The sequence below is a fragment of the Erpetoichthys calabaricus genome, chromosome 6 (genome assembly GCF_900747795.2).
Source record: "Erpetoichthys calabaricus chromosome 6, fErpCal1.3, whole genome shotgun sequence".
NCBI classification, from domain to species: Eukaryota; Metazoa; Chordata; class Cladistia; order Polypteriformes; family Polypteridae; genus Erpetoichthys; species Erpetoichthys calabaricus.
Window position 1 is genome coordinate 154,329,219 of NC_041399.2, and position 144,179 is coordinate 154,473,397.

At 38.7% G+C, this 144,179-nt stretch overlaps 1 protein-coding gene across 5 annotated transcripts; it reads left to right on the top strand.

Annotated features, from left to right (window-relative positions):
• Positions 1-6,043: 6,043 nt before the first annotated feature.
• LOC114653612 (leukocyte elastase inhibitor A-like) lies at positions 6,044-82,260 on the top strand. Of its 5 annotated transcripts, none has more exons than XM_028804017.2 (7): positions 6,044-6,179; positions 12,485-12,672; positions 13,801-13,941; positions 18,486-18,603; positions 19,889-20,031; positions 23,031-23,198; positions 33,671-34,901. In XM_028804017.2, exons 2-7 carry the CDS (start codon positions 12,505-12,507, stop codon positions 34,073-34,075), a joined length of 1,143 nt encoding a protein of 380 aa, XP_028659850.1. In that variant the 5' UTR covers positions 6,044-6,179; positions 12,485-12,504; the 3' UTR covers positions 34,076-34,901. The 5 variants fall into 5 exon arrangements, with proteins under 5 accessions (XP_028659850.1, XP_051784814.1, XP_028659851.1 ...); XM_051928854.1 differs by lacking the exons at positions 13,801-13,941; positions 18,486-18,603; positions 19,889-20,031; positions 23,031-23,198; positions 33,671-34,901 and adding exons at positions 66,226-66,366; positions 68,896-69,013; positions 70,221-70,363; positions 71,077-71,244; positions 81,292-82,260 and having other exon boundaries at positions 6,065-6,199; XM_028804018.2 differs by having other exon boundaries at positions 6,066-6,199.
• The last annotated feature ends 61,919 nt before the right edge of the window (positions 82,261-144,179 follow it).

Here is a 144,179-nt window from a genome sequence, read left to right on the forward strand (position 1 = left end):
GATTTATTAGGAAATAGAAATTTTAAATGATGTCTTATAAGGGTATCTGTGTGTGGAAGGCAGTTATGCTAAGGTGGAAGCAAATACCACAAGATGAGAATGGATGAGGAAAAGATCCGAAGGCAAGCCTAAATCATAACTGGAAATTCAATGAATCAAGGGCTAAAACCATTAGATGAGAACCAAAGAATCAAAGTAAAAAGAGAGAGCAAAAGGTTAATTAAGAAAGTACAAAAAAAAAAGTGTTTTTGTTTTTTTTTTTTCTTTTAAACAGCAGAGTTTAGGGGTTACCTGAAATCAAAAATAAAGATATGTCCCAATTAGCAACCTTTTATCCTGTTGTCTCTATGATGACTTCAGCTACACCGATTTAGATTGTAACACATAAACAAATTTTTTGCTTCTTTACAGACATAAATGAGTGAAAAATCATTACATAAAGTCATAACTAGAAAACAACATCATAGGTGAATTCCGTAGTTAAACTCAATTGGATGTATATAAATTCCGGAGGATAAAACCTACAAACCACATCACTTTACATATTCAATACGTTCTAAAGATTTTGTTTTCACGTTGTTTAAAGGTTTTTTTAAATGCAACAAAAATGACTACAAAGAGAATTCATAGGAGGAAATTTGAAAGTTTGAATAAATTCTCCATTAACTATAAGGTCATCAACCTAACCATTAAGCATTCTTACAAAACTGAGAAGGAATCACTTAAGGTGAAGAACGTACAATAAGTGGGCATTCTAAACTGGCTCATTAAGCGTGTGGATGTGTGAACAAGAGGGCTCTGTGCTGCCAGGATAGGCACCAGCGGCTCTGTGAAACTGACTAGGATTAATCAGATTTGAAAATATTATGCTGTGTTATGTGTAACACTCAGAGCCAACCCTTCCTACTCTTAGATCATGATCAGAGGACTGAAGTCGGGGGCCCCATTGGAGGTTCGCAGACTTCTAGAATTCAGAAGCTCTGCTAGACAGCCAATTGCATTGCATGTTTTTGTTGCATGGTTTACTTGACTTGAGTCAGATAACTCTTCCTACAACCTTAGTCTTAACTATAATTTAACCAGGCGTATCACCAAACATCACTGAAGTATAATGCAAAGCAACAAACAACTAAAGAGTGGAGCCCTGGAGGTCCGTAACTTGCCTCTATTGGGGTTACATGTATTTCACGAATCATAATTAATTATCATTGACAGTCACCTGTTATAATAATTTTCCATTAACAAGCAGAGAGATTAATTCAAATCAACACCAGTCAGAAGTGCAGAAAAGAAAAAAAATATCATAGGATGAAGGAGCAGCTCATACTGCACTTGTAGTCCTATTTAGCAATCTAAATTTCTCTAACTTCTTGTAAGCTATTGTGGATACCAGGTGGCACTCCAGCTGCTCAAACACCTGACACACACAGGCTCAGACACAAGTGTAAAAGCACAAATAATTTTTATTGTGGGAAACTATTCCCTTGTAAGCGTTTCCCATGCCACAGCCACAAGTACAAATAAACAAAATAGCACACAGCAAGCAACACTATGTTTCTCTCTCTGTCCCTGCCTCCTCCACATTCCCTCCACAAGCATTGTCCTCCTTCCTCCTGACTCTGGCTCCCAGAGCTATGGCAGGCAGGTCTTTTTATATAATCCCCAGATGTACTTCCGGTGTTCCCTAAACTTGGCCTGGGAGTACTTCCAGGTAAGGCTGAAGCCCCATGAAGTAGGACTCCCCAGTTACCGCAGCGCCCCTGGCACCACCCACAGAACCCAACAGGGCTGAGCCAATAAACTCCAAGCATCCTGTGGGTATCTGTAGCAATGCCGCAACCCAGGGTGCTGACATCAAGTGCCCTGGGGGAGACAAGGCCGTGTACAAGTTGTCTTACCCTGTCCTTCCATGCTGCGGGCATCCTGGCTGGGTAAGGTTCCTGGGCAGCTCCCTTCACACTAGCTAATAATATATCAATTGCTGCTACAATAAAGCTAATGCTTTACCAGAGTAATGGTGTAGCATTAAGTGTAATAGTTTTGATGTTGAGTGTTTAACAGACATTATCTGAAGTAATATTAGCTTGCTGTCACATGGTTGAAAACTATTTAATATCGACATATTAATCTCAGGACCAATACATGCTGTTAAAGGTTGCTAACATTGGCTGACATAAGAAGTGCTCTGAGTGTTGTTGCATTGAGGACACATTTGTTAATTTCACCAACACACAGGCTGTCTTGCTTACTAGTTTGTTATTAGCAGAATTTTAGGATAGCACCATACAAGTAACTTTGACATATACAAAAAAAAAAAAGAAATGAGCTTAGATTGACTTCCCCTGTAGGTTAATTTTATTGCCAGTTAGCATTAAGGATTTAGTTAATGTCTTGTTGCTATCTGCTGTCAGTGGAAGGACAAAATGAAGTGTGGGTGAATCCACAAATGTAGGTGATATATTCACATGTTCATTTTTTAATATCTAAATATTCAGCTTCATTTTCACCCTATATTTAAAGCACTGAGCTTATTATGTATGGTCAGTAGTAGTAGCAGTAGTAATTTTTACTTAATTATCATTATTAGTAGTAGTGTTTTATACAGTATATTAGTAGTAGTTGTATTTCGTATTATTATCTTTATTGTAGTAGTACATCCATTAATAGTAGCATGAGTAGCAGTGTTAAAACTGTTTTCGTTGTTGTTGTACCATATATCACAAGTAGGGGAGACTGGGGACGGTTGCAACAAGGGACGGTTGCAACAAGTCTTATTTCTCCAATTAGAAACATGCTAGAGTGATGATACTCATACTGTACATGCTCAGTTAGGCCCTCTCTCCACCAGAGAGAAACTATACAGTTTCATCATCTGCTGCTGCATTTATTGAAAAATGACTGTTTTGAAGGTATGAAAGTAATTTTTTTTGCAAGTTGTTTTTTTGACTTACTGTCCATAGCTTTTATTTTAATTAATCAAAACATATCTAGTTCAAATCATTGTGGTGTTGACTTTTAAAAAGTATTGTTAGCATGTTTCCCTGACTCTTTGAATAGCTAGCACATGGTGTTCTGTCATGGCTGGCAGGTCAGGGACGGTTGCAACAACTTGTTGCAACCGTCCCCAAGCCAACCAGCCATATTAAAATAGACTACATATCATTACTTTTTAACATTTTTAGTTCAGAATCAGCACATTTTTTTCAGTTTAAGTCCGAAGTATTCTGCTATACAGCTTAACTGTAGTTTATGGATTTAAAAATAGAAATAATCTGTTTATTCCAGTATGCCAAGAGTGAGGAAGAGAGTTACTAACAGAGGGGTTCCCCTCGAAATTTTGGAACAAGCTTCAAACGTAATTAGGAATGAGGGCAGGACAGTCAGGGCAGTCGCCAAGGACTTTTCCATCTGTCATACCACCTTATTTCGATTCCATAAGAAAAGAGAGAAGCTTGCAAGTGAGGGATCAGATAAGTTACCACGTGCAGGGTACTGGACCATCAGAAGAGTCTTCTCAGAAGACCAAGAGAGGAGTCTAAAACAGTATTTACAAAGGGCAGCAGACTTAGATTATGGGTTAAGTCCTAAAGAGGTAAGAGAAATTAACAGAAATGTATAAAGAGAGTAAGAGGGTGAGAGGGTTAGGGTAATATCGGTAAAAAGTGAAAGATAATAAAAACTATTTACATTTTATAACATTTTATTTCAGGTTCATAGGCTTGCATTTTCAACTCGCCTCTCACTATACGTGCAACTTTCCCTCACAGTGGAATGAGGCCTGTATGGCTGGTGTTGACTGGTTTAATGGTTTTTTTAAAACGGCACCCAACTCTCTCAATAAGACGTCCTCAAGCTACAAGCCTTTCGAGGGCAACCAGTTTTAATGAAACAAATGTTTACAATTTTTTTAACAATTTAAGCCAGGTTTTAGACAAACACAAGTTTCAGTCACAAAACATATGGAACATGGATGAAACTGGGATAACAACTGCTCAAACTCCCGACAGGGTTGTGGCAAGACGTGGTGACAGGCAAGTTGGTGCAGCTACCTCAGCAGAAAGAGGCACACTTGTCACACTAGCTTGTACAATCAATGCACTTGGTAACTCCATACCCACAACTGTGAATCTGACTAAAAGAGTTGCATTATTTTGTTCTTGTTGTTTGTAGAAAGGTTCACTGGAAGCCAGTTCCCAAAATTGTTCTGCTAACTGGCAGATTTCTACTGTTAGTCAGTATAGATGTGGGGTACTTTATATGAGGGGTGATTAGCCAGTTTAGGAATATCTGTGCAACTTTATTTGGGTTGTATTTGATATTCTCAATATTGTACAATAAATGTATGTTTAAATATTGTTAATTAGTAAGAATTATATTATAATTGTTCTAGTAACTGGCAGATTTATCCTGAGAGCCAGTAGAATTGTTGGGGTGACTTTAAATTCACTTTGTATTCAATATTTTTTCAGTTGTTTTAAAGCAGATCCATGTTTGGACAATAAATGCATTTTTAAAAAATCCCGTGTGACATAAAAATACAGAACTTTCAATATGAATAAAAATCTACTTTAATATTATTGTATAATTGTAGATTTACACAGTCCTATGCAAGTTCAGAGAAAAAAGCAAAGGTTAATTATTGAAATTTAATATATGTTTAACATGTTGCAACCGTCCCTTATATGTGTTGCAACCGTCCCCAATGTTGGGGACGGTTGCAACATCTGACTTCTTCAGTTCAAATTAATATTGTGCAGGATATGTAAAATATAATTAACTACAAGTACTATGGGTAATTAGCAGACAGATGTAAGTTTATAGTATACAAATTTGGCTGGTGTAGTCCAAACAGTCTCTGAGTAAATGAGGGGAATGCAAAAAGTGTTGCAACCGTCCCCAGTCTCCCCTAATACTGTTGGTTTTATCAAGTACACAAAGAGTAACCGCACATTGATACCCTGGAATCTGGATCATTATAATTACTATTATTTTTACTAATTAGGCCTTAACTTATAAAGAAAACAAATAAACTGGTATATCATTGCCATTAAATATTATTGAAATCTAAATCTATGGGTTGTCCTCCAGACTGCAGCAACATTTCCAGTTACATTTTTCAAAATGTAAGCTCATTAAGACATACGTGAGGTATCCATGGCACAAGAATGTATAAGCAGCATGGCGATCATCAGCATAAACTCAGACCTCCTACAGAAGTTGCCATGTGATGACCTAATAGATCATTTTGCCTTCAGAAAATATGGATTTGTGCTACTGTGATATGCAACAAAGAGACTGAAGAAACCCTGAAACATTCACTTTCAAGTTTAGATTTTTTTTAAATGTTATTTGTATTTGATGTAAAAGTTATAGTTACGTTTGCGACGTGTGCTTGTTTATTTATTTACATATGTAATTGTTCAATTAAAGATTTTATAAGAAATACAAATTCAGTGAATTTAGTGAGGGCGTGATGAAGATTCGACTTAGTGCCCCAGTTTTGCTAGGGGTGGCACTGGTTACACTGAACGTAAATTTACACGTTATTAAGCAGCCTCACAGACTTCTCATGGATAAATAAGGTCTTTAATATGCTGTTCTGAATTGTGGAACTGAAAAGAAACAATAAATAAATACAGGCTTCAAACTTGGGTGATCAATTTTTTATTTGATTAAAAAAATAGGAAAGCAATGACATGTCGAAAAAATAGACACTTTTATATATGAGTGAAAAAAGTCTTATTAACATAAACTGAAATCAAATTTGTATTTTAACTTTTGACACTTAACCGCTTGTGTTTCATCCCAAATAAACAATGTGACCGTGTTGTAAGACCTTTGCACCTCGCCCGCCTTACTTGCTAAATTGATGTGCAGCAATCGCAGCTCCGGTTTATAGGCTTAGGGTATAGGCTCTGGTGCCCTACCGTTGTATTTGTGCTATTAAACGATTGCATTCATCATGCATTAAACCGTCCATAAGAATAAATCCATGTGAAATATAAACCACATAAATGTTTCTTGCAACATCCGTAGGTTTCGCGAAAATGTGGGATGACTTAGTGCGTCGCTAGGCGTGGCCATGTTACTCCACAAGTGTCCCGGACATCAAAAGCGACAGAGAGAACTGGAGAGAACACCGCACAGAACAGATCGCCTGAGGCAAAGTGTGCACAGCTGTAAGTATTTCTGTACTTTGGTACGTTTTTAAAAGTATATACATGTTTTACGGATGTTTACTTGTGGTTCATTTAAACAAACTTCTATTATATAAGTATTTTTTAACAAATCAAACTGACTATATTCAAACAACTTTACGAAATGATTTTAAAACGGTCAAAGAGAAGCACTCAGCTTTTTCTTTATTGCTATGGGTTTCAAGAAATGAGACGTTTCTATTTCAATTAAAAAGAGTAAACTCATTATGGCTGCAAGGTTAACATCAGATGCTAGGCAGTTAATACATCTTGCTGCAGCAATATCTACTTGAGGCTGCAATGTATGACGTCATGCACCCGGAAATGCCAAATTAGACATTGCTGCAGACCGGAGTAAAATGGGCGTGAATATCAGTTTCGACTTCAGCCAATCATATATTAAATTTGCGAACGTCTGGCACAGATCAGCCAATCGAAAATTGAAACGTCGTGGTCAATCACCTTTTGATGTAACAAATCGCCAATCGGTGTTATTTGTCATTCGTGTTCCTCTTTAGCCAATTGCCTTATGGATTCGTAAAAAGAAAGGTGGGAGTAATTTCTAAAGGAGGACGTGTAAGATAATTCCTAAAGGTGGACGGTCAAGATAAAGTGACTGTAAGAGAGTGTATATTCGTAAAATGTATCTGCGAACGATAGTCTACTAGTGTCAATATCTTACACTATAGCACTCTGTAGAGTGCATTATTAAAACTGTAGTGTATTTTTACCACTGTCATTTTATGATTAGCGGTTCTGAAAAAATAATGATAATAAAAGTTTTAATATGAGATATTTATCGTTACTAAACAACGTCTGAAGAAAATTTAAATGAACATAAAAGAACATAACAATACAAATTTGTGTCCGCCTAACTTTTAATGGATTGACGTAGACGTAAGTGTGGGCTCTACTTGATTGAGTCAGTCAGATTAAAACAAATGTTTGACTGTTGTTGGTTTACTCGAATGTCCAAATGAAATAGTCGCCTGTATTTAACAAATCACACTAAAGACGGGCTATAAACGTATTACAATTTTAAAACGTTGAATAATCTGTCAGTTTTAAATCTTTACTTCTATAATACACAACCTTAAAATGTGTTTTATTACTTTCATTACTGTTTATCAACGTTTATTTATTTATTTAAGTATATGCCATTGTAGCCCCTTCTGCCTGCAGATCTGCCTCTGTTCTTTGTTTGCTAATGTGTGTCAAACATTCTGTGGTCTTCATGTCTGTTCTCATCATACCAGCAGCTCTAGTGAGTTTCTTGCCTGTGGGTCTCGTATTCAGTTTGTTTTTTTAATTATATTATGATTACAAGAATATTACAGATCACATACTTGACACTCTCAGGTTCATGTATCAGGGAATAGACAACGTTAAGAAAGCTGGCAATAAAATTATGATTTTAAAGAATCCATTGGCTGTCTTTACATGTTATAAATGTTAAATGTAAGAAACACAGTTATCATAGTGCTAAAAGTCACATTTCAATTATTATTTTTATAATGAAGTTTACTATGTTAAACGAATTGCGAAGAGCAAAAAAGAGTAATAATTTTGCAGTTTTTGTGACTGTGCACCTGTTAATCAGGGTATTCAATTATTTGACTTAATTGGATCTTTATTACTTTTGGGATTTTAAATATCTCTTTAAGATCATCAAATATATGTTTATTATAATACTTATTACTTATGCAAAAGCTAAATATAGAAATTGAAACTTGACAGATGTTTGTTTGTAGTTCATATCTCATTTAGCCTCTAATTGACTCCATCAGGTCCTAGTAGTGTGCTAAACACATCAGCCTGTCTTTAGGGTCTCTGAGACTGGAGGAGGACAGGAGTCCAACTGTACAGCAGGCACTGATGTGTTTCAGCATCACGACTGTTAACAAGATAGAGATGGCAGATATTTCAGCTAGGCATCATCCTGTATGACTATCCAAGCAAAAAGCACATTAAGAGCACACCGAGTGGGTATACTCCAGTAGAACTGATCCCTATGGCCCTGATATAACAACCTGTACAGCTGTAAACGACTCCACTTTACTGGTCATTTTAGCACACACTACACTGAGTCTGTCAAGTCATAGCCATTAAATTATTCAATCTGAACAGCTGGGAATTTATTTTGGCAATGATATTACTGGAAAGGCATTTTTTTTTGTATGTCACATGTTTATACTGAAAAACTGGTTTACATCAGTGTAGTTTTCTATAGGATATACTGTATATATATACTGCTCAAAAAAATTAAAGGAACCCTTTTGAATGACAGTATAGTATCCACTCAATGAAACTTGTGGGCTATTGATCTTGTCAGTTAAGAAGCAGAGGGCCTTGTTCATCAGTTTCAGCTGCTTTGGTGCACTAGAGGGGCACCAATGAGACGACCCCCAAAACAGGGATGAATAGTTTAACAGGTGGAGGCCACTGACATTTCTCCCTCCTCATCTGTTTTGTCACTCGTTTGCATTTGGCTATGGTCAGTGTCACTACTGGTAGCATGAGGCCATACCTGGACCCTACAGAGCTGGCATAGGTAGTCCAGCTTCTCCAGGATGGCAAATCAATACCACGTGCCATTGTGCTGGGAGACACAGCAAAACCTTCTGACAGTCTCTAGGGCATGGAGGAGATTCAGGAGACAGACAGGCAGTTACTCTAGGAGAGCTGGACAGGGCCCCCTCGTAGAAGGTCCTTAACCCATCAGCAGGACCCACCAGTATCTGCTCCTTTGGGCCAGAGGAACAGGATGGGCACTGCCAGAGCCTACAAAATGACCCTCCAGTAGGCAGGCCACTGGTGTGAATGTTTCTGACCAAACAATGAGAAACTGACTTTATGAGGGTGGCCTGAGAGCCCAATGTCCTCTAGTGGCACCGTGAGCTTGATTAGCATTTGCCATAGAGTACCAGAATTGGCAGGTCCACAACTGGTGGCCCTGTGCTTTTCACAGATGAGAGCAGGTTCACCCTGAGCATATGTGACAGATGTGAAAGGGTGTGGAGAACATTATGCTGCCTGACCCTATGCTGGTTCCTCCTGGTGCACAACAATGCCATTGACTGCAAACCCCCCACCCCCTCCCCTTCACACCTGATAAATAGAGTGCTCTCCACTATTATTTGCACCCCTTGTAAAAATCAGTAGGATGTAGAAAAAAATTCCCTGTTTGCTGCACTGAAAAAATTAGAAACATCTGACTTTTAATTGAAACAATTTCATTCAAAGAAAAACAAAGCCCTCATCAAGAAATACTGTAAATATTTTTAAAATTAACATTTTTATAAGGGGTGTCATTAATAGTGGAGGGCACTTTAAATGAATGCCACAATTAAAGGTATGCCACACATGAAGAAAAAATATATATATATTATCAGCATCTTTAAAAGACTGACAGTAAAATCAAAGGGTTCCTCCATAGTCAGATAAAGAGCATACTGAGAGAGAGTAAGAGAAAAAGTACTGAAAGCATATACAATCTAAACTCAAATGTAAAGTTACATAAAGCCTACAGTTAATATTCAATACCGGGTATTGGTCTTAAACTGATTTCTTTTTTTTATAGATTTTTATGCAGTACACTTGCATTATGATCCTTGCAGTGATACAAGTTCTATTTTGTACAGGAAAGGAATGGAAAATTACAGAAATTGTGAAAGAAATTATGTTGAAACCATGATTCACTATTTCAGATTAAATTATTAGTATTTATATTTAATCTTCTTTTTCCATCTTTGCTTCTTGTAATTACCTTGTATACTCACGGATAAGTTCTCCCGCGGATAAGTTGGGGCTTGATTTTACCATATAATTTCCAGTATTTTATAATGTCGGTTGTATAAGTTGAATGCGGAAGACTCACGCTATTGATCCAAGAGATTATGATATGCTAACGTCCATCTGAGAGAGTAACCACGGAGCACACTGCCTTTTTTTTCTATGTATTGTGCCTATGTCACCACGCGGTAATACCCAAACTATTCTGAAGCGACATTTGCACTGTTTTGTGTTTTTTGTATCTCACACCCTCATAAACCTTTATCGTAAGAGCATCCCTTATCTATGATGGAGAATTTGATCCGAAGAAAACATGACGCTGGTTTTAAATTAAAAGTCATTGACTTGGCGAAAGAAATTGGTAACTGCGCTGCTGCAACAAAATTTGATGTTTCTGAGGAACTGGTGCAAAATTGGAGGAGGCAAGAAGATGTAAAAAAAAAAAAGAAAATAATGAAGGGTCACATTTTTGAACAGGCGTATAAGTCGGGGTCTGATTTTATGATCGATTTTTTGGGTTTCAATACCCGACTTATACGCTGGTATATACGGTAGTTGTTTACTGATTTTTAACACCACTCTTCTTGACCCTGAACAAGGGGAAGTCATTCTAAATCTTGGTGGCTGTTCCACTTTAGTGGTTTCCCTCTTCACCAGCTCCAGACTTTTGAAACATCTGAGGTATCTCTTGGTTGTCTGACAAGTTCCTATGTATAGCTAAGTCTAGACAGAGAACCTCTGGTACAACTGCTGTACTGAGATAGACTTCTTCAATTCACTTCTTATTCTTTCCCTAAAGACTGATACTTAAACTTAGAACTGTTTCAACCACATTGAACCACTTTCTATTATGATTGACTGTTTTTCTACTTATAATATAACTGTTAATATAATTGTTGCTTTATTTGTGTATTTTTGAATATTTATTATTAAGCATGATATTCAAAAGAGATTGAACAACAATCATTTATAAAGAAAAGGAAAATAAGATCATAGAAGGTCCAATGCATACAGTATGAACCTTCAGACATGATTGCATTTTCAGGATTACAATTTAAAAATTCTATTTATCTATCTATATATTTGGATTCCCAAGAGGATGGAAGATCCAAAATTTAAGGGGGAATGAAAGGAAGATTGACAAAGTAGGTAAGGGAATTATGACAGAATATATCAGTGTTTTCACAACAGTCCCTGGGTTATCTGAAAAAGCAAAATAAAAAGAGCCTTACAGTTAGATTCTCAGGCTTTAAATTGACAAACTATACTCTTGTTCAATTTGTTTCAGACAAGGGCTAATTTAGCTCTACATTATACTTTGCATACAGTACATCTGTATTGACTTCCTGACGAAAATATACACTCATTGCGAGCAATGTCTTCATGTTCTTCCTCTTGACACATGCTCTGATTATGTCCTTAGCCCATACCCTACTGGACCTGTGTTTTGGCCTATTGATTAATCAATACTATAGCTACAAAAGAACCCCATTGTCCAGGAGCACTTTTTTGGAGTAATGCTGAGTGGAGTACTATTATTCTGTGATCTCTATAACATAATAACTTTTGCAACACTTCTAGCACAAGACATATGGTATTTAAAATTTTGGAAACATTAAATTCACCCAGCATTGAAAAACTCTGATTCAATGTATGACATACATTTTTCAACATTCTCTACAAGTACTCTTTACAGTAATTGTAGACCTCATTTTAGTTGTAAATATTATAGCTGTTATATTTTCTCAAACTGACTACTCCACTTCTCTTGAAGGTCAACAAGAATCTGATTGAATCTCTTTGTTCTGTGAAAATGCAACTGATACAGTACTAAATAGTGGTGTTTATTAAAAAATTTAACGTGTTCAAAATGAAAAGAAATATTATAAATACATGATAATATATGAAGCCATTTCTTTCAAAGAAACACTATTTTCACATAAGAAATGCTAATTAATAGTGTAAGAACTTAGATATTATTCATTGAGCATTAATTGTGTTGATATTTTACATAGCAGGTCGATAACAAATGGACAGTCATTGGGACAGTCATTCATTCCTATGAATTGGTCATGATTTTTTCACATGTTTTTGCTGTATTGGTACGTAATCAAGTAATTGCTTATTTTATTTGGCTATATAATTCTTGGTTTATCCACCCAATTCCTAAAAGAGAGTGCAGGGTATCTTCTTGTATCTGTACACAGGAATGAAGTGCTGTTTCATGGTGTCAGCAGATTCACTATGAAGATGCCATTCTATGAAACCAAATAGAAATTTGTCAATGTTCTTGTCTGTTAAATGTTTATCACAGTATGTCCCAAACATGAACGATTCATCAATTAACTCTTTTTTACCCAGCCTTTGTTAGTGATTTCCACTTTTAGACATGTCCCAGTTGGTTTCTTTGTTATATATTTTTGACAAACTGTACATAACAAAAAAAATAAATAATTGACAATTGACAAGTTTCTTTGTGTTGCATTATTTGACAGATTAGCTCTGACCTCAAGTTATGGAGACTCTGTGCTATGCAAATTTGCAGTTCTCCCTGGACCTGTTTAAGAAGTTAAGTGAGATTGACAAGAGTGGTAATGTCTTCTTCTCACCATTAAACATCTCCACTGCTCTCACTATGGTGCATTTAGGGGCAGGGGGCAACACTGCCACACAGATGGAACAGGTGAGTATGCATGAAGGATGTTCAATGCTAGCACATAAACCCATTTTTAGTCATGAGAATCCGATGGGCTAAAAGATCTTTTGAGTGTTGCATCCTTTAGTTTGATACTGTAAATATTCATTTTATTCTGTCTCTTGACATAACACTGTACACAGATGCTAAACAAGTTTCATAATATTACATTTCAAAGACCACTTAATGCATTTCAGGGTCTCGGAGGGCTTGAGCCTATCCCAGTAGCATTAAAAAAAAAAGCTAGAATATAGCCCTGTACAGGGCAGCTAACCAAGTTAAATATTTTATGAGTTTGTATTTTGAAATTCAGAATTCTCAGCAGTAATAACAGTTTAAAACAAACTTTGGTAACACATGCATTTATCCTACATTTAGTTTACTCCTCTTATCCTTTGTTACATGGCAAAGCCCAGCATTCAATTCTGAGATTACCAGAATGAAATCATTTTTCAAAAAGGTCTTGAAAACAATATCAGCCTTTTCAAAAACACTTACCAAAAAGTGTATACTTGATTATTTTCTCAATATAAATAATAAATAAAATGCACACAAAAGAAAATATAAAGTATAAATTGTAATCCTTACAACGGTTCCTATTGTAGTTTTACTTGATACTGTGTTTGCTTGTTTTGTTAACCATTTCTCTTTCTAATGTACTATATGCTAATATATGATGCAATAATTACATATGCTCTTAAAAACTATAGTTCTTTAATGGCACTTTACTGGGTAGTGTGGTTTCTGGTAAAACTGTTGCTTGAGAAAGAAATATTTAATTCGGGGAAGGGTTCTTTGCAAATAAAATTGTTTTTGTATTCTTTGGATTACCAGCAGAATACTGATAGATCAAGAAATCCTGAACATAGGCTGCATTATTGGATACAGCAAGAGCCTTTTTAAAACTATGAACTCATGATGGGTATTGCAAATCTTTTACCATCAAATTATGGTCATCTATGAAGCCTGTTATTTACCTTTATGGAACTTTCAGGTAGATGGCTCTGTTGGAAACCAGAAATGGTGCCCCTGTGGCATCTCACTGAAGAGCTCTCTACATCTTTTTTTTTCATCTTATTGTGCACTGGCACTGCTTCTTTTTTGTTTGTATTTTAGGTATTACATTTGAGCAAAATCAAAGAGTCTGTACACTCTGAATTTAGCAACCTGATGTCCATTATAAACAACAAGGAATCAACATCTGCACTACACATGGCCAATCGTTTATTTGGAGAGAAGACGTTTCACTTTGCAAAAGTAAGTACACAGACACATTATAAACCAACTTGACTTTATGTGTGAAGTTACTGTTAAAATAGAGCAGATGATGTGGATGTTAGTAGTTTTGATCTGGCACGATTTATGATGGTTTATTACTGGTTAAATATGAAAACAAGTGCTATTTATACTTTTTTTGTTGCATTCTTTGAAATTACTTATGTAATGAGTGTGTTAACATCTATATTCTTACCAAAGCTGACAGTCTGCTGGAGCTGTAAGGCAGAAGCAGTAAACTTGCCCCACCACACAACCCACATACTTGCTTACAGTGTATAGAAAATGTATTTGACAAACTTGTGTTAAAAAAATAAATAAATAAATAAAAAGTAAAGAGCCAAAATGTCAGAAAAGATTGGTGATCCTGGATGGAGGCAATTGATCAAAAATAAAGAAATAACAGAACTAGTTAAGTTTGTTCTATGGCTACACTAGTGCACCTATGTTACTCATTGATCCAACTACATGACATCTTGGGTTTTCTTCAAAGATGTAATTCCTGGACAATTGTCTGATATCTGGGTACCCTACATTGCATGTTTGGGCTCAGGTGGAAAAGTGCATGTGAAGACAACATGTAGACTCACAAACTTCACTGTACTCTGTACATGTGACAGTAATAACCCTATATACCCATAACCACAAGACACAATTTGGGGGACGAGTTTCAATGAAAGTTGGGTGCAGGTTTTTAGAGATTTTTCAAAGGTTGGAAGCGGGCTCAGCAACATTCCTTCAGGTTAAAGTCCCCTCTGCTGTAATGGAAGAGTACAAATGGTTGGTCTGTGGTGTAATCATAGTTTGCTTCCCCAGAATGAGGTTTGTAGTATTCCAGAGCCTGTGACACTGGACTATGTCTAGGAAGTACTGCCAAATTCTATTGCCTATCATATTAAATAATTTGCCATCTCCATTTCTAAATAGTAGTCTTTACATATTTTATTCTTGGGCGATATTATAGTTTTATTTATAATTGTCTGTAATAGTATTTTGCATTCCTGGCATTTCATTTTTATTAGCCTTTTTTTAACATTATTTTATATGTATTCAATAACTATTTTATTTATCTATTCTTAATGTTTCTGTATACTCATAAAAAGGTTCTTTATTTTTTCCCCTAAAAACAAAACAATTTAAAGCTTGCATGCTGTAAATTTGTGAGCTTTTCCTTTCTTGCATAAAGCATCTTAACTCTTCTTCTTTTAACTCTGTTACATTTAAACTTAACACAATATCTGGCACTGTTCTGCTTCTCAAGTCTCTTATGCATGTTTTGTACCATATCTTCTTGCGTGGCTTTTCTACAGTTTTATGTAATATCTATTTATTGTAAAGATTATTTATCAAAAGATCTTTTGAGTGTTGCATCCTTTAGTTTAATACTGTAAATATTCATTGTATTCTGTCCCTTGACATAACACTGTACACAGATGCTAAACAAGTTTCATAATATTACATTTCAAAGACCACTTAATGCATTTCAGGGTCTCGGAGGGCTTGAGCCTATCCCAGTAGCATTAAAAAAAGCCAAAATATAGCCCTGCACAGGGCAGCTAACCAAGTTAAATATGGCAACATCAAAGTTCATATACAGTATTTACAAATTTATTAATTTAATTGTTTATATGTATTTTGATTTGTGTGTGTATTTTTATTTTGTATCTATACTGCATTTTTTGTGTGAATTTTAATTATCTTTTTAACTGATCCTTTGTCTGCTGTTTTCATTATCTACTTAGCCCTTTCTTGTTTCCATTATTGTTGCTTGCATTTACATATTTATTTGTTTTTATTTTTCTAATATACATATTTTTATTTTATGAGTTTGTATTTTGAAATTCTGAATTCTCAGCAGTAATAATAATTTAAAACAAACTTTGGTAAGACATGCATTTATCCTACATTTAGTTTACTCCTCTTGTCCTTTGTTACATGGCAAAGCCCAGCATTCAATTCTGAGATTACCAGAATGAAATCATTTTTCAAAAGGTCTTGAAAACAATATCAGCCTTTTCAAAAACACTTACCAAAAAGTGTATACTTGATTATTTTCTCAATATAAATAATAAATAAAATGCACACAAAAGAAAATATAAAGTATAAATTGTAATCCTTACAACGGTTCCTATTGTAGTTTTACTTGATACTGTGTTTGCTTGTTTTGTTAACCATTTCTCTTTCTAATGTACTATATGCTAAAATATAATGCAATAATTACATATGCTCTTAAAAACTATAGCTCTTTAATGTCACTTTACTGGGTAGTGTGGTTTCTGGTAAAACTGTTGCTTGAGAAAGAAATATTTAATTCGGGGAAGGGTTCTTTGCAAATAAAATTGTTTTTTTATTCTTTGGATTACCAGCAGAATACTGATAGATCAAGAAATCCTGAACATAGCCTGCATTATTGTATACAACAAGAGCCTTTTTAAAACTATGAACCCATGATGGCTATTGCAAATCTTTTACCATCAAATCTCGTCTCGTAGATCTCATCTCTTTATTGCATTTCCTCTTTTTGTTACTCTCTTCCCAGTATTTTTTTCTTACACCTTTCTTTATGTTTTAAATTTTCAGTTTGACATTGCATCCTTTTAATATCTTCATCAATTTTTAAAGTATTTTTGTATTGAGGAGCCAAGTGTATGGCAGCAGATTGAAAGCACAGGAGTTGAGTATGGTACAGCTCAGAAGGCTCAAATTAGACAGATTCAGAATAGGGGGGTTTAATATGGATAGTGAACTTTGGATGCAAATATAACAGAATAACATCCAGATAGTGAATAAATTGGTGTACAGTTAAGTAGTAAAAGCTCTCGATGCAAAGTAAAAATTGAAAACAGACTATAAGTTGAAAACGGAATATAATATTTTTACTATAATAATTAAAGTCCAAACCCATTAATGTAAAGACAACAATACTGAAATATATATTGTGGACTACGCCCCGGACACAGACAGGCAGACATGTTGTTACTCACCACCACACGTTTATTTTACAATTAATATTTACCATCTTAAAGTGCCACCAATCCCCAAACTCCCCCAAAGTCCAGGCCTCACACTCTTGCCTTGTCTCTCTTCAGGCCGCCTCCACTCCTCACCTTCCAGCTTCGTCCTTCTTCCACCCGACTCAAGCACTGAATGAAGGGAGGCGGCCCCTTTTATAATCACCCGGATGTGCTCCAGGTGATTCCCGGCAATCTTCCACCGACACGCCCCAGTGTGGCAGAAGTGCCGGCTGCATCCCCGGAAGCACTCCGGGTGTCCCTGCTCTTTTTCCCCACAGCACTTCCTGGTGTGGTGGAAGTGCTGAGGTCCAGGGCTCTCCAGTCATCCAGGCGCCCCCTGGCGGTGACCACGGGCGGGCCCCTACAAGGATGAGCTTCCATGCTCTGTATCCGTGGCCCCCAAAGAAACCAGGGTGGTCGCCCCCACATGGTCTGAGGAGGGCGTAAGCCCTCTTCTGGTCCTCCTGGGCATCCCGGCCAGGTCACCCCCCCAGCCACCTGCGACACTGCCCCACCGCCAGCAAAGACCCGTCGGGCGGAGCGGCTCGTCCCGCGAGGGCAGCTCATCCCCGAAGTGGGTCCTACTACTCATCCAGGGTCCGGTCCGGCACCCCCTCCGAGGTTTTTGTGCCCCTTTGGTTGGAGTCACCCGCACCTCTGTAGCCTCTGCCAGCTGTGATAGTGCCCCATTGCCAGCAAAGATCCGTCCAATGAAGCTGCCCATCCCCCCAGCCACCTGCAACAATATATATATATATATATATATATATATATATATATATATATATATATATATATATATATATATATATATATATACACAATGCTCCCTCTGTAGTTTCAATTTTGTTTTATGACTCTTCATATTCTGTAATTGCCATATCACATACTACATTGTCCATCCATCTAGATATTTTCATATGCACTCCATCTAATGTAGTGTGTATCTTTTATTTAAAAACACAAAATCTGTTCTTGCCAGCTCTCTCAGTCTGCTCCTCACAGCATACAAAACATCTTTTGTTGCCTTTGACTTTTTGTGCATTTGTTTACAACATCATTTGATGTTTTGAATTATTTCTGTTTCTTTTTCACTTGCATTGGTCAGTCATTAAGTCTACCAGTATTTTATAACTAGCATTACGTAAGATTGTTCACAGCCTTAATTGTTTGTGAAAAGACTCATGATTGTCATTATTTTGGTTGATAATTATACTACTTTGAACATTTTTATATTTCACAGTCTCTCGTTATTACTAATGATTTAGCAGTTCTACAAATTTTTGTAAACTACCTATTCAGAGAGAGTGGCCAAGAAGGAAGAAATAGGGGGTTTGCTTCATACAAATATAAATATCAGTAAAGCGATATTTAATAGGAGAAATATGTCACTTATTACAGCAAGTCATCTGAGATTTTGTCTATTAAATTTCCCATCAAACATACACTATGTTACCAATTCAAAAATGGATATATCACATAACTCATTGAAATACCAACCCTTTTATGCAGAACTTCCTTGATGAAACTAGGAAGTTGTACCAAGCTGAACTTGAAGGTGTGGACTTCATCACTTCTTCAGAATCAGCAAGGCAAAACATTAATGCCTGGGTGGAGAAAAAGACAGAAGGTATAGTATTTTCTCTCTATCTCTCAATATGTAACTCTCTCTCTAAAATCTAGCAATTGGTTTCAATATATATTGTAATATAACAATGTGCATTATTGTACTGACAACTATACATTGAACTTTTCAGATTTTTAAAAATAAACAAAATGGCTACATCCTGTTAATCGGTACTTGAGCTTGTGTTTTAAACTGATAAAACAATGACATTTAAAGTAAGCACTTTTAATTACTTATAACAGTCAAAAAACACTAGCACCTTTCTTGGGAAACTCAATCATAAGTTAGTATTTATATTAGTATAATTCTCAAATGTTTCATTGCTCAATATATATGTTAACAAAGCTTTAGAATTGCTGTTGGTATGAATGAACTAATTATAAGACACTTTATGGATGGCACGCAGTATATATTTCTTTTTTTTTTTGCAAAAAATTGTTTTTCAAGACTATCTATTGGTATCGGCTTCTCTCCATTCAAGAAAAGGAAAATGGAAAGGAAATCTTCAAGCTTATACTAGCAAAGAGATGTAGTATTGTACTGCCATAAAGGAGCAATGGGGAAAAACAGAGAGTGGGCAACACTTTCCTTGGTTTTGTTTATGTCCTAAAATGTCTTTGCACTTCAGATATATTGTGGAAGATATGTGCATTTAACACTCATCCCTTTTGGCTTAATAGTGTATTGTCTGTATGTTGACTCCAGTAGCTGCACTTTCTGTATTGCTGACTTTTACCCATGTTTGTCATGACATAAGAAACCATCTGTCACTCTAATATGGATGGTTAACCTAGCAGTTCCCAAAGTTGTGCAGATGTGAAAGAGACTAGGAGCTATTTTTTTACTAACAGAGTACTAGCTATCTGCCTCTCTAGGCTTCTGGATCCTTCTAAGCTAGTTTAGCTTTGATTTCAGCATCAATGACAAACACTTGTACTGTACAATGAAGACTACACATTAATCTGAAGTTCAGAGTTTCCCACTTTTTCTTTAACCCTGATAGAACTGAAACCAAATGCATACATTTTTATTGGGGGAAAATGTCATTGAATTCAAATCAATAGACTTTGTTACCAAGACGAGACTTAATTGGTGGTTTGACAATACTGCTAGCAAGCAGCTGTGAATCTTTTAAATTATTTTACTGTAAATATTATAAACTCATTTTTGCTTGGATAGAGGAATAGATATTTTCTTGAAAAAGCAATAAAATTAATTATCTCTCCTATTTAAAATCTTCTGTTTAATACACCTTTTGTAATAATCAATACTTGTTAATTTCATGCAGGAAAGATTGTAAACATGCTCTCTGAAGGAGCTGTAGACCCAATGACAAAACTTTTTCTTGTGAGTGCAATTTATTTCATGGGGGACTGGCAAAAAAAGTTCAGAATTCATAACACTAAAGAAGCACAATTCAGACTCAACAAGGTAAAGCAACAAAATTTTTAAGTTAAATTTAATGACTTTCCTGATAATACAGTGGGGATTGGAATTTGAGACAAAATTACTAAACTCTTGCCAACAATGCCAGGCTATTTAATACCTATTATATAGTTTTAATTTTGTTAAGGTAACATATGGTCCTAAAGGTTCAGTGCCAGTTAAGAAGACCATTGGAGTAGCATATTGGTAGAATATACTGGAATAGTTGTCTGGTGTGAGAAATGTGGTGTTTTTGTAGTTGTGGGATTATATCATCCTCTGTGGAGGATGTCTTTTAAGTGTTTACATACTGTATACATGGACTGTTGTTAACATAACGGTGTACTATACAGTGTATACTCTCAATCTAGTGGCTTTAACATCAGCCATGAGCTCCCAAATATAATTTAAATAGTCATATCCCATCAGCTGGTCTTTAAGCCTGGAAAGAGAGCATAGTAATAATTGAAATTATACTGTGACATTTATCATTAGGAATAATGAGAAATAACTGAATCACCTGGGGCCTCATGTATAACGCCGTGCGTAGAACTCACACTATAACATGGCGTAAGCACAAAAGCGGGATTGTGCGTACGCACAGAAAAATCCAGATGCAGGAATCTGTGCGCACGCATACTTTCACGTTCTTCCACTACATAAATCCTGATCAGCGTGAAAAGTAACGCACGTGCACGCGCCTTCTGTCCCGCCCCACCTCCTCCCAGAATTATGCCTCTTTGAATATGCAAATCAATATAAATAGCTTTCTGTGAAAAGACAATGGGAAAAAGCACGGGGGAAAATATAAGAATTTCAGCGAATACCAAGTGGAGGCAAAGGAAAAACGTACCATTTGTTGGTTTAAACAGTGGGATAATCAACAAAAGAAAGTTGATCGAGTGACAGAGTGTCAGAAAAACTCGAAAGATCAAATTCACAAAGTCGCACAGTGCCCGAAATAAAAAAGAAATCACATATCAAAGTTGCTGTAAAAAGGCGAGTCGTAGCCCACCGTCTGAGTGTCATATGAAAGCGTATTAGGGTACAAACAAAAAACATAGGCACACAGTGGGAAAAAAGCACGAAATGTCAACTTTAATCTCGAAATTTCCACTTTAATCACGTAGTTTATTTTGCCATTAAAGTAGAACATCATAAACTTCATCTTAAAATCGTTTATTTTACTAGTTTCTCAAGTAGTATGTTAAATGCTTTGTTCTGTATTTGATCTTCTATGTGCTCTATGTGTGTGAATCACTACGTGCTTCCGTTCTTTCTCTTTCTCCGACAGGACACAGAATGCATTACATTCGAGATATTACAGCTCTCTGAATAATTAAAATACTGAGATGCATACGTGATATCATTTTCATGATGATAGGAATGAAAGCATGTTATTAAACATGGGAACACGGTGGCGCAGTGATTGTTCATATCTCACGCAAGATGCTTGCTGCACCATGTGCGACCTTCGATGAAATAATTTATTACAGAAGTACTGTCTCTTTCAAACATACTAACCTCCAATTCCTGTCCATACTTTTCTTTCTCCAATCGCCACACAATCAGCTCTGTAATAGACGTTAAGCCATTTGTAAGCTTAGAACGCCGATTCTTCAAAACTTTTAAGGAACATTGAAATATCTTCGTAGTACATGTTTAATTATTCTATTCGTCTATCCTTCCAGTGTCACGTCAGCACCAGCAAGAATACAGCGCAAGGCAGGAGCTATCCTTGAACTAGCTATACGCTGCGGCACCGTGTCCTCACATGTTTAATTATTAACAATACAGATTATTTAAATGAAGTTAAAGTTTTATCTGTATACTATAAGCAACATATTTTGCTGCATTTCATCTTAAAAATGATATTGTCATCATACGCGCTTTATAAAGTAGCGCAGGTTGTGCAATATTATAACTGTAGTGTAAGTTTACAGTGAGGTGATTGTACTTATAAGTACAAACAGTTCTACAAGGAGCACTTGATGGACTGATTGAGTGCGTTTATAGTTCTTGGGATGAAACTGTTTCTGAAACGCGAGGTCCGTACAGGAAAGGCTTTGACGCTTTTTGCCGTGGTTGAGGTAGTGTGTACTTGAAACTGTATACCAATAATTCTCTTTCCGATCATCTGCTGCTGTGATTCACACTCAGATACAGTGATATAAATACTCCGAGTGGTGCAGTGAGAGTAATATGGAAAAAGATGATCTGCTGTGGCAACCCTTAACGGGAACAGCAAAAAGAAGAACAAGATGCAGTGAGCGTAACAACGCTAAAGCAGTTATGGTATTTGGAATACTATGGCTATTCCCTGGCCCATTATATTGCTACAGGTTAATTACAATCAGATGCATTACACTAATAAACAATATGCAGTTAATTTCAGTGTATTTATAAAGCCGCGTCAGGAATGTGGAGCTAAAAAAGAAAGGATGAGCACACAGGAACAGTAGTTTGACCATTCTGTGGACCATTATATTGTTACAGGTTAATTACAATCAGATGCATTAAATTTATGAACGATATGCGGTTAACTTCAGTGTATTTGATAAAGCCGTCGCCGTGGATGTGGATCTAAGAAAGAGTAACCACACAGGAACAGTAGCACTGCTTTGACGCTGGGTGCTGCCAGTCCGCAAAACCGAGCGGAGAAATTGCGTACGCCAAGGTATGAGTTACCGTGGAAATGTGCGTGGCTTTACGCCAAGTTTAGGTTTTATACATCGCGATTTGAGCGTGGAAAGGTTCGTACGCAACATTTCTGTGCGTACACACCGTTTATACATGAGGCCCCTGGAGAATACATTTAAATTCTCTATTTTGAATGGATGATCTTATAATGAAGAAATTTTGAGTTTTTACACTACTACTGATAGAGTCATCAAGGTCTTTAAAATTTTTATCATATTTCTTCTGAATATTTAAAGGCTATACTTTCTCATCACTACATATACCTTTACTAACAAGTTTAATATTCATTGTGATTTTTTCCCCAGAAAGACACTACGACAGTGATGATGATGTATAAGAGTGCAAAATTTAACTATGCTTTATTGCCTGATGTAAATGCTCAAATTATTGAGTTGCCATATCTTGGTGGAGATTTGAGCATGTTTGTCCTGCTGCCCAAAGATATTGAAGATGAATCCACTGGACTTGAAGAGGTGAGAATGCATTATGCACTACTTCATGCTTTATTATGCAGGTTCAATCTTTGTGCTGGTGTGGACATCATATATGTGATTTACTGTATGTATCTACTGTATATTTTTAATATTTTAGAAATAATTGGTATAGTTTGTTTTATTCACACTACAAAAGCTATGCATAAAAATGTTGAGAAATGGTATCTGATGTGCCTATCCATAATATTCCCCTAAGAAGACATTCATACAGTAAAACATGTCAATCACAGAATTCTAAAATAATCTACTGTAGGTGTTCTTACCTGCTCATGAGTTTAGACAAATGTTAAGTTCTTACTCACAAGTTTCACTACAGACTCATGTCTCCTAACCAGTGACTGAATAGGAGCATGGACCATTAATCTGACAGTAATTTATTGCTTTTGGTCTAAAAGACCAATTTTATATGATATAAATTAGTTATAAGTTACTGTAATATTTGAGTTAGCTTGATTTACTATTGTCTGCAAAACTTTAGTTTAAATGTAAAAGTAAATTTCTTCCTGTGGGCAAATGACACAGTTTTACCCTGAGAAAGTGTACCTGGGATAGCCTCATCAAAATGCCTAATTACAGAAACATTTTTACAGAGATTCTGCAACAAAAACATGCCTTTCTGAAAATAACTAAGATTCACCATAACATTAGCATTAATTTAATACCAAACACACCTATGAAGATATAACGCATTAAATTACTTCCAGTGATCTAAGAAGTTATAACACTGGTTGACTGTCCATGGGATGGAAACAAACAGAAGTTTATTGTTAATGGAAATGTAATTTCCTCCTGCCACATGCTCCAATTTCCTACACTACTAGAGAAATAACATCACTTGTTTTCTGATAAATGGTTTCTTTAACTTTAGTAAATCACTGTTGCATTAACAGTTGTTGTTCTAAGTCAGGTGCATCACATGGTTTCCAAAATGTTGAGTATTCTTGGGAGATTCCTTTTTTGTGTGGTTAGACTTCTTTGGTGGACTCCAGTGAGGATTGTCTTCCTGGACATCCGGAAAATACAAAAAGAAGCACTTTGTGATGTGATGGCAATGCACTCCCTCTTTGTTCTGCTTACCAGCACTTTATACCCTGGCCCCACAGATTATCAGATGGAGGAAGTGAGTGGGGACCTCAGTATATATGCCCCTGTTTTTACTGATGGAGATGACTGCCTTCTTTGTGTGTTATGGGTTACAGATCTGCAGCAACAACTGGTCTTAATATCACAAATTGCACTGTAGGACTGCTACACACTATACAATTTTATCTTTATTGTGTTGTGCGTAAATTTAAGCAAACACGTCCACTCTATGAAAAAGTAATTATTTTAGTTGCTCACACAGCTGCCAGGCTATTCCTTCTAGAAATGCACACTGTAACAATTAAAGGAAGAAAAAAAAAATCTAATATTATATAAATATATCACTTAACATACGAGGGATGTTCAAAAAGTTTCCACACTTTTTTTAACTCTATTTATTAAGAATTTGAAAAACAAATTACATCACTTTTCTACATAGTCACCCTTGTTTGCAATGCAATTTTCCCAGCATCGTACCAACTTTTTAATGCCCAATTACCACTTCTCGCGCCTTCACTGTTTCCAACAAAAATATTAAAGTATGGAAACTTTTTGAACACCCCTCGTATATAGCCTTTAATGCAGATGTAAGCTCTTAAAACAAGCTATAGTGCATAGTAAGGATGCACATTATCAGAAGAAGAAGATTCATTATTCTTGGATTCAGGTACATATACATCAATACATTCTAAAGCTGGTTGTGGTTCTCTTGTTTTGGAAGAAAACGTCTAAGAGCTGGATGGTAGTTAGATGTTAATGGGACACCATTCTGATTTTAAAACATTGTGACAGATGTTTTCGTCAAAATACATTGATAACTGCTATTTTTATTTCTAATTTAAATATTGTTTGCAAAAAGAGTCCAATTCACAATCCATTACTTCTAGATGTTCATTTTGGAGTCTCAGCTTCTATACCCAAACTGAAACATTCTGAAGCGTTTTGGTTATTCAATTGTTACATTAAAGAATGTTGCACTTGTTGTTCAGCTTAATCAATTTTCTTTTGTTCTTCCGTAGATCTTTAGAACTGAAAAAATCTTGTTTTGCAGCTTAATTAATGCTTAACACTCTCATATACTATTTGACACTTAGAAAAACACTCTTCCTGGTACAAAGTGAATACCCACTTGGTAATTAGAAGTCTGTCTCGAAATTCTGAACTTGCAGATACTGTAACAATATCTCTACTGCGCAGAAATGTCAAGAATCAATAAATTGTGCTGTACCATATGTGATTTGACAAAGAAAATCTAGAGAGGTGCAAGGTAGTGAAATTTGTGTCCCTTGCTATACTTGTTTATTTAGCTACACCAATTAGAAAAATTACACATTCAGAGGTTACCAGTAGACAGTTTAGCTTCATATTTACTTAGATTGCTGGGAAAATTACAGGACACATGAAAAATGTTGTATTTATATTTATATAAATATAAATATTGTGGCGAGTGGCTGGGGGTGGTACCCAGCCAGGATGCCCAGGAGGACCGGAGGAGGGCTTACACCTCCTCCGGACCAAGAGGGGGTGACCAGCCTGGTGGCTTTGGGGATCACAGGAACAGAGCTTAGAAGCTTAACTCTATAGGGGCCCGTGGTCACCACCAGGGGGCGCCCCAATGCCTGAGGAGCCCTGGCACTCAGCACTTCCGCCACACCCGGAAATGCTGGGGGGAAGAAGACCAGTGACACCCGGAGTGCTTATGGGTGCGCAGCCGGTACTTGCTCCACACTGGGGAGTGCCGGCGGAAGCTAATCGGGAGGCACCTGGAGCATGTCCGGGTGTGTATAAAAGCGCCGACTCCCTCCATTCAATGGCTGGAGTTGAGAGTGTAGAAGACGAAGTCTTGGTGTAGATGAGTGGAGGCGGCCTGAAGAAAGAGAGGCATTGTGAAGGGCCTGGACTATGGGGTAATTGGTGCTGCGGCACTGGGGTTTGTGTGTGTTTCACCTTTGTAAATATTATATACAGTAATCCCTCCTCGACCGCGGGGGTTGCGTCCCAGAACACCCTGCGAAAGGTGAAAATCCGCGAAGTAGAAACCATATGTTTATATGGTTATTTTTATATTGTCATGCTTGGGTCACAGATTTGCACAGAAACACAGGAGGTTGTAGAGAGACAGGAATGTTATTCAAACACTGCAAACAAACATTTGTCTCTTTTTCAAAAGTTTAAACTGTGCTCCATGACAAGACAGAGATGACAGTTCCGTCTCACAATTAAAAGAATGCAAACATATCTTCCTCTTCAAAGGAGTGCGCATCAGGAGCAGAGAATGTCAGAGAGAGAAAGAAAAGCAAACAATCAAAAATCAATAGGGCTGTTTGGCTTTTAAGTATGCGAAGCACCGCTGGACAATGCAGCTGCAAGAAAGGGAGCAATGTGAAGGTAGTCTTTCAGCATTTTATAGAGGAGCGTCCATATCCTCTAGGCCAGTGCTCCGCAACCTTTTCTCACCTACGACACACCAAAGTTCTTCCTAGAATTCCGCGGCACATCAAAAGCCAAAATATATAGCAGTGGCGTAGCTGGGGGGGGGGGGGGGGGGGGGGTATGGGGGTGTGGTCCGCTCCGAGCGCCAGCTATTTAGGGGCGTCCAAACTACGGTAGTTTCCTTTTTTTTTTTTTGTTCCTTGAGGAGGCGCAAAAAAAATTGCTTTCAGCTTTGGGCCGTCAAATTTTTCACCGCCCCGGGCAACATGATCTCCAGCTACGCTACCGATATATAGATATTAATTTAATACACAAATTTTACAATAAATTTTCATTTTTTATTATAAGTATACATTTATTATAAGTATACATACATAAAAACTATACTATATTTACTTTTATGCAATCTTAATAATTATTATAACATAATGACTGATTAATGTGATACCTGCGCTTGTTTCAATGAACACAAAAGTTTTATATTCGGCTCAATATTTGACAGCGCAACCCGAAGTTCTTGGTCAAGATCTTTTAAGAATGACCGCTTATCATTTTTAATTAACACAAGAGTTGTTTGTCTTTTTTGGCGTAACTGGGATGGTTTGAATTTAGATGGCGATTTAGTTTACTGGGTGCCATTGCCTCGTTTGATAGTTGATCGCCGCAAATGATGCATTGTGGCTTTGGAGCCGTTTCGTCACCACACCACGAGAATCCATATCGAATGTAGTCTTCGTTGTACTTCCATTTCACAATCTTCTTTGTTTTTTTGCAACACTTGTGCTGGGTTCTTCATCATCTGTACGTGAAGACGAATCTTTTCCACGTAAAAATTTATCCATATTTAAAGGGGTATAAAACTAAATATGAATCACACGAAGAACGTTAACCATACACAATTCAGCAACACAACTAATAGTAATGAATGATAACTACTGTCGCAAGACGAGTGAATGCGACGTAGCACGACTAACACGTCGGCTTGAATTGAATCTAGGTGAGGGCACGGAGCGCTCTGCCTATCAAAGCATACTACGGAGTTGTCTGGCGACTACGTAGGGCCTACGTCGTAGGCGACAGGCGCCAGGCGATGGGATTTATTATTTCAGAGAAAAGACACATACAATTATGATACCTTTAAAAGGCTATTTACGCGAATATTTCATTGCACGTATTCTCGTTATTGTGTTTCTAAGGAGGACCGTTGAAATATTATGTAGTTAGAAAATTGTCTTATTTGACCGCGTCACACCTGTATCGGCTCAAGGCACACCGGTTGCGGAGCACTGCTCTAGGCAAGTGTGCGAACAGCCCTTCTGCTCATACCCCCTCTGTCAGGAGCAGAGAATGTCAGAGAAAGTGAGAGAGACAGAGAAAAACAAACAATCAAAAATAAATACGTGCTGTTCGAGCTTTTAAGTATGCGAAGCACCGTGCAGGAAGCATGTCGCTTGACAAAGCAGCTGCACGGAAGGGAGCATAGTGAAGATAATCTTTCAGCATTTTTTGACGAGCGTCCATATCGTCTAGGGGTTCGAACAGCCCCCCTGCTCATCACCCCCTCCATCAGGAGCAGAGAATATCAGAGCAAGAGAGAGAGAAGCAAACAATCAAAAATCAATACGTGCTGTTTGATCTTTTAAGTATGTGAAGCACCGTGCGGTAAGCATATTGCTTGACAAAGCAGCCACATGTAAGCCCAGCAAGGAAGGGAGCAATGTGAAGGTAATCTTTCAGAGTTTTTTGAGGAGCGGCCGTATCCTCTAGGGGTGAGAGCAGCCCCCGTGCTCACAATATATTTGAGGAGTTTTATTTCATACGTAACACACGCTCTGGTTGGGTAGCTTCTCAGCCATCTGCCAATAGCGTCCCTTGTATGAAATCAACTGGGCAAACCAACTGAGGAAGCATGTACCAGAAATTAAAAGACCCATTGTCCGCAGAAATCCTTGAACCAGCAAAAAATCCGACATATATATTTAAATATGCTTACATATAAAATCCGCGACAGAGTGAAGCCGCGAAATTCGAAGCGCGATATAGCGAGGGATTACTGTATATATATATATATATATACAGTAGAGTCTCGCTTATCCAACCTTCGCTTATCCAACATTCTGTATTATCCGACGTCCCACTGCAAAAAAAAACGCATCAATCGGCAACAAGAACTGCAAGTTGCGAGCGTGAGCGTAGTCTATTTTTTGTTGCTAAGTTCATTTTTTCAGTTAAATTTTTCTGTTGTTTTGTTGTAAAACATGATTACAGTGGATTATGTGGCTGTCCGTCTCTGTCATGCGTATCTCTCACGTGCGTGCGTGTGTGTGTGTGTGTGTGTGTGTGTGTGTGCGTGTGCATGTGCATGTGCGCGCGTAAGTCTCTCGCGCGTGTGTGTGTGTGTCTCTCTTGCGCGTGTGTGTGTGTGCGTGCGTGCATCTCTCTCGCGCGTGTGTGTGTCTGCGTGCGTCTCTCTCGCACGTGTGTGTGCGTGCGTGCATCTCTCTTGCGCGTGCGCGTGTGTGCGTGTGTCTGACTCGCGTGTGTGTGCGTGTGTCTCTCTCGCGCGTGTATGTGTGTGCGTGTGTCTCTCTCACGTGTGTGTGTGTGTGTGCGTGCGTCTCTCTCGTGCATGCGCGTGTGTGCGTGCGTCTTTCTCGCACGTGTGTGTGCGTGTCTCTCTCTCTCGCGTGTGTGTGTGTGTGCATGTGTCTCTCTTTCTCTCGCGTGTGTGTGTGTGTGCGTGCGTGTGTTTCTCTTTCTCTCGCACGCGTGTGTGTGTGCGTGTGTCTCTCTCTCGCACGTGTGCATGTGTCTCTCTCGCGTGTGTGTGCGTGTGTCTCTCTTGTGCATGCATGTGTCTGTCTGTGTCTATCTCTCGTGCTCTCTCTCTAACGCTGCACAGGAAATGCACAGGGAGAGACTGAACACGTGTGGAAATCATCGGTGCGCATAAACTGAAAGGGAAACTGGCTTGCTCCTATACCGAGTGTGTGGTCGTGCACAGAGGCAAAAGTTTGGCGAACTTTTTGGTCATAACCCGATTTGTACGTGTTCAGAGATGTTCGTGAATTGAGGTTCCCTGTATTAGGCTCGTAATGTGTAAAATTACAATATAACATAGTTTGACGTTTAATAGGCTTTTTCTTAACACCTCCCATTATCCAACATTTTCGCTTATCTGATGTTCTGCCGGCCCGTTTATGTCGGATGTGACTCTACTATATATATATTGTCACACACATGCGACAAGGGGCGATCTGAGTGGACCAAGTGGAGGTCATTACCTGCCGGGCCAGGGGGTGGCGGGGTGCTCTAAACCTGTTTCTGTTATTTCTGCAGAACAGATACGGGAAAACCTGCCTGTTCCGGCGCCCAGACTGACGTCACTTCCAGTTCCGGCGCCCAGACTGACGTCACTCCTGGTTTACAGACTATAAAATCTCCATCTTGCCAAACTAATTCAGTTCATTCCGGGAACTCAAACTAGCAACATCATTGTGTTCAATCTAAGTCTTTTGCAGCCAGGAACAATATACGGGTGGCTGCCCCAAACCTTTTTCAGTGTTTTGAGACTCATTTTTTCACAATATACAGTATACAGTGCATCCAGAAAAGTATTCACAGCACATCACTTTTTCCACATTTTGTTATGTTACAGCCTTATTCGAAAATGGATTAAATTCATTTTTTTCCTCAGAATTCTACACACAACACCCCATAATGACAACGTGAAAAAAGTTTACTTGAGGTTTTTGCAAACTTATTAAAAATAAAAAAAACTGAGAAATCCCATGTACATAAGTATTCACAGCCTTTGCTCAATACTTTGTCGATGCACCTTTGGCAGCAATTACAGCCTCAAGTCTTTTTGAATATGATGCCACAAGCTTGGCACACCTATCCTTGGCCAGTTTCGCCCATTCCTCTTTGCAGCACTTCTTAAGCTCCATCAGGTTGGATGGGAAGCGTCGGTGCACAGCCATTTTAAGATCTCTCCAGAGATGTTCAATCGGATTCAAGTCTGGGCTCTGGTTGGGCCACTCAAGGACATTCACAGAGTTGTCCTGAAGCCACTCCTTTGATATCTTGGCTGTGTGCTTAGGGTCGTTGTCCTGCTGGAAGATGAACCGTCGCCCCAGTCTGAGGTCAAGAGCGCTCTGGAGCAGGTTTTCATCCAGGATGTCTCTGTACATTGCTGCAGTCATCTTTCCCTTTATCCTGACTAGTCTCCCCAGTTCCTGCCGCTGAAAAACATCCCCACAGCATGATGCTGCCACCACCATGCTTCACTGTAGGGATGGTGCCAGGTTTCCTCCAAACGTGACGCCTGGCATTCACACCAAAGAGTTCAATCTTTGTCTCGTCAGACCAGAGAATTTTCTTTCTCATGGTCTGAGAGTCCTTCAGGTGCCTTTTGGCAAACTCCAGGCGGGCTGCCACATGCCTTTTACTAAGGAGTGGCTTCCGTCTGGCCACTCTACCATACAGGCCTGATTGGTGGATTGCTGCAGAGATGGTTGTCCTTCTGGAAGGTTCTGCTCTCTCCACAGAGGACTTCTGGAGCTCTGACAGAGTGACCATCGGGTTCTTGGTCACCTCCCTGACTAAGGTCCTTCTCCCCTGATTGCTCAGTTTAGATGGCCGGCCAGCTCTAGGAAGAGTCCTGGTGGTTTCCAACTTCTTCCACTTACGGATGATGGAGGGCCACTGTGCTCATTGGGACCTTCAAAGCAGCAGAAATTTTTCTGTAACCTTCCCCAGATATGTGCCTCGAGACAATCCTGTCTCGGAGGTCTATAGACAATTCCTTTGACTTCATGCTTGGTTTGTGCTCTGACATGAACTATCAACTGTGGGACCTTATATAGACAGGTGTGTGCTTTTCCAAATCATGTCCAGTCAACTGAATTTACCACAGGTGGACTCCAATTAAGCTGCAGAAGCATCTCAAGGATGATCAGGGGAAACAGTATGCACCTGAGCTCAATTTCGAGCTTCACGGCAAAGGCTGTGAATACTTATGTACATGTGCTTTCTCAATTTTTTTGTTTTTAATAAATTTGCAAAAACTTCAAGTAAACTTTTTTCATGTTGTCATTATGAGGTGTTGTGTGTAGAATTCTGAGGAAAAAAATGAATTTAATCCATTTTGGAATAAGGCTGTAACATAACAAAATGTGGAAAAAGTGATGCGCTGTGAATACTTTCTGGATGCACTTTATATATACACACATTAGGGAGGTTCAAAAGGTTTCCGCACTTTTATATTTTGAACGGTGAAGGTGGGAGGAGTAGTAATTGTGAATTAACAAGTTAGTATGACACTGGGAAAATTTCATATGACTATGAACATCCCTCGTACAGTATATTATTTATATATATATATATATATATATATATATATATATATATATATATATATATATATATATATATATATATATATATATATATATATATATATAGAGGGCGGCACGGTGGCACAGTGGGTAGCGCTGCTGCCTCGCAGTTGGGAGACCTGGGTTCGCTTCCCGGGTCCTCCCTGCGTGGAGTTTGCATGTTCTCCCCGTGTCTGCGTGGGTTTCCTCCAGGCGCTCCGGTTTCCTCCCACAGTCCAAAGACATGCTGGTTAGGTGGATTGGCGACTCTAAATTGGCTCTAGTGTGTGCTTGGTGTGTGGGTGTGTTTGTGTGTGTCCTGCGGTGGGTTGGCACCCTGCCCGGGATTGGTTCCTGCCTTGTGCCCTGTGTTGGCTGGGATTGGCTCCAGCAGACCCCCGTGACCCTGTGTTCGGATTCAGTGGGTTGGGAAATGGATGGATGGATGGATATAGATATATATATATATATATATATATATATATATATATATATATATATATATATATATATATATATATATCAATGCATATAAAATTAATCTTGACGAAACAAGAGTCAAGTCAAAAAGTTTTTGCCACCAGTTCACGGTACATTTTAATTATTTCTTTGTAACATTATGTTATTCATCTTTTCTATTTTCCCTAAATGCCATTTTCCATTACACTTCTCATATCTTCATTTTTATTAAATTTATGTTTTTATCTCACTGGCTGGTGTTCTCTAACCCTTTACCATGTCCATAAAATGGGTGCATGGATTTGTAGTATATATCAAATGATTCAAGTTTATTACAAGACAAAATTAGATTTTTGTATTTTTCTTAACCTACTCTTCAATGTTGGTTTTGATTTTAGCTTTATTTTCTATAACTTCTTTAACTTGGATCACTGATTTAATTGGTTATACAATATGAGCTGTGTCTTCCAGGAAAAATAAATAAATAAATGCAGTACAGCTCCCAGATGCTGTAGGTGAATTTCCCCTTGGGATTAATAAAGTATCTATCTATCTATCTATCTATCTATCTATCTATCTATCTATCTATCTATCTATCTATCTATCTATCTATCTATCTATCTATCTATCTATCTATCTATCTATCTATCTATCTATCTATCTATCTATCTATCTAGGTCAGTCCCATTGTAGACTTGAAACTAACAGCTGGCCATAAAAAGCTGTCAATTGAAGGCATTACAGCTTTAGATTGGTTTATCTCATTACACAACTTAACATTTTACATTAATAATACAGTTGCATAATTAATAGTGTAATACTAATGTAATGACATAATAGTTATTACATCAATTTTTTAGTGGTTAGCAATGAAGAGATGCATGATGCCATTATCCTGCTCTTTTGAGGAATATTGACAGTGATGTAAAACTTTTTCAAAGAATTATATGAACAAGTTAATAATGTATTTTTTCATGAGTACAAAGGTGTCAGGAAAAAGAAAGTCTCCAACCTTAAAACCATGCAATTAAACTTATAATTTTCAACTGTACTATAGCTGTTCTTGGGCCAAATGTGTTTTTGCTTTTTCTCTCCAAGATTGAAAAACAACTTACTTATGAAAACCTTATGAAGTGGACCAGTAAGGAGAATTTACATTACACCAAAATGAATTTGTATCTGCCAAGATTCAAAATGGAAGAAACTTACAATCTTAAAAAATATCTGTCAAGTATGGGTATGACGGATGTCTTTCACACCAGTAAATGTGACCTGAGTGGAATATCCAGCTCTCAAGGTTTATACGTGTCAGAGGTGATTCACAAAGCTTTTGTGGATGTGAATGAAGAAGGCACTGTTGCAGCCGCGGCTACTGGCCTCTTAATGAAACCCATGTGTTATGTTTTCCCAAAAGTCTTTAAAGCTGATCACCCATTCATATTCTTTATTAGGCACAATAAGTCTAATTCCATTCTTTTCTCTGGCAGAGTTTGCTCTCCCTGAACGACTATGTCTACCTTTCTCTAAATGTCTACATTTTTTATCAGTGCTGCAATTCTGGCATAATCAATATTCTACTTTTTAAAGTGCCAGAAACATAATTTTTTAAAGTTATACAGGGTTTTATATATAATATTTTCTATTTGCCTAATCCTGTTGAGTCTGTCTGTGTATAACGCATGTTGAAAAAAAAATTATGGACTTTTGGAAATTCCAAATGTGCCTTTTGGTAAATTCTGTTAAAATTCATTCCTATAGCTGTATAATGATAAATGCATATTATGAAAAGAAGGTAACAAAACAAAGACAGAAGTGGAATTATTAACTAATTATTGTACTGCATTTTACATTAAACAAAGATATATAAACATTTTTTAATTTTTAACTAAAGCTGTCCAACTTATTGCAAATATGTTTTCATGCATTAAAACAATGTAATTCTTCTATTGCGTATAAATTCTTGTCTATGTAGTTTTACAGACTTTAAGCCATTTGTCATCATTAGTATGTACTAACCAGTGGACATGTTTGTACTGATGAAGAATAAAATCAGTTACATTATGGTGGAAATGATTTCTATTTTTTATGTTTGTGATGTTCTAAGCTTCTGATACTTTGTTGCTCAAATCCGCCACTGCACATTTTTGATATGATCATAACTATTAGAAGATGAATGTTTAAAATCATGCCTTTCAAGACTGTTTTTGTGAAAGGTCATGTCAGCCAAACTAAGGTAATCCACAACTTTAAATGACATGAAATACATAAACAGCCAATTGCAAAGGGTAAGAGATAGTTCATTTTTTGTCATATTCTGGTCAAACATACTTGTATCCTTTTGTGCTTGTTTTTATTATATTATCTTTACAAAGCAGCACATATACAGTTATATACAATATACACATTGAGCAACATGTAGAGCATTTGTTATTATAACTGCCTGGTAACTTTACAATCTGTATATAGAAACTGTTTTTGAGATTAGATCTGTACATTTGAATGGTTCTGTTCCATTTGTCAGAAATAAGGATTGAGAAAAGCAAACGTCCCAAATTTCCGATGTCTTTAATATACAGTATCCAATTTCTCATTCTGAGGCAGTGTGTGTTATGTGTGTCCTGAACAATAATAATCTGTACCATCTGAAATCCTTAGCACTTTACAATCTTAAGCTGTGCACATGCCATAAGCCAGGGTGTTGTGCAGTCACTAAGGGTGGACTAAGGGTGGACTAAACTGCACACTCATAAAAGTTAGTGAGAACACATGGATAAATAATCTAATTTATCGAATGTCTAAGGAAGTAAAGGTGTTGGTGAGCCTTCTTAACAATAGCTGTACTGTGCTGTCATTTTATACCAGCTATATACTCAATTTTGATGAAGAGGATACATTCATCCTTCCCTCTGAACCAAATTGTTCTGAACAGGGTTTTGCAATTACACTTTACTACTTTTGCACTTTTGTAAATTTACTAAATTTTAATGCACCCCTTCATATATTATATCTTTATGGCAGTCATGTCTTAATCTTGTTCTTTGTTTTTTTTTGTAGGCACTGCTAATTTTTTCTAGTTTTACATGGCCATTTGACATGTTCTCTATGACAATAATGTTTATTGCTAGACTTGTTATCAGACATCTCCATAATGCATGATAACATGCACTCCTTATTCGACATTGTGACATGGTGCGTAACTTATCTGTGTATTCAAAAAATAAAACAAATGTAAATACCATAACTGGGTCAATGGAAACTGCAAACACTTTTTCATTTTTGCTTTTGCATCCAGGATACTGAAATTTTCTAATATGTTTTTTAGTAGAAAGGCACTGTTATCTTCTAAAATATATTTTTAAAGCACAGCCTTATAAAAGTAAATTCAACTGATGGTACTTTGACTGATGCACTTTTAAGTCATTACCAACCAATACCAAGGATATTTCGATGCATCATGCCCCTCTAGTCTTAAACATATTGGAACATTTGAGCTGATAGATTTGATTAGAACATTGTAATACTCTAGAAAAAGAGCTGCACATTTTAGAAGCCACAATGGTAAATGATTATTTGCTGTGAGCTATATATTGTCGTAGGTTTAACACCAGAAAAAGGGAGAATAGAAGTCTGAGATACCCTGTTTGACTCTAGCAGTAGCCATGAGGATGTTTTAGGCAAGGGGGCCATCCATTGCCAGACTGGACAAAGTGTAAAAAACCAATGGTATAGCTCAATACCCAGCAAAAAACTCCAACCTCACCTTTCAGTGTCTTTTTTTTTTTGTTTCAGAGGAAGTATTTAATTGGGGGAAGCATTGCACTAACAAAACAGAGGTGGAGAACTATATTCATTTTAATAATAGCCAATCTAGATATGAAAGATAAGATGACATAGATGACCATGAAGTCAGAGACTTTGTCACATTATAGAGTGTCCATAATTAAGATTAATGGTGTCTTGTAGTAAACGGAAGGTGTATAAAGGGCATGTATGGGAGAAAGGAATAGTCTTTTCTAACCAAATTTAGAAATAAAACAGTTGATTTTGTTACCTGAAAGAAAGTAGCAGAATGTAAATAGTTATGGAATGTGTGGGAGAGCACTAGGGGCATCATCCAGGAAGAGTAGAATATCATCTGCATATAAAGATATTTTATAGTGACAGCCATACAACAAGATTGGGGTGATTACCTAAGGCTATTAATTAGGGTGCAAAGGAAAAATTGAAGAGCAAGAGGAAAAGGGGGTCATCCCTGCCTGGCATCTTTAAGATTTGGAAGGGGCAAGCGATATTTAAATTTGTAAGAACCACATCCATGAGTGACGAATATGAAGTCTTGATCATACAAATGAAACTTGTCACAAACCCCATTAAGCGAATTACCTTCTGCAGAAATCCACATTTCACCCGGTCGAAGGCCTTTTCTGTATCAAGAGTCTAAAGTGGGCCAGATGAGATAAAAAAGGAGTAGCACCAACTAGATAGATAGATAGATAGATAGATAGATAGATAGATAGATAGATAGATAGATAGATAGATAGATAGATAGATAGATAGATAGATAGATAGATAGATAGATAGATGTCAGCAGCTTGGCAAGCTCTAATAAAAATACATGATAAAAGAGAGATTGAGAAGCTATGCCAAACAGAAGTACAACAGACCATAAGTTTGTCATTATAAAAGTAGAAGTTAAATAAATTGGAGAAAATATTCACGACAGTGTGACCCAGCAGAGTCACGAAAATTTCAGCCACCACGGTGTTATAATTTATTGTAAAGTCACTAAAAGCAATGCCCAGTTTGCTCTCAGAAACTATGGAAATGAATGTGGCCCAATATAACTCATTTGGCCTCTTGCAATTCCAAAATGTAGAAAATGTACTTTATTCAATAATAGATCGATCTTAATGACTGAAGTTAATAAACACGTTGTATAATATGAATAAGCAGCAGACTGCAAGCAAATATGTAGTCAGCCTCGCAGTAAGGTGACCTGCGTTCGCTTCCCGGGTTCTCCCTGCGTGGAGTTTGCATGTTCTCCCCGTGTGCGTGTGGATTTTTTCCAGGTGCTCCGGTTTCCTCCCACAGTCGAAAGATATTCCGGTTATGTGCATTGGCGATCCTAAGTTGTCCCTAGTGTGTGCGTGATGTGTGGGTGTGTGTGTTTGTGTGTGTGCCCTGTGGTGTGCTGGCGCCCTGCTCGGGATTTGTTCCTGCTTTAAGCCCTGTGTTGGCTGGGATTGGCTCCAGCAGACCGTCGTGACCCTGTGTTAAGATATAGCGGGTTGGACAATGACTAATTGACTGTGTCGAATCCGTCTGTTTCAGTTGCACGATTTGTTAAACGTTACTCATAGAACAAAAGTTCTTAAAAGTGAACTACAAGTAAGGAACAATAAACCATTGTGTATACAGTTTAAAACGTACCAGAGTACGGAATTATTACCCACTGTCACCCGTTCCTTTTCGATTGATCTGCGCTGTGCTCTCTCCTGTTGTCTCTCTCGCCCGAGTACGCTGGCCACGCCCGGCTATGGCCGGTATGGCACAAAGCCAGCGGTGACTGACGTCTAAACACTGCAATGCCAAACGCACAGATGTTGCCAGAAACGTTTCTGAGATGTTTCTTTCGGAACATAAGTTTTTATGGGCGATTCTAAAACGTGATTTTGATAGGAGAAATACGTCGGAAGGGCGCCAAGGAGAGTATAAGCCTACAGGGCACATCAATGTAGCAGACAGGGATGTCGCTGTGCAAAGTTAGTAAAGTAAGGTAGCCTAACACAAGATGAAGCAGTAAACTTTCCACAGTTAAAAAACGTAATTGCTGTATAGTACAAGAACCTGAACGCCGTATTAATTTACGATCCGGAGGCTATACCTGATTTTCTGTTCATATTTAAAGACTGCGTTCAAAAGAGCAGCCCTTAAGCATAGCCATGTGGGATGAGTACTCTGAATTTGGTAATTCTAAGGAACTAATTAGGCTTGTTTTTTTACCTCTTCCTTTGAAACTATTATTCTCATTACAGTATGACTTCATGCTTTACGAACTTTATTAATGTCCGTTACTCTATGTAGGTTCCCAGAATTTTAAAATATTGTTAAGTTTGCATTGCGTGTTACCGCAGTACTATATAAAATACTTTTATTTATCCGTGAGATGCCTGTGGGGTTGCTGATTTATTGCACGTCCTCGCTAAGGAAATGCTTAAATTTATACTGTATGTATAACACAACGTATTCTCAACGCTGCTTACCGGAAATCCAGGTCAGAATCACAAAGCTGCTGGTGCCTGCCTTGGCAATACAGAGCACACTCATGCACACATCAACATTCTCGTTGAGCCATTTTACAATCGCCACTTATTCTGTTTTAAGGTCTTTGCCTTAAGTCAGTTCTCAGTTCAGTGGTCATTTTCAATAATTAGGTTTATGACTTAAGGTCAAGGAGGCTTAATTGAAAGCAGGAGACTTTATTGGATGGGGCCTCCGGCGATTCGCCACGTCTATAACGACAGCGGCGCAAAGACAGCTCCGTATCTGCTCTGCTGTGTCTGGTAAACAGTAAACCAATGGCAAAGCATTGGTCGTCATCTGCAGGATAAGAGTTGCCTCACACAGTGTTTAATATTTAACACATGGCTTTGATCTGCTCTTTCTCACACTATCTTGATTTCTCTTCCCCAGACCGCGTCCGCCGATTCTTCTCAGAATCGGAATAAGAATCAGAATATCTTAATTTTCATTGTAACAAATACAACGAAATTAGGTGCAGTCCCTGTGGTGTCAATATATATATATATATATATATATATATATATATATACTGTATATATATACTGTATATATATATATATATATATATATATATATATATATATATATATATATACTGTATATATATATATATATATATATATATATATATATATATATATACTGTATATATATACTGTATATATATACTGTATATATATATATATATATATATATATATATACTGTATATATATATATATATATATATATATATATATATATATATATATATATATATATACTGTATATATATACAGTATTGTTAAATGACCGTGGAGACTTCAATAAACTTCAATTACCTTTTAATAGCAGACTGCAACACATTACAACACATGCACTTGACTGTGAACCAAAAGCAGGTAACAACATGTGCTTCCCTTTTTATACTTGCCCCACCTTCAGTCCATCCTTTAATCACTTCCCCGAAGTTGCTGTAAAACACTTGGTGAATACATTGTGTTCCTTTTAATTACTATATATGACATCTTCCCTTTTTTTCTTTTCTTAACACCTTAACACTAGTGAACAGTTAACAGCGTATATCTATAGCTTATCCTAAGTGTACTATTACTTTTCCCACATTCAAAATCAACCATTTACAACAAAGTGAATACCTGTTTCTCCCATCACCCCACCCCATGAAGAAAAAATTACACATCAGCCTATAAGTCGAGTTTGTTGACTGGTTTGCCCACACGTCCTGATCTGGTCACGATTTGTCCAGAAAGAGGAGTTATGGGTGAAACTTCACTCTGACTGACACAAACTGACACTGACCCCGTGGTTTCATCTTGGTGGGCGTCATACTCTGTACTCACATCCGTCTCTGTTGGTACTGGTTCAGGTTGGAGATGACTGCGGTTCCGTCGTAGTTGTGCTCCTTGCTGTGTGTTAATGACAAAAGATCTTGGAGTGATGCTTTCTCACAGAAACGACTGCTGGTTTTGACCACAAGTTTTCATTTTGGAGAGTACAACATCACCTGCCTGCAGGGCAGGTAAGGGTTTTGCGCCATGGCATTGTAATAATACACTTGTTTCACCTTTTCCTTCCTGTCGTTGTCTCTCACAGCTCTCATATCTGGCCATTTTGGTGTTTAAGTTTTCTTCTAGCATGGGCAAGGTGGTTCTTATTTTCCTTCCCATTAACAGTTCGGCTGGGCTAAATCCTGTGGTTGAGCATGGAGTGGACCGATAGCTCATCAGAGGTACTACAGGATCTTGTTGTTTCAGAATTTTTTTTGCTATTTGTACAGCTCTTTCCGCATGTCCGTTTCCTTGTGGATGATATGGGCTGGATGTATAGTGTCTAAAATCAAACATTTTGGCAAATTCTTGAAATTCCATGCTGGAATACTGTGGTCCATTATTGCTTACCACATCATCAGGAATCCTGAATCTGGCAAAAACTGCTTTCAGTTTCTGGATGACATGCACACTTGTCGTTGAAGGCAAGTGTAGTATTTCCAAAAATCTGGAGTAGTAATCTGAAATTATCAAATAGTTGTAGCGTTCGTGCTCACATAGGTCCATAGCAACTCTTTTCCAAGGTCACTCTAAAAGTGGTGTGGAAATGAGAGGTTCTCTTTTCTGAGTTCTCCTCAGTTCTCGGCACACTTGACATAATGTCACAAGTTTATTTATTTCTTTAGAAAGTCCCGGCCACCATACTAATGATTGTGCTCTGACCATACATTTTCTCAGGCCCTGGTGCACTTCATTAATTTTCTGGAGAATTTCATCTCTCATAATCCTCGGCACCACAATCCTGCTCCCTCATAGGACAAGTCCATCATATTCCAACAGTTATGATTTCACCGGAACGTATGGTTTTGCTTTCATTGGTATTTTACTCATATGTTCAGGCCGTCCTCTACTAATACGTTTCACAACAAACTGCAGTTCAGCATCAGCTGCTGTTGCTTTTCTGATTTCGTCCAGTTTACTGTATTTAGAGATGCAGGAAATCCTTCCATGACAATCGTAACATAGCATGCCACATCGCTATGCGTATCCACCTCGTTGCACACTTTAGCGAGAGGACTTTGTGATAAAGCATCCGCAATGATTAAAGTTTTCCCAGGTGTGTATTCAGCTACTGGGTTAAATTTCATAAGTCTCATGAGAGTACGTTGACAACGCAGTGGTACACAGTCCAGACTGTGTTTGTTAATGGTCAGTTATAAGCTTGAACTGACTCAGTCCGTTAAGGTATCTGTAAAACTTCTCACACACCCACACTCCTGCTAAAGCCTCCTTTTCAATCCGAGCATAGCGTGTTTCAGCCTCAATAAGGCATCTTCAGCAATGTGCCAAAGGTCTCCGTTGTTGCTCATGAAACTGAAGTAACACGCCCCCCAATCCATAGCTGCTAGCGTCAGCGGACACGACTGTAGGCTTATTCACATCATAAAATGTAAGCACTGGTGCGGTAGTCAGGTTTCCATCAACAAGACTATCTAGTGTTATTGGAAAAGGTGAAGACAGTAAAAGATCAGAAATGGATTCAGAAAAGGATACAGGGAAAAATATTTCCCTCTATTCTGAAAGAAATTTGTCGTTTACAGGTAAGAGCAGGGGGAGGTAATAAGACAGTGAAAAGTACTGCTTTATGGTCAGAGAGTCCCAAATCAGTGCTGTGTTGGCAACAGATGGTCCAGATGTACAGATCAGATCCAATAAATGACCACCAGAGTGGCACGTGCCATAAGCCAGGGTGTTGTGCAGCCACTTAGGGTGGACTAAGGGTGGAATCAACTGCACACTCATAAGTTAGTGAGAACACATTGAGAAATACAAGTTTTATTGGACGTCTAAGGAAGTAAAGATGTTGGTGAGTCTTCTTAACAATAGCTGCACTGTGCTGTCATTTTATACCAGCTATATACTCAATTTTGATGAAGAGGATACATTCATCCTTCCCTCTGAACCAAACTGTTCTGAACAGGGTTGTCAATTCCTGTTTACTATTTTCGTAGATTTACTAAATTGTAATGCACCCCTTCATATATTATATCTTTATGGCAGTCACGTCTCAATCTTGTTCTTTGTTTTTCTTGTAGTCATTGCTAATTTTTTCTAGATTTACATGGCCATTTGACATGTTCTCTATGACAGTGATGTTTATTGCTAGACTTGTTATCAGACATCTTCATAATGCATGACAACATGCACTCCTTATTTGACATTGTGACATGGCGAGTAACTTATCTGTGTATTCAAAAAATAAAACAAATGCAAGTACCATAACTGGATCAATGGAAACTGAGAACAGTTTTTCACTTTTGTTTTCACATCCAGGATACTGAAATTTTCTAAGTTTTCTAATAGTTTTTTAGTAGAAAAGCACTGTTATCTTCTAAAACATATTTTTAAAGCACAGCCTTATAAAAGTAAATTCAACTGATGGTACTTTGACTGATGCACTTTTAAGTCATTACCAACCAATACCAAGGATATATGCATCATGCCCCTCTAGTATTAAACATAATGGAACATTTGAGCTGATAGATTTGATTAGAACATTGTAATACTTTAGAAGCCACAATGGTAAATGATCATTTGCTGTGAGCTATATATTGTCGTAGGTTTAACACTAGAAAAAGGGAGAATAGAAGTCTGAGATACCCTGTTTGACTCTAGCAGTAGCCTTAAGGATGTTTTAGGCAAGGGGGACATCCATTGCCAGACTGGACAAAGTGTAAAAAACCAATGGTATAGCTCAATACCCAGCAAAAAACTCCAACCTCACCTTTCAATGTCTTTTTTTTTTTCACAGGAAGTATTTGATTGTGGGAAGCATTGCACTAACAAAACAGAGGTAGAGAACTATATTTATTTTAATAATAGCCAAACTAGATATGATAGATAAGATGACATAGATGACCATGAAGTCAGAGACTTTGTCACATTATAGTGTGTTCATAATTAAGATTAATGGTGTCTTGTAGTAAAGGGAAGTTGTAAAAAGGGCTTGTATGGGAGAAAGGAATAGTCTTTACTCACCAAATTTAGAGATACAACAGTTGATTTTGTTACCTGAAAGAAAGTAGCAGAATGTAAATAGTTTTGGAATGTGTGGGAGATCACTAGGGGCATCATCCAGGAAGAGTAGAATATCATCTGCATTTAACGATATTTTATAGTGAGAGCCATACAACAAGATTGGGGTGATTAACTAAGCCTATTAATTAGGGTGCAGAGGAAAGATTGAAGAGCACGAGGAAAAGGGGGTCATCCCTGCCTGGCACCTTTAAGATTTGGAAGGGGCAAGCACTATTTAAATTTGTAAGAACCACATCCATGAGAGATGAATATAAAGTCTTGATCGTACAAATGAAACTTGTCACAACCCCCATTAAGTGAATTAATTACCTGCTGCAGAAATCCCAATTTCACCCGGTCGAAGGCCTTTTCAGCATCAAGGGTCAAAAGTGGGCCAGATGAGATAAAAAAAGTAGTAGCATCGACTAGATAGATAGATAGATAGATAGATAGATAGATAGATAGATAGATAGATAGATAGATAGATAGATAGATAGATAGATAGATAGATAGATAGATAGATGTTGTCAGCAGCTTGGCAAGCTCTAATAAAAATACATGACAAAACAGACCATACAACATACAAAACAGACAGACAACAGACCATAGGTTTGTCATTCCCACAGCAATGCCAAACACACAGATGTTGCCAGAAACTTTTCTGAGATGTTTCTTTCGAAACATTATTTTTTTATGGGCGATTCTAAAACATGATTTTAATAGGAGAAATACGTCGGAATGGCGCCAAGGGGAGCGTACAGGGAACATCTATGTAGCAGATAGGGATGTCGCTGTGCAAAGTTATTAAAGTTAGGTAACACAAGAATGTGGGGGATGAAGCAGTACACTTTCTACAGTTAAGAAAACGTAATTGCTGTGTAGTACAAGAGCCTAAACGCTGTATTAATTTACGATACGGAGGCTATACCTGATTTACTGTTCACATTTAAAGACTGCGTTCAAAAGTGCAGCCCTTAAGCAAAGCAATGTGGGAGGCGACTAATGAATTTGTGAATTCTAAGGAACTAATTAGGCTTGTTTTTTTACCTCTGCCTTTGAAACTATTATTCTCATTACAGTATGACTTCATGTTTTAAGAACTTTATGTTAATGTCCGTTAGTCTAGGTAAAGTATTTCACAATGCATGAACAATGTAGGTTCCCAGAATTTTAAAATACCCCGTGTCTGCGTGGGTTTCTTCCGGGCGCTCCGGTTTCCTCCCACAGTCCAAAGACATGCAGGTTAGGTGGATTGGCGATCCTAAATTGGCCCTAGTGTGTGCTTGGTGTGTGGGTGTGTTTGTGTGTGTCCTGCGGTGGGTTGGCACCCTGCCCGGGATTGGTTCCCTGCCTTGTGCCCTGTGTTGGCTGGGATTGGCTCCAGCAGACCCCCGTGACCCTGTGTTCGGATTCAGCGGGTTGGATAATGGATGGATGGATGTTAAGTTTGCATTGCGCGTTACCACAGTACTATATAAAATACTTTTATTTATCCGTGAGATGCCTGTGGGATTGCTGATTTATTGCACGTCCTCGCTAAGGAAATGCTTATAGATTTATACTGAATGTATAACACAACGTATTCTCAACGCCGCTTAATCCATGTCAGAATCACAAAACAGCTGGTGCCTGCCCTGGCAATACAGAGCACACTCATGCACACATCAACATTCTCGTTGAGCTATTTTACAATCGCCACTTATTCTGTTTTAAGGTCTTTGCCTTAAGTCAGTTCTCAGTTCAGTGGTCATTTTCAATGATTAGGTTTATGACTTAAGGTCAAGGAGACTTTATTGTAATCCGGAGACTTTATTGGATGGGGCCGCCGGCGATTCGCCACGTCTATAACGACAGCGGCGCAAAGACAGCTCCGAATCTGCTCTTGGTAAACAGTAAACCAATGGCAAAGCATTGGTCGTCATCTGCAGGATAAGAGTTGACTCGCACAGTGTTTAGGATTTAACACATGGCTTTGATTTGCTCTTTTTCGCACTATCTTGATTTCTCTTCTCTTCTCCAGACCGCGTCTGCCGATTCTTCTCAGAATCGTAATCAGAATCAGAATATCTTTATTGTCATTGTAACAAATACAACGAAATTAGGTACAGTCCCTGTGGTGTCATATATATACATATGTATTGTTCAAATTAAAGATTTTATAAGAAATGCTAATTCAGTGAATTTAGTGTGGGGCGTGAGGAAGATTCGACTTAGTGCCCCAGTTTTGCTAGGGGTGGCACTGGTTACACTGCACGTAAATTTACACGTTATTAAGCAGCTTAACAGACTTCTCATGGATAAATAAAGTCTTTTGTATGCTGTTGTGAATGCTGGAATTGAAAAGAAACAATAACTAAATACAGGCTTCCAACTTGTGTGATCAATTTTTTATTTGATAAAAAAAATAGGAAAACAATGACATGTCGATATAAATAGACACTTTTATATACAAGAGTGCAAACATGTTTTATTAAAATAAACTGAAATCAAATTTGTATTTTAATTTTTGACACTTAACTGCTTGTGTTTCATCCCAAATAAACAATATGACCGTGTTGTAAGACCTTTGCACCTCGCCCGCCTTACTTGCTAAATTGATGTGCAGCAATCGCAGCTCTGGTTTATAGGCTTATACTCCTCTGGTGCCCTACCGACGTATTTGTGCTATTAAACGATTGCATTCATCATGCATTAAACCGTCCATAAGAATAAATGCATGTGAAATAAAAAATACAGAAATGTTTCTTGCAACACCCGTAGGTTTCGCGAACCTGTTGGATGACTTAGTGCGTCGCTAGGCGTGGCCATGTTACTCCACAACTGTCCCGGACATCAAATGTGAAAAAGAGAACAGGAGAGAGCACCGCACAGAACAGATCGACCGAAGCAAAGTGTGCACAGCTGTAAGTATTTCTGTACTTTGGTACGTTTTTGAAAGTATATACATGTTTTACGGATGTTTACTTGTGGTTCATTTAAACAAACTTGTATTATATAAGTTTTTTAAACAAATCAAACTGACTATATCCAAAGAACTTTACGAAATGATTTTAAAACGGTCAAAGAGAAGCACTCGGCTTTTTCTTTATTGCTATGGGTTTCAAGGAATGAGACGTTTCTATTTCAATTAAAAAGAGTAAACTCATTATGGCTGCAAGGTTACCATCAGATGCTAGGCAGTAATACGTCTTGCTGCAGCAATATCTACTTGAGGCTGCAATGTACGACGTGATGCACCCAGACTCGCCCAAGTAGATATTGCTGCAGACCGGAGTAAAATGGGCGTGAATATAATTTTCGACTTCAGCCAATCATATATTAAATTTACGAACGTCTGGCACAGATCAGCCAATCGAAAATTTAAACGTCGCGGTCAATTACCTTTTTATTTAACAAATCGCCAATCGGTGTTATTTGTCATTCATGTTTCTTTTTAGCCAATTGCCTTATGGATTTGTAAAAAGAAAACTGGGAGTAATTTCTAAAGGAGGACGTGTAAGATAATTCCTAAAGGATGACGGTCAAGATAAAGTGACTGTAAGAGACAGAGTGTATATTCGTAAAATACATCTGCGAACGGTAGTCTACTAGTGCCAATATCTTGCACTACAGCACTCTGTCGAGTGCATTATTAAAACTGCAGTGTATTTTTACCACTGTCATTTTATGATTAGCGGTTCTGAAAAAATAATGAAAAAAAAGTTTTAATACGAGACAGTTATCGTTACTAAACAACGTCTGAAGAAAATTTAAATGAACATAACAATACAAATTTGTGTCCGCCTAATTTTAATGGATTGACGTGTGGGTGCTACTTGATTGAGTCAGTCAGATTAAAACAAATGTTTGATTGTTGTTGTTTACTCGAATGTCCAAATGAAATTGTCGCCTGTATTTAACAAGTCACACTAAAGACGGGCTATAAATGTATTACAATTTTAAACGCTGAATAAACTGTCAGAGTTAAATCTTTACTTCTATAATACACAACTCAAAAATGTGTTTTATTACTTTCATTACTATTTATCAACCTTTATTTATTTATTTATTTATTTATTTATTTAAGTATATTCCATTGTAGCCCCTTCTGCCTGCAGATCTGCCTCTGTTCTTTGTTTGCTAATATGTTTCAAATATTCTGTGGTCTTCATGTCTGTTCTCATCATACCAGCAGCTCTAGTGAGTTTCTTGCCTGTGGGTCTCGTATTAAAGTTTGGTTTTTAGCTGTATTATGATTACAGAATATTACAAATCACATACTTGACAACTCTCAGGTTCATGTATCAGGGAAAAGACAACATTAAGAAAGCTGGCAATAAAATTGCGACTTTAAAGAATCCATTGGCTGTCTCTACATGTTATAAATGTTAAATGTAAGAAACACAGTTATCATAGTGCTAATGTTAATCAGGGTATTCAATTATTTGACTTAATCGCATCTTTATTACTTTTGGGATTTTAAATACCTCTTTAAGATCATCAAATATATCTTTATTATAATACATATTACTTATGCAAAAGTTACATTTAGAACTTGAAATTTGACAGATATTTGTTTGTAGTTTATATCTCATTTAGCCTCTATTTGACTCCATCAGGTCCTAGTGGTGTGCCAAACACATCAGCCTGTCTTTAGGGTCTCTGAGACTGGAGGAGAACAGGAGTCCAACTGTACAGCAGGCACTGATGTGTTTCAGCATCACGACTGTTAACAAGATACAGAGTGCAGATATTTCAGCTGGGCATCATCCTATATGACTATCCAAGCATAAAGCACATTAAGAGCACACCGAGTGGGTATACTCAAGTAGAACTGACCCCTATGGCCCTGACATAACAACCTGTACAGCTATAAATTACTCCACTTTACTGGTCATTTTAGCACACACTACACTGAGTCTGTCAAGTCATAGCCATTAAATTATTCAATCTGAACAGCTGGGAATTTATTTTGGCAATGATATTACTGGTAAAGCATTTTTTTTGTATGTCACAGGTTTATACTGAAAAACTTGTTTACATCAATGTAGTATTCTATAGGATGTATATACATACATTCATATATATATATATATATTGTCACGGATGAGCAGGGACACTGCCCGGCCGGGACGCCTGGATAGTCCCCAAGTTGGACAATACTTCTCCTCGGCCACGGGAGGGCAGCCGCCCGGGCCTAATTTGGGGCCACAGGAATGGAGCCAGGATACTCACCACTGTGAGAAGACGTGGCCACCGCCAGGGGGCGCCCGGACAGTTAGGGAGTCCTGGATGGCAGCACTTCCGCCACACCAGGAAGTGCTGCCGGAAGTAATCCCAAAGGCACCCGGTGTACTTCCAGGTGCTCTCCTGACACTTCCGCCACACCAGGAAGGGATGTCATGGGGAGCACCTGGGGCTCATCCGGGTCGTAATAAAAGGGGCCGCCTCCCTCCACTAAGGGAGCCAGAGTTGGGAGGAAGAAGACAAAGCTTGTGAGGAGGGCGAGAGGAGGTCGAAGGTGAAAGAGAAGAAGAAGAAGAGACAGAGAAGAAAAGAAGAAGAGAGAAAGAGAGAGAAGGTTGAAGGTGAGAAGAGAAGAAAAGAGAAAGAGAAGAAGAAAGGGTTGGTGAAGGAAGGCATTGTGGTGCTGTAGGAAAATAAAGAAGTGTGTTTTGGACATTCTGGTGTCTGTCTGTCTGTGTCTGGGGGTATGCTTTCCACAATATATATATATATATATATATATATATATATATATATATATATATATATATATATATATATATATACTGCTGAAAAAAATTAAAGGAACCCTTTTGAATGACAGTATAGTATCAACTCAGTGAAACTTGTGGGCTATTGATCTCGTCAGTTAAGAAGCAGAGGGCCTTGTTCATCAGTTTCAGCTGCTTTGGTGCACTAGAGGGGCAACAATGAGACGACCCCCAAAACAGGAACGAATGGTTTAACAGGTGGAGGCCACTGACATTTCTCCCTCCTCATCTGTTTTGTCACTCGTTTTGCATTTGGCTACGGTCAGTGTCACTACTGGTAGCATGAGGCCATACCTGGACCCTACAGAGCTGGCACAGGTATTCCAGCTTCTCCAGGATGGCACATCAATACCACGTGCCATTGTCAGAAGGTTTGCTGTGTCTCCCAGCACAGTCTCAAAGGCATGGAGGAGATTCCAGGAGACAGACAGGCAGTTACTCTAGGAGAGCTGGACATGGCCCCTTGTAGAAGGACCTTAACCCATTAGCAGGACCCACCTGTATCTGCTCCTTTGGGCCAGGAGGAACAGGATGGGCACTGCCAGAGCCTACAAAATGACCTCCAGTAGGCAGGCCACTGGTGTGAATGTTTCTGACCAAACATTCAGAAACTGACTTTATGAGGGTGGCCTGAGGGCCCAATGTCCTCTAGTGGGCACCGTGGAGCTCTATTGGTATTTGCCATAGAGTACCAGAATTGACAGGTCCACCACTGGTGCCCTGTGCTTTTCACAGATGACAGCAGGTTCACCCTGAGCATATGTGACAGACGTGAAAGGGTCAGGAGAACGTTATGCTGCCTGACCCTATGCTGGTTCCTCCTGGTGCACAACAATGCCCGGCCTCATGTGGCGAGAGGATGAAGGACTTGATACCATTGACTGTACCTCCCCCATCCCCCACAATTCACCCTCCCCCTTTACACCCTCACTCACCTGAACTCTTTCCCATAATACACCTCTGGATGGGACATTATGTTTCAGTCTATCTGACGCCACCAGGTTGCATCACAGACTGTCCAGGAGCTCAGTGATGCCCTGGTTCAGATCTGGGAGGAGATCCCCCAGGACACCATTCAATGTCTCATTAGATGTCGCAGTAGATGTCTTTGTCCACCTCTTGAAACCTCAGGTACCACTCTGAACACCAGGTGAAACTACAATAACTATTTATTTTACTATTGTACAGTGCACATAGCACCCTCCACTCTACACTCATATAAACAATTCTCTCGCAATAATACAATACTCCTCCTCACCCAGACACTTAGCCTTCCTACCTCCCAGCTCAGCTCAGTGTCTGGGCTTTCCCACAGTCTTTTTATACACCCTGACCCGGTGGTGTTCCTGTCCAACAGTCCACAGTTCCTTATTCCTTCCGGGTCAGGGTAAACAGTCCTTTTCCTCAACCCGGGAGCATGTCGTTTCTTCCTGTCACGTGATGATGATGTACCCCCGGGTTATAGGGCACATAAGAGCCCACGAGCCCCCCTACAGTGACGCCTGGTGGCCCCCAATGTATCCAGCAGGGCTGTATGTAGAAACTACATAGTCCATGAGGCCCTGCTGGAGGCCTGGGGGTGAGGGCCGGAATGGGAAACCGGCAATCCACCACACAGGTTATTTAAGAGGAAACTCTATAAGGCGGAACCTCAAAGAGGTAGGGTTTGCGAACTGTGAAATGTTTGGTTAAAGTTACACTTGATAGACAACTTCAAACGTTGATAATTGGACAGGTGAGTTTTTGATTATCATAGAGTAACAATAATCTCATTCGTTGAAATTCTGAATTAGCCAATACTATCCACTTGCGTTTACAGTTATTCCGCCTTCAGATCCACCCATAATGTTTCCGTTTTGTTCGCTATAAACAGATTGTACATGAACTTTACAGAACTTGTAACTTCTAAACAGAATTAGTACAGGGCAACACTATTAATTTATATTAATTTGCACATGAAATTGCGTGGTCTTTTTATAAAGAGGGTTTGAGAATGTTTTGCAGGTTTAAAAAGTGGTTAGTGAAACAAGAAATTTTTTTAAAAATAATAATGTGTACTTTGTCTTTACAGATAGAAATTTCAGTGTGCTTCGAGTGATGGTTTTGTAAATGTACTTTAGCACATTATGGTGTACAGACAAACAAGTGTCGAAGGTGTGCTATAAATAAGTCCTCACTTGTTTTCATACCACCATTACGATGTTTGCAGCACAAACAAGATTACAGTAATCTGTAAAACTGCAGTCAGTACAATAAAATAAAATCAAATTCAGCTATAACTAAAATACTGTATGCAGTACTGAGAGAATACCCTGGGATGTTACAAGGTAAACTTCACAAATTTTGAAAGCACTGTACCTATAGGAGTTGTAGAACTCAAATAGTTACAATATAAAATTACAAAGATGTGTATATGAGAAAATGGGAGCAAGGTTAAGATAGAAGAGAAACAGATCTATTTTGGATCAAGCTTTCATGACAACATTGTGAAAGTATTACAATCACAATGTAAGGGATGGAGGGACTGTTGAAACAAACACAAATAAGGGCACATAAATTAAAAAAATCAGATAGGACAAGTAGGGCTTAAGGCAGGAATTTTATGTCAGTTCAGACAGAGCCACACAAATAAATGGGAAGAGGGTTCTAGAGAGATGTAAAACATAATGAGCATTTGCTGAGAGTTACGGATCTTTAGAAGTTTTTTACCCTTTTCCTCAAGTAACAATGCCAGAACTGGGTGTTGATCATTTACTAACAAGAATGCTAAATTATGTTTTGCTTAAACTATGATTACATTGAACATAATTGATGAATGTTGTTGTTGTCAGCCCAGATTGCTTACATCTTGCCTTTGGTCCCAGGCAGTTGTGACCCTGTTTTGCACATTAAAGTAACACAGCAAAACTAATTTCAACATCCCAAGATCAGAATTTCATTATATACTGTACAAATAACAGTATTAATACAACTACTATTTCTGATGAATGTACAGTATTTAAAAATAGTAACAAAAGCAAAAACTCTGACTGCAGTTTTTTTGTCTGTAAAAAAGAATGGACTGAATCCGTTGGAAGTATTGCTGGCTATAGGTGGTTTGACAAACTAGAGGAAACCATTCCATACATAAAGCTTTTTTAATTAGCTAATAGCTAAGTTGACCTAAAATCATATCTAGATCCTTTTAAAAAATAATCAGGATTTCTGTTTCAACTGTGTGACTTCTTAGTTTGTATTAGATTTGCATGACCCTTTGTAGGAAGAATTTCTTTCTGGCTTCTGAAAAAAATCAGTTCTCTTTGGTTTCAAATGGTATCCTTGAGTGTATAATTCATAATTGAAAGAATACTGATGGATCTGTTTTGAGAACAAGATTAAAGGAACACTCAACTCAAAAATGTGTATTTTTGAATCCGTTACTCACCCCCGCATTGTTTGTAGTGATGGCTGAGTAAAAACTTTAACTCTCATCTTTTCTTGGAGAAATGAGATAACAAAATTCCTGATATAATGGGCTTAAATGAGCACCCAGTTTGTACAACTGGAGACAGTATCAAAACATCCATAAAACAAATCCAAATTATCATTATTGTTATTATTATTATTAATTTGTCTTGCATAATCCAAATGTCAGGTATCCAGTTATATTCTCACAATTTTCCTATCATACAGTATGTATTTTTGCTAAAAGATTGGTAAATAAACCATTTCCAGTAAATCTTTTTGTACATGACAAGAAAGCACACTCAAGTGAGATCGAGCTGTAGTTCCTAAAATATCAGAGTTCCAAGTTAATACTTTTGCCTCTTGTAGCTGATCAGCATCTTTTTAAATAAATAATCGGTGTAATCTCGTCTTGGTAGGAGGCAGCATGGTAGCGTGGCTAGAGCAGTTCCCAGGCACGATACGGGAGTGGGCAGTTCTACAGTAAGTGCACAGGTGTAGGATCATCCGTGACCCTATTTGGTGCCAGGAGCTGCTGATCGACACAGGTGTGCCACGTCCCCATTTTAAAAGGGGAAGCACAAGTGCGAGGGGGATAAAAGAAAAAAATGATTGAGAAAGGAAAATGAACTGAGGTTAAACAGAGAAGAAGTAAGGAGGCCGAAGGAGTAGTGGTAAGCCGGTGTGAGCGAGCTGAAGGGAGCGTGGTCGAGGAGGAGAAGGCAGACAGCTGAGAAGTAGAGCCCTTTCAGTGGCGTGAGAAGTTGGCGCCTGGGGGCTGAAGGAGTGATCACTCTGTTTGAATAACTTGGGGAAGCAGAGTGATATGCGTAAAAGAAGCAACTCGCCATATAAGGAGAGCCCCAGTGTGAGAGCCCTGGCCGTTTGGGACCCAAGTCTTGATCCAGCAAGGGAACCTGTCCATAACCATGGGACGGCAGGCAACGAGACCTGAGGAAGGTCAGCTGCGTCTGCTGTTAGGGCGACTCCTCTACTGTAAGGCCCGCACTGGATAAGCAGGGGAGCCGTCAGTGTTAAAAGACAAAGGCACCGGGTTTTTAAAAAGCACTGTTCCTGCCAGTTGTTTTTAACCTTGTTTTTAATGGATTTATTTATTGTGAATTTAACCTCAACAAGAACACTTTTTTATGGATTATTTATTTATTGATAGTTTGGAGCACTGCACTTTCTGAACACTTTGATTTTGGATTGTTTTTAATAAAAGCACTTTGCACCTTCCCCTTGCTTCTTGTGGTGTCATCATTTGTACAGCTCATCCTGGTCATGACTATCGACAGTGTCGGGTTCAAGAGGCTCCCAAATTAGCAGAGGGAGCATGGAGTCAGACCTGCATTGTCACACCTCTACTTTATTATACCTTTGTAGCTTGCATGTTACAGAAAGAAACAAGAACACAAACAAAGGGTTGGGACACCCTTGTAGAACATCTCCACACACGTAAGTCTTCGATTAGACTGGAGAAAGATGGTGGTGGTGCCAGTTATAAAGTCTGGTAAGGTTGAAAGATCAAGTCCAAAAGCCCCAGATCTGGAAGTAATGTCATATACCCATGTAATATTGTTTTTTGGATCTGCAGAGGGAAGGAGAGAAGAAGTATTACAAGACAGCACCAACTCTTGGTTTGTGGTGGAATTACAAGTTGACAAGTCCTCAAGTTGTCTCCCATGCACGCATGTTTGACAGTGTATGTGCAGACCATCATATAACTAAATGAAGTGTTGTTTTGAAAAGGCTGAGAAAACTAAACCCATCTTGGCTAAACCATGGCTTTAACCTAGTTTTACCATTTAATTTTTACTTTTGACCATGTTAACTCTTCCCAGACACAGGGAGAATCTTAGACTAATAGCTGATTGTGTTATAACTTGCATTTTAACTTCATAGTTTAATAAAAAGAACCAACAGAGGTAGAGAGCTGAGACACCTGCTGGTGATCTCCATATATTACAGATGTTGAAAATTTGGAAAAACAATGAATTGTCTTTGTATCAGCATATGCTATTTAGTAACGTCTTCTCAGATATGAGTGTAAACTGACTGTTATCTTGTGTGGTGCCAAATTTTATTCAGTCTTGACAGGAAGAGGCAGGGCTATGGATGGAAATAATAGTATAAATAACAATAGTGCATAATTATTAGTCACTTTAGATAGCTCACTGAATTATTTGTCTTAGATGGTTATTTGATGTATTCTGGATTTGCATCTTTCAGAGTCCCTAACATTCCTTTTGCAAAACGTGAAGCAATACATTAAGATATTTGAATGTCCTTAAAAAAGAAGACTGGCATAGAAATAGAGCACTTTCCATCAAATCTGTGTTACTTTAATGAAAAATACATTGCAATTTTAGTATAGCTCTATATTTAACCTGCCAGCTAAACAAAGAGCTTATAGTGTTGGTGACAACACAATTATAATTGTATTATGCATCCCCATAAACTATAACCATATATAAACATATAACCAAATACTACTGTATTTAAGCCTCTGAGCTGATTGGATTACCAAAATATAATTACAAAATTTAATGAAATCTAATTTTTTTCCTTAATTTATAATCTAACAATTAACTGTGTTTCCTGTTTACTTGTTCTTCAATGATGTATGCAAAACATGCAATATCACCATCCAATCAATGCACAATGTCAGTTTTTGCAGTGAAAGATTGACCATGGAGAACTTTTATAGTATTCCAGCAGTGAATGTGAAGATAATAATCATCAAGTCATTAATGGTGGGGAACAACAGAGGACACCATCTGGTATCTGCAGAGTCTTAACAAAGCTATTGATGTATGCCCATTTAAGAGATGCTTATACTTTGGATTAAATCAATATTTGGCTATGTGTTTCTTGGGCTATACTAGTGTGAGATTATTATTATTCTTTTGCTGGATTATTATCTGTGTTTTAAGATAAAATGTTTTGCCCCCCTCTTTCCAATATTTATGACAAATTGGTTCCCATGAATATATACTGATTATGTAATTTTGTGAAATTTTATTTGTTTCCTGAATCTTTTTAAGGTATCAGTCACAATGTATTTTAAAATTCTTTTAAATTCTCAATGCATGTGCATAGTTAAAAAGGCTTGCAGGACATTTTGAAACTGCTAGGATATTTAGAGAAGTGTGCAGGAGTAATGTCATTTCTCATTTAGTTCCATATTAAACATTTGTAGCATGGGTCATGTCCCTGGAGGTAGTTTTCGGCACCTGCCATCAACCACCATTGAGGCCACAGTGCACTGAACCATTATGGCTCCTCCTTCAGGTGGTGGGCCCATTGGAGGATGGACCCATGTTGCTCCTTTGAGCTGTGTCTCGCCGGGTTTCCAGGTAAAGTCCTAATCCACCAGGTGCTCTCTGACATGCTCTCTCCCTGGCCTGACTCTAGGGTAGAGCCCTAGAATACTGGATCATTGGTTTGTCTTTTCATAAGGATTAATTGAACCGCACTTAGTCTGGGCCCTCATCTAGGACCAGTTTGCCTTTGGTGACCCTACCAGGGGCAATTGTCCAGACAACATAGCTCCTAGGATTACTAGGACACAATAGTCCCTTCAGCCACAATGAGGCAATGATTCATGAATGGGCCTGAAGTGCTGCTGACCTCACCTGGGGATATAGACAGATGGTGGAAAGAGCACTTCAAGGACCTTATAAATCCTACCGACATGCCTTCCTTTGAAGAATCAGAGTTAGGGGACCTGGAGGAGGACTCACCAATCACTGGAGATAAGTCGCTGAAGTAGTTAAAAAACTCTTGGTTACAATGCTTTGGGGTGGATGATATTCGTCCTGAGTTCTTAAAGGCTTTGAATGTTGTTGGACCGTCTTGGCTGACATGCCTCTTTAAAATTGCTTGGAGACTAGGGACAGTGCCTCTGGATTGGCATTCTGGGGTGATTATCCCCATCTTTAATAAAGGGGACCAGAGGGTGTGCTCCAGATTTAGAGGGAATCATACTCCTCAGCTTCCCTTGTAATGTCTATGCTAGGAATGTCTTCTGCATCAAAAGTATCCAGTGGAGGTGGTTTGGGCATCAGGTTACGATTCCTCCTGGAAGACACTCTGGGGAGGTGTTTCGGGCATGTCCAACTGGGGAGGAGTCCTTTGGAGTAAACCCATTACATGCTGGAGAGTTTATATCTCTTGGTTAGCCTGGGAATGCTCCAGTATCCCCTGAGAGAATTTGAAGGAAGTGTCATCATTTCTTAGACTGCTGCCCCCATGACCTTGGTCCCAATAAATGACAAAAAATGAATGGATGGATGGATGTACAGTAATCCCTCGCTATATCGCACTTCGCCTTTCGCGGCTTCACTCCATCGCGGATTTTATATGTAAGCATATTTAAATATATATCGTGGATTTTTCGCTGCTTCGCGGGTTTCTGCGGACAATGGGTCTTTTAATTTCTGGTACATGCTTCCTCAGTTGGTTTGCCCAGTTGATTTCATACAAGGGACGCTATTGGCAGATGGCTGAGAAGCTACCCAGCTTACTTTTCTCTTTCTTTTGCGCTGACTTTCTCTGATCCTGACGTAGGGGGATTGAGCAGGGGGGCTGTTCGCACACCTAGACAATACGGACGCTCGTCTAAAAATGCTGAAAGATTATCTTCACGTTGTGATCTTTTGTGCAGCTGCTTCCTGAAAACGACATGCTGCACGGAGCTTCGCATACTTAAAAGCTCGAAGGGCACGTATTGATTTTTGATTGAAAAAACAAACTCTGTCTCACTTTGTCTGCTCCTGACGGAGGGGGTGTGAGCTGCCGCCTTCAACAGCTTTGTGCCGTGGTGCTTCACATACTTAAAAGAAAAACAGCCCTATTGATCTGTTTACTTTTCTCTCTATCTCTGTGACAGTCACTGCTCCTGACAAGCACTCCTTTGAAGAGGAAGATATGTTTGCATTCTTTTAATTGTGAGACGGAACTGTCATCTCTGTCTTGTCATGGAGCACAGTTTAAACTTTTGAAAAAGAGACAAATGTTTGTTTGCAGTGTTTGAATAAAGTTCATGTCTCTCTACAACCTCCTGTGTTTCTGTGCAAATCTGTGACCCAAGCATGACAATATAAAAATAACTATATAAACATATGGTTTCTACTTCGCGGATTTTCTTATTTCGCGGGTGGCTCTGGAACGCAACCCCCGCGATGGAGGAGGGATTACTGAATATTTGTAGCATTTTTAATCCTAGTTGCCTGCTTCTGAGATCTGTGTAGTATCTGTCTGAAAATGTCTTCAAGCCCATTTTTTTTGACTAAAATAATATCTCGCTCTGCACAAAGGAAGAAACTACAAATTAGGATACTGAAATTACCTGATATTTCTTTCTGAATGTAATGAGTAATATGCTGACTGCCAATCCAAGGATTCTCCAAAAAAGGCTGACATTCTAAACAGAGCTGAACCTCTCATTTCCAAGAGAGCTTGGCTATACTTGTACAGTATCTTCTGCATAACATTTAAGGGAATTCTCTTCTCTCTCTCTCTCTCTCTACCTCTCTCTCTCTCTCTTTCACTTTCCCCCTGTCTTCTCCAGTTTAGATTCTTCTACTATTATAGTGTATTGGCCTTAAACTGATTTCTTTTTTTATAGATTTTTATGCAATACACTTGCATTATGATCCTTGTAGTGATACAAGTTCTATTTTGTACAGGAAAGGTATGGAAAATTACACAAATTGTGAAAGAAATTATGTTGAAACCATGATTCACTATTTCCGATTAAATTATTAGTATTTATATTTAATCTTCTTTTTCCATCTTTGCTTCTTGTAATTTACCTTATACTAGCCAACCATACGCCGCATAATCAGGCCGCTTTTTTAATGATTTTTAAGCACAGGGAAAAAATTAACATTTGAAAAATCCGGAGGAGAGGGGAAGGACGCCCATTACGCCCCATCCGTCATGCTAGTCTGCTGATTTCTCGTTCAGTAACCTGTGACTAGTGATGGGCGGGGTGAAGCCTCGCGAAGCATCAACACATTTGAAGCAATTGTGTCGGAAATCGTATCGAAGCTTCGAAGCATTTGACACTCACCTCTAACGTGACACCTCCTGGCCATTTTCGTTAACGTTACAGAAACTTATGATACACTTCAATGACGTCTGTTAAAAGTCGTATTGCTTTTATTTTTTCGTAGCTACAGACTGACAACGAAGAGAAGGGTTCGTCAGCAGCTTGTAGTGTGTGATGTCTAAAAAATATAAATATAACTAACGCCGACAGGCAGAATGCACTATACGATAGCAAGAGTTAAACAAAATAAGACACCTCACCTCATGCATTCCCGGCTCTTTCAATTAGTATTTACTTTTGCACTGTATCATTATAATCGCTCCTATTATTAGTATTATAATTAACCCTGATCTTTTCTTGAGATCACATTTAATAGCCTTAAATGTTTTCTTTGGTCTGTCTTAATTAAAACGGAGTAGACAGAAAATAAAGGTTTATCCCTGTACTTTGCCATGATATAGGTAAGCACATTTGAGAAAGAAAATGTGAAATCCTTAAATCACAGATGTCATTATTCGATCAAGTATTAAAATCTGCAGTGCTTCGAAAGCTCGACACAGTGTCGAAACCTGAGTATCGAGCGGCCTATCACTACCTGTGAGTCACGTAGAGTTTTCATTGTTGTTTGCGATTCTGGCCGCTTTTCGCGTACTGAGTTGTTCCGGAGTCACAGTTGAGAAACAGTTTTTTAATGTCTTTTAAGCACAGGGGAAAAAATGAACATGTGGCCCGGTGCATTCTTTAACTGCCTTGTGGTGCTGTAGTAGTACAGATAGTTTGCAGTAAGGAGACAGTGGAAGATTGTGGGTTCGCTTCGTGGTTCCTCCCTGTGTGGATAGCAAATTATCCGCAACAAACAAACTGTTTTACATGCTGCAAACCAATCCGCGCCGCTTTTTCAATGTTTTTTAAGCAGAGGGAAAAAATGAACATTTGCAAAATCTGTAACGCTGCTTTCAGTAAGTACAATGCACACGCGTTTAATTTGTCAGACACTTTTTGCCAGCTGTCTTTTCTGGTTTGGGCCGCTTTTGCAGTGTTACCTCTTGTGTATATTATATCTTGAAATCCTTCGAGTTGCTAATTAACTAACACCCACCCACTCAGCTTGTGTGAAAAAAATGCGCCCGTTCTTTCATCATTTTGTTGCAGCCTATCAAAGACTTGCTGATCATGTTTTGTAGACTCAATATATATTGGCTTTTCACTCAGCGCGAGGGCGCGCATTCATCTCGGATTATTACATCTTGCTAGACTAATCTGCTACACGGCTGTGTTTGAAAAACCGACTTATCCCGGATGAGTTTCACCAGCATTAATGATTAGGAATCTGGTTGGAACAAAACCCTACAGCCACAGGGGTTCACCAGGACCGAGTTTGGCAAAAACTGCTGAACAGAGACGAAACCGACTCAGGTGAGGAGTGGGGGTGGGCAAAGTTGTTGCAGCTATTGATTATTCAGTGTTGTTTGCCTGGGTGTCTGATCTGCTCAACAGGATTATAAATAAAAGGAAAACAATGTGAAGGCAATGTCACAGGTGATCCTGTGGTATAGCGGGTCCACAGCTCCCCTTCAAAAGCCCATTTTTAAATAAATAATCATCGCACTCACAGTGTAGCGAGGGGCGTGGGAGTGTGGCTGAAACGGTTTCCGGGTAGACTCGTGCTTCGGGCATTTCTCCCCTGTGCAGTGTGTGAGCGAGTGAGGAGAGAGAGAGAGAGAAAGCCGCTATGTTAGAGTGAGCGAGAGCAGGCTCGAAGGCAATGTGTTCCTGTGGTATAGCGGGTCCATAGCTCACCTTCAAAAGGCCATTTTTAATCAGGCGACTGACAGTAGTGGAGTCAGGCACAGAGAAGGTCAGCTGCAGAGAGAGCGTCTTGACTGTTGCAGGGCCTGAAGCAGGTGAGACGCTAATGAAAAAGAGGCACAGGGCTTATTGGTTTTTAAAGACTGCTTCCTTCATTATGTTTTAACTTCAGTTTTAAAGGATTGCGCGGCTATCTCTTGCGCTGCCTGTGTGTGCCTCTGTCTCTCTGTGGCGCTGCCTCTGTGTGTGTGCGCGGCTCTCTCTCGCGCTGCCTCTGTGTGTGTGCGTGGCTCTCTCTCGTGCGCTGCCTGTGTGTGCGCTTGTCTCTCTCTGGCGTTGCCTCTGTGTGTGTGTGCGGCTCTCTCTCTCTCGCGCTGCCTGTGTGTGCCTCTGTCTCTCTCTGGCGTTGCCTCTGTGTGTGTGTGTGTGCCTCTGTCGCTGCCCGTGTGTGCGCGCGGCTCTCTCTCTCGCGCTGCCTGTGTGTGCCTCTGTCTCTCTCTGGCGCTGCCTCTGTGTGAACCAAGATTCCACTGAGGTTGACTAATGAAAAGTCAACGTGGCTCAGAGCTGCAAGTGGACTGTGGCACAGACAAACAGAAATGACGGCATGTTTTTCGAGGCGTCGCGTCCGAGTTGGTGGGCGTGGCTGTGATTTTTTCGTCGTATCCAATGGTCTAAGAGTTGGTGGACGTGGCTCCTTCCTGCGTGCACCATTGGCGTCTTACTTGTTGGCGGTTTAGTGAATCCACGCCCCTTCCGGCGTGCTTTCCATGGTCGGCTACTTGTCTTCTGGCTTAGTGAATTATATATATAGATACTCACGGATAAGTTCTCCCGCGGATAAGTCGGGGCTTGTTTTTACCTTATAATTTCCAGTATTTTAAAATGTCGGTTGTATAAGTTGAATGCGGAAGACTCATGCTATTGATCCAAGAGATTATGATATGCTAACGCCCATCTGAGAGAGTAACCACGGAGCACACTCCCTTTTTTTCTATGTATTGTGCCTATGTCACCACACGGTAATACCTAAACTATTCTGAAGCGACGTTTGCACTGTTTTGTGTTTTTTGTATCTCACACCCTCACAAACCTTTATCGTAAGAGCATCCCTTATCTGTGATGGAGCATTTGATCAGAAGAAAACATGAAGCTGGTTTTAAATTAAGTCATTGACTTGGCAAAGGAAATTTGTAACTGCACTGGTGCAACAAAATTTGATGTTTCTGAGAAACATATGCGAAATTGGAGGAGGCAAGAAGATGTAAAAAAAAAAAAGAAAATAATGAAGGGTCACATTTCTGAACAGACGTATAAGTCGGGGTTTGATTTTATGATCGATTTTTTGGGTTTCAAGACCTGACTTATACGTGGGTATATACGGTAGTTGTTTACTGATTTTTAACACCACTCTTCTTGACCCTGAAGAAGGGGAAGTCATTCTAAATCTTGGTGGCTGTTCCATTTTAGTGGTTTCCCTCTTCACCAGCTCCAGAATTTTGAAACATCTGAGGTATCTCTTGATTGTTTGACAAGTTCCTATGTATAGCTAAGTCTAGATAGAGAACCTTTGGAACAACTGCTGTACTGAGATAGACTTCTCCAGTTCACTTCTTATTCTTTCCCTAAAGATTGATACTTAAACTTAGAACTGTTTCAACCACATTGAACCACTTTCTATTATGACTGACTGTTTTTCTACTTATAATATAACTTAATATAATTGTTGCTTTATTTGTGTATTTTTGAAAATTTATTGTTAAGCATGATATTCAAAGGGCAGCACGGTGGCGCAGTGGTGCCTCGCAGTTAGGAGACCCGGGTTCGCTTCCCGGGTCTTCCCTGTGTGTAGTTTGCATGTTCTCACTGTGTCTGCGTGGGTTTCCTCCGGGTGCTCCGGTTTCCTCCCACGGTCCGAAGACATGCAGGTTAGGTGGATTCTAAATTGGCCCTAGTGTGTGGGTGTGTTTGTGTGTGTCCTGCGGTGGGTTGGCACCCTGCCCAGGATTGGTTCCTGCCTTGTGCCCTGTGTTGGCTGGGATTGGCTACAGCAGACCCCCGTGACCCTGTGTTCGGATTCAGCGGGTTGGAAAATGGATGGATGGATGATATTCAAAAGAGATTGAACAACAATCATTTATAAAGAAGATATTATAAAGAAAAGGAAAATAAGATCATAGAAGGTCCAGTGCATACAGTATGAACGTTCAGACATGATTGCATTTTCACGATTACAATTTAAAAATTCTAATTTTTTTTGTAAATGTGAGTTTTTAAAATTTCAAGAATTTGTACACTACTCTTTATTCAAGATATCTAAACAGAAACTAAACATTTCCTACAAATTTCCTCAAACAATTAATCTACCAGATTTCAATGAAATCAGTCCACTGCTTCAAATGCTCACATTGACATCTATCTATCTATCTATCTATCTATCTATCTATCTATCTATCTATCTATCTATCTATCTATCTATCTATCTATCTATCTATCTATCTATCTATCTATCTATCTATCTATCTATCTATTTGGATTCCCAAGAGGATGGAAGATCCAAAATTTAAGGGGGAATGAATGTAAGCTTGACAAAGTAGGCAAGGGAATTATGTCAGAATATATCAGAGTTTTCACAACAGTCCCTTGGTTATCTGAAAAAGCAAAATAAAAAGAACCTTACAGTTAGATTCTCAGGCTTTAAATTGACAAACTATACTCTTGTTCAATTTTTTTAAGACAAGGGCTAATTTAGCTCTACATTATACTTTGCATACATCTATATTGACTTCCTGACGAAAATATACACTCATTGCGAGCAATGTCTTCATGTTCTTCCTCTTGACACATGCTCTGATTATGTCCTTAGCCCATACCCTACTGGACCTGTGTTTTGACCTATTGATTAATCAATACTATAGCTACAAAAGAACCCCATTGTCTAGGAGCACTTTTTTGGAATAATGCAGAGTGGAGTACTATTATTCTGTGATCTCTGTAACATAATAACTTTTACAACACTTCTAGCACAAGACATATGGTATTTAAAATTTTGGAAACATTAAATTAACTCAGCATTGAAAAACTCTGATTCAATGTACGGCATACATTTTTCAACATTCTCTACAAGTACTCTTTACAGTAATTGTAGACCTCATTTTAGTTGTAAATATTATAGCTGTTATATTTTCTCAAACTGACTACTCCACTTCTCTCTTCTGTAAATATTTATTTTTTTGAAGGTAAACAAGAATCTGATTAAATCTTTGTTCTGTGAAAATGCAACTGATACAGTACTAAATAATGGCGTTTATTAGAAAATGTAACGTGTTCAAAATGAAAAGAAATATTATAAATACATGATAATATATCAAGTAATTTCTTTCAAAGAAACACTATTTTCAAATAAGAAATGTTAATTGATACTGTAAGAACTTAGATATTATTCATTGGGCAAGTCGATAACAAATGGACAGTCAGTGGGAGAGCCTCCTATGAATTGGTTATGATTTTTTCACATGTTTTTTGCTGTATTGGTACATAATCAACTAATTGCTTATTTTATTTGGCTATATAATTCTTGGTTCATCCACCAATTCCTAAAAGAGAGTGCAGGGTATCTTCCTGTATCTGTACACAGGAATGAAGTGCTGTTTCATGGTGTCAGCAGATTCACTATGAAGATGCCATTCTATGAAACCAAACAGAGATTTGTCAATGTCCTTATCTGTTAAATGTTTATCACAGTATGTCCCAAACATGAACGATATATCAATTAACTCTTTTTTACCCAGCCTTTGTTAGTGATTTCCACTTTTAGACATGTCCCAGTTTGTTTCTTTGTTATATATTTTTGACAGACTGTACAAAACAAAAAAAAATAAATAATTGACAATTGACAAGTTTCTTTGTGTTGCATTATTTGACAGATTAGCTCTGACCTCAAGTTATGGAGACTCTGAGCTATGCAAATTTGCAGTTCTCCCTGGACCTGTTGAAGAAGTTAAGTGAGATTGACAAGAGTGGTAATGTCTTCTTCTCACCATTAAACATCTCCACTGCTCTTACTATGGTGCATTTAGGGGCAGGGGGCAACACTGCCACACAGATGGAACAGGTGAGTATGCATGAAGGATGTTCAATACTAGCACATAAACCCATTTTTAGTCATGAGAATCCGATGGGCTAAAAGATCTTTTGAAAGTGTTGCATCCTTTAGTTTGATACTGTAAATATTCATTTTATTCTGTCCCTTGACATAACACTGTACACAGATGTTAACCAAGTTTCATAACATTACATTTCAAAGACCACGTAATGCATTTCAGGGTCTCAGAGGGATTGAGCCTATCCAAGTAGCATTAAATGTGTGAATTTCCCCTTGGGATTAATAAAGTATCTATCTATCTATCTATCTATCTATCTATCTATCTATCTATCTATCTATCTATCTATCTATCTATCTATCTATCTATCTATCTATCTATCTATCTATCTATCTATCTATCTATCTATCTATCTATCTATCTATCTATCTATCTATCTATCTATCTATCTATCTATCTATCTATCTATCTATCTATCTATCTATCTATCTAAAAAAAGACAGAATATAGCCCTGCTATAGGGCAGCTAACCAAGTTAAATATGGCAACATCAAAGCACATATATTTACAAATGTATTAATTTAATTGTTTATATGTATTTTGATTTGTATGTGTATTTTTATTTTGTATCTATACTGCATTTTTGTGTGAATTTTATTTATTTTTTTAACTGATCCTTTGTCTGTCTGCTGTTTTCATTATCTACTTAGCCCTTTCTTGTTTCCATTATTGTTGCTTGCATTTACATATTTATATGTTTTTATTTTTCTAATATACATATTTTTTATTTTATGAGTTTGTATTTTGAAATTCAGAATTCTCAGCAGTAATAATAATTTAAAACAAACTTTGGTAAGACATGCATTTATCCTACATTTAGTTTTGTCCTCTTGTCCTTTGTTACATGGCACAGTCCAGCATTCAATTCTGAGATTACCAGAATGAAATCATTTTTAAAAGGTCTTGAAAATAATATCAGCCTTTTTCAAAAAAACGTACCAAAAAGTGTATACTTGATTATTTTCTCAATATAAATAATAAATAAAATGCACACAAAAGAAAATATAAAGTGTAACTTGTAATCCTTATAACAGTTCCTATTATAGTTTTACTTGATACTCTGTTTGCTTGTTTTGTTAACCATTTCTCTTTCTAATGTACTATATGCTAATATATGATGCAATAATTACATATGCTCTTAAAAACTATAGTTCTTTAATGGCACTTCACTGGGTAGTGTGGTTTCTGGTAAAACTGTTGCTTGAGAAAGAAATATTTAATTCGGGGAAGGGTTCTTTGCAAATAAAATTGTTTTTGTATTCTTTGGATTACCAGCAGAATACTGATAGATCAAGAAATCCTGAACATAGCCTGCATTATTGTATACAGCAAGAGCCTTTTTAAAACTATGAACCCATGATGGCTATTGCAGATCTTTTACCATCAAATTATGGTCATCTATGAAGCCTGTTATTTACCTTTATGGAACTTTCAGGTGGATGGTTCTGTTGGAAACCAGAAATGGTGCCCCTGTGGCATCTCACTGAAGAGCTCTCTACATCTTTTTTTTCATCTTATTGTGCACTGGCACTGCTTCTTTTTTGTTTGTATTTTAGGTATTACATTTGAGCAAAATCAAAGAGTCTGTACACTCTGAATTTAGCAACCTGATGTCCATTATAAACAACAAGGAATCAACATCTGCACTACACATGGCCAATCGTTTATTTGGAGAGAAGACATTTCACTTTGCAAAAGTAAGTACACAGACACATTATAAACCAACTTGACTTTATGTGTGAAGTTACTGTTAAAATAGAGCAGATGATGTGGATGTTAGCAGTTTTGATCTGGCAGGATTTATGATGGTTTATTACTGGTTAAATATGAAATCAAGTGCTATTTATACTTTTTTGTTGCGTTCTTTGAAATTACTTATGTAACAAGTGTGTTAACATCTATATTCTTACCAAAGCTGACAGTCTGCTGGAACTGTAAGGCAGAAGCAGTAAACTTGCCCCACCACACAACCCACATACTTGCTTACAGTGTATAGAAAATGTATTTGACAAACTTCTGTTAAAATAAATAAATAAATAAATAAATAAAAAGTAAAGAGCCAAAATGTCAGAAAAGATTGGTGGTCCTGGATGGAGGCAATTGATCAAAAATAAACAAATAACAGAACTAGTTAAGTTTGTTCTATGGCTACACTAGTGCACCTATGTCACTCATTGATCCAACTACATGACATCTTGGGTTTTCTTCAAAGATGTAATTCCTGGATAATTGTCTGATATCTGGGTACCCTTCATTGCATGTTTGGGCTCAGGTGGAAAAGTGCATGTGAAGACAACATGTAGACTCACTAATTTCACTGTACTCTGTACATGTGACAGTAATAACCCTATATACCCATAACTACAAGACACAATTTGGGGGATGAATTTCAATGAAAGTTGGGTGACAGGTTTTTAGAGTTTTTTCAAAGGTTGGAAGCGGGCTCAGCAGCATTCCTTCAGGTTAAAGTCCCCTCTGCTGTAATGGAAGAGTACAAATGGTTGGTCTGTGGTGTAATCATAGTTTGCTTCCCCAGACTGAGGTTTGCAGTATTCCTAAGCCTGTGACACTGGACTATGTCTAGGAAGTACTTCCGAATTCTATTGCCTATCATATTACATAATTTGCCATCTCCATTTCTAAATAGTAGTCTTTACATAATTTATTCTTGGGTGATATCATGGTTTTATTTATAATTGTCTGTAATAGTATTTTGCATTCCTAGCATTTCATTTTTATTAGCCTTTTTTTTACATTTTTTATATGTATTCAAAAACTACTTTTTTTATCTATGCTTAATGTTTCTGCTTACTCATAAAAAGGTTCTTTATTTTTTCCTCTAAAAACAAAACAATTTAAAGCTTGCATGCTGTAAATTTGTGAGCTTTCCCTTTCTTGCATACAGTATCTTAACTCTTCTTCTTTTAACTCTGTTACATTTAAACTTAACACAATATCTGGCACTGTTCTGCTTCTAAAGTCTCTTATGCATATTTTGTACCATATCTTCTTGCCTTGCTTTTCTACAGTTTTATGTAATATCTATTTATTGTAAATCTTATCTCTTTATTGCATTTCCTCTTTTTGTTACTCTCTTCCCAGTATTTTTTTCTTACACCTTTATTTATTTTTTACATTTTCAGTTTGACATTGCATCCTTTTAATATCTTCATCAATTTTTAAAGTATTTTTGTACTGAGGAAGTCAAATGAATGGCATCAGATTGAAAGAACAGGAAGATGAGAATGGTACAGCTCAGAAGGCTCAAATTAGACAGATTCAGAATAGGGGGGTTTAATATAGATAGTGAACTTTGGATGCAAATATAACAGAATAACTTCCAGATAGTGAATACATTGGTGTACAGTTAAGTAGTAAAAGCTCTCAATGCAAAGTAAAAATTGAAAACAGAATATAAGTTGAAAACGGAATATAATATTTTTACTATAATAATTAATGTCCAAACCCATTAATGCAAAGACAACAATACTGAAATATATATATATATATATATATATATATATATATATATATATATATATATATTTCCAATGATACCTCTGTAGTTTCAATTTTGTTTTTATGACTCTTCAAATTCTCTATTGACCATATCACATACTACATTATCCATCCATCTAGATATTTTCAAATCCACTCCATCTAATGCAGTGTGTATCTTTTATTTAAAAACACAAAATCTGTTCTTGCCAGCTCTCTCAGTGTGCTCCTCACAGAATACAAAACATCTTTTGTTGCCTTTGACTTTTTGTCATCATTTGATGTTTTGAATTATTTCTGTTTCTTTTTCACCTGCATTGGTCAGTCATTAAGTCTACCAGTATTATATAACTAGCATTACTTAAGATTTCTCACAGCCTTAATTGTTTGTGAAAAGACTCATGATTGTCATTATTTCGGTTGATAATTATACTACTTTGAACATTTTTATATTTCACAGTTTCTCGTTATTACTAATGATTTAGCAGCTATACAAATTTTTATAAACTACCTATTCAGAGAGAGTGGCCAAGAAGGAAGAAATGGGGGGTTGCTTCATACAAATATAAATATCAGTAAAGCGATATTTAATAGGAGAAATATGTCACTTAGTACAGCAAGTCATCTGAGATTTTGTCTATTAAATTTCCAATCAAACATAGACTATGTTACCAATTCAAAAATGGATATATCACATAACTCATTGAAATACCAACCCTTTTATGCAGAACTTCCTTGATGAAACTAGGAAGTTGTACCAAGCTGAACTTGAAGGTGTGGACTTCATCACTTCTTCAGAATCAGCAAGGCAAAACATTAATGCTTGGGTGGAGAAAAAGACAGAAGGTATAGTATTTTCTCTCTCTCTCTCAATATGTAACTCTCTGTCTAAAATCTAGCAATTGGTTTCACTATATATTGTAATATAACAATGTACATTATTGTACTGACAACTATACATTGAACTTTTCAGATTTTTAAAAATAAACAAAATGACTACGTCCTGTTAATCGGTACTTGAGCTTGTGTTTTAAACTGATCAAACAATTGCATTTAAAGTAAGCACTTTTCTTGGGAAACTCCATCATAAGTTAGTATCTATATTAGTATAATTCTCAAAAGTTTCATTGGTCAATATATATGTTAACAAAGCTTTAGAATTGCTGTTGGTATGAATGAACTAATTATAAGACACTTTATGGATGGCACGCAGTGTATATTCCTTTTTTTTTGTTAAGCTTCTCTCCATTCAAGAAAAGGAAAATGGAAAGGAAATCCTCAAGCTTATACTAGTAAAGAGATGTAGTATTGTACTGCATCAAAGGAGCAATGGGGAAAAACAGAGCCTGGGCAACACTTTCCTTGGTTTTGTTTATGTCCTAAGTGTGTCTTTGCACTTCAGGTATATTGTGGAAGATATGTGCATTTAACACTCATCCCTTTTGGCTTAATAGTGTATTGTCTGTATGTTGACTCCAGTACCTGCACTTTCTGTATTGCTGACTTTTACCCATGACATAAGAAACCATCTGTCACTCTAATATGGATGGTTAACCTGGCAGTTCCCAAAGTTGTGCAGATGTGAAAGAGACTAGGAGTTATTTTTTTACTAACAGAGTGCTAGCTATCTGCCTCTCTAGGCCTCTGGATCCTTCTAAGCTAGTTTAGCTTTGAGTTCAACATCAATGACAAACACTTGTACTGTACAATGGAGACTACACATTAATCTGAAGTTCGGAGTTTGCCAGTTTTTCTTTAACCCTGATAGAACTGAAACCAAATGCATATATTTTTATTGGGGGAAAATGTCATTGAATTCAAATCAATAGACTTTGTTAACAAGACGAGACTTAATTGGTGGTTTGACAATACTGCTAGCAAGCAGCTGTGAATCTTATAAATTATTTTACTGTAAATATTATAAACTCATTTTTGCTTGGATAGAGGAATAGATATTTTCTTGAAGAAGCAATAAAATTAATTATCTCTCCTATTTAAAATCTTCTGTTTAATACACCTTTTGTAATAATCAATACGTGTTAATTTCATGCAGGAAAGATTGTAAACATGCTCTCTGAAGGAGCTGTAGACCCAATGACAAAACTTTTTCTTGTGAGTGCAATTTACTTTATGGGGGACTGGCAAAAAAAGTTCAGAATTCATAACACTAAAGAAGCACAATTCAGACTCAACAAGGTAAAGCAACAACATTTTTAAGTTAAATTTAATGACTTTCCTGATAATACAGTGGGGATTGGAATTTGAGACAAAATTACTAAACTCTTGCCAACAGTGCCAGGCTATTTAATACCTATTATATAGTTTTAATTTTTTTAAGGTAACATATGGTCCTGAAGGTTCAGAGACAGTTAAGAAGACCATTGGAGTAGCATATTGATAAAATATACTGAAATAGTTGTCTGGTGTGAGAAATGTGGTGTTTTTGTAGTTGTGGGATTATATCATCCTCTGTGGAGAATATTACAAGTCTTTTAAGTGTTTACATACTGTATACATGGACTGTTGTTAACATAACGGTGTACTATACAGTGTATACTCTCAATCTAGTGGCTTTAACAACAGCCATGAGCTCCCAAATATAATTTAAATAGTCATATCCCATCAGCTTTTCTTTAAGCCTGGAAAGAGAGCATAGTAATAATTGAAATTATATTGTGACACTTATCATTAGGAATAATGAGAAATAACTGAATCACCTGGAGAATACATTTAAATCCTCTATTTTGAATGGATGATCTTATAATGAAGAAGTTTTTACACTACTGATAGTCATTAAGGTCTTTAAAATATTTTATCATATTTCTTCTGAATATTTAAAGGCTATACTTTCTCATCACTACATATACCTTTACTAACAAGTTTAATATTCATTGTGATTTTTTTCCCAGAAAGACACTAAGACAGTGATGATGATGTATAAGAGTGCAAAATTTAACTATGCTTTATTGCCTGATGTAAATGCTCAAATTATTGAGTTGCCATATCAGGGTGGAGATTTGAGCATGTTTGTCCTGCTGCCCAAAGATATTGAAGATGAATCCACTGGACTTGAAGAGGTGAGAATGCATTATGCACTACTTCATACTTTATTATGCAGGTTCAATCTTTGTGCTAGTGTGGACATCATATATGTGATTTACTGTATGTATCTACTGTATATTTTGAATTTTTTAGAAATAATTGGTATAGTTTGTTTTATTCACACTACAAAAGCTATGCATAAAAATGTTGAGAAATGGTATCTGATGTGCCTATCCATAATATTCCCCTAAGGAGACATTCATACAGTAAAACCTGTCAATCACAGAATTCTAAAATAATCTACTGTAGGTGTTTTTACCTGCTCATGAGTTTAGACAAATGTTAAGTTCTTACTCACAAGTTTCACTACAGACTCATGTCTCCTAACCAGTGACGGAATAGGAGCATGGACCATTAATCTGACAGTCATTTATTGCTTTTGGTCTAAAAGACCAATTTTATATGATATAAATTAGTTATAAGTTACTGTAATATTTGAGTTAGCTTGACTTACTATTGTCTGTAAAACTTTAGTTTAAATGTAAAAGTAAATTTCCTCCTGTGGGCAAATGACACAGTTTTACCCTGAGAAAGTGTACCTGGGATAGCCTCATCAAAATGCCTAATTACAGAAAAAAATTTAAGGAAATACTGCAACAAAAACATGCTTTTCTGAAAATAACTAAGATTCACCATAATATTACAATTAATGTAAGACCAAACACGCCTATGAAGATATTAAATTACTTCCAGTGATCTAAGAAGCTATAACACTGGTTGACTGTCCATGGGATGGGAACAAACAGAAGTTTATTGTTGATGGAAATGTAATTTCCTCCTGCCACATGCTCCAATTTCCTACACTACTAGAGAAATGACATCACTTATTTTCTGATAAATGGTTTCTTTAACTTAGTTAGGTAAATCACTGTTGTATTAGTAGTTATTGTTCTAATTCAGGTGCATCACTTTTCTACATAGTCACCCTTGATTGCAATGCAATTTTCCCAACATCATACCAACGTTTTAATGCCCAATTACCACTCCTCCCGTCTTCACTGTTTCCAACAAAAATATAAAAGTGTGGAAACTTTTTGAACACCCCTCGTGTATAGCCTTTAATGCTGATGTAACCTCATAAAACAAGCTATAGTGCATAGTAAGGATGCACATTATCAGAATAAGAAGATTCATTATTCTTGGATTCAGGTACATATACATGAATACATTCCAAAGCTGGTTGTGGTTCTCTTGTTTTGGAAGAAAATGTCTAAGAGCTGGATGGTAGTTAGATGTTAATATGACATCATTCTGATTTTAAAACATTGTGACTGATGTTTTCGTCAAAATACATTGATAACTGCTATTTTTATTTCTAATTTAAATACTGTTTGCAAAAAGAGTCAAATTAACAATTGTAGCAGTAGAGGCTTTTATCGACCTCTTTCACCCTCAGGTACCACGCCAAACACCAGGTAAAAGTACAAGACTCTTTATTTTTATGATAATTATGTGCACAAAGCACCCTCCACTCCACACTACTCATACAATAACCAATATTCTCAATACAATAATCACTCCTCCTCTCCCAGACACTTTGCCACCCTACCTCCCAGCTCAGCTCAGTGTCTGGGCTTTCCCAGAGTCCTTTTATACCCCCTGACCCGGAGGTGTTCCTGCCCAACAGTCCACAAGTCCTTATTACTTCTGGGTCAGGGTAAAAGTCCTTTTCTTCAACCTGGAAGTACATCATTTCTCCTGTTCATGTGACCAGGACGTACTTCCAGGTTATAGGGCACATAAGAGTCCATGAGCCTCCCTACAGCGACTCCTGGTGGTGTCCCAAGGTATCCGGCAGGGCTGTGTATAAAAACTACAACGTCCATGAGGCCCTGCTGGAATTCGGGGCACGTCCATGCTGTCGGGAGAGCTCCTCCTGGTGGCCTGGGGGTGAGGGCCGGAAAGTCTCGCCAGCCATCCATCACACAATCCATTACTTCTAGATGTTCATTTTGGAGTCTCAGCTTCTATATCCAAACTGAAACATTCTGAAGAGTTTTGGTTATTCAATTGTTACATTAAAGAATGTTGCACTTGTTGTTCAGCTTAATCTATTTTCTTTTGTTCTTCCGTAGATCTTTAGAACTGAAAATATCTTGCTTTGCAGCTTAATTAATGCTTAACACTCTCATATACTATTTGACACTAAGAAAAACACTGTTCGTGGTACAAAGTGAATACCCACTTGGTAATTAGAAGTCTGTCTCGAAATGCAATTCTGAACTTGCAGATACTGTAACAACATCTCTACTGCGGAGAAGTGTCAAGAATCAATAAATTGTGCTGTACCATATGTGATTTGACAAAGAAAATCTAGAGAGGTGCAAGGTAGTGAAATTTGTGTCCCATGCTACACTTGTTTATTTAACTACACCAATTAGAAAAATTACACATTCAGAGGTTACCTGTAGACAGTTTAGCTTCATATTTACTTAGATTGCTGAGAAAATTACAGGACACATGAAAAATGTTGTATTTATATTTATATAAATATAAAGTAATGTGGTGAGTGGCTGGGGGTAGGGTGACTGCCCTGGTGGCTTTGCGGACCACAGGAACAGAGCTTAGAAACTTAACCCTATAGGGGACCGTGGTCACCGCCAGGGGGCGCCCCAATGCCTGAGGAGCCCTGGCCCTCAGCACTTCCGCCACACCCGGAAATGCTGGGGGGAAGAAGACCAGGGACAACCAGAGTGCTTCCGGGTGTGCAGCCGGTACTTCATCCACACTGGGGAGTGCCGGCGGAAGCTAATCGGGAGGTACCTGGAGCACGTCCGGGTGTGTATGAAATGGGCCACCTCCCTCCATTCAATGACTGGAGTCGGGAGTGTAGAAGACGAAGTCTTGGTAGAAAGGAGTGGAGGCAGCCTGAAGAAAGAGAGGCATTGTGAAGGGCCCGGACTTTGGGGTAATTGGTGCTGTGGCACTGGGGTTTGTGTGTGTTTCACCTTTGTAAATATTGTAAATAAACGTGTTGTGGTGCTTAAACGATTTCTACCTGTCTGTGTCCGGGCTGTGTTCCAGTATATATATATATATATATATATATATATATATATATATATATATATATATATATATATATATATATATATATATATATATATATTGTCACACACGTGCGACTAGGGTTGAGCTGAGTGGACCAAGTGGAGGTGATTACAGGCCGGGCCAGGGGGTGGCGGGGTGCTCTAAACCTGTTTCTCTTATTTCTGCAGACCAGATATGGGAAAACCTGCCTGATCTGATGTCACTTCCAGTCCCAGTACCCAGACTGACATCACTTCCAGTTTACAGACTATAAAATCTCTGTCTTGACAAACTAATTCAGTTCATTCTGCGAACTCAAACTAGTAACATCATTGTGTTCAATCTAAGTCTTTTGCAGCCAGGAACAATATATGGGTGGCTGCCCCAAACCTTTTTCGTTGTGTTGAGACTCATTCCTTCACAATAAATATATACACACATGAGGGAGGTTCAAAAGGTTTCCGCACTTTTATATTTTGAACGGTGAAGGTGGGAGGAAGAGTAATTGTGAATAAAAAAGTTGGTATGACACTGGGAAAATTGCCTATGACTATGAACGTCCCTCGTATAGTATATATCCATCTATCCATTCTCCAACCCGCTGAATCTGAACACAGGGTCACTGGGTCTGCTGGAGCTAATCCCAGCTAACATAGGGCACAAGGCAGGAACCAATCCTGGGCAGGGTGCCAACCCACCGCAAGACGCACACAAACACACCCACACACCAAGCATACACTAGGGCCAAGTTAGAATTGCCAATCCACCCAACCAGCATGTCTTTGGACTGTGGGAGGAAACCGGAGCACCCGGAGGAAACCCACACAGACACAGGGAGAACATGCAAACTCCACGCAGGGAGGACCCGGGAAGCGAACTCAGGTCCCCAGGTCTCCCAACTGCCAGGCAGAATCACTACCCACTGCGCCACCATGCCACCCTATAGTATATATATATATATAATATATATATATATATATAGTAATAAACAGACAACACGATCAAAAAGGTTTGGGGTTTTCCGGCCCTGTATACTGTACAGATTTTGTAAAATACTTTTTTAAGGTCAGTGATATTTGCATCAGCATACAACAGACAGCGTGCATATGACGAGGAGGAACATTTATGGGATGGGACCAGAAATAGATGCGTAGAATGCTGGGAAGGAACCGAGGTGCTGTATGGTAATCATGACGTCATTTAAGGTGGACCAAGGAAAAATGCGGAAGTGGTAGCGCGTAGAAAGGGAATTTCATGTAGACTACGGCGGTGTTGTTTCTGTCTTTCTGCGAAATCAAAAGAAAGAGAGGTTAGAAACCCGCCTTTGTCCCCTGGCGCGATATTTTATGCTGCTCATTGGGTCTTTACATGGTACCCTATGCGCACATGCGTGACATGACCCCCCCCCCTCAGCCCAGACCCATCGGGTCGGGCGGCCCAAACCGAGAGTTCGTAAACCCGACAGAGAGCATCAGCGTTTGGCCTGTAGATTACCCCGGCGATAAGTGACGGAAAACTTGTAAGGCTGAAGATCCAAGAACCACCTGGTAACCCGTGGGTTCGACTCCTTGTGAACAGCCATCCACTGGAGGGTGGCATGATCTGTCACCAGAATAAACTCACGGCCCAACAGGTAGTACCTCAGATGTGTTACCACCCACTTGATAGCCTAAGCTTCCCGTTCCACCGCTGCATACCTTGTCTCCCGATCCAACAGTTTCCGGCTTAGGTATTGTTCGACACTGTCAATGCTTTGGCTCAGCACGGCGCCTAGACCTGTGTCCGAAGCATCTGTCTAGAGGATAAAAGGGAGAGAAAAGTCAGGGGTTCTCAATATTGGTGCCATTGTCAGGGCCATCTTTAGGTCACTGGATGCTTGTTCTGCTGATTCATCCCATACCACGTATAATGGATCCCTCTTCTTTGTTAAACTTGTCAAGGGTGCGGCTCTCTTGGAGAAATGAGGTACAAACCGGCGGTAGTAACTTGATAACCCCAAGAAAGCTTGCACCAGTCTCTTGGTACTCGGACGGAGCCATTCAAGGATGTGTTTAATTTTTGAGCATTGTGGTCTCACCATTCCTCCCCCCACCAGGTAGCCTAAATATATGGTCTCGTTAAAGCCAAAAAAAATATTTTGGCGGATTAATGCGGAGACCGTCCTTCGCTAGCGTTAGGAAGATGGCGTAAACCCGCAATATATGCTCCTCCCAGGTGCCAGAATAGATGACCACGTCATCCAGGTAGGCGGCACAATAGGACTGATGGGGCTTTAGTACACTATCTACCAGACGTTGGAAGGTTGCTGGTGCCCCATGCAGCCCAAATGGGAGGACCTTATATTGCCAATGCCCACTAGGGGTGCTGAAGGCTGTTTTCTTTTTGGCAGATGCCATTAAGGGAATCTGCCAGTTCGTCATGTCAAGGGTATTCAGGTAATGAGCCGTACCCAAGAGCTCGATGAGCTCGTCCACCCGGGGCATAGGGTTGGCATCAAACTTGAAGACCTGATTAAGACGTCTAAAGTCGTTACAGAACCTCCACAAGCCATCAGGCTTAGAAACAAGGATGATTGGACTGGACCAGGGGCTGTGACTTTCTTCTATGATGTCCATATCCATCATCCGCTGAATTACCAGCTCCACCTCTGCTCGTTTTGCTTCCGGGAGGTGATAGGGCAGTTCCCGAACCACCAACCCCGGGTCGGTAACAACATCGTGTTAAATCAGCGAGGTGTGACTGGGGGTGCCGGGGGGGTTATTGTCTGACCGACCTGGATCCTCATTTGACTGAACTTCCGGGTCAAGGTCCGTTACTAAAAAGTCTTCCCCCTGGTCCCCTTCGTCATCAATAGTCGCCGAGCTGCACGGCATGGGAACCGCGGGAATAGTGCCTTGTCCGTCCATAATCAGATCCAATTTGGCAAGAGGAGTCGGTACTTTTCTTACCACTTTTATTTTCAGACCAGTCTTGTCCTAAAATAACGGGATAGGGCGCTTCGGGCAACACCGCAACCAGTAACCGTCTCGGCTTGCCATTCCATGTTACATAACAGTTAGCGGACCTATATGACTTGGTCTTTCCATGTACACAAGTTACATTCACACGCTGGTTTACCCACTGTCGTGGTAGTACAAAACGGTGAGCAACAATGGTTATGTTACTCCTGGAATCGAACAAAGCCACCACTGAATGCCCATTAACCAATACCACTCCCATATTTGGTACCGCCAGGGAATTAGACAGAGCACAATACCTCTCTCCTTTGGCCCAGCTGCAGTCCATCATTTCCATGTTCTGGGGACAGGCACTTAGAATGTGTCTGACCACCCCGCACTTGAAACAGCGGGGCAGCGTCGGGGTTTTCTCCTTAGGTTTAACCGGAGCTTCCGCAGAGCGACGTGAGGGCTCCAGAGTAGTGACGCACCTCTGTGGGGTCCCGTGAGTGGACCTCTCCGACCCCCTGTCTTGGTTCACTGCCAGTTGGCGCTCTAAGACTTCCAGAAGGCTTTTCATGTCCTTAAAAGGTTGTCGTCGGACCTGCTGAGCAAGATAATCTGGCATTGCATTTACCAGCCCCTCGCAGGACATCTGCTCCACAACCTGCTGAGCCTGGTTTATATCTGGTCTTAGCCAGCGGCCCATTTTGCTCCAGAACTCGAAGGCCTGAGCCCTAGCAGGGAGCTCGGGGTTAAATCACCATTGTCTCCATTCGCTCGCCTGCTGGTCCGACGTGATGCCGTAGTGGCTTAATATTTCTGCCCTCAAGAGGTCATAATCGGTGGCTTCCTCGACCGGGTGGTCGTGATAAGCCCTCTGCGCAATACCCTTCAGGTATGGTGCCAGTATGGATGCCCACTCTGCCCGCGCCCACTGATTCCGGGTACATTCCTCTCGAAAATCGAGAGGTAGGACTCTTCTGATAGGGGCACGATCGGAGGAGGGGGAGGGCGCACGGGCTCCGGTTTTACCGCTTCTGCTGCGGGAAGTCTTGTCTTGGTCTCCGCCAACTCTCGTTGTGTGGCTGCCTGCTCCCGCTGAAGCGCCTGGATTTGGACTGCCATACTCGTCAATACCGTGTTCAAGTCTTGTCCTTCAGTCATCTTCCCGGACAATGTATCCTGCCGACTACACCACTGTAATACACAGACAACACGATCAAAAAGGTTTGGGGTTTTCCGGCCCTGTATACTGTACAGATTTTATAAAATACTTTTTAAAGATCAGTGATATTTGCATCAGCATACAACAGACAGCGTGCATATGACGAGGGGGAACATTTATGGGATTTGACCGGAAATAGATGCGTAGAATGCTGGGAAGGAACCGAGGTGCTGTATGGTAATAATGACGTCACATAAGGTGGACCAGAGGAAAATGCAGAAGTGCTAGCGCGTAGTGAGGGAATTCCGTGTAGACTACGGCTGTGTTGTTTCTGTCTTTCTGCGAAAACAAAAGAAAGAGAGTTAGTACCCCGCCTTTGTCCCCTGGTGCGATATTTTACGCTGCTCATTGGGTCTTTTATGCAGTTCCCTATGTGCGCGTGCGTGACTATATATATATATATATATATATATATATATATATATATATATATACAGTATATATATATATATATATATATATATATATACAGTATATATATATATACGTATATTGTGAGCTGCGAAGCTAATCGTACCCCCAAAAGGTACAGACGCCCCTGGGAAAACCCCTAGGAAACATAGACAGACTACCTTCACATTTCTCCTTTCCCTTCTAGCTGGCTCTGTTGCGTAATGTGCCTCTCGCGCGGTGCTCCGCCTTCTCAAAAAGCCTGCACGGGCTTCTTTCAGTTTGTTAAACTGATGGCTTGCTTCTACTTATATCTCTCTCAGACATTCTCTCCTCCTCGGGAAACTGTCATCTCTGACTTATCATGGAGGAGCATGTTTAAACGTTTGAAAAGAGACAAATGTTTGTTTGCAGTGTTTTGAATAAAGTTCCTTTCCTTTCTACAACCTCCTGTGTCTCTGTGCAAATCTGTGACCCAAGCGTGACAAGTGGTACCAGGAGTGGTTGCACAGATGGATGCACAGTTGGAAGCCGAATACCTTTTTCAAATCGCCCAGAATGTTCCCCTCCCATACGATCCAGAAGATGATTTAGATTCCGAGCTGCGAAGCTAATCGTACCCCCAAAAGATACAGACGCCCCTGGGAAAACCCCTAGGAAACATAGACAGACTACCTTCACATTTATATATATATATATATATATATATATATATATATATATATATATATATATATATATATTGTAAAAACTTGAGGTCTCCGTGACCCCTTGAACCCTTGGATCAGACGTCAGACACCAGATAAAAGTCCAATTATTATTTATTATATAATAATAATGTGCACCAAGCACCCTCCACTCCACAATACTCATATAATTAATCAATACACAATACAATAATCCTCCACACTCCCAGACACTTCGCCACCCTTCCTCCCAGCTCAGCTCCATGTACTGGGCTTCCCAGAGTCCTTTTATACACCCTGACCCGGAGGTGTTCCCATTCAACAGTCCACAGTTCCTTTTCCCTACTGGGTCAGGGTAAACAGTCCTTTTCTTCAACCCGGGAGCACATCGTTTCTTCCTGTCACGTGACCGTGACGTACTCCCGGGTTATAGGGCACATGCGAGCCTACGAGCCCCCCTACAGTGACGCCTGGTGGCCCCCAAGGTATCCAGCAGGGCTGTGTATAAAAACTACATAGTCCATGAGGCCCTGCTGGAACTCGGGGCATGTCCACGCTGCTGGGAGAGCTCCTCCTGGCGGCCTGGGGGTGAGGGCCGGAGAAAGAAGCCGGCAATCAACCACAATATATATATATATATATATATATATATATATATATATATATATATATATATATATATATATAAATATTATATATACATATATATAAATATTATATATATATATCAATGCATATAAAATTAATCTTGATGAAACAAAACAGTCAAGTCAAAAAGGTTTTGCCACCAGTTCACGGTACATTTTAATCATTTCTTTGTAACATTATGTTATTCATCTTTTCTATTTTCCCTAAATGCCAATTTCCATTACACTTCTCACATCTTCATTTTTATTAAATTTATGTTTTTATCTCACTGACTGGTGTTCTCTAACCCTTTACCATGTCCATAAAATGGGTACATGGATTTGTAGTATATAACAAATGATTCAAGTTTATTACAAGACAAAATTAGATTTTTGTATTTTTCTTAACCTGCTCTTCAATGTTGGTTTTGATTTCAGCTTTATTTTCTTTAACTTCTTTAACTTGGATCACTGATTTAATTGGTTATACAATATGAGCTGTATCTTCCAGGAAAAATAAATAAATAAATGCAGTAGAGCTTCCAGATGCTGTAGGTGAATTTCCCCTTAGGATTAATAAAATATCTATCTATCTATCTATCTATCTATCTATCTATCTATCTATCTATCTATCTATCTATCTATCTATCTATCTATCTATCTATCTATCTATCTATCTATCTATCTATCTATCTATCTATCTAGGTCAGTCCCATTGTAGACTTGAAACTAACATCTGGCCATAAAAAGCTGTCAATTGAAGGCATCACAGCTTTAGATTGGTTTATCTCATTACACAATTTAACATTTTACATTAATAATACAGTTGCATAATTAATAGTGTAACACTAGTGTAATGACATAATAGTTATTACATCAATTTTTGAGTGGTTAGCAATGAAGAGATGCATGATACCATTATCCTGCTGTTTTGAGCAATATTGACAGTGATGTAAAACTTTTTCAAAGAATTATAAGGACAAGTTAATAATGTATTTTTTCATGAGTAGAAAGGGGTCAGGAAAAAATAAGTCTCCAAACTTAAAACCATGCAATTAAAATTACAATTTTCAAGTGTACTATAGCTGTTCTTGTGCCAAATGTGTTTTTGCTTTTTCTCTCCAAGATTGAAAAACAACTTACTTATGAAAACCTTACGAAGTGGACCAGTAAGGAGAATTTACATTACACCAAAATGAATTTGTATCTGCCAAGATTCAAGATGGAGGGAACTTACAATCTTAAAAAATATCTGTCAAGTATGGGTATGACGGATGTCTTTCACACCAGTAAATGTGACCTGAGTGGAATATCCAGCTCTCAAGGTTTATACGTGTCAGAGGTGATTCACAAAGCTTTTGTGGATGTGAATGAAGAAGGCACTGTTGCAGCCGCAGCTACTGGTCTAATAGCAAAAGTCTTGTGTTATGTTTTCCCACAAGTGTTTAAAGCTGATCACCCATTCATATTCTTTATTAGGCACAATAAGTCTAATTCCATTCTTTTCTCTGGCAGAGTTTGCTCTCCCTGAACGACTATGTCCACCTTTCTCTAAATGTCTACATTTTTTATCAGTGCTGCAATTCTGGCATAATTAATATTCCACTTTTTAAAGTGCCAGAAACATAATTTATAGTTATACAGGGTTTTATATATAATATTTTCTATTTGCCTAATCTTGTTGAGTCTGTCTGTGTATAACGCATGCTGAAAAAAAACTGATGGACTTTTGGAAATTCCAAATGTGCCTTTTGGTAAATTCTGCTAAAATTCATTCCTATAGCTGTATAATGATAAATGCATATTATGAAAAGAAGGTAACAAAACAAAGACAGAAGTGAAATTATTGACTAATTATTGTACTGCATTTTACATAAAACGAAGATATATAAACATTTCTAAATTTTTAACTAAAGCTGTCCAACTTATTGCAAATATGTTTTCTTGCATTAAAACAATGGAATTCTTCTATTGCATATAAATTCTTGTCTATGTAGTTTTACAGACTTTAAGCCATTTGTCATCATTAGTATGTACTAACTAGTGGACATGTTTGTACTGATGAAAAATAAAATCAGTTACATTATGGTGGAAATGATTTCTATTTTTTATGTTTATGATGTTCTAAGCTTCTGATACTTTGTTGCTCAAATCCCCCACCGCACATTTTTTATATCATAACTATTATGTTTATGTTATGTTTAAAATTATGCCTTTCAAGACTGTTTTTGTGAAAGGTCATGTCAGCCAAACTAAGGTAATCCACAACTGTAAATGACATGAAATACATAAATAGTCAATTGCAAAGGGTAAAAGATCATACTAAAGAAACCTTCTTGTCTCCTTTTGTGCTTGTTTTTATTATCTTTACAAAGCAGCACATATACAGTTACTGTATACACAATATACACATTGAACAACATGTAGAACATTTGTTATTATAACTGTCTGGTAACTTTACAATCTGTATATAGAAACTGTTTTTGAGATTACATTTGTACATTTGAATGGTTCTATTCCATTTGTCAGAAATAAGGATTGAGAAAAGCAAACGTCCAAACTTTCCGATGTCTTTAATATACAGTATCCAATTTCCCTTTCTGAGGCAGTGTGTGTTATGTGTGTCCTGAACAATAATAATCTGTACCATCTGAAATCCTTAGCACTTTACAATCTTAAGCTGTGCACATGCCATAAGCCAGAGTGTTGTGGAGCCACTAAGGGTGGACTAAGGGTGGACTCAACTGCACATTCATAAAAGTTAGTGAGAACACATGGAGAAATGCAAGTTTTATCGGACGTCTAAGGAAGTAAAGGTGTTGGCGAGCCTTCTTAACAATAGCTATACTGTGGTGTCATTTTATACCAGCTATATACTCAGTTTTGATAAAGAGGATACATTCATCCTTCCCTGTGAACCAAATATTGTTCTGAACAGGGTTTTGCGATTTCTGCTTACTATTTTTGCACTTTCGTAGATTTACTAAATTTTAATGCACCCCTTCATATATTATATCTTTATGGCAGTCACGTCTCAATCTTGTTCTTTGTTTTTCTTGAAGGCACTGCTAATTTTTTGTAGATTTACATGGCCATTTGACATGTTCTCTATGACAATAATGTTTATTGCTAGACTTGTTACCAGACATCTCCATAATGCATGACAACATGCACTCCTTATTCGACATTGTGACATGGTGTGTAACTTATCTGTGTATTCAAAAAATAAAACAAATGCAAGTACCATAACTGGGTCAATGGAAACTGCAAACACTTTTTCATTTTTATTTTCACATCCAGGATACTAAAATTTTCTAATACGTATTTTAGTAGAAAGGCACTGTTATCATCTAAAATATATTTTTAAAGCACAGCCTTATAAAAGTAAATTCAACTGATGGTACTTTGACTGATGCACTTTTAATTCATTACCAACCAATACCAAGGATATGAAACATTTCAGCTGATAGATTTGATTAGAACATTGTAATATTCTAGAAAAAGAGCTGCACACTTTAGAAGCCACAATGGTAAATGATTATTTGCTGTGATCTATATATTGTCGTAGGTTTAACACCAGAAAAAGGGAGAATAGAAGTCTGAGATACCCTGTTTGACTTTAGCAGTAGCCATGAGGATGTTTTAAGCAAGGGGGACATCCATTGCCAGACTGGACAAAGTGTAAAAAACCAATGGTATATCTCAGTACCCAGCACAAAACTCCAACTTCACCTTATAATGTCTTTTTTGTTACACAGGAAGTATTTGATTTGGGGAAGCATTGCACTAACAAAACAGAGGTGGAGAACTATATTCATTTTAATAATAGCCAATCTAGATATGAAAGATAAGATGACATAGATGACCATGAAGTCAGAGACTTTGTCACATTATAGAGTGTTCATAATTAAGATTAACGGTGTCTTGTAGTAAAGGGAAGTTGTATAAAGGGCATGTATGGGAGAAAGGAATAGTCTTTACTAACCAAAGTTAGAAATAAAACAGTTGATTTTGTTACCTGAAAGAAAGTAGCAGAATGTAAATAGTTTTGGAATGTGTGGGAGATCACTAGGGGCATCATCCAGGAAGAGTAGAATATCATCTGCATATAAAGATATTTTATAGTGAGAGCCATACAACAAAATTGGGGTGATTAACTAAGGCTATTAATTAGGGTGCAAAGGAAAGATTGAAGAGCAAGAGGAAAAGGGGGTCATCCCTGCCTGGCACCTTTAAGATTTGGAAGGGGCAAGAGATATTTAAATTTGTAAGAACCACATCCATGAGTGACGAATATAAAGTCTTAATTGTACAAGTGAAACTTGTAACAAACCCCATTAAGTGAATTACCTGCTGCAGAAATCCCAATTTCACCAGGTCGAAGGCCTTTTCTGCATCAAGAGTCAAAAGTGGGCCAGATGAGATAAAAAAAGGAGTAGCACCAACTATATAGATAGATAGATAGATAGATAGATAGATAGATAGATAGATAGATAGATAGATAGATAGATAGATAGATAGATAGATAGATGTTATCAGCAGCTTGGCAAGCTCTAATAAAAATACATGACAAAAGAGAGATTGAGAAGCTATGCCAAACAGAAGTACAACAGACCATAAGTTTGTCATTATAAAAGTAGAAGTTAAATAAATTGGAGAAAATATTCATGACAGTGTGACCCAGCAAAGTCACTGAAATTTCAGCCACCATGGTGTTATAATTTATTGTAAAGTCACTAAAAGCATGCCCAGCTTGCTCTCAGAAATTATGAAAATGAATGTGGCCCAATATAACTCATTTGTCCCTTTTGCAATTCCAAAATATAGAAAATGTACTTTATCCAATAACAGATCGATCTTAATGACTGAAGTTAATAAACAATAAACACGTTGTATAATATGAATAAGCAGCAGACTGCAAGCAAATATGTAGTCAGTCTCGCAGTAAGGAGACCTGGGTTCGCTTCCCGGGTCCTCCTTGCGTGGAGTTTGCATGTTTTCCCGTGTCTGTGTGGAATTTCTCCAGGTGCTCAGGTTTCCTCCCACAGTCCAGAGACATGCAGGTTATGTGCATTGGCGATCCCAAGTTGTCCCTAGTGTGTGCTTGTTATGTGGGCGTGTGTGTGTGTGCCCTGAGGTAGGCTGCCACCCTGCCCGGGGTTTGTTCTGCCTTGCGCCCTGTGTTGTCTGGGATTGGCTCCAGCAGACTGCCGTGACCCTGTGTTAGGATATAGCAGGTTGGACAATGACTGACTGTGTCGAATCCATCTGTTTCATTTGCACAATTTGTTAAACGTTACTCATAGAACAAAAGTTCTTAAAAGTGAACTACAAGTAAGGAACAATAAACCATTGTGTATACAGTTTAAAACGTACTAGAGTATGGAATTACAGGAGAAAACTGGAGCAGAAGTTGCAGAATAACAGCATGAAGGAAGTGTGGGATGGGATGAAGATCATCACAGGCTGCAGCTCGAAGCGGGGTGCCACCATCGAGAGAGATGTGGAGAGAGCAAACCAGATGAACAACTTCTTTAACAGGTTTGACCACCCTAACCCACTCTCACTCTCACCTCAGAGTACTGCACCCTCCACCCATCCTTCTGCTGATACCAGCAAAGGACAGAGTTTCCCCCAACCCACAATTACAGCAGCCCAAGTAAGCAGAGAGCTGAGGAGACTTTGTGCCAGCAAAGGAGCGGGTCCAGATGGAATATCGCCACGACTGCTGAAAGCCTGTGCGTTGGAGCTGGGGAGTCCTCTATTGCGCATCTTCAACCTGAGCCTGGAACAGGGGAGAGTCCCGAGGCTTTGGAAAACATCTTGCATCACCCCAGTCCCAAAGGTATCACGTCCTAGTGAGCTGAATGACTTCAGGCCTGTCGCTCTGACATCGCATGTGATGAAAACCATGGAGCGGCTGCTGCTTCACCACCTAAGGCAACAGGTCTGCCACGCCCTTGACCCTCTGCAGTTCGCATTCCAGGAGAAGGTGGGAGCGGAGGATGCCACCATCTACATGCTACACCGATCCCTCTCTCACTTGGACAGAGGCAGTGGTGCTGTAAGAATTATGTTTATGGACTTCTCTAGTGCATTCAACACCATCCAACCTCTACGTTACCATTATCAAAGTTATTGTATGTCTGTATACCTGCATTGTTATCACTCTTTAATTTAATATTTTCTTTATCAGTATGCTACTGCTGGAGTATGTGAATTTCCCCTAGGGATTAATTAAGTATCTATCTATCTATCTATCTATCTATCTATCTATCTATCTATCTATCTATCTATCTATCTATCTATCTATCTATCTATCTATCTATCTATCTATCTATCTATATCTAATGATTACCCACTGTCACCCGTTCCTTTTCGACTGATCCGCCCTGTGCTCTCTCCTGTTGTCTCTCACGCCCGAGTACGCTGGCCACGCCCGGCTGTATGGCACAAAGCCACCGGTGACTGACGTCTTACCATGGCAGTGCCAAGCGCACGGATGTTGCCAGAAACTTTTCTGAGATGTTTCTTTCGGAACATTAGTTTTCATGGGCGATTCTAAAACGTGATTTAGATAGGAGAAATACGTCGGAAGGGGAGAGTATAAGCCTACAAGGCACATCAATGTAGCAGACAGGGATGTTGCTGTGCAAAGTTATTAAAGTAAGGTAACACAAGAATGTGGGGGATGAAGCAGTAAACTTTCTACAGTTAAAAAACGTAATTGCTGCGTAGTACAAGAGCCTGAACGCCGTATTAATTTACGATACGGAGGCTATACCTGATTTGCTGTTCATATTTAAAGACTGCGTTGAAAAGAGCAGCCCTCAAGCAAAGCAATGTGGGATGAGTACTCTGAATTTGGGAATTCTAAGGAACTAATTAGGCTTGTTTTTTTACCTCTTCCTCTGAAACTATTATTCTCATTAAAGTATGACTTCATGTTTTAAGAACTTTATGTTAATGTCCGTTACTCTAGGTAAAGTATTTCACAATGCATGAACAATGTAGGTTCCCAGAATTTTAAAATATTGTTAAGTTTGCATTGCGTGTTACCACAGTACTATATAAAATAATTTTATGCCTGAGATCCCTGTGGGGTTGCTGATTTATAGCACGTCCTCGCTAAGGAAATGCTTATAGATTTATACTGTATGTATAACACAACGTATTCTCAAAGCAGCTTAATCCATGTCAGAATCACAAAGCTGCTGGTGCCTGCCCTGGCAATACAGAGCACACTCATGCACACATCAACATTCTCGTTGAGCCATTTTACAATCGCCAGTTATTCTGTTTTAAGGTCTTCGCCTTAAGTCAGTTCTTCTCAGTTCAGTGGTAATTTTCAATGATTAGGTTTATGACTTTAGGTCAAGGAGACTTTATTGAACGCCGGAGACTTTATTGAATGGGGCCGCCGGCGATTCGCCACGTCTATAAAGACAGCGGCACAAAGACAGCTCCGTATCTGCTCTGCCGCGTCTGGTAAACAGTAAACCAATGGCAAAGCATCGGTTGTCATCTGCAGGATAAGAGTTGCCTCGCACAGTGTTTAATATTTAACACATGACTTTGATCTGCTCTTTCTCACACTATCCTCTTCTCCAGACCGCGTCTGCCGAGTCTTCTCAGAATCGGAATCAGAGTCAGAATATCTTAATTTTCATTGTAACAAATACAACGAAATTAGATGCAGCCCCTGTGGTGTCAGTATATATATATTGTGAAATGATCGTGGAGACTTCAATGAACTTCAATTACCTTTTAATAGCAGACTGCAACACATTACAACACATGCACTTGACTGTGAACCAAAAGCAGGTAACAACATGTTCTTCCCTTTTTATACTTGCCCCACCTTCAGTCCATCCTTTAATTCCTTTCCTCGAAGTTGCTGTAAAACACTTGGTGAATACATTGTGTTCCTTTTAATTACTATATATGACATCTTCCCCTTTTTTCTTTTCTTAACACCTTAACACTAGTGAACAGTTAATAGTGTATATCTATAGCTTATCCTAAGTGTACTACTGTATTACTTTTTCCACATTCAAAATCAACCATTTACAACAAAGTGAATACCTGTTTCTCCCATCACTCCACCCCATGAAAAAAAAATTACACATCAGCCTATAAGTCGAGTCTGTTGACTGGTTTGCCCACACGTCCTGATCTGGACACGATTTGTCAAGAAAGAGGAGTTACGGGTGAATCTTCACTCTGACTGACACAAACTGACTCTGACCCCGTGGTTTCATGTTGGTGGGCGTCATACTCTGTACTGACATTCGTCTCTTTTAGTACTGGTTCAGGTTGGAGATGACGGCGGTTCCGATAGTTGTGCTCCTTGCTGTGTATTAATGACAAAAGATATTGGAGTGATGCTTTCACACAGAAAGGACTGCTGGTGTAGACCACGACTTTTCATTATCCAACTTGGAGAGTACAACATCACCTGGTTGCAGGGCAGGTAAGGGTTTTGCGCTATGGCGGCGGTTGTAATAATACACTTGTTTCACCTTTTCCTTCCTGTCCTTGTCTCTCACAGCTGTCATATCTGGCCATTTTGGTGTTTAAGTTTTCTTCTAGCATGGGCAAGGTGGTTATTTTCCTTCCCATTAACAGTTCGGCTGGGCTAAATCCTGTGGTTGAGCATGGAGTGGACCGATAGCTCATCAGAGCTACTACAGGATCTTGTTGTTTCAGAATTTTCTTTGCTATTTGTACAGCTCTTTCCACATGTCAGTTTCCTTGTGGATGATGCTGGCTGGACGTATAGTGTCTAAAATCAAACATTTTGGCAAATTCTTGAAATTCCATGCTGAAATACTGTGGTCCATTATTGCTTACCACATCATCAGGAATCCTGAATCTGGCAAAAACTGCTTTCAGTTTCTGGATGACATGCACACTTGTCGTTGAAGGCAAGTGTAGTATTTCCAAAAATCTGAAGTAGTAATCTGAAATTATCAAATAGTTGTAGCGTTCGTGCTCACATAGGTCCATAGCAACTCTTTTCCAAGGTCACTCTAAAAGTGGTATGGAAATGAGAGGTTCTGTTTTCTGAGTTCTTCTCAATTCTCGGCACACTTGACATAATGTCACAAGTTTATTAATTTTTTTAGATAGTCCATGCCACCATACTAATGATTGTGCTCTGACCCTACATTTTCTCAGGCCCTGGTGCACTTCATGAATTTTCTGGAAAATTTCAGCTCTCATAATCCTCTGCACCACAATCCTGCTCCCTCATAGGACAAGTCCATCATATTCCAACAGTTATGATTTCACCAGAACGTATGGTTTCGCTTCCATTGGTTTTTTAATCATATGTTCAGGCCATCCTCTACTAATAAGTTTCACAACAAACTGCAGTTCAGCATCAGCTGCTGTTGCTTTTCTGATTTCGTCCAGTTTACTGTATTTAGAGATGCAGGAAATCCTTCCATGACACTCGCAACATAGCATGCCACATCGCTGTGCGTATCCGCCTTGTTGCACACTTTAGCGAGAGGACTGTGTGATAAAGCATCTGCAATGTTTAAAGTTTTACCAAGTGTGTATTCAACTACTGGGTTAAATCTCATAAGTCTCATGAAAAGATGTTGACAGCATAGTGGTACACAGTCAAGACTGCGTTTGTTAATGAGCGGCACTAGCAGCTTATGGTCAGTTATAAGCTTGAACTGACTCAGTCCGTTAAGATATCTGTCAAACTTCTCACACACCCACACTCCTGCTAAAGCCTCCTTTTCAATCTGAGCATAGCGTGTTTCAGCCCCAATAAGGTGTCTTGAGCAATGTGCCACAGGTCTCCGTTGTTGCTCATGAAACTGAAGTAACACGCCCCCCAATCCATAGCTGCTAGCGTCAGCAGACACGACTGTAGGCTTATTCACATTGTAAAATGTAAGCACTGGTGCGGTAGTCAGGAGCTGCGTTATCTGTTCAAAAGATGTTTGTTGTGAGTGATTCCAAACCCAGCTGTTTTTCTCTTTCAGAAGTTCATACATGGGCTGCCCCACTGTCGAAAGGTTGGAAATGAATCTCCTGAGATAGTTCACCATACCCAGAATTCTTCTCAACTCCTGTACATCTCTTGCTGGTGGTAATTGTAGTATAGCTTCCACTTTGTCGGGATCTGGCCTGATCCCCCATTGGTCAATGATATGTTCCAGAAACCTCAACCGGCTCTGCTTAATTGTACATTTTTCTCGGTTCAGTTTCAGCCCCACCATTTTTATGCACTCCATTACCTTGACTAAATGACTGTCGTGTTCCTCCTCTGTGGACCCATAAATGAGAATATCGTCCATGAAATCTTCAATGCTTTCCAATCCCTGAAGGGTTTCTGTTATCTTTCTCTGGAAGATTTCAGGTGAAACTCGTTATACCGAAGGGTAGTCACTTGAAGTTAAACAGACCAAAGGGCGTAATAAACGTAGTGAGCTTAATACTATCATGGGCCCTGTCACCCATGGAGTGTAGATTAGTGTGGGGCACAAGAAGATTGCCAGAATCAGAGGACTTTAGTGGGTGGACAGGCACATAGTGATGGAGAAGGTCACTGATGTAGTTTGACGCAAGGTCTTTTAAGGCTTTGTAGGTTAGTAGTAGAATTTATTTTCAATTCTGTAAGACTCAGGGAACCAGTGAAGGCGAAGCAGGATGGGTGTGATTTGCTCACTGTTACTGGTTCGAGTAAGGACTCTTGCAGCCGAGTTTTGAATAAACTGGAACTGTGATATAAGATTAGAAAGGGCACCTGCCTGTAGGGAATTACCATAATCGATGCGGGGTGTGATAAAAGCATAGACAAGTTTCTCAGCATTAGAAAAGGAGAGGAAGGAGCAAACACGGGATATGTTACGGAGGTGAAAGTGAGAATGTTTCTTAATGTGATTTATGTGGGCAGAATAAGAAAGGGAGGAATCAAAAATGACACCAAGATTCTTTGCAGTAGCGGCAGGTCTGATGAGATCACCGTCAAGATTTGACTGGGAAGGAGCTCATTTTATTAAGTTGTACTTTAGTCCCAGTTTGCAGGAGTTCAGTTTTGTTGCAATTTAAATTTAAAGAGTTCTGCTCTATCCAGGTTTTAACTTCACTGAGGCAAGTTGTGAGCTGAGAAAAGCTCTGATGAAGTTCCACTTGCCTGAAGAAGGAGCCTGAGTTGCCTCGAAAGCTTGCATATTGTAATCTTTTTAGTTAGCCAATAAAAGGTGTCATTTTGCTTGACTTTTCACTACACTTTTAACATTGAAATAGAGTTGAGTATCATCTGCATAAAAATGATAACCCAGTCCAAAGCTACAAATAATATGGCCAAAGGAAAGCATATAAATACAGAAAAGCAGAGGACAGAGGACATAGCCCTGTGGAACACCTTGTATGACTGGCGCTGTGCTGGACCTGCTGTTCCCATGACTAACAAACTCTTGCCTATCAGTCAGATAGGACTTGAAACACTGGAGGGCAGTGCCAGAGTTACCCAGCATGTTCTCTATTCTGGACAGTAGAATATCATGTCTGACAGTGTCAAATGTTGCACTGAGGTCTAACAGAATTAATATGCTGGTTTGTCCATGTGACGATGCCGGTTCCACTCTATGCTCCATGCTCCCATCTTCCTTCTGGGAGCTCTTAACCCGACACCGTCCGTAATGTCACCGATGAACTAGGCAGTGAGGCACAACAAATGGACCATGAGGATGGTTCAAAAGTGCAAAGTGCTTTTATTTAAAACAGCAAACAAAAAAAAAGAGTCAAAATAAATAGTGCAGTGCTTCACAAATCTTTAAATAAATAATCCAGAGAAAAGCCAAGCAGAATGTCACCTTGTATTGGCTAACTAAAAAGATTACAATATGCAAGCTTTCGAGGCAACTCCGGCCTCTTCTTCAGGCAAGATGTAATAATAAATAATCCATTAAAGCAGAGGTGAATCCGTGGAGGTTAAAATCACAATTGAAAAGAAATTTTTTAAAACAACACTGGGGTTAAAACAATGGCTGGAAGCTGTCCTTTTTACCACAAAGCCCGGTGCATTAATTTACTGGTGACTCCCCTGCTTTTCCATTCAGGCTATACATCAGGGGAGCCACCCTACCTGCAGCTGACCTTCATTCTGCCTTCTGGTCTGGAGGCTTCCCGATGCCTGGCTTCAGTTCTGCTCTCCCAGACCGATACTTGCCTTCCCCCAACGGCCAGGACGCTCATGCTGGGGAATCCACTTCCCAAACCTCCCAACTCCCGTTGTCTTCCGCAGCGAGCCATCCTTCTTCAGGTCAGTCCCGCTCTTCAAAATGCTCAGCTGGAGGGACCACTACCAACTGCCCTAGGTGTCAGCCAAACACCCCGCTAGGGCTCACTGTCCAGCTGCCTGCAAGCCTGCGCTCGCTCTCTCACACTGGCTATCCTCTCCCTGCTTCCTGCCTTCTTCTCCTGTAACCTACATTTGTCTTTTCTTCCTATTTTCATACTGTCTACTAGCTGCCTCGCACTTCTATTTATCACGGGGACGTGGATTAAATGTGGCCATCAGCAGCTCCCGGGAACAATTATGGATGCGGACGACTCCTCACCTGTGCACTTAAGTGAGGTTCGCCCGCAATTCCCCGGGAACCAATCTGCCACACTACTACGCTCCCTTTCTAAGCCGCGAAGGTGGCGATTATTTATTTAAAAACTGGCCTTCTTGAGATGAGCTGAGGACCCGCCTCACCACAGTCCAGAGTCTGCTGCCATAAGCAAATCATTGGTTACCCATAGCAGAGCAGTTTCACAGCTGTGCTGGGCTCTGAAACCAGACTGAAAGGGTTCCATCAAATTATTAGAAGTTAAGTAGTTGGTGAGTTGGGAAGCTACAACACGCTAAAGAACTTTTAAAAGAAAAGGTAAGTGGAAAATAGGCCAAAAATTGTTAAGATTGTCAGCATCAAGACCAGACTTTTTTAACACTGGGGATACAGAAGCGGTTTTAAAAGTGAGCGGCACAAAGCCAGGGTCAAGGGATGAGTTATAGTGGTCAACAAGACAATCTAGTGTTGATGGAATAGCTGAAGACAGTAAGAGATCAGAAATGAATCCAGAAAGGATAGAAGGAAAGATATTTTTAAGGTTTCTGAAAGAAATTTGTCATTTACATGTAAGAGGTGGGAGAGGTAATAAGACAGTGAAAAGTACTGCTTTATGGTCAGAGAGTCCCAAATCAGTGCTGTAAGTGTTGGCAACAGATGGTCCAGATGTACAGATCAGATCCAATATATGACCACCAGAGTGGGTGGGAAAATCAACATGTTGTGTCAAGTCAAAACAGTGCAGTAAGGATAGGAATTCATTTCTCAGTTTAGATGTGAGGATGTCAATATGGATGTTGAAATCACCAAGAAGAATGACTCTCTGGGAATAGGAACTTAAGTGGGTTAATAGTTCAGTCAGATCAGATAAGAAGGATGCATTGTATTCTGGAAGACGATAAAAAACAATGAGTAAAATAGGACCTGATTCCATTATTAGTTTAAGAGCCAGACACTCGAAAGACAATGGACAATCAATTGGGATTCTTTTGATGTTTAAATCCACTCTGACAATTATTGCAAGTCCTCCTCCTTGTCTTGAGCTATGAGGCTCTGTGAGGAAAGTGTCGCCAGGTTGTGTCGCCTCTGTGAGAGACGTAAATTCATTCGGTTTTTGCCAAGTCTCCGTTAAGCACAGCATGTCAAGTTTGGTGTCAATAATGAATTCTGACAGCTCCAATGCATTGCCATTAAGTGATCTCAAATTAAACAATGCAATATTACAGTAATCCCTTGCTATATCGCGCTTCGACTTTCGCGGCTTCACTCTATCGCGGATTTTATATGTAAGCATATTTAAATATATATCGCAGATTTTTTGCTGGTTCGTGGATTTCTGCGGACAATGGGTCTTTTAATTTCTGGTACATGCTTCCTCAGTTGGTTTGCACAGTTGATTTCATACAAGGGACGCTATTGGCAGATGGCTGAGAAGCTACCCAACTTATTTTTCTCTCTCTCTCTCTTGCTCTGACATTCTCTGCTCCTGATGGAGGGGGTGTGAGCAGGGGGGCTGTTCGCACACCTAGACGATATGGACGCTCGTCTAAAAATGCTGAAAGATTACCTTCACGTTGCTCCCTTCTGTGCAGCTGCTTCGTGAAGCGACATGCTGCATGGTGCTTCGCATACTTAAAAGCTCGAAGGGCACGTATTGATTTTTGATTGTTTGTTTTTCTCTGTCTCTCTCTCTCTCTCTCTGACATTCTCCGCTCCTGACGGAGGGGGTGTGAGCTGCTGCCTTCCTTGCAACTGCTTTATACGGCGGTGCTTCGCATACTTAAAAGCCAAACAGCCCTATTGATTTGTTTGTTTTTCTCTCTCTCTCTGACATTCTCTGCTCCTGACGTGCACTCCTTTGAAGGGGAAGATATGTTTGCATTCTTTTAATTGTGAGACGGAACTGTCATCTCTGTCTTGTCATGGAGCACAGTTTAAACTTTTGAAAAAGAGACAAATGTTTGTTTGCAGTGTTTGAATAAAGTTCCTGTCTCTCTACAACTTCCTGTGTTTCTGTGCAAATCTGTGACCCAAGCATGACAATATAAAAATAACCATATAAACATATGGTTTCTACTTTGCGGATTTTCACCTTTCGCGGGGGGTTCTGGAATGCAACCCCCGCGATCGAGGAGGGATTACTGTAATTGATGAGGCTTCTTTTTGCACAGAGCCGTGACTGCAGTTTATTTTCACATACTGTAAATTTGGCACACTGACACTTCTATTTCCAGGGCCATGAGTAGGATGGAGTATTTCTGAACAAATGCGGCCGGTGATCTTTTCACTTGCAGCCCGGCCGTGGCGGCGACCTGACCCACGATGTACATATTTCGGGCTCTGCAAAATACCGTTGTCTTTTAGGATATTCCAGTCAGACCATTTGCTCTGGACAAACTGTTTAATATGAAGGAGTTTGTCACGAGAGTATTTTAGCATGATACTGAGCAATACTTATCTGATAGCAGTGGAGAAGCAGCACAGCACAATGGATCCGGTAAGACGGGCGGGTGTGGTGGTGCAGATGAGTGGCGATAGCAAAGCAGCAGAAAGCATAGCAGGAGGAGGTAGCAGAATTTGGAGGGTCCAACATACAGCCATAAAAAAGTAACACTGGACATTGAACGACATGTAGAGCATTTGTTATTATAACTGTCTGGTAACTTTACAATCTGTATATAGAAACTCTTTTTGAGATTAGATCTGTACATTTGAATGGTTCTATTCAATTTGTCAGAAGTAAGGATTGAGAAAAGCAAACGTCCAAAATTTCCGATGTCTTTAATATACAGTATCCAATTTCCCTTTCTGAGGCAGTGTATGTTATGTGTGTCCTGAGCAATAATAATCTGTATCATCTGAAATCTTTAGCACTTTACAATCTTAAGCCATGCACGTGCCATAAGCCAGAGTGTTGTGGAGCCACTAAGGGTGAACTCAACTACACACTCATAAAAGTTAGTGAGAACACATGGAGAAATACAAGTTTTATCGGGCGTCTAAGGAAGTAAAGGTGTTGGTGAGCCTTCTTAACAATAGCTGTACTGTGCTGTCATTTTATACCAGTTATATACTCAATTTTGATGAAGAGGATACATTCATCCTTCCGTCTCAACCAAACTGTTCTGAACAGGGTTGTCAATTCCTGTTTACTATTTTCGCAGATTTACTAAATTTTAAGGCACCCCTTCATATATTATATCTTTATGGCAGTCACGTCTCAATCTTGTTCTTTGTTTTTCTTGTAGGCATTGCTAATTTTTTCTAGATTTACAAGGCCATTTGACATGTTCTCTATGACAATAATGTATATTGCTAGACTTGTTACCAGACATCTCCATAATGCATGACAACATGTATTCCTTATTCGACATTGTGACATGGTCAGTAAATTATCTGTGGATTTAAAAAATAAAGCAAATGCAAATACCATAACTGGGTCAATGGAAATTACGAACACTTTTTTATTTTTGTTTTCACATCCAGGATACTGAAATTTTCTAAATTTTCTAATACGATTTTTAGTAGAAAGGCACTGTTATCTTCTAAAACATATTTTTAAAGCACAGCCTTATAAAAGTAAATTCAACTGATGGTACTTTGACTGATGCACTTTTAAGTCATTACCAACCAATACCAAGGATATTTCTAAGCATCATGCCCCTCTAGTCTTAAACATAATGGAACATTTGAGCTGATAGATTTGATTAGAACATTGTAATATTTTAGAAAAAGAGCTGCACACTTTAGAAGCCACAATGGTAAATGATTATTTGCTGTGAGCTATATATTGTCGTAGGTTTAACACCAGAAAAAGGGAGAATAGAAGTCTGAGATACCCTGTTTGACTCTAGCAGTAGCAATGAGGATGTTTTAGGCAAGGGGGACATCCATTGTCAGACTGGACAAAGTGTAAAAAACCAATGGTATAGCTCAATACCCAGCAAAAAAAACAACCTCACCTTATAATGTCTTTTTTGTTAAACAGGAAGAGCTAGATAGATAGATAGATAGATAGATAGATAGATAGATAGATAGATAGATAGATAGATAGATAGATAGATAGATAGATAGATAGATAGATAGATAGATAGATAGATAGATAGATAGATAGATAGATAGATAGATAGATAGATAGATAGATAGATAGATAGATAGAGACACTTTATTAATCCCAAGGGGAAATTCACATTCTCCAGCAGCAGCATACTGATACAAAAAAAACAATATTAAATAATAACGCAGGAAGCATTGCACTAACAAACCAGAGGTGGAGAACTACAGTATATTAATTTTAATAATAGCCAATCTAGATATGACAGATAAGATGACATAGATGACCATAAATTCAGAGACTTTGTCACATTATAGAGTGTTCATAATTAAGATTAATGGTGTCTTGTAGTAAAGGGAAGTTGTAAAAAGGGCATGTATGGGAGAAAGGAATAGTCTTTACTAACCAAAGTTAGAGATAAAACAGTTGATTTTGTTACCTGAAGGAAAGTAGCAGAATGTAAATAGTTATTAAATATGTGGGAGAGCACTAGGGGCATCATCCAGGAAGAGTAGAATATCATCTGCATATAAAGATATTTTATAGTGAGAGCCATACAACAAAATTGAGGTGATTAACTAAGGCTATTAATTAGGGTGCAAAGGAAAGAATGAAGAGCAAGAGGAAAAGGGGGTCATCCCTGCCTGGCACCTTTAAGATTTGGAAGGGGCACGTGATAACCACATCCATGAGAGATGAATATAAAGTCTTGATCATACAAATGAAACTTGTCACAAACCCCATTAAGTGAATTACCTGCTGCAGAAATCCCAATTTCACCCGGTCGAAGGCGTTTTCTGCATCAAGAGTCAAAAGTGTGCCAGATGAGATAAAAAAAGGAGTAGCACCAACTAGATAGATAGATAGATAGATAGATAGATAGATAGATAGATAGATAGATAGATAGATAGATAGATAGATAGATAGATAGATAGATAGATAGATAGATAGATAGATAGATAGATAGATAGATAGATAGATAGATAGATGGATGTTATCAGCAGCTTGGCAAGCTCTAATAAAAATACATGACAAAAGAGAGATTGAGAAGCTATGCCAAACAGAAGTACAACAGACCATAAGTTTGTCATTATAAAAGTAGAAGTTAAATAAATTGGAGAAAATATTCACGACAGTGTGACCCAGCAAAGTCACTGAAATTTCAGCCACCACAGTGTTATAATTTATTGTAAAGTCACTAAAAGCATGCCCAGTTTGCTCTCAGAAATTATGAAAATGAATGTGACCCAATATAACTCATTTGTCCCCTTGCAATTCCAAAATGTAGAAAATGTACTTTATCCAATAACAGATCGATCTTAATGACTGAAGTCAATAAACACATTGTAGAATATGAATAAGCAGCAGACTGCAAGCAAATATGTAGTCAGCCTCGCAGTAAGGAGACCTGGGTTTGCTTCCCGGGTCCTCCCTGCATGGAGTTTGCATGTTCTCCCCGTGTCTGTGTGGATTTTCTACGGGTGCTCCGGTTTCCTCCCACAGTCCAAAGACATGCAGGTTATGTGAATTGGCGATCCTAAGTTGCTCCTAGTGTGCGCTTGATGTGTGGGAGTGTGTGTGTGTGTGTGCCCTGTGGTGGGCTGGCACCCTGCTCGGGATTTGTTCCTGCTTTAAGCCCTGTGTTGGCTGGGATTGGCTCCAGAACACCGCCGTGACCATGTGTTAGGATATAGCGGGTTGGACAATGACTGACTGACTGTGTCGAATTCGTCTGTTTCATTTGCACGATTTGTTAAACGTTACTCATAGAACAAAAGTTCTTAAAAGTGAACTATGAGTAAGGAACAATAAACCATTGTGTATACAGTTTAAAACGTACCAGAGCCAGAGGTGTGACCAGAACATCATGTGTGGGTGGGCATTTGGCTTGTCTGGGGGAGCAAAAAATATCCATCCATCCATCCCCATTTTTGTAGGGGGGTCAAATAATAATAACAACGTCAAATAATAATAACAATATAGTTTTATGTAACATATAAAAGCAAAAATTGTGGCATAAATCATAACCTATTGTTCAATAAAATTAACAGAGGCAATGGAACTTGTATTATTATTTTTTGTGAACAAATATAGAACTACATCTACAAGGTAAATATCAATAAAGTCAAATGTGTACAACATATGAGAGCAAGAACAGAAACGTGACTTATTGTAGTCATGGGAGGCTATAGGACATCAGTTTCCAGCGTTTAACCTGAATATTATCTAGGACCACTCTGTGGTTACTCTTGGCAAATTCTGAAATAAATTCATTCATGTCTAGATTTTCTGTGATGTTTTTCTCATGTGTCAGAATGACTAAATTTCTCTTTCTTGAATGCAGCACTGCTCGGCGGAGTGGAGTGAGAATGTGGTTCAAAGTAGAGAAAGAGCTTTCGCATGCAGCAGAAGACACACCAGTGATGAGTGCTGTGATGCAGACATGGCTCTGACGTGCGGGATACTAGACGGGTGTTTGTGGAAGCCGCCACCGTCTTTTTCTAGAGCTATTTTTCCAATTAGTGTAGCTGTGTTTGGTGAATATGTTCTCGCGGTTTGAATTGGAAACACTAAATTTGCGGCAGGCAAAGCAAAAGCTGCCATCACGGACAACAGAATATTCAAGCCAAGGTCGAGACTGATACCAGCTTGCACTAAAACATCTGAGTGTCTTTCAATGCGCGCTTGGGATAATTAATTAAAATGGGCTGGGATGGACTATCCATATTTAAGTCAGGCAGACCGGACTGTATATTTTGTTGAAGGCAGAGGTTTGGAGTACCCGACACGGGCGCAGAGCTGGAGGATTGTGTAGGCTTATCTACATCTTTTGGAGTTTCAGTTCCCGACGTGAGTGTGCTGTGCTCCGTGTTGGTAGCAGCGGTGCTGGGCTCAACCGTGGAGCCAGCAGCTTGCGGAGGGAAAGAGGTTGAAGATGTGTGCTTTTTAATAAGCCACCTATGCATAGCCTTTGGTGTTACCAATGAAAAAATAAAAGAAGAATGGAACGTATACGCTGTTTTAATTAAAATATGCGGTCAACAAGTTCAAAACGTGCTGCAAAATGTTCGGCGAAGTGAACTGTGAGCAGTACGGTGCCTGTCTAATGGAGGAGACACTGACGGATACGCCCCAAATTCAAACGGGCCGATTGGAAAGCAACTCAGTTTTGAAAATCAAATGTTATTCTTCTCCAGGGTTTTCATTGGACAGACAGAGCATTTCGCAGGGTGGGCACGGCTTGTCTCTGGGGGGGCAGTGCCCACACAGCCACAACCCAAAACCCCCCCCCGTGGTCACGCCTATGACCAGAGTACGGAAATATTACCGACTGTCACCCTTTCCTTTTCGAATGATCTGCGCTGTGCTCTCTCCTGTTGTCTCTCTGGCCCGAGTACGCTGGCCACGCCCGGCTATGGCAGGTCCGGCACAAAGCCAGCGGTGACTGACATCTAAACACTGCAATGCCAAACGCACAGATGTTGCCAGAAACTTTTCTGAGATGTTTCTTTCGGAACATTATTTTTTATGGTCGACTCTAAAATGTGATTTTGATAGGAGAAATACGTCGGAATGGCGCCAAGGGGAGCCTACAGGGCACATCTATGTAGCAGATAGGGATGGCGCTGTGCAAAATTATTAAAGTAAGGTAACACAAGAATGTGGGGGATGAAACAGTAAACTTTCTACAGTTAAGAAAATGTAATTGCTGTGTAGTACAAGAGCCTGAACACTGTACTAATTTACGATACGGAGGCTATACCTGACTTACTGTTCACATTTAAAGACTGCGTTCAAAAGAGCAGCCCATGAGCATAGCAATGTGGGAGGCGACTAGTGAATTTGGGAATTCTAAGGAACTAATTAGGCTTGTTTTTTTACCTCTTCCTTTGAAACTATTATTCTCATTACAGTATGACTTCATGTTTTAAGAACTTTATGTTAATGTCCTTTACTCTAGGTAAAGTACAGTATTTCACAATGCATGAACAATGTAGGTTCCCAGAATTTTAAAATATTGTTAAGTTTGCATTGCGTGTTACCATAGTACTATATAAAATACTTTTATTTATCCGTGAGATGCCTGTGGGGTTGCTGATTTATAGCACGTCCTCGCTGAGGAAATGCTTAGATTTATACTGAATGTATAACACAACGTATTCTCAACGCTGCTTAATCCATGTCAGAATCACAAAGCAGCTGGTGCCTGCCCTGGCAATACAGAGCACACTCATGCACACATCAACATTCTCGTTGAGCCATTTTACAATCGCCAGTTATTCTGTTTTAAGGTTTTCGCCTTAAGTCAGTTCTTCTCAGTTCAGTGGTAATTTTCTATGATTAGGTTTATGACCTTAGGTCAAGGAGACTTTATTGAAAGCCGGAAACTTTATTGGATGGGGCAGTTTAGTTTAGTATTTTGTTTAGTATTTAACAGATGGCTTTGATCTGCTCTTTCTCGCACTATCTTGATTTCTTTTCTTTTCTCCAGACCGCGTCTGCCGATTCTTCTCAGAATCGTAATCAGAAATCAGGATATCTTTATTGTCATTGTAACAAATACAACTAAATTATATATATATATATATATATATATATATATATATATATATATATATATATATATATATATATATATATATATATATATATATATAGTGAAATGACCGTGGAGACTTCGATGAACTTCAATAACCTTTCAACAGCAGACTGCAACACATTACAAGACATGCACTTGACTGTGAACCAAAAGCAGGTAACAACATGTGCTTCCCTTTTAATACTTTCCCCACCTTCAGTCCATCCTTTAATCACTTCCCCAAAGTTGCCGTAAAACACTTGGTGAATACATTGTGTTCCTTTTAATTACTATAGATGACATCTCCCCCTTTTTTCTTTTCTTAACACCTTAATACTAGTGAACAGTTAACGGCGTATATCTATAGCTTATCCTAAGTGTACTATTACTTTTCCCACATTCAAAATCAACCATTTACAACAAAGTGAATACCTGTTTCTCCCATCACCCCCCCATGAAAAAAAAATTACACATCAGCCTATAGTCGAGTATCTTGACTGGTTTGCACACACATCCTGATCTAGTCACGATTTGTCCAGAAAGGAGTTGCGGGTGAAACTTCACTCTGACTGAAAGAAACTGACTCTGACCCCGTGGTTTCATCTTGGTGGGCGTCAGACTCTGTACAACATCACCTGGTAGCAGGGCAGGTAAGGGTTTTGCACCATGGTGGGTGTTGTAATAATACACTTGTTTCGCCTTTTCTTTCCTGTCCTTGTCTCTCACAGCTGTCATATCTAGCCATTTTGGTGTTTAAGTTTTCTTCTAGCATGGGCAAGGTTTTTTCCTTCCCATTAACAGTTCGGCTGAGCTAAATCCTGTGGTGGAGCATTTAGTGGACCGATAGCTCATAAGAGCTATTACAGGATCTTGTTGTTGTTGTTTTTTTGCTATTTGTACAGCTCTTTCCGCATGTCCATTTCCTTGTTTATGATGCAGGGTGGACGTATAGTGTCTAAAATCAAACATTTTGGCAAATTCTTGAAATTCCACTTTGGAAAACTGCGGTCCATTATCGCTTGCCACCTCGTCAGGAATCCCTAATCTGGCAAAAATTGCTTTCAGTTTCTGGATGACATGCACACTTGTCATTGAAAGCAAGTGTAGTATTTCCAAAATTGCTGGTGCCCTTCATGAATTTTCTGAAGAATTTCATCTCTCATAATCCTCAGCACCACAAGGCCATCCTCTACTAATAAGTTTCACAACAGACTGCAGTTCAGCATCAGCTGCTGTTGACTTTCTGATTTCGTCCAGTTTACTGTATTTAGAGATGCAGGAAATCCTTCCACGACACTCGCAACATAGCATGCCACATCGCTGTGCATATCCTCCTCGTTGCACACTTTAGCGAGAGGACTGCCTGATAAAGCAAATGATTAAAGTTTTCCAGGCGAGTATTCAGCTACTGGGTTAAATCTCATAAGTCTCATGAGAAGATGTTGACAACATAGTGGTACACAGTCCAGACTGCGTTTGTTAATGAGTGGCGCTAGTGGCTTATGGTCAGTTATAAGCTTGAACTGACTCAGTCCGTTAAGGTATCTTTCAAACTTTTTACACACCCACACTCCTGCTAAACCTCCTTTTCAATCTGAGCAGTGTTTCAGCCTCAGTAAGGCGTCTTGAGCAATATGCCACGGGTCTCCATTGTTGCTCATGAAACTGAAGTAACACAGCCCCCAGTCCATAGCTGCTAGCATCAGTGGACACGGCTGTAGGCTTATTCATATTGTAAAATGTAAGCAGCATACCCAGAATTCTTTTTAACTCCTGTACATCTCTTGGTGGTGGTAATTGTAGTTTAGCTTCCCCTTTGTCGGGATCTGGCCTGATCCCCGATTGGTCAATGATATGTTCCAGAAACCTCAATCGGCTCTGCTTAATTGTACATTTTTCTCGGTTCAGCTTCAGCCCCACCATTTTATGCACTCCATTACCTTGACCAAATGACTGTCGTGTTCTTCCTCTGTGGACCCATAAACGAGAATATCGTCCATGAAAACTTCTACGCCTTCCAATCCCTGAAGGGGTTCTGTCATCTTTCGCTGGAAGATTTCAGGTGCACTCGTTATACCGAAGGGTAGTCGCTTGAAGTTAAATAGGCCAAAGGGCGTATTAAACATAGTGAGCTTAATACTATTGGAGCGAAGCGGTATTTGGAAGAACCCGCTGGCAGCATCCAGTGAAGTAAAAACAGTAGTCCCACTCAGCTTTGCGGTTTTCTCATCTGGAGTAGGCAGGATGTACTGCTCTCTTTTCATTCAGCCTCTTAAAATCAACACAAATGCGGACCTTACCTGTGTTCTTTTTCATCATAGGCACCATTGGGGCACACCAGTCTGTTGGCTGCGTTACTTGTTCGATAATGCCGTCCCTTTCCATTCTCTGGAGCTCTTCCTTTACTTTCTGTAGCAAAGGAAGTGGTACGCGCCGTGCTGCATGTACTGCATATGGCTGTACATTGTCTTTCAGCTGAATTCTGATGGGTTCAGTCTTTAATGAACCGTGCTCACCGTACTCCAGCTGGTGCTCTCCACTGTTCACTGCTTCATCCACTCTCCTCACCAGATTCATTGTAACCGATAACTGTCTGCTGAGGAGATTGGTTACTGTGCATCCATGGATTACATATGCGGTTAGTGGATGAGTTTTACCTTTGTAGGTTGCCGTACTCTGGATTCGTCCTATGCATCTCAGCTCTCCGCCTGGGCTATCCAGTGGTATCTCTGAAGGCTCTAATGGACTTGGGAATGAGTGAGTGATATGTCTCTTCCCAGATGACATTGACATCTGCACCTGTGTTGATCTTGAATTCAAGTGGCATGGAGCCCACCAACAACTTGACAGACCATTGCTCTGCTGACCCGTCTGCCCTACTCACCGCCCCTGGAAGTATGTTGGTGTTTGCTCTGTAACTTCGCTCACAGCCTTCCTGTTTCTACACACTTTACTCCAATGCCCTACTTTATTGCATGAGTTGCGTGTGGATTTCTTGGCTGGACAGCTTTCATCTTTGTTATGACACGTTTTCCCACACTTACTGCACTGTTCGTCATTTCCTCCTCGTTGACTACTATTTCCCCTTTTTTTGTTGCTGTAGCGTTTGAATTCTTTGCTGCACTTTAGTGTGAATTCATGTATTATTCTCACAGACTCTCCTTGCATACTGATTTGGGATGCAACCTTTTCTGACTGCCTGACCATCTCAATAGTCAGCGCTAGCGTTAGATCCTTTGTCAGTTGCAGCTTACGTGAAACATCTTTGTTGAGTATTCTGACAACTATCCAGTCGCAGATATTTTCTTCTCTACTCGCACCGAAGTCACAATGCTCCAACAGTTCATAAAAAGCTCTGATAAAAGTCTCGACTTTTTCTCCAGGCTTCTGAATGTGTTGGTGAAAGCATGCGCATTCATGTATCACATTCCTTATTGGCACAAAATAGTCATCAAACTTTCTCATCACACTGTCAAAGTCATTCTATGTGCCTCTTCCGCAAAAACAAAGGATTTATAAATGTTTTCAGCCTCGCTCCCCATGGCGTTAGTCATGTTAGTCTGCTCACCTGCACTTCACCATCTTCCATGATGTGGACTCCCAGGAAGCGGAAGTCTGACACCCTCTCCAAACAGTCCCCTCTGATGTAGAGTGGTTTGATGTCCATTTTCTCTTTCCTGAATTAAGTCCACAATGAGCTCCTCTGTCTTAATTGTGTTCAGGAGCTGGTTGTTGTCAGTGCACCACACTGTCAGCCACTCCACTTCGTCCCTGTAGGCAGACTCATCCTCCCCAGAGATGAGCCCCACCACAGTGGTGTCGTCTGCATATTTAACGATGGTGTTGCTGTGGTGGGGGCACAGTCATGTGTGTACAGCATGAAGAACAGGGGACTCGGCAACAGTCCTGAGGAGAGCCGGTGCTGATGCTGATGACCGAGGAGATGTGAGGGCCCACTCTAACCCTTTGTGTGTGGTCTGTCAGGAAATCTTTAATTCATATATAGGTGGAATATGGGAGTCCCAGGGCTAGCAGCATGCACACCAATCTGTGATGGAGGATGGTGTTTAAAGCTGAGCTAAAATCAATAAAGAGGAGATGTGCATAGCTCCCCTGGTGCTCCAGATGGGACAGGGTAACATGGAGAGCAGCAGCAACAGCATCCTCAGTAGACCTGTTATCCCTGTAAGCAATTTGGTGTGCATTAAAGGTGGGAGGGATGAAGGACATGATATGATTCCAGACCAGTCTCTCAAAACACTTCATCAACACCGGGAAGAGCTCTACTGGCCGATAGTCATTCAGGCAGATTATGGGTGATTTTTTTGGTAAGGGGAGTAAGATTTCAGACATGTTGGAACTGAGGCCTGGGACAGTGACAGGTTAAAGATCTTTGTAAAGACCCCAGCCAGCTGTTCTGCACAGCTCCTAAGCACACGTCCAGGGACACCTGCTGCCTTTCTAGGATTGACAGCCTGGAGTGAGCATCTCCCCTTGTGTTCCTCCACCCTAAGGGTGGGGATGATGTTGTTGTGAGCTGCTGCTGTATGTGTAACAACTGTCTCTGGTAGTTCCACCTCAAAGCGAGCAAAGAAGTGGTTCAGCTAATCTGCCATTGAGGCATCACCTTCAGCAGCTCCATGACTGGTCCTGTAGTTGGTGAAGTGCTGGACTCCCTGCCAAACCTGCCTGCTGTTATTACTGCCCAGGTGCTCCTCAATCCTTCTCCTGTAGTCCCCCTTAGCTTTTCTGATGCCTCTCTTCAGGTTGGACAGTGTCATGCTGAAGATGGGAGCCTTGTTGTGGCTCCTAACAGCTCTTATTTTGAATGAAGTCTTGAGACTGTACCTGCTTTCTCTATACAGTAATATAGTGTCTGTATTTTCCTTGAAAACCTGGACTTATCTTTCTGTCTCTCGTGTAACTCTAGCTGTGACCCAAGCTTGACAATACCTGTATAAAAAGCAGCACTTCTTAAACTGAAAAAAATATTTTATTTGAAAATGAGACATTAGATGTAATAACTTTCTTTTTTATAGAAATACTGGTATGAAAATACACAATGAAAATAAGACGTTAGATTTTTAAAGAAATAAATCCAGTTATGAACACAGAATGAAAACAAGAATTTAGGTGTATTTTTTAAAATAGAAATACAGGTATGGAAATACAGAATGAAAATGAGACTGCCCGACTCTTTGAGACAACCTGTTGCAGGGTTCTGGAGACGTGGCACGGAAAGTGTAGGAGTGGCATTACGTATTTTTTGTATCTCAATATTATCTTCAGTACCCGTTTTTGGTCAAAGATACGTTTGTTTCACTGAGATTTACATTTTGTTAAAACGAGATTCACTTAACATGACGTTCTATGGATATTTGTCCGGGTCATGAAAAGTATTATTCTGAAAACTTCATTACTTCGGTATTTGCCATAACGAGATTTAACCTGTGTCCCCTCCCAAAGGGAGAAGTAAACCACACAAGCAAGTGGTTGCAGCAGTCCAGAAACAAAGGTTTTATTGCAGTTCTTCCTTAACTGAACAATGCAAACTCCAAAAAAAAAAAACAATGGTGCCAGATGAAGAACAACCATGTATCCAAACCTTACCACCTCAAACACTTTTTTTTCCCCCCAGACCAAAAAATACCGGAACTTCCTTCATAAGCTCCCGCCCCCAGCATCCCATTGGTTGCTTTATTTAAGAATGGCAGATGTGGCTCCTCTGCCCGTCCCTCTCTGCAGCACTCTGTGCAACTCCATTTGTATGACTTTTAAAACACACTGTCTCGGAGGTAATTTCTGTTCCAGACTTTTACACTATATCTCTATATATATAAAATCCAACGTCTGTCTGTATGTCTGTCCACTTTTCAGAGAACTACTTAACAGATTTAGATCAGGTTGTTTTTTATAATTTGCTTGAACATTCCGGTTGATTTTGCGACTCCTTTCATTGCGCTTAGAATCATAGTTCGCTTGCAGGAGCGATATATTTGTGCTAATCTGAGCCAGAGGCTGCGGGCCGAGGTGAGGAGGGAGCATGACGTCAGGAGTGGGGAGTCAGTCTCTGTGTTTTGGAGTGTAACTTGCTGGCACTTAGCTAGCGATACCTTTTTGTCTGCTGATTTTTAAAGTTTGTCCTGTTTCACAATTATGCGGATGGAGCCATATGCAGTATAAGCAGCTTAAGGACTTTGATGACAATAATTACCCACAGAACCAAGAGTTGGCACTGTGTTCTGATGCCTTCTTTTCTCCTCTCTCAGCAGAACAGATTGACAGCCACCTGGACCAACCCCTCCCTGTCACATGACCATGTAATCTGGAACCCAGCCATTTTGTTTCCAGTTCTGTCTTGAACTTGCAACTGAGAAGACATCTCCGCAATCATTGTGTGTTTTTTTTTGTTTGTTTCAAATACTTCAGTTATATGGGATCTCATTATCTTTGTTTGCCTCCTTTTGTATAATAGTATCTATACATAAATTATTTATATATACCAGTATATATAAAAAACATATCTTCTTATATAATATGCTACCGTGGCTGTCCATTTGTCTCTCCAGGATTTTAAATCACCTGTAGCTCGCAAACCGTTTGAACTATTGACCTGAAATTTGGTACATATATACTACGTGACCTCTAATATCCGCTTTCGGGGTGATGATTGACCTCCAAGGTTATTCCTCTTTTCACTTTTATTTTATTTTATTTCATTGTAGAATCAACTGTCGGCAGCTGCCAGCAGGGCGGCCGTGTGACACATATGTACCGGCGCCGTTCTCTTTCCCTACTACCTTTGCCATCACTTCCCCTACCTCCATATTATCTTAAATCATTCTTGAGGCAGATTGAAGACTTAAGTGCCAACTTAAGTGAAAAATTAACAAAAACATACTAAGTAATTACAACACAAACACTGACTTAATCAGTTTTAACGCAAAAAGATGCAGATGAAAGAAGAGATGAAGCAGGCCGCTAGGGTGATGAAAAGAAGAGCTGCTCAGGAAGCTCAACCTCTGAGCAAAAGAATGCTAAATGTACAGAGAAAGAGTATGAAAGCTATGAATGCACAAGTCAAGTCTATTTGTGCAGTGCGCCGTTACTGGTATACAATATTTACTATTGTATGCTTCATACTGAAGTTGGGCAAGATACACCCCGTAGGACTATTGTGCATGCACAGTGTTTTTGTTTATCCATTCTAACGTGTTCACTGACTCTGCCTGTTTGTCTGTGTTTGCAACTTAAAGTTTTCTGCTACCTTTTCTAAATATGTGTTGGTTGTTACTGGCAAAAAAAGTTATTCTCTTTCTTGTACTATTTAATGTAGTTTAATATCACATATATTAATATTTAGTTTTCACATGTACAAATGTGCTGTTATGGCCATGTTTCCTGTTCACAAATTAACGTGTTTTTTTATTTATTCAATGTTAACCTTTATGGAGTGATGCACTGTACTTTTATGATTGGTCATCAGCGTTATTGTGTAAGGATATAAACATAACATTTTATTTTACTGTAATAAATAACAATTATCCCTTTTTAGTTTTAAAATGAGTGGTTGCAAAGAAAAAGAAAGTAAAGTGACAAGGAAAAGCATTTTTCTGGAAACTAAAATGCAGGTGCTCAGACGATTAGATGCAGGTAAATGCCAAATTGATATTGGCACTGCATTAAATTTGTCAACTTCAACAATACGGACAATTTTAAAAAATAAAGAGAAAATCATATCATCAGCAGCTACAACCAGAATGACTTCTGCAACAAAAACTACGACTTCCAGAAGCAATCTGATTGAGGAAATGGAAAAAAGACTTTCCATCTGGATTGACGATGAAGTCGAACACAATACGCCATTAAGTCAAGCAAACATAATGGAAAAAGTTAAATCAATTTTTAACAGCATTTAGAATGAAAAAGGCAACACCAGTGAAAATTTCATAGCTATTCGAGGATGGTTCCATCGATTTAAAAACAAAAACAATCTTCTTCAACATACAGATTACTGGAGAAGCAACAAGTGGAGATAAAACTGCATTTCCAGCGACATTAAGAGCCATCACAAGCATTAATTATTTACTCGAATATTTATGAATAAAAATCGATATTAGCAATAAAAAATGTCTATAATTAACGTAGTAAAAAAGTACTTAATTATACATGTTACAAAATAAAACAAAAAAACAAAACTTTTTATTCTCTGTCCTGTCTCACCTATCCCCATTATTTACATGTTAAGATGACCTTGTTTAACAATGTTTCGTTTAGGGCTGGGATTTTTTGGAACGTATCCCCCACATTAGGCGGGGTCTTACTGTATATTTATTCCATCTTTTATTGCATTTTACTAATCAGCCTTCAATTATGAACCAAGTGTTTAATAATCAATTATTTTAAACATGTTTACACAAGACAGAATTATTACTTTGGTATCCTTAAATAAACGGCAAAGGTAATCTAGAGTTATCTATAATAAGCATTTTATTCTCAGAATATACAAAAGAGTGAATGGCCAGATTACAAAGAACCAGAATAAACAAATTGTATAAAAAGTCACTGCTGCTATTCTTGATGTACCTTTATTGGCTGATGTTACCTATTCAGTACGATGACTTCTCCAATTCATCACCTCCTTATTTCATGTTTGCTGCTCTTAAAAAGCTAGCATGAGTTTTCAAAGTTTCAGAAACATCAGGAGCTGTTAGATAATAACAGTGCCCAGTAACAGTCCCTGAGAGGATTACACCATCCATCCATCCATTATCCAACCCGCTATATCCCAACTACAGGGTCACGGGGGTCTGCTGGAGCCAATCCCACCCAACACAGGGCACAAGGCAGGAAACAAACCCCGGGCAGGGTGCCAGCCCAGCACAGGGCATGCACACACACACACACACACCCGGAACACACTAGGGACAATTTAGAATCGCCAATGCACCTAACCTGCATGTCTTTGGACTGTGGGAGGAAACCGGAGTACCCGGAGGAAACACACGCAAACACGGGGAGAACATGCAAACTCCACGCAGGGAGGACCCAGGAAGTGAACCCAGGTCTTGTAACTGTGAGGCTGATTACACCATTGACCCCTGATTTGCTATTAAGGTTAAAATTCTTAAAGGTGGCTTTAACCCTGCACCATCTCTTAAATAGCAGGCAGAATTTCTTCTTAAATAGTTTTCCATGACCTACTGCATGTTCCTCAATGGCTCTACTCTCTATCTTTATTCTCTCCTCGGTGTTATGATAGGTACTTAGTAAAACATTTTTTTGACCTCTGTGTTATTCCTGATGGAGTGTTTATTATTCCATAGGGGACTTTCATGCCCTACTTTCCCATTGCCATATTGTTGTTAATTTGTTTATCATTTCTATGCCATCGATGGGTATGGTCAACTGGAAGTGCACAGCATGTGACAAAAGCGCTGAAGGTATAAACATCAGTGTTGTGTACTTCATGCTTGTCCAAGATTGTGGATAATACAAGCCTTTTTTTGGTATTCTAAATATTCTCAACAAAGATTTAAGGTTTTACTTTGATTTTGACGTCTCAGATATTATTTGATTTTCAGGTTATGCACTGTGTTTCCTCAGCTACATTTCATCTTATGGTCCCTCTTTCTAAAATATGGCCATTGTCCACCATCTAGAAACTGTAACCAGTTGCTGTCTGTCAACATGATGCTGACGTTTCAGTGTAGGAAATGAATAAGTTTGTCCCGTCAGATTTTTAATGTATGTTAGAGAAGTGAATAAATCCTATTGCCCTTCCGAATTACACATCCTCTTTGTGTTACTCCACTTTGTTTCTTGCTTAAGGCCTTATTTATGACTTCAACAGTTACTTTAAAATATTCTTTCTTTTTTCCAGTTATCAAAACTCCCTGTGAAAGTAAAATGGGAGATGGGCAACTGCACATTTCTGTCTCTCCCAAAATATTTACTTTCTTTTTAATCTTGTGTTATCTGGCAGCCAAAATTAGTTAGACGTTTTCTTTCTTTTTAATTTTTTTTCCTTTTCAGTCATTTTGGTGTATGTTCAGAGTATTGTGTTTGAGTATATATATTTATTTATCTATTGTGGAATAAAGCACTCTATAGCGCCCCATTGAACCCACCAGACAGACGTCCAGGACACACATTTAAAATCACCAAGAATAATCTCTTTAATATTCTTAAATAAAGTGCACAAAGCACCACACTCTCCACAATTCTCCAATCAATAATCAATAAATACAATCCTCCACTCCCAGCAGCTCCGTTACACACCCTCCCAACTCTGGCTCGGCCTGCTGGGGTTTCCCACAGTCCTTTTAAAGTCTATTTATTTCTTCTCCGGGTCAACACCACATCTTCCTTTATCAATTGTCCCGGAAGCACTGTGGGCTTCCGTCCTCGTGACCCCGAAGTACTTCCGGGGTGGCGTAATTGTAAAAGTCCACGTGTTCTTGATGAGCTCCCCGTGGTGGCACCCACGGCGCCCAACAGGGCTGAAGAGACTGACTCCATGTCTCATGCTGTCCTGCGGGAATCTGAGGAACCATTTCCATCCAGGGGAGCTGCCATCTAGTGTCCCGGGGGATGTAGTGCCCTAAAAAGGCTGTCTTTTGTTTGAGGGACATTCCGGCTGGACTGAAACGCTGGCTGTCCATCACACTATCTGTTTATTTTTCTATTTCCTCCTGGTGATAAAAAAGTTCTGTCTATTAAAATGCTTGGCCTTTCTAGGCAACTGCTAGTTTTCAGTTCCATCACCTGTTTGCATTGATTGGAACCTTTTCTACATCTGTTTGAGCATCATTTGTCAGTTGATGAAGTATAGCAAAAGAAGAGCCTACCATATTGATATTCTCAGGGTTGGTACTGGTGTTCTCCTTCTACAGGCAGAACTTCTTTTTTGAGTGTTTGTAATCCTCTGGAAGCCCACTTGGTAGTACCATCATCTCCAGAATGCTTCTAAAAAATTTTACCCCTTCAACAGCTTTCATTGAACATCTCTTCTTTATAGCCAGATCTAGCCAACATTCCTTTTGGATGCTACTTCATCTGACATACTGCACGTGCCTAGAACAACATGCACCCCAACTCACTTGACATCTGCAGACCTACTCAGCATCAGGGTAGGTGACTCGTCAATATGACATCTCTGATTGGTTTGAAAATGTATTTCCAGGGCAGAATTCAGTAGCTGAAATGAGCAAGTCTGTAAGTAAATAAGCATTTTTGTAGCATCGAATAGTTTAACTAATAGCAATTTCTTAGTGGGAAGAAGTTAATGCATATCAAAAAAAACTGGATAGAGCACCACTTAGCACTCAGGAAGCAATGTCTTAGTGTTAGTAAAAAGCAAGGACATACATATTCATTTGTTAGGTAGAAAGCATTTATTTTAAGTGTGGGTTAGTGAATGACTTTAATGCAGTTAAGCATTGGTCATCTAGTGAAAGAGCTCTGATCAAGCAAAATTATCAGTAGAAACAGACAAGTGAATAAGGAAATTAATAGTAGGTGATATCAGTAAGCAAGATTTCTCAGTAAGAAAGGTGTAATTTTTTTTTACTTGATAGAACAGTTCTTAGCAGTCAGGAAAGCTAGCACAGTTTAGAGGGTGAGAGCATAAGGGTTCAGTAATAGGAAGGAATACAAACTGTATGGTGTAAATAGAGAACTACATAGAAAGGAAGTACTAAGTGTGGCACAATGTTAAGAAAACAGACAGAAAAAAAGAGGCAGAATATTACAGGAGCCTAAGGGTCCAGAAGGTGTAAATAACTGCAGTAGTTCTGTATTCTATTATTTTATTAATTTTAATAATTCAAATTAAATCATATACATAATAAAAAGTGTGAAGCAGTTTAGTGATCCAAAGCCAAATTTTTAAAACGAGGCCAGTGCAATGCAAAGTCCTGTTGGATGCTGAACGTTTTAGAGGATGGTTTGGATGAGCCAGTCCTCCTTGAATGCTACATCTGCAGGAGATGTTAGCTAATCCATTAAACTGGAAGAGGAGTTGGCTGGCCTATGGTGTATTTGAGAATTGGCGGACCTAGCCAGGATATATTTTAGAGAAAAAGTGGAGGAAATTTCAGACCAGACACATCTGTAGGGCACGAGGCAAAGGGTGCACACTATCTGGGACATCCACCCAGAACTGGAGGTGTCAAACCATTTTTAGATCCTTGCGGAGTAGTATACTGTCTCTGAACACTCTTAGGTTGTAGTCCCCAGAAAGGGACAGGTTGTGATAGTAGGGGACCCAATCATTAGGGGAACTGAAGTACAGATTTGATCCAGAAACAGAGAGTCTTGCACAGTGTGTTGCATTCCAGATGCATAGGTGGCAGACCACTGTGGAAGGGTGGATATGTTCTTGGACTGATTGAGGGTGTATACAGTTTACCTTCTCCATGTTGGAACTAATGACATACATAAGGGTAGTCTGTCAGTTCTGTAATCCAAATTTAAAGAGTAGGGAGTGAAACTGACATGGTAATCTTCTTCAAAGTTTTACCTACGATAGTCCAGGGGAGACTTAGGAGATTAGAAGGCTTAACGAGTGACTCAAATCTTGGTGGATACAAGGATGTAGTTTTATGGAGTATTAGGACTTCTTTAGAACAAATGAGACCTGTTCTGCCATGACATATTACATTTGAACACAGAGAGGTATCAATGTGTTGTAAGGCGTATGAGTGGGTTAGTCAAATGTTGTTTAAACTGCTGGAATTCTATGAGGGGGCAATAAAAGGACACAATCAGAATGATGCATATGATGTTATTCATTTTGACTTTCAGAAAGCATTTGATAAGGTGCCACATGAGGGGTTGGACACAGGACTGTCTTAACCTGTGGCAAATGAAATGTAATGTAAGAAAATGTAAAGTGTTACATGTACAAGTTAAAAATGTTAGGTTTAAATACACAATGGGAGGCCTGAAAATTGAAAGTACACCTTATGAGGAGGATTTATGATTCATAATTTAGTAGTCAATATCAACTTCTGGACGGTGTTCAGAAGCCATTAAGAAGGCTAACAGAATATTAGTTTATGTACGTAGAATGGTGTGTAGAATATAAGTCAAAGGAGGTTGTGCTGAAGCTTTTTAATGAATTGAAGAGGCCTCATCTGGAGTTTGCTCCCTGCCTTGCACCCTGTGTGCAGTTTTGGTCTCCAAGCTGCAAAAAAGACACAGAAACAACAGAAAAAGTTCAGAGAAGTGCAACTGGACTGATCCCAGGACTATAGGGGATGAGTTATGAGGAAAGATTAAATGATCTAATTCAGTAGTTGTAAACATCCATCCATTCATTATCCAATCCGCTGAATCCGAACACAGGGTCACGGGGGTCTGCTGGAGCCAATCCCAGCCAACACAGGGCACAAGGCAGGAACCAATCCCGGGCAGGGTGCCAACCCACCACAGGACACACACAAACACACCCACACACCAAGCACACACTAGGGCCAATTTAGAATCACCAATCCACCTAACCTGCATGTCTTTGGACTGTGAGAGGAAACCGGAGCGCCCGGAGGAAACCCACGCAGACACAGGGAGAACATGCAAACTCCATGCAGGGAGGACCCAGGAAGCGAACCCAGGTCCCCAGGTCTCCCAACTGCGAGGCAGCAGCGCTACCCACTGCGCCACCATGCCGCCAGTTGTAAACATAGCCATCAAAATTTCTCAAATTGCCTACTCACTCTTCTCTTTGGGCTGCTTAGGTTAGGATGTATAGGTTTCTTCCCACAATCCAAAGACATGCAAGTTAGGTGAATTGGTGTTTCTAAGTTGGCCTGGTGTGTGTGGGTGTGTTTGCCCTGCAGTGGACTGGTGACCTGTCCACGGTTTGTTCCCTGCCTTGCACCCTATGCTAATTGGGACAGGCTCCAGCACAAAATCACTGATTAACTTTTCTACACATTTTTATTTTTTCGGAAGAGAATGGGAACCTCACTAGAGTTCTTTTGTTTTGTGAAAAATTATCTTATACAGTACTGAGGAATAACTGAAGAATTATGTTTTATGCATGATAATATATCAAAAATCCTTTCAAAGAAACACTGTAACTGTGAAATATGAATTAATAGTGTAGTAATACATTATTAACTGGGCATTGGTTGTATTGATTTTGTTCTCAACAGGTCTAACAAATTGGTAGTAGAGTCAAACAGACGGAGCTTCATATGAATTGGCCATCATTTTTCACTTATTTTTGTTGTTTTATTAAATAACCAATAAAGAATTAAACTAAACTAACTAATGACATATTTCTTTTGCTATATAATTTTGGCTTATTCCAAAATCCAACACATTTCCTAAATGATAGAGCAGGGTAATTTGCATGTACTGTATTTGTACATAAAAAGTAAGTGGTGCATGATGTAGGGTTTTATGTTTCATCTGATTTATGTCACAGTTTGTTTCTTTGAAATATTAGATTTTTTACAAACTGTACAGAGCAAAGCATGAATTAACTGACAGATTACTTTTTGTTGTATTATTTTAGAGATTAGTTCTGGCCCCAAGTTATGGAGTCTCTGTGCTATGCAAATTCTCGATTCTCCTTGGACCTGTTTAAGAATTTAAGTGAGATTAACAAGAGTGGTAATGTCTTTGTGTCATCATTAAACATCTTCACTTCTCTCACTTTGGTACATTTAGAAGCAGAAAGCAATACATGCTGTACAGATGAAACAGGTGAGTACACATGAAGGATGTATTTATTCGGTGTTGGTACAGAAACACATTTTTGATCAGAAGAGATAGCATGGCTCAAACATCCTATGAGAGTGCGGTCTCCTTTATTTTGAAACTATATTTTCATTTCTATTGTGTCCCTTGACATAATACTGTATTGTGATGGTCCAGTACGTCCTTTGATAGCTTGAACCCAAAACTGTTGATAACCAAGGATAAGCGAGGCAAATGAGGACACAAACTGTCAGCAAAAGTATGGTAAAAAGTGCTTTAGCGCTTTTATTCTCAGCCAATAGTATTCCAAACAAAAATGCAGTGCTCCTTCAATAAATAAATAAACCATAGTACAATCCTGTGCTTGTGGATATTAAAATCTGCAATAAATAATCTGCAAAAAGCCAAAAGTAATACTTTCCAGATATCGGGTGATTTCTTTCTGATCACCTGCCGGCCCAGTGTATCTTTCTTAATCTTTCTCCCCAGCTTACCCTTCCCAGGTCTTGTAGCTGGCAGAAGGAAACACCAACACATTCTCTTTCCCCCGTCCCAACTGCCTTCATCAGCAACTACCAGCACACCCACCGCCCAAATCCCACTTCTCTGCTGCATCCGTCAGCGTCTGCAGGACCATGGAATAATTGAGTGCCTTGCTACTTCGGTGCTCAGCGGGAGTGATCCTCCCTTGAACTGCCATTCCCCTCACTTCTTCACCGAGCCACTGACCATTCAACCTTCCTTCTATTACATTGACTCACCTTCTTGATATCGCATTTCCTGTTTCCATTGCAATCTCCCCTCTTTCTCTTTGCTTTGGCTAATTACAGACCCCAGATATTAATGAGGCATTTGATTGAACCACATGTGTTTACATGTGAATGCACACTCAATCACCCCAATTTACACCCCAGAGCCGCTCTGCCACACTACTATACACACCTGCCCTTCATAAGCTTGACTGTCCTTTCTTTATTTATTTTATTAATATACCCAATGCCATGGACTACTATCATGACATGTATATTGATGCTAACCTAGTTTCATAACATTACATTTTAAGGCCCACCTAATACAATTCAGTGTCTTGGAAGGCCTTAGCATATCATATTAACTTTGGACATTATGTAGGATATAGCCCTACATAGGGTAACTAAGCAAGTTAAATACAGCAACATTAAAGATCATAAATGCATTAAACTGTAAATATATTTGTTTCTGTACAGTTGGTTTTGTATTTGTTTATCTTCTTGCCTTTTTTTACTTTCAATTGCACTGTACACCTCCGACTACAAATATAACACCAGGACATGTCACTTGCAGAAATTCTCAGACAATTCTGCGCTTATGGGACATATTGATAAAAGGGATAAGACAAAGTATACAAGTCAGGTGGAGAATGTTGTGTCTTGAGAATTGTCTGCATCTAAACATCAGCTAAAATAAAGGCACTGGCTATTGACTTTCACCACACCAAACAGCCTCTGTGTCACTATTCAAGGAGTGGATGTAGAGGTACTCCTACAAGTACTTGGGGGGTACTTGGGGGTCCACATTAATGACAGGTTAGACTGGTCTCAGAAGACAGAGGAACTATATAAAGAAGGGCAGAGCAGGCTCTTTTTCCTTATGAGACTTCATTCCTTAATGTGGGAAATGACGTCCTTCACATCTTCTATAACTCTATGATGGGCTGTGAGATTTTCTGCACTGTGGTGTGCTGGGCTGGCAACATCACTTCAGCGGAGGCCCACTGAATCACCAAGTTAATCAAAAGGGCAAGCTCAGTTATGGGACACACTCTGGACCACCGGGAGGTAGTAGCATGGAGAGAATTAAAACAAAAATGAGTCCCATTATGAACAACATTGCACATCCACAACATTGACACACTAACACTGAGTACTTTTGGCCAACAGATTATTCAGTGGTAGTGAGTCAATAAACACTAGTGGGACTGTTTTATACCAATAGCAATACATTTGCATAATGCCTCACTGGGACTGTGACAGCTAAGTCAGATGTTTTCATTCTTTTTAATTTTCTTGCTTTAAAGTCATTCTGGTGTGTGTTCAGACCAATGTGTGTGCATTTATTTATTTATTTATGTATTTATTTATGTATTTATTCATTTACTTACTTACTTATCTACCTATTTATGTATTTATTTATTTAAAGAGCTTCTGTAAAAAGACAAATTTCCCCCAGGGGACAAATAAAGTTCTATCTATCTAATCTAATTACCACTTTAGCCCTTTCTTGTTTTCATTTTTTGTTTTCTTTGTTTTACTTATGAGCTTTCGTTTTGAAATTCAGAATGACTTTAGTTTTCAGTAGTGATAATTATTTGGAATGAACTTTTAAGAAGACATGCATTTTATCCTATAGTTTACTCTGCTGGTCCATTGTTAAGTGACACCACCTAGCGATTAGTACTGGGAGTATCAGCAGTAAATAATTAAAAAAAAAAAAAAGTCTTCAGAACAATATCAGTCTGAAGTGCACATGGATAGATTATTTTGTCAATGTTAAGACTAAATACAATACACAATAAAGAAAAAAAATGAAATAGTATTTGTTTTAGCATCCCTTATCTAAAATTTCCAAATTCCAAATGCTCCAAAATTCGAAAGTTTTTGAGTGCTAACATGATACCAGCTTTGTTGCCTCTAATTATTTTTTTAATTGCTGCACAGATTTGAAAAACATATGTGCAGATTCCAAATGGATTTTTTCATTCTGAGCAGCTGTGGGGTCAGGTCCCCAGTGAAGCATTGCGCCCCATAAAACACCATCACATCATGTGGCAGTTTCAGTGTGTTACATGGTGGGTTGGGTTATAAACAATAACACCCTCACCACAAGTGGAAAATTCCACACCAGGGGTCAGATATATAAAATCTGCATATGAACAAAAAGAGGCTTGAAATGTGTGCACAGAACTTTCTATGCAAATATATGAAACATTTCAGAGAAACTGTGAAAAGACAATGCCCTTGATCAAGAAGGAAAATGCAAGCAAAACAGCTAAATGACAGGCTGTAGGGCATTAGATTTAGAGCCTTCTGTATGCAGTGAGTAAATCTGTGTTTTTACTGCATATTGGTTTCTAATCCTTAGAAACGACAACAGGCAACCTATGCAAACTGACAATAATACAAGAAACGCTCATCAGTGCAGATACCTACCATTGGCCTTCTTAAAAAGGAACTACAACTGAGTCTGCATACAGTGGCGTGGCTCGAGTTCGTGCCGCTTGGGACGGGGTAGTGCTTCAATTTGCCACCCTCCAACATATCTGAATATTTTAACCTATCCATCCATCCATCCATTTTCCAACCCGCTGAATCCGAACACAGGGTCACGGGGGTCTGCTGGAGCCAATCCCAGCCAACACAGGGCACAAGGCAGGGAACCAATCCTGGGCAGGGTGCCAACCCACCGCAGGACACACACAAACACACCCACACACCAAGCACACACTAGGGCCAATTTAGAATCACCAATCCACCTAACCTGCATGTCTTTGGACTGTGGGAGGAAACCGGAGCGCCCGGAGGAAACCCACGCAGACACGGGGAGAACATGCAAACTCCACGCAGGGAGGACCCGGGAAGCGAACCCGGGTCTCCTAACTGCGAGGCAGCAGCGCTACCACTGCGCCACTGTGCTACCCTTATTTTAACCTATTTAAACAGAAAATTAAAATAACGTATAGTGAAAAATTAAGATACATTTTGCTTAGATTTATTCATATATAGAGAAACAGCAATACTTATTCACATATAATTATTTATAAGCATCATCTAGGCAAGATATAGTATAGACGCACTGATAAGTCGTGTTCAGATTATTAGTTTAATATAATTATGCTGCGAAAACCAGAACCAGTGTAGTGTACAAGTGATAGGTGGGGATGTCATCTGCACAGAGCAAGAACGTATTCAGATTGATAACAAAACTATATTATAAATTGTAAATTAGTTGTTTATTTTCCTAGAAATTATTATTGGTGTAATGTTTATGTTTATTTTTGTTATTGCCTCATAAATTTCAACTGCTGTTTCTGATGCCGTCACAGAAAGACAGTCTGAAAATTATTTTTGAAACATTTGTGAATAAAAATCAGAGAATTTGACTTTTGTCATTCATGAGTGATATTTTTCTGAACCCTGCTGCTTACACATGAATTGGCCAATAATGCTGCACCCAAAAATGTGCCGCCCGCTGTGGACCGCCCCCTCCACCCACCCCTAGCTACGCCACTGTCTGTATATCATTATTTATCACTTTTGTGGTGTAATTTGTTTGTCATATCAACACACATCATAATAATGGCTCTGTTATTTGAATTATTATCCATTATATAGCTGGTTTGACCTTGATCATGTGAGTCCATAATATATCTATTTATTTATATGCAAATATTCCAAAATCCAAAAATATCTGAAATTCAAAATAACTCTGATCCCAGGCATTTTGGATTAGGGATACTCAGCCTGTAATTTGGAGTCCTGACAGCAACTCCTGTTTTGATCTATCTAGTTATATTTAATGATGTGTTTGCTGGTTTTTGGAAACCACTCCTGTCTCTAATGTACTTTATCCTAACGTATGAGCAGTAATGCAATATTTACATGCCCACATCTTTTTTTTTTTTCATTTCCAGGTGTTTCATTTGAGAAAAATCAAAGAGTTTGCAGACTCTGAATTTAGCAACCTGTTTTTCAGAATTAATAAAAAGGAATCACCGTCAGCACTACATATGGCCAATCGCTTATTTGGACAGAAGACATTTCACTTTGCACAAGTAAGTACAGTACATAAGCACTTTATATACCATCTCTGTGTTGTAATCTGATTTTATGTGTGACAATACTATTTAAGTGGAGTAGCTGATGTGGATGTTCACAGTTTTGATTTTATAAAATAAAAAGTCAAATGTTATTTATTTTCATTCCTGGAATTTCTTAAAACTACTTACATGTAACTAGTCTGTTAGCATCTATAATCTTCCAAAAGGAGACAGTCTGCTGGAGATGTGAGGCAGAATCATTAACCTTGCCCCACCATACCACCCATATACTGTTCTGTTCAGATGTACATGAACTACAGTAAAGAAAATAACTTGCAGTTTTCAGTGACAACTGATAGCTCACAAAAAGGTAGAGCTGTGTTTTTCAGAACCTTTGAAAAAGGGTGTAGCATGTGCTGCTAGATTTGAAAATTGATAACATCCAAGATAAACAAAGATAGGCTGGACTTGAATAAATGTCGGCTTACACAACAGGCCATGCCAATGTTATGATTTTACCATGCCATGCTTCTGTTCTCATTTTTTTCATTGATAAGTTTGTTTACTTTGTTATGTTTTGTTTAGTTTTTTGGCATTTCTTCTGTATTAATGTTTCAGCTGAGTTCTGTTGTTGGCAATGTTCATGTAATCTTTTTTGGTATTCATATTACTGTGTTTTACTGTATTGTATATCAGTTTGGTTGGTTATGTACCTTGTCTTTTATATGTTGAGCCCAAAGATGCAGGGTCTCCTTAATGTTGCAGTGGTGGAGACCACCCTTGGCCTACATAAGGCACAAAGCTGAGGCTTTAGCCCTTGCTTGTTTTTTTCAGAATTTTGGATTTCAGATTTTTGTTTTTGATGCTTTGGTTTTTGAGATCTTTGTTCTACTTAAAAGTTTTGCCTTAAAATTCATTTTTATATTTGATTATATTTTGAGTTGCCTCGTCTTTGGAGCAACCTTCTGCATTTTCACTAGTTTTGACTCTTTTGTGAATAGACTTTAATTTTAATAAACTCTGTTTCACATTTTGGTCCCAGGGGTTCCAGAATCTGAGTGAGGAGGAATGCCAAATTGTTCTATGGAAATGATTCAGAAAGGAGAGAAATGTTTGTGATGTATCTGACAATGAGTTTCTCTTCCTCAGTCATGTTTTATTATGAATTACTAACTGTATCAAATCCCTGAATAACAAATTATTCTTCATCATCTCAGTGTATAAACTAATAACTGACTTGAATGGCAAAGGGATTCCCTGTGGGAAGAGTTAAGTCATTGGCATTGACAGTTATAATTGTATACTAACCCTCACTTATTCTGTTTTTCTTCTCGGTACTCAAATGTGGCACTTGGTGCCACGGCCCACCTGCCAAGTTGTTTTGCCTGCCTAAGGAAAAGTCATCTCTGATGGAGGATCGCAGGAATCGTGGGAAAGAGGGGTCCTTTCATCGGATTGGCTGGCCCAGCACTGTTTCAGCCATGGAATGGCCAAATGGGGGAGGCAGCTTGAAGGATGAGGTCTCCAGGACTCTACACAAATCCAAATCTTACCATGGGCTATATCATCTACTGTTAAATTCTGCTCTGTACTTCTAAAATTTATATTTTTTATTTCTTACTATATTGAGGAATTGCTCTGTTCTGTGAACTGCATTGTATTGTATTGACCCCCTTCTTTTGACACCCACTGCACGCCCAACTTACCTGGAAAGGGGTCTCTCTTTGAACTGCCTTTCCCAAGGTTTCTTCCATTTTTTCCCTACAAGGTTTTTTTTGGGAGTTTTTCCTTGTCTTCATAGAGAGTCAAGGCTGGGGGGCTGTCAAGAGGCAGGGCCTGTTAAAGCCCATTGCGGCACTTCCTGTGTGATTTTGGGCTATACAAAAATAAACTGTATTGTATTGTATTGTATTGGCACATTACTTGGTTTCTAGTTGGAGAGGGGATGTCAAACTTAATGACTGTTTGTGCTGGATCTTGTTGTTTTGAGAATGTCAGATATCATAGAGGAGGACAAATTACATAATTACTACAGACTTTTCCTCACAATTTCAAAAGTATCGCAGGCTTACAGCATTCTGACATCCAAGAGCATGCTGCCTGACAATTCAAAGGTATGACAAGTTCAGCAGCAATTGCTGATCTTTTCATTTTTAATTCTTTTTTTTTTCAATTCTTTTGTGGTATGGAAAACATGAAACATCAGACAAATTATCCTCTCTTCTGTCTGCACAGTCCAAAACACCTGTGTTCCTTCTTTCATCTTTGAATTTTTAAGGGTGAGTTGTTGACTGATCTGACAGCATCACTGAGGATGTCAAACTACACAACTGGCTTCACTGGAGTGTGCCACCACTGCCACTTCCTATACTATATAAATGACTGCTAAAGTCATGAAGGGTGATATTGTCTTAAGGGACCATTCATTTGCCTTTGTTGTGAACTTCATGTTCAGACAACAAGTTAAGAAGTTATGAAATGTCAGACTGACTTCATTGTTTCCAATGAAAGGGTCAAAAAACCAACATGACAAATATGACTTCTCTGAAAAGAACCTTCACAGTTAAGTATCTGAATTGAGCCTCACAAGTGTTCTGCCATTTGAATAATTCTGTGGCGTAACTTGTATGGAATAGTACATATATATAGTAAACATATAATAGAATACATAGAAATCTTAAAAGGGGGTATGGTTTGAAACAGTACCGCCGCTCCCTATACGCAGAGTACGCAGTCTGCGTAGGGCACCAACTCCCAGGGGGGCACCATCCCAGCTGCTCAAAAAATTGTTTTTATATATTATAATAATAAATTAATATTAATAATATACTTATACAAATAAACAAAAATATAAATGTATATATTGCATTTTACAGTGAACGCAGAGTAGGCTAAGCACACGTGATGACGTGCGCGCCCTCACCTCTGTTACGGCTGCCTATTTGGCCAAAAATGATAATAATTGAACAATATGCCTGGTCCTGGAAAGAGACATCAACAGTCCGGCGCCGAGAAACAAAAGAAAAAAAAAGCCCAAGATGAAGCTCGTGCATCACTTTCAGGTATGTTCATAATCCTGTGAAACTTTATTTTATTCTGTCGACGTTAATAATGTGTTTTAATGTCGGTAATAATTTCACAACTAACGCATCTTTCTTAATATGAATACAAGCAGATCTAAATAAACAAAATGACTTAAAATGCATTATATTAAAACACAGAGGCAATTATGATTATTGATTAATAATGACCATATGGTGTCATTAAATAACAGTGTTAAAATACATAATTCTAATACAAAATTAACAGTTTACATAACAATTTTAATAGAAATGCCTGAAAAGGGCACCAAAGGCCTGGTAAATGCAGTTGTTACACTTACATGATGATCGAATTCCTTGTTTAATATCGACCAAACATTTAATTAAAATATCCACATAATCTTTCCTATCATTTCCTCAACAAAAATATGTGGACATCATAACCCTTGTCTGCTTTATTGTCAAAGTCTGCTTTATTGTCAAAACTGCCACATGTACAGTGCATACAAGAGTTTTGAAGTTTCGTTTCTCTCACACCCTTGGTGCAAACAGGTAAAAACACAGAATAAAAATATATTTAAAAAATACAGACAAATACAAATATTATATATTCTATAAAACACAATTTACAAGCATGGATATGATAGAAAGATAGATAAAAAGGCAGATAACCATGGTTTTATCATAGTAAAACTGCTTAATTTCCTTTTGTATGATTCTGAGACTATTAAATCAATCAGACAACTGTATTAATAAAATCATAGCCATTGGAGGTAACTCTTTGTTGTTGATAAAACTGCTTTATTACACCGATCTTGCTATTTCGCTCTTTATTTATCTTTTTGACCAAAAATAACTGTTTATTTAAAAGTGCGCTCAGTAATTCTTCAGATAATATCTTCGTCTTCATTTAATGCAGGGTCAATGCTGAAATTTGTTACGAAAGAGGATGAAGTGGTACCATCAAGCACTGATCCAGAAGGACTTAGCAGCTGCACAGTCACTGATGCAGGATGTAGCACTGAAGCCAGTCCATCAACCAGCTATGAAGGTACAGATGTGGTGGTCACAACTGCACACAACCTACCCACAACTGGTGACAACCTACAGTCTGGGAGTAGTTCTATAATCATAGAGAAACCGTCACTCATTAAAGAAGTAGAAACTGATGTGGTGTCCCCTGTGAGTGCTCTGCAAGTTGATCCTTCTCTCTGGCCGTCTCGTCTAACAGATTCTGATTGCCTTGAAATTGTACAGGGAGGACCATTTAAAGTAGAATCTGATTTTTCTTTCCCCAAAGACAAAGATGGACGAGGTTTTAATAGTTTGCAATGCTATCGCATACTCACAAATGGAGAGAAGGTGTTAAGAAGTTGGCTTATTTATTCAAAGCAGAAAAACTGTGTGTTTTGTTTTGCTTGTAAACTCTTCAGTACCAAAGACACAAACCTGTCAAGGGAGGGTTTGGGTTTTAGTGACTGGTCCAACCTCAGCAAGAGCCTCAGGAGTCACGACAATGCCTTAGACCACACACAATCCATGTTGAAATGGAGGGAACTTGAGATGCGTCTAAAGAACAAGAAGACAATAGACCATCAAGAATTAACTCTCCTAGAGGCAGAAAAAAAAAGGTGGTGTGATGTCCTCACATGATTAGTCAGCATCACAATATCTTTGGCATCCCGAAATCTTGCTTTTAGGGGCTCCTCAGATCGTCTCTACAAAGCAAACAATGGCAACTTTCTCAAGGAAGTCGAGCTTCTTGCACTGTTTGATCCTGTGATGGAAAATCATCTGTCGAGAGTCAAGGACAAAAGCACTCGCACACATTACCTTGGACAGCAAATCCAAAATGAGCTGATACAGCTTATAAGTGACAAAATACTGAAGACCATTGTGTCCAATATTCATCAGGCAAAATACTATTCAATTATTCTTGACTGCACCCCGGATACAAGTCATAAAGAACAAATGTCAGTCATATTGCGGACTGTGGCCTTGGAGCCAAAGCCAGAGGTTAAAGAATACTTTCTAGGATATGTGGAGGTCTTCGAAACCACTGGCTTGAATCTGTCAAATGTGATACTGGACAAGCTTCAGGAGCTTCAGATTCCTTTTGAAAATTGCAGAGGACAGGCCTACGATAATGGTGCTAATATGAAAGGTAAAAGTCAAGGAGTGCAAGCGAGACTGCTAAAGCAAAACCCAAGAGCTCTGTTTGTACCTTGTGGAGCACATTCAATGAATCTTGTGATAACAGATGCAGCAAAGGCATCTAAGGATGCTGTTGGCTACTTTGGTTATGTGCAGAAACTCTTCACATTCTTTTCAGGAGCTACACAACGATGGAACATCTTGTTGAAGCATGTCCATCTCACATTGAAGTCTTGGAGTGATGTAAGATGGGAAAGCAGACTGCAAAGCATTACAGCTGTCAGACACCAAGTGAAGGAGATCAGAAATGCTCTTATTGAGGCAAGGCAAGCTGTGAATGATCCAGTTGCCAAAGTAGAGGCTCAAGCCCTTGCAGAAGAAGTGGCTTCATTTAGGTTTCTGATATGCACTGTTGTATGGTTTGACATCTTAACACATATTAACCAGGTGAACAAGATGCTTCAGTCCAGTTTAATGCAACTGGATGTTGCTGTTCGACTCATTGAGAGTGCAAAACATTCTCTCATGAAATACAGACAGTCTGGATTTGTGGATGCTCAGTCAACTGCAAAGGAACTCTGTGAAGCCCTAAACATAGAGCCTGAACTTAAGGAGAAAAGGCTGAGAAGCACTAAAAGGCATTTTGCCTATGAGGCTGCAGATGAGCCTATCAGTGATGCCCTCAAAAAGCTTGAGGTTACCTTTTTCAGTAGTGTTGTGGACTCTGCTTTGGCATCACTTCAAGAGAGATTTGAAATTTTCACTCAGGTCAAAGACAGATTTGGAGTTCTGCTTGATTTCAGCCAAGTTCAAGGAATGTCAAAAGAGACTTTACAGAAACACTGCACAGAGAAGACATTGACTGCAGTGGAAAAAGGAGGTTCTGATATTGATGGTCAAGAGGTAGCTCAAGAAATCATAAACCTTCCACAGTTGCCACCACTCACAACGGCTCTGGAGATGCTATCATTTCTCCATGACAACCACCTACAAGAGTTGTACCCAAATCTCTGGATTGCTTTGTGCATAGCAGTGATGCTCCCTGTAACTGTTGCCTCTGCTGAGCGATGTTTTTCTAAAATGAAGCTCATCAAAACGTACTTGCGCTCATCTATGGCACAAGAGCGCATGAGTGGTCTGGCAATTGTCAGCATCAACTCTAAATTAGCAAAGGCTTTATCATATGAAGAGCTCATTTACGACTTTGCCCCAAGAAAAAGCAGAAGTGTGCCTTTGTAAATTTTGAACTTTGGAAAGCTCCAGCAGATGACAGTGTTGATTTTATTTCAGTTTATTATTGTTTATTTTATTTATTATAAATGTTTTATTTAAAGTGTAATTTTAGTTTGTATTTTTTGCTGTAGAGCTACAATTGTAATTTATAAATGATACAATTTATTTATGTATTTACTTTTATTTGAATAAAGTTCTATTTTGGCCCCTATAGTAGGTGTTTTTTTATTATTTTATTTTTACTTCCGTAATATTTGGGGGAGGGGGCACAAAAGTAAATTTCTGCTTAGGGCACCCATTTGGCCAGCAGCGGCTCTGGTTTGAAAGGAAATAATTGTCACTCCCAAGATGTTCAGATATGGACCTAGTAGTAGTAGAGCTTTATTGTCATCCTAACAATATACTTACAGTTGCTAAAAGTAGTTGCTGTCCCAAAACACTGCTATGCAACTCTTGGCAAACTCATCTTTATAGTTATTTTCTTAGGGAATTCTGTCATCAAAACTGCTCTGGAAGATTCCTCTAATTGTAATTTTCAAACTAAACATTCAACATTAGCTTTTTTCTTGTGCATTTCAGGTATATTAATTAGATTAGAATAGGATAGATTAGATTAGATTAGATAAACTTTATTAATACCAAAGGAGAGAAATGTCAAGCAAAATGACACCTTTTATTGGCTAACTAAAAAGATTACAATATGAAAGCGTTCGAGGCATTTTGCTTGACTTTTCCCTACATTCATAATGGCTAACACAGTACAACACTGTAGTACTACTTAATACCAAAGGAAAATTCAGATGCATACAGCAGCAGAAACATAAAAAAACAAGGTTTTAAACTCATATAACAGATAATACAGCCAATCAATTAATCTATAAGTAAATAAATATAATTATATATATATTGTGCAGATATTTCAAAATGAATTTAACAAGTACATCAGGTGAAAGCATTAAATTGCATAATAGCAGTGGTCAGAAAAGACCCCCAGAGGTGTTTCTTAGCACACCATGGTGAAATGAGCCTGTGGCTAAAGGTACACCAAGATGGGAGGGGATGAAGGGGATTTTTTTTATGATGGCATCAAATTTTGCCACCATTTTCTCTTCAAGAAAAGCTTCCAGTGTGTCCAGTGAGATGGAGCAGGCTTTCCTGATAAATTTGGTCAGGTGTTGTGCTTCTTTTGAGCTCAGGGTGCTTGCCCAGCAGACTGCAGTGTAGAACCCCATCATGGCTATTATGGACTGATAGAACATTTCCATCAGCATGTTGCACAAATCAAAAGACCTGAGACTACTTAGTGTGTTACTAAATTTTTGGTTAGCATAAAAATAAAACACAATTTACTGGCAACAGTAGCAACGGAGATATCATCTGTATTTCCTGCATCTCATTTTGTGGTGTTCCTTGATTTTATCTCCTTATTTCTCTTCTTTAATTCTCCGAAAAATCTTTAGATATTCTTATCTCATAGAGAACCAAACATACTTGATGGCACTTGATTCTGTTTTCATTTAATTTATCAGCTACTAAATTTGATATTAAATAGTCCAGCCCTACAAAGACAATTAAGCTTTTTTTTTTTGCAAGATATGTTCTGATGGCAATTTAAATACCTGCATATCAACACTTCAAGGGTGATGCAGCTTCGTTAAAAATTAAAAAGTTAATTACAAAGGCCCTGAAATGCATGCCATTGTAGCTCAGTTTGTTCTTTCAGAGACTTGGGTAAATAACTTGACCAAGGACATGCTAAAACTGGGCTTCTTCTAGGGCCAAATTGGACAAGAAATCAAGTAGGGGTCACTATTAAACTCAAGATATTCATACCTGTAAGGCTTTTAATAATGTTTGTCTTTTTTGTTTAGGGCTTGATAATGTTTCACTTGCAGCAATCCTCATTTCTTCTTTGAATCTGCAAAATATTTTTATATTTTTAAAGTTAGGAACCGTTTGCTGTTATGTACATTCTTAAAAATAAGGTTCTTCTTTGGAATTTATGCTTCTTTAGTGGGTTGTGTGTTTTTGTTGAACTATAGCTTGACCAAGCACTGTTTCATTCTGGGAAAGTTTTTTTTTTGCATATACAGTTGATTCTTCGTGCTTTAAAAAAGTCCTAAAGTTTAGTAAAAAAAAATCCAGAATTATTCAATGTTTGTTAGGCTAAATAGCAGGACACTAACAGATTAAGAAAATCAGCTTATATTATAGTATGAAGAAATAATCCTTTTAAAATCATGAGCCATTCGTATTTCACAAATCTATTACCTATTATTCATGGTTACTGTATTTACTGTGTGTGGCCTGTTACAGGTCTAAACAAATAAAGGGTCTTTCTGTGTCTTTTGGGAACCAAAAATGGCTCCCCTATGGCATTGCTCTGAAGAATTACTATTGCACCTTTTTAAGAGTGTAACTCTTGCATTTTTAAGAGTGTAAGACCATGCACACTCATGTTGCTGTAAAGAACCTGTGTTCTGGTTGGTAATTTTATGCCTTGAGTAATTTCTTTTTGTTTGTGAGACTTACATGTGTAAATCAATCTGACATGCATGTTATTTCTAGAACATGTTTATAGATAAAAAGTGTCAGATACCTCATAGCTTGATGGAGTGAAACAAGCATAGGTTCCAATTCCACTTGAATTCAGCTCTTAACATAGACTCATATGCAGGTGCAATATCAGGAGTGATTATTGTTGGATGGAATTGAAACCTATGTTTGTGTCACTCCTGATATTGCACCTGCATATGAGTCTATGTTAAGAGCTGAATTCAAGTGTGGGTTGAGTATAGATTGTTTATGGCCAGGGCTACTTCCTTGTCACTCTCCCTTTAAGTTCATCTTGTGATGATCAAAGTAGATATTCATTACAGTTAGACACTTGATATACATGGACGAATCAAAACATTATCAATACCTGCCTAATATGCTGTTGCTCTTCTGTGTTCTGCCAACACAGGTCTGACCAAATGAAGCATGGACTCTACAAGACCACTGAAGGCATCCTGTGATAGCTGACACCAGGACATTGGCAGTTGATGCTCTAACTCACGTAAGTTGCGAGATGGAGCCACCGCACATTGGACATGTTGTTCGAGTTGATTTGAGATCAGGGGATTTTGGAGGCCAGTGCAACATCATGAACTCTTCATCCTCCTCAAACCCTTCCTGAACAAATCATGCAATTTGGGATGGTGCATTGTCCTGCTGAAAAATGTAACTTCCATCTGGGAATGTGTCATAAAAGGGTGCAGCTAGTCTGCAGTGATGTTTTAGTTATTATTATGCAAAGAATTATTATCTACATGAATACCCAGACCCTGGGTTTCCCAGAATACTCCCCAAAGCATCACACTTCCTTCACCAACTTGTCTACTTCCCACAGTGCATCCTAGTACAATCTCTTCCCCAGGTAAATGAGGTATATGTACCTGGCCATCCACATAATGTAACATAGTGTTTCCCAACCTCGGCCCTGGGGGCACACTGTGGCTGCAGGTTTTTGTTCCAACCCGCTTCTCCTTTTAATTGGACTCCTGGGCTAATTAAGTGATGTGTTATTTCCCAAGTTCTGTGTTTTGGGAACAATATAGAAATTAGAAAAGTAAGTTTGGTAAATATATATATATATATATATATATATATATATATATATATATATATATATATATATATATATATATATATATTAAAATGTACCAAGCAGTTATATGGGAATAATGTATTTTTTTCTTCTTAACAATATTTTCATGTTTATTTTCATTATTTTCATTTTACCTTTCTAGGCATTCTAATTGTTTAATTAATCAATTATTTACTAATACTATTCAGTGATGTTTGCCAACGTGTCTGCTCTGCTCATTTTTAATTGTCATCAATAAGATTCAACGAAGGGGAAAAACTGCGCAGAAAAAGGGCAAAATATAATGAAATCAAAAAAGGAGAGTTAAGCATTTAAATCTGCAAAAGCAGAAATATTTCTAAATGTCTTATAAATGTAAAAATCATGCTGCTGTGCTTTTCTGAATGTACAATAAAAGAAAAATAATACCAGCTAATTAAATGAGATCAGTGTTATCAGGTGTTGTCACTGATTAGGTATCTGGGTGGAACAAAAACCTGCAGCCACAGTGTGCCCCCAGGACCGAGGTTGCAAAACACTGATGTAACAGACAATAAAATTCATTGGACTAGGCGACCTTCTTCCATTAATCCAAAGTCCAGTTTCAATTACCATTATAAGTGCTTTTAACAGTAGACAGTGGAGCATGGGTACTCTAACTGCCTGTGGCTATGCCGTCCCATATGCAGCAGGGTTCAATGCACTATGTGTCATGACACATTACTCCCATAACCATCATTACAATTATTTCCAATTAGTGCCACAGTAGCCCTTCTGTTGGTTCATATCAGATGGGATAGCTTTCATTGACATCTTGCATTGATAAGTCTTGGCCTCCCAATACTCCCAATACTCTGTCAGCAGTTTGTGTTTTTTTTCCAACAATAAACATTCTGGGTATATCAACCCTGCATATGGGTCAACATTAAGAGCTGAATTCAAGTGTTATTTTGTCCTTCTTAGCATTACACCAGAACTCCAATGTTTTACTCTTGTGCTTGAGTCAATTGAGAAGCACTTCTACATGTTCTATTGAGTTCTATTGAAGAAATCCACTTACAATTACTTATTGGTTGGTTATACATCAGCCTTTACTTGGGAATACATTTTTGAGGAACATAAACTTTATTATGTGGAGTAATGTGTTATGTGTTATATTTTTAAGTATAGCTTAGAAGTTCTGTCTTTTTAAGCTATTGTTTGATGCTTTGTGAGAAATGCTTTCATTAGGGCATAAATCTGATGTTGTTGACTAGTGCACTCTGGTTGTGTTTATGAATAACAATGTAAGGACTAACTAATGATCCTCTGATGTTTATTCCATGACAGATGTCATATTAGATAAGAAGAAGATGTGCCTTTATCTTGGTATGCTTTGTGTTACTGTCATTGTAAAATATGAAATGAGTGCTTCACGTTCAAGAAACATTTCATTCTACAGCCATGAGTGCAGGAGTCCTAGGTCTAAAGAAGTAATCTACACATCGAGCTGACATCTCAGTGCTAAAAATATCCACAGGTCTTTTAATCACACTGTGAAAGATTACTGCTGTACATAGTACTGGATTATCTTGACAATAATTTGGAAACTGCATTTTTAGTAGATATGCATTTGGGGTCCAATGAACATTTTTAAGATGAGATATCTGAATATTGCGATTAAAAACCTAAAACACAAAACTAAAAATAAAGTGATCTGATAATCTGGTAGGAATGCCACAATTTGAGTTGCTGTGGAAGAACAAACCTCAAAACCATAACAGCTGACAGTGCACTTCCTTTTTTTATTGATGCTATTTGGAAACTGAAAGTCACATGAGAGTCAGGCTCTGTCAAGAAACAAAGAATGCATGGGAATCACATGGCCGTATCCTCTCTTCACTTCCTAAGCTGGTTTCAAATTTGATCATTTGGATTATCAGGAAACTGAAGCTCAAAAGAAGACAAAAAAGCTGGAGTGTGGAAGCCAATTGCTGGCACCTTAGGCCATTCCTCTGAAACTCACTATATCATTGAGTACTTAAATAAGAGCCATGAAAGATTGTTTTTTTTTTCCTCTTTATGCCTTTTGACAGCAACTTTGAGATCTTAACATTGTTTATTTAAAGTAGAATTAAGATCAGGAGAAAAACATTTTATTTCATTTTTTGTGCTCTGGCAGTGTGCCTTTTATAAATGTCATTTTGACTTGCCAGGGAAGTGAAGGTTTTCAGCCAGCATTTTTTTAGATTGTGCCCTATTCAGTCCTTACACGACTGCAACTCATTGTTGTGGAAAATGATTGTGTGAGGCCAGTAGATATCTGCTAAGTAATGACATTTCAGTATATCAGTGTATAGGGGTAAAATCCCCTCTACAATAGAAAAGTTAAATACCCCCAAAATCTCAAAAACTCTCTATCCGATTTGACTGAAATTTGGTAATGTTATAGAATAAAGAAAATTTGCCAACATGTACTTTTTTATTTCTCGATATATTTCAGTAATAAAACTGTAGCGAGTGGAGTATTCTTGTACACAGCCTCCTTTTTTTCCTTCAGGTGTGATCACAGGGAGGAATTCAGTGTGCAGTTCATGCAAACGAACTGTGCAAACAGAACATCGCCACTGTAAAAACTGAGGTTGTCATGCAGAGAATTTGGGCTGCTGTGAGAAAGGGCAGTTGCTCTGACCAGGAAAAAGAGATGATATGGTAAACTGTAAAAGAAATGAGATGTGAAATGGACAAAGATAGGTTAGGCAAAACTCAAAGAAGTCTGAAAGGCGTTGGCTTATTCATACTCCTTGGTAAAATACACATGAATTCAATCCAGATTGGATTGTTGTGCACTCTGCTATATGCATAAACTTCAAACAAACGGGGGTTGGAGTTGCAGCTAGGTCGTAAAATACATGCAATTTTATGGAAAACTAAGGTATCCCCTTCAAGGTTAGACTATGATGTGCCATTACACTCTTGTTTTCAAAGTAGAAACAGGGAACTGCCAGTACAGTGTACCAGCTCACTTCAAGCCCTATGTATAACACGAGCCAGGAGTGACAGTATACCTTTTTCAGTTTGAACCCTTGCACAGCTCACTAAATGGGTCCCCCAGGCAAAGAACATTTTACATAGTTTATTTATTATTTCTTTTCATCTGTTCTTATCAGTGCTTAAAACGCTACATTTATTCCATGGTCCACATATATATGCAGTGTGTGAATGTCAATGCCGTATGTAAGGAGTTAAAGGAAACTACAATTTACTGTACATTGCTTTTAATATAAACCCTCCAAAAAGTTTTAACAGTACAAGATTACAGATCAAAGCATTACATTGAACTCCGACTGAAGTTACCATCTTCACAGGGTCTGTTACAGGGTGAAATTTTATTTAAACTCAAAATACCCAAACGTTCCATTATTCCTACTAATATGGTTTATTCTAAAATTGTCTTTTGCAATGAAAATCAACAAAAACCAAGTCACTAGGAAAAACAAGAATTGATCTACGGCACAACTAAGGAGCTCAAGTGAACTAATAAAATTAGCCACTGGGGAAAAAAGCAAATATTATATACAGAAAAGTACTCACTTAACATAAAACTTCTAATGCATCCAATTAACTTTGGCACTATAACTGAGGCCCATTGTCCTAAGAAATTACCCAGGTGAAGCTGGATAACACATCTACGTGTTACCGGCCTCAAGCCTAGGGGAACCTGGGCCAGGTACAAGCCACTGTTGCTACAGGGTTTAGCCACATTGATATGGTGAAAAAGCATAAAAGAAGCAGGCAGCAGTCACAAGTCTCACACCATACTTCTTTGTTCTTCTTTATTCTCATTTACCCAGAAATATATAAATGCTTCAGTCTCTGCATAGATCAACATGAAAATCAGTTAAACAGTGGTGCATGTCAATTTCCTCTGCAGGTCAATAGTGTAAACACATTTACTTGGGTTCGACAATATTATTGTTGTCAGCTATCAAGAAGATCCTGGTTAGAAACCAATGTCCCCAGAACTCATTCATTTTCAGAGGAAGCAGGCAGTTCTTCTGTATCACCACATTGTGTCTGGATGAGATACTAATCAAAGCAGTCCGATTATTCAAAGCAGGTGACTCTTTTGCAAGACAGGTAAATATTACATATAAATACATTATTATATATAAATACCCATTACACTAAGCAATACACAGAAATATAATTTTCTTTAAATCACTGAATTCTAGCCCGTTACATACATATAGTATATATATTTTTCTAACCCTACTTAATCCTGAGCAGGGTCACAGGAGGGCTGGAGCCTATCCCAGGAAGCATAGGGCACAAGGCAGGAACAGTCCCCTGGACAGGGCACCAGTCCATCAAAGGAGAACATACTCACACACACATACACACCCCACACACCCATTTGGGCCAATTTTGCAATTTCATTTCACCTAAATTGGATGTTTTTTGACTGTGGGAGAAAACTGAAGCACCTGAAGATGAGATGTCATATGTAAATTGCCATCTGTTAACGATGTCTGTCATTCACTTCATTTTGATTGCAGATGCCTATGGGTGGTGCTTCTTGTTGTTGTTGTTCTTGCTTCAATTAAAGAAAGTGTTTACTACTGTTCTTTTGGCTCCTGTTTTCTTGTGTGCATAAAAATATATCTTTCTCCAGACCCTTGTACTTCCTTATAATCAGATCTCTGACATGTTAGGAATTTTTGACTTCATGTTGATAATTTCTTTTGAAAATCTGTAATATACTGAAAGTGAGAGTTTACCATTTTGTCATTTTCTAACCTGCTAATCCAAACCCAGGTTGTTTTAAAAACTCCACTGCCATCTCTCCTAAACACCTCCATGCTTCCATAGGTATGTCATCTGGACCAATGGCTTTTCCATTTTTCATCCTCTTCATAGCTGTCCTTACTTCCTCCTTGCTAATCTGTTGCACTTTCTGATTCACTATCTCCACATCATCCAACCTCGTCTCTCTCTCCTTCTCTTCATTCATCGGCCTCTCAAAGTACTCTTTCCATCTGCTCAGCACACTCTCCTCGCTTGTGAGTACGTTTCCATCTTTATCCTTTATCACCCTAACCTGCTGCGCATCTTTCCCAGCTCGGTCCCTCTGTCTAGCCAATCGGTACAGGTCCTTTTCTCCCTCCTTATTGTCCAACTTCTCATTGAACTCATCATACCCCTTTTCTTTTGCCTTCGCCACCTCTCTCCTCACCTTGTGCCTTATCTCCTTGTACTCTTATCTACTTTCTGCATCTCTCTGACTATCCCACTTCTTCTTTGCCATCTTCTTCCTCTGTATACTCTCCTGTATTTCCTCATTCCACCACCAGTAGTACAGTGTCCATTTTAGGACATCCTCCTCCCTCCGAAAAAACTCCATTCTTCCTACTACCTTCGACAAAATATTCCTCCTCCCTGCGAGGAATCCCCCATCACCCCTCCTCCCTCCTTCCACCACCGTCCGCTCTCAGTTCTTCTATGTCCATTTTCCGTCATCCACCCTTCTATCTCCGTCATCTGCCTTCAGCTCTCCGTCAACCCCCACACTCCCCCCCCCCCCCCCCATCAGGGCATTTTTGTTAATGAAGTGACGTAATACTCCAGCTCCACCTTCTTCACAAGTTCATTCACCGAATTATTTGTCAATTTTATTTCACAGTAAGTATTTACAGCACGACTCAAACGCGGGAACAAAGGTAAATGACGTTAATTGTTGAGTGTCTTTTAATACTGTGTAAGCATACATATTAACACGTGTGCATTAAAACATGTGCATTTACGGGGTGATTTCTCAGGCTTAAAAGCTCACCTTTTATTAAAAAGGTAAACGCAAACTTTTTTCATTCTGAAGGGCACAACCCATGTCGGATTTCAGCCGTTAAACGTGCGAAAATTTCGGTACACCAGATAAATAAGCACAACATATTATTAGTTGTGTTGTATGCTTACAATACATATAGAAATGTCTTAATCGTTAACTAATAGTATGGGATGGTATTTTTCGACTCAGCTACAGATGCAGATGGAAACCAGAACTGCTTTGGAAAAATATGAACGCCTTAGGACCGATCTGGAAGAAGGTAGCGCAGCTCCTTGATTTATACGATTCCATGTATTGGTGGGTTTGCGTAGCTTGTTGTCAATATCTTTACACCTGTTTTTAAGGCTTATTGACTGAAAAGGGCTTTCATGAAAAAAGTTAAGGCTTTGCTACAGGATACACCCTCCACAAGTTAAGGAAGTAAAAATAAAGGTATATATTTCTGTTTTATTTAAACCTTTTAAGTTTGTATGCGGGCCGCATGGTGGTGCAGTTAAAGGTGCCAGTTAGGAGACCTGGGTTCACTTCCCTGCGTGGAGTTTGCATGTTCTCCACATGTCTGCATGGGTTTCCTCCGGGTACTCTGGTTTCCTCCCACAGTCCAAAGACATGTAGGTTAGGTGCATTGGTGATTCTAAATTGTCCCTGGTGTGTGGGTGTGTGTGCCCTGCGGTGGGCTGGCACCTTGCCTGGGGTTTGTTTCCTGCCTTGCGCCCTGTGTTGGCAGGGATTAGCTCCTGTATTTAGGATATAGCGAGTTGGATAATGGATGGATGGAAGTTTGTATGCATAGCCCCATTTGGCCGTTTTAGTTTTTTTTCTTTCTTCAGTAATATTTCAGCAAACCCGGAGCTTGTCAGTTCAAATCCTGGTACTGACACCACTGTGTGACCCTGAGGAAGTCACTTCACCTGCCTATGCTGCAAAAAACTAAAGTAATGTAACGAATTGTACCTCAGATGTTGCAAGTTGCTGGAATAAAGGCATAAGTCAAATAGATAAATACGTATTATACACATAGGAACTATTTCATTTTCAGTTAAGTCATCTGCATCAAACCTTTATAAATGAGGGTTTCTCCTTTTTAGAGTAAGACTTTAGGGACCTTCAGATCTCAAATTGTTGCTATTTTCGATAATCTAGGTGAACAGGATGTATGAGCTTGTTTGGCTGAATGGCCTGTTCTTGTCATATTTGTTCTAATATATTCCTTAATGTTAGAACATTCACTCCCTACTACAATCAAATGTGTTGCTCTAACACCAGATGGTACAAATGGATACACAATAGCCCTTGTTGGAGAAAGATGCAAAGAAGTAAAATAATTTGGTGACATGCTCCATAAAACAATCAACAATTTTCTTTTTCAGTTTTTTATGTATATATAAGTTATTAACAAATGATCACTGCCACCAGCTGTGCAATAAAATGGGTGGAATGTACTTCTGTTATACTGCAGTGCCTCTGTGGCCACAGTCATCTCCATGTCAAGAATTCTGATTGTCAAACAGAGGCAGCCAATTGTTGTAAGTGCTATAAAATACAAAATCTTTTCATAATTAAATTAGCTTAGAAATTTTAAGTAAAAACAAGGCTGAAGGAAGCAAGGCTGTTTGCAGAGCAGCACAAGTACATCCTGAAATGGTTGTTTTAGGTACACTGCAAAAAATGAAATCTTAACAAGCCAGACAATCTTGAAAAGAAATAATAGATCTTGTTTTTTTATTTTAAGAATAACTGACTTGAGTAGATTTGTATGTGTAAGATATATAATCTCATTTTTAGAAAATGTAGCAAGTTAACAAGTTAAACTTTCTCACTATATTGGCAGATAATTTTGCTTGATTCTAATACCTTTTTCTTGTTTTTTATTTATTTTTTCTCATTTTTTCACACTGATTTTTTGCAGTGTAGGATGTTATAATAGAGTAAGTACTTATTGATGGTGACCAGAAGATGGCATTACACTTCCATTTATATAAAGATGTTTCAAAAAAATGTTCAAAATGCAGACAACATTTATTTAATAATATTTTAAACCTTTGCATCCTGATGGTCATTTGCTTTTTATTTGATAGGGAATATTGCATATGATTGTAGGGGATTGAAGTTTTATGATTCTAACATCTGATTAGTGGGGTGCTTGGTGCTTTTGGAGAATTTCTGGGATTTCTTCAATAACATGCTGTATATATCTTATCCTTTAAGGTGTGCATTGCTGTTTTTCAGTCATCAGTTCATACATTAGCTTTTGTCACGGCTTAAAGATAACCTACTGAAGCACTATATAACAGAAAGTTACTATCACAAATTAACCAAATGACATTTTATCAGATGGTGTGAGTGTAAGTGTAAAACAACAAGGCATGGTGTGATCATTAGCAGACATGGAACATTTTTTGGTACACTTACATCTCACTGTATGCCTCCTGAAAAGAGATTAAATGAAAAGCAATTGTTGCATATATACTTTTGTGCCATTGATATGTCATTGAGTAGAGCAAAGTAAGTGTGAAAAGAGATAAAGTGTTGTTCATTCTACAAAGATGTTCTAAAATGGCCTGAGCACATTTGTTGTTACCCCTAGGAAAGATCATAAATAATTGGATTAAAGTGATTTTTCAGACTAGCTGTTTACTATAACTAATTTCACACACGTCTCTAATCGTCTAATCAGTCATTCGGCCTATATAAATGGAGCAAAGCAGTTACTCTACTGTTTGGTATCAACTTGTCCCACACTGAACATGGACCAGAGTAAGGAAAGGAGAAAGTTGCCTGAGGAGTTCAGAAAGAAAATTACAGACAAGAATTTTAAAGGCAAAGGCTATAAGACCATCTTCAAACAGCTTGATGCTCTTGTGACACCAGATGCAAAATATTATGAAAACGTTCCATGGGACTGTAGCCAACCCTGGATATGGCTGCAGGAGGAAAATTGACCCCAGAATGGGCAGAAGTATATTGAGAATTATAGATAAAAAGTCAAAAAGACTTCCAAATAGATACAAACTGAACTCCAAGGTCAAGGTCCATCAGTGTCTAATTGCAACATCTGTTGCCTTTTGAGTGAGAGTGGGCTCAATGGAAGAAAACCCAGGAGGACTCCAAAATATTAAAAAGCTAGAGTGGAATTTGCTAAAGTGCATATTGACAAATGTGACCATCCAGGCTGTCCCCATGCTCCATTGTTGCTTTCGGGAGCCACTTGAACCTGAAACTGCCAATAACGTACTGTATCTGAGGATGAGCTGAGCAAATGAGGACACACACAGTCAGCAAGGGGTTGGTGCAAGTGTTTAGTGCTTTTATTCAAAAACAAAACAAACAGTGTCCAAAATTGTAGTGCGTTCCACATTAAACATCCATCCATCCATCCATCCATCCATCCATCCATCCATCCATTATCCAACCCGCTATATCCTAACTACAGGGTCAAGGGGGTCTGCAGATTTGTTTGAACATGCTATTAAACAAAGTCATTCAAAACTTATTAACATAAATTGAATTGGTGTATGGTGGCACAGAGTTAGAGCTGCTACCTCGCCACAAGGAGACTACGGTTCACTTTCCAGGTGCTCCCTGCATGAAGTTTGCATGTTTTCCGGTTTCCTCCAAGAGTTCAGAGACATGTAGGTTTGAAACTGGCATTACTAAATTGGCCCGTACACGTTCAGCCTGTAATGGTGCTCTGTCCTGCCTTGTGTCCACTGCTTACTGGGGTAGTTTTCAGGTTCCCCATGACCCTGTTCAGGATAGGAGTTTGGAGGATGGATGGAATATAACAATATCAGTCCATTAACATTATTTATGAGCTATTGCCAGTTGAAAAAAAAAACAATTCAGCATCATCACTGGAAAATCTGAATCTCTGAAGGGCCTGGGTCAGTTATAACGGATAAAATCAAAAGGCAAAGTCAAACACCATTACAATCCTGGAGACCAATGCCTTCCAGGGAATTCTACAGTAAAGTCTAATAAAATCTTCTCATACTGTGATTCCAAGGTTCCCAGTATCTCAGATGTTGGTCTGGGGCACCAGACTACCAGCAACACCAGAGTCCACCAAACAGAGGTCTGCCCTGGTGTCCCCATAACAAAATGAATATGACACAGGCTTTAAAATCAATTCACTTTACGTATGGAATCAAACAGAGTTTCTGAGCAAAGTTCAGCTGGCAGGAGGAAGATGTCAAGGTGTCTAGTATAGTCTGTACTCTTTTTTAATATAACAGTGTTTTTTTTAACTTCCTAGATACTGTTCTGAGTGCATGGGCTTCTCTAAGGGGGCCCCCCTTCTGTCACAACTAGCAAATCTATTTTTGCTGCAAATCTGAAAATGCTGATGTTTGAGCAGCCATTCAAAACAGCAAAACTGCTTTAACCAGGCAAAAAAACATACCCGCCGATCTGCAAAAAGTACAAAAGTGCTACCCATTCATATTATGAGAAAGGTTTTCTCCATTATGATAAAAAAAAACAGTCCTGAAAGAGAGAACTGAAACAGCGAGACAGGATGTATTTTGAACAGAGTTAAAGTTCAGAGGCCGCATAGGATTTCAAGTTATAGTAATGAGACTTGCTTTTATAAATGCAGGTTATAAATAATAATACATGCTAATTATTTTCGAAGTGACAGTAATGGCTAAATAACATACTGTCTGCTTATTCTGAAAATAATGCAGATGAGCCCGTGGCATCAAATTCAGACTCAGATACTGAAGGGCTGAAGCTTTTCCTTCCAGTCTGTTTCTTAATTAGTAACCAATTACTGCTACTAATGAACCAGACTTGTACTTGTTTTTTGTTTTTTTAAGTCAGCAACCCGGCAATAATGAGATGCAAAGTGAACCTACAAATGACTAGCTGACTCAGGGGTCTTAAACATAGTATCATTGATATTTTCTGTGCTGTATTATTATCATTCTGATTTTCAATGTTATGTTACCGAAGGTATAAAATCTACAGTTGATTCAGAAAGTATTCTGACCCCTGCACTTTCTGTACACTTGATATATTTGCCATTTTTACCCATTAATCTACACTCAATAACTTAAAGTGAAAACATGCTCTGAGAAAGGTTTGCAGATTTATTAAAAATCAAAAACTGAAATGTCTCATTCATATACTGGCACTCAGTTGTGCCAGAATCACAAGCTTAGTGGTGGCCTTCCATTTGTTCTGAAGTCACTTGACTTAAACTCTCTCTAATGGCTCATGGTGCCACTATGCTTCCATTTTGACCTTAAAAGGACCTGGCTTTCAAGACAACTCTACAACTGTTGTGGTGCAGCCAGGATTTTATTCTTGGTTCAAGTTTCATTTCTTTTTTATTTCTTAATTTTGTATTCATTTATTCCTGCATTTTCATTTATAAACTATGATTTTGTTTTTACCCTTTTTGTAATGTATTCTTCTCAAGAAGTATTTTGTGTGCTTATTTATATATTTATGTTGTTTTACCATTCACTTGACATTTGTTCTGTTAATTATGTTCTCTGTGCTGAGCTTAGGATGGCTGGGCTCCCTGACAAAGCAGCTGGGGGACCATCCCTAGTTCTGCTTATACTCTAACAGTGAATTAAAAAAAATCCCTGCATTTGTTTCAGCTTGTTTTTGTTTGCAGCTGTTCTGTTTTGGGTTTTCTGAAGTGATGCACAATATTTTGCATTATTATTATTATTATTATTATTATTATTATTATTATTATTATTATTATTATTATTATTATCAGTTACTAATAAAAATAATTGTGCCATTTACATTGCCATTTAATCTTTTATGGGCGCTGCCATTCTGAACTGCCATCATTATAACATGTTATAGACTGTAATGGAGAACGTCTCTGATATTGACATAATTAACATCATCAAAATTTCAGTATAAAAAGAGACACATCATAATCCAAGTTTGTGAATATATATATATAAAAAAAATTGGGAGTGTGCTCCTCTCAACTTTCTTGTATACTAAGATAGAGGAAACGGTCATCAGAACCACTTCCAGTTGAAAAATATTCTCAAAAATCATATCTCTTTGTTTCTGATCATAACTAATTGATAATATTGATACACAATCATTTATCTCTATTTATAATCAAACTTTATATTAAAATGATATTTTCACACTTAGGGAGGTCGAAAATGATAGTGGAATTTTTTCATGATTACATATGCATTATCTAGATTACGTGCAAAGTAAAAAGAGTTTTAGTCACCTAAAAACATAGAAGAAGTTTTAGTATTATATAATATTTGTTGCAATAAACAGCTATAGGTAAAACTGCATCTAGCTACATTTAATTATGATAATGATGGCAGAAATAAAAAAAAAAATTACCAGAAACATGACGGCGATGTAGTAGTTTATTGTTCCCATTACTTCTTTATATTTACATGGCATGTGCAAAGTTTACATGTTGTTGTTAAACTGATGATGTATAAATTAAAATAAAATGAATAATAGTTATTGAAAGAATTTGCGTTATATTGAATACAGTTTTTAATAATTCATTACATTTATATAGTGCTTTTCTCAGTACTCAAAGCGCTATCAACACAGGGAGGAACCGAACCCACAATCTTCCACAGTCTCCTTACTGCAAAGCAGCAGCACTACCACTGCGCCACCTTAATATCCTGTACACATTTATATTTCCATGAAACAAAAAATTTGGATGGTTGTTTAAATAAAAGACTACTTTGGTTGAGTAATTTTTCTCAAATTTCATATCTGTTTGCTTTTTATCATTATACATTTCTATACAAAATTTGAATCATCTATCTGTAATTATAACCATAGTTTACTTGAAAATTTGTGAAAGAATTCAGTTAAGGAAGTGCCCCAAAAGTTAATAGCATTCCGTATTTTTAATACAAAGCAGATATGCAAAATCTCATTGACCTAGGTCAAAGCATTTTCGAGTTATCATGTTTACACACAGACACACAAACACACAGACAGACATAATTTCAAAAATGATATTTTCGGACTTAGGAAGGTCTAAAATGTCAAGATTCATCAAAATCTCGAGGTCAAATTGTTTCACGATTCCTATACTTTCTCGATACTATGTATACAAGAAAGTAACAACCTTTAGAATGTGTGTATATTGCAAGGAGTTTAGTATTTCCAGTTTCTGTTTGTTCTCATTTCCTTACAACAATTTTTTATTTTATTAGCATTTCAGTTGTGATGATCGACAAAACAGATCTCTGGTTTTGACTTTTGCTTTGGTTCATGTTTCTTCTCTGGGTCATCTGCATATCTCAATCAGCCTTTCCTTGTGCAGGTTATAACATCTGGAGGCTGTTTGCAGGATTTGACTCTCCCCTGGTAATACTCTTGCCTTTAGTATCCTCTTCCCATCTATGAAACCTGTCTGGGGCTTTTCTAGAATTTAATGGTATCAGGTTG

What these genes read in the sequence shown, in the direction of transcription:
- LOC114653612 (XM_028804017.2), top strand. Translation starts at nt 12,505, where the DNA reads ATGGAGACTCTGTGCTATGCAAATTTGCAGTTCTCCCTGGACCTGTTT. An exon ending in AGACGTTTCACTTTGCAAAA is followed by an intron (nt 13,942 to 18,485) that starts GTAAGTACACAG and finishes CCTTTTATGCAG; the next exon opens with AACTTCCTTGATGAAACTAG. An exon ending in GGTGGAGAAAAAGACAGAAG is followed by an intron (nt 18,604 to 19,888) that starts GTATAGTATTTT and finishes AATTTCATGCAG; the next exon opens with GAAAGATTGTAAACATGCTC.